The following is a 144,179-nucleotide window of genomic DNA, read 5'->3' on the forward strand; positions in this document are numbered from 1 at the left end:
GCCTATGAGGTGTGCGGTCAAGCTTCGCTTATAGGATTAAGGGCTCACTCCACCAGGGGAGTCGCCTCTTCTACTGCGTTAGCAAGGGGTGCTCCCTTACAAAGTGTTTGTGATGCGGCAGGTTGGCCTCTCCGCACACATTCATAAGACTTTATAGCTTGGATGCTTATGCCACTCCGGGCACTCATGTCCTTGAGTCGACATCACAGGCTAATGCCTGAGGCTTCTTGCGTTCTTGTGCACACCTACACAACCGTAAGGGGTCCAGGCACCATCAAGCATGGTGGCGTGGGTATTCTCGTTCCCATTTGCATAAGCTTATGCAGCATTGAGTGTAGCTTTTGAAAGGGAACACTTGGGGTTACTTGACTGTAACCCTGTTCCCTGATAAAGCGGAACGAGATGCTGCATTCCTAGGCCGTGCTGATGATGCTTCAGGACTGGTCTTCAAACAAAGAAGATCTGGTTTGCTCCAGCTGAAGCTCATCTATTTATAGCCTCGCGCAGCAGGTGCGCCTATGACGTCACCGGCCGAGGCTATAAATACCTCCGGGTCAATTTCATTGACGTGTTTTCACACTATTTTCACAGCTGGTTATGTCAAAGACATTTCCCATTTGCATAAGCTTATGCAGTATCTCGTTCCGCATTATCAGGGAACAGGGTTACAGTCAAGTAACCCCAAGTGTTTTGCATGTAGATGTTTTTAGGACCATTAATATTTTTGCACTATGGCATTAATTACAGACACACACACACACAAACAAATGCTCAGACTGTTTACCAGTTATTTGAACCAGAACATTTAAAAATCAAATCCATACAGAAATTAGTCTTTGATAATGTCTAAATATAACTCCAAATGCAATACCTAAAAAAAGTGATTATACCTGAAAATGAGTACAAGGTTTTCTCAACCCTGTTTATCTAGTGGTTTTACTATGTATGGCATATTTTATTTATTTCAATCAGATAGCACTAATTTTACATTTTGACAAAAGTGTGTGTGTGTGTGTGTGTGTGTGTGTGTGTGTGTGTGTGTGTGTGTGTGTGTGTAGCTTTACCTACGTACACACATACAAGGGTTATAAACATTATCTAAAGCTACAATTATTAAAAACATTTCTGTCAATGGAAATAAAGCTGAAATAAAGTAAAGTTTATGGCCAAGGCAACATTTGTAAGTTTCATTAAGTTTTTCAAGTAATGTGTATATTTGACTTTAAGTTGAAACACTAACATTATTGGCTGTAAATAAACAAAAACTAAAATGAAAATAAACTTAAAACAAATTAATAATATGACAAAAGCACATAATGAAATGACTAAAAATCTTACTAAAATGAACATAAAAGACATTTTATGTGTAAAATGTTCTCATTTGACACAATAATGACTAAAAATTATATTTTTGAGGTAATTTGATGTGTGATTCATTAGATTAAGGACAGGACAGGGTTTATGAGAAAAATCTTAATGGTCCTAAAAAAAGGCTTATGCAAAATATCGTTTATGTTATTCTTTTGATTTTAGGGTGAAATAGGTCTGCAGAATTCACACTCAGGTTAATATTGGCGACCCGTGAGAGAAAAACTAGCCCAAGCAAACTCACATTGTTCATAAAACAGACATCATCACTCTCTCTGCGTTCTGTTCCTTTGCAGATTTTGGCAAATGCACTTACAGTCACACCTGTGCAAACACACATTTACACACCGCAGATAGATATTCCCACATATCCATGTAGCTTCAGAACTGTACACAGACAGACTGAGCGTTTTTATACAGACGTATATCTCGTTTAAAGTCCCTCAGGAAGGCAACGCAAACATTTGTAAGGCAAGATCCATTTGACGCACACATTCTGCCATCCTGAGAAAGAAAAGTGTGAGGGCCCCGTAGCCCTTTAAAACACACATCTGTATGTACAGAGCCTCAGAGCTCCGTGTGTCTCCCGCCTGTCGCTCCCATCACTCTCCGTTTGCCTCGCTCAGATTTCACATGATTGTTTAGGGATTTTGGGAATGGAGAAATCTTGCGTTTCCCTGTGTAAAGTCCAGGCATCCGTTCATGCGTTGCGAGTCGTCCCCGAAGGCGCCCTGCGACTGAAGAAGCTCGAACTCCTCATCCAGGAAGTCCAGTGAGTTGTTGCTCGGCAGCCCGCGAATGGTGAACTTGTTGGAGACTTTGGCCCACTGCTCACGGTTGGCGGCCACACGCTCGTACAGCTCGGCCGCGCATGGGAACAGTTCCTGCAGGAGCCTGAGAACAATCATCAGAGATGCGTTAAAATCAGAGTTACGTCAACCACAGATAGATAGATAGATAGATAGATAGATAGATAGATAGATAGATAGATAGATAGATAGATAGATAGAAAGAAAGATGTTGTGGTTGTGGAAAGATAGCATTATTGCATACAGAAAGGCCTTAAACTGCTAGATCTGCTTATTTTTCAACCCTCTTATGGTGTGTTCACACCAGACGCCAATGAAGCGAATAAATCGCACTATTCGCACAAAGAAGGACGCTTGAACATTTTGAGTTTACTCGCTTCATTCGTGCGTGACATTCACTTCACAACAGACGCAAATTCACGTCATGGGAGGGGCTTCTGCCAGCCGGCTCGTCTCGTTGAGAAATGGCTGACATGATTGTTTTCAAATACGGCGAATAAGCTCAATTTGCAGACTTTAGCTAGCTTGTAGTCTCAATAGGGTGAATTCAGGGGGATTGGGACACATTTTTCAAGTCATCTCAATGGCAAAAAGTGCCCCAATCGCCCTGAGATCACTCTATGTAGAGCTGAAATTGAGTAAAGAGCGCTTTAGACTGTCCGACCTCCTCACTCGCTTTCTTCCAAGCAATATCCTTTTTATTCCTGTTTTTATAAGGTATGAAGATGTATCGTACAGCTCCAGGATTCTGTCCTCATTGTTGTCACTACTAGAGCAAGCTCCTTATTGGTTAACGCGGCACAAACACTCAATTCGCGCCTCGTCATTCACACGAGTTGCGCAGCAGAAAGTCTTTTCACGCCTTTGCATTGACTTAACATCTAAATCACTAGCGCGAAACGCTTCATTCGTGTCTGGTGTGAAGGCACCATTAGAAGAAAACAAACACAACCCTAGGTATTTATTTGATACAGTGACTAAATTAACAAGAAATAAAGCTTCAACCCCCCCTTTATGAACTTCTTTACTTGCAAGATTGATAATATTAGAGAGAAAATTATAACTATGCAGCGTCGACTACTGAGCATTGTAGTGTCACTGAGGAAAAATTGCACTCATTCACTGCGATAGGAGAAGACACACACACACACACACACACACACTCACACACACAGACACACTCATTCACTGCTATAGGAGAGGACACACACTCACACACACACTCACTCACACATTCACACACAGACACACTCATTCACTGCTATAGGAGAAGACACACACACACACACACACACACACTCTTGTTTGTTTTTGTGAAATGTGAGGACATTCCATAGGCGTAATGGTTTTTATACCGTACAAACCGTATTTTCTATCCCCTTACACTGCCCCTGCCCCTAAACCTAACCCTCACAGGAGACTGTGCAGTTCACTTTCTGTGAAAAAAAACTTGTTCTGTGTGATTTATAAGCATTTTGAAAAGTGAGGACATGGGGAACGTCCTCATATTTCACCCTCTTTTTGTAATACCTATGTCATACCCATGTCATTATACACATTTGTGTCCTGATATTTCACAAAAACATGCCCACACTCATTCACTGCTATAGGAGAAGACACACACACACACACACACACACACACACACACACACACACACACACACACACACACACACACACACACACACACACACACACACACACACACACACACACACACACACACACACACACACACACACTCATTCACTGCTATCGGAGAAGAAGAATTGGCTAAACTCGTTAAATAATCTAAATCAACAACATGTATGCTCGACCCTGTACCGACTAGGCTATTAAAAGAGATGCTACCAGAGGTCATAGATCCTCTTCTTAATATCATTAATTCATCTTTGTCATTAGGATATGTACCGAAAACTTTTAAGTTGTCTATTATTAAACCACTTATTAAAAAAACACAACTTGATCCTACAGAATTAGTCAATTATAGGCCAATCTCAAATCTACCCTTTCTGTCAGAAACACTAGAAAAGGCAGTGTCCTCACAACTATGCTCCTTTTTAGAAAGAAATCTCACTCTTTAAGATCACACAACGCGGGGCTTGCACTCCAGTTATTATCTTAGAACTGTACATATTTATATGGTTTTAGTTTTAGTCTTAGTTCACTATATTAACCCTGTTTAGGCTTTCAAATGACACCTAGTTTAAAAAGGCAATAAAAAGCTTCACATCTCGATGAATAAGGGCTTTAAACAAGCGTCACATGCATATGAAAGGACGTAGCTCTCACTTGTATATGGGCATGGCGATGTGCTCCATGAAGCTGATCTGGAGTTCAGGGATGTAGGCCTTCTCACGGTCCATCATCTCGCTGGGTCTGTTTCCCATCGCCTTCTCCTGCAAACACAACTGCTTTCAATCTCTCCTCATCATCTAGCCATATCAATCCTATAGGGTTCTTCTCATCTCTCAATCATCATTGTATTGCATTGCATTATATGTTTTAAAGCCATTTCATATAAATATCAGCATCTGCAGCAAATTTCATATTTTTGCTCAGTTTGAATATGGATTGAGATCCTGCTTTCAAATCTATAAGAGATCAAAATGTATTCAGTGAATCAAGATTTTAATCTTGCAAATCAATGTTGATATCTCGACACCGTTTCAACATCTTGTTGAAATGTATTGAAGTATTGAACCCTTTGTAGCTTTATATGTTCTTTAAATGTTTCTTTTCAATGTTGAAACAACATCAGACATTATTTCAAACATTATAAAGAGTTGAAATTATATGAGTGTAAATAAATGACATTCTCATTCAAGAAAACATGAGCTAAAGTTTAACTCACCAAATCACCCTGAGAGAAAAACTCCTTATAGATAGAGAAGTGAAGTGAAGACATGAAGTTGACCAGAGAAAACATGAAATATTTTGTGTTCATATTGTCTGCAATGAAATACAAGTCAAAGTAAATTTAGAAATCACTTTAGAAATTTAGAAATCACTAATTAATCTGACTCCTGACTCTTGGTCTTCATTTTTCACTACTGGTCCTGGGTCCTAAATTGTTACCCCAACAGTAATGTATTCTGTTATATTACACACCTTTTGTAACTTAATCTAAATACTTTAAATACTTTGTGTTGATCTGAAAATTCAGAATTGATCTGAAAATTTGTCCCCGTTATGATTGAATCACAGGACCGGATACCAGTCATTTGCCAAGAGATCTCTTTTTTATTATTTTTATATGTCAGACATAGTAGATGTCATATAATGTGGTATTGTGTACTGTTGCTTTAATTCTGAGTGACGAGTGCAAGGGGGTGTGTCTGGCGGAACGCGGGGAAACCGCAGTGTAAAACAGGTTGTTAATAAACGTGGTGTTCATGCGAAGAAACTGTCTCTTTACGGTCATTTTATATGGTGTCAGAAGTGACGGAAATGGCAAAGTTTAATCCACCATCGAGTTTTTCTTTCGACAAGCCGACGGAGTGGATGGATTGGAGACAAAGATTTCAGCGCTTCCAAACGGCTACAAAGCTAGACAAAGAGGATGGTGAAGTGCAAGTGAGTTGTCTCATTTACGCCATGGGGAGCGAGGCAGAGAACATTTATAAATCATTCGTGTTCGCAGAAGAGGGACAGGAAAATAACTTTGCAATCGTCCTGGGAAAGCTTAACGAGTATTTTTTCCCCGAGGAGAAACGTCATTCACGAACGTGCATGCTTTCACCAGCGAGTGCAACAATCAGGGGAACGAGCAGAAGCATTCATCAGAGCGCTGTATGAGCTTTCCGAGCACTGTCAGTTCGGCGCCATGAGGGACGAAATGATTTGCGATCACATCGTGGTCGGCATCTTGGATAAAGATCTCTCTCGGAGGCTGCAGTTAATCACTGATCTCACATTAGCACAAACAATCCAGACTGTTCGTCAATCGGAGGAAGTGGCCACACAAGTCAGCATGCAAGGCGAGACGGTGAGCATGGTCAGAGCAGTTGTCAGCACAAGTAAGCAACTTGCTAAAGGACAGCGCAGGCCTAAAGACAAAATCCGAGCTGACAGTCATGGAAAATGTGGGTATTGTGGAAATGCTGCGCATGCAAGTGATGAGCGCTGCCCTGCAAAGAAAGGTAAATGCCACAAATGCCACAGAACCGGACACTGGACCAGAGTTTGCCACAGTAACAGGTCAGTGAGAGAAGTCACAGAATGTCTAGACCAACCATCGTATTTTCTGGGCTCCGTTTATAATGTAAACAAACTGGAAGAGCAGTGGATGGTGCAGCTCCTGATTGGAGCGACCCCTGTAAAATTCAAAATAGACACAGGGGCCGATGTAAACATTGTGGCAGAGGAGACTTTCACAAAATTAGTCCCAGCAAATGCACTAGAGCCAACTAATGTTACACTGGATAGCCCTGGGGGGGAGCTAGCCTGCCTGGGTCGGTTCCAAACCACTGTAGTGTACAAAGGATAGTCATACCCATTTTCTGCATATGTGGTCCGTGGATACAATGTAAATAACCTGCTGAGTCGTACTCTATCTGCTGACATGAACCTTGTAAGGAGAGTGGAGGAGGCGAACAGAGTGGCCCTTGAAAATTATGATGCGCTTGGTGAGCATGGCACGCTAAAAACTGACCCTGTCAAAATTCAGTTAAAAGACTCAGCACAGCCATGTGCAGTACACACTGCGAGGCGTGTTCCAATTCAAATGCTGCAAAAGGTGAAAGAGGAGTTGCAGAGGATGGAGAAAAATGGCGTCATAGAGCAGGTGACACAACCAACTGAATTGTGTGCGCCGATGGTTCACGTTCTGAAGAAAAACGGCAAAGCACGCATATGCGTGGATCTCAAAAGACTGAATGAAGCAGTAAAACGAGAACATTTCGTGTTGCCTACTGCAGACGAGATAATTGCCAAACTAAGCGGTGCAAAAGTTTTCTTTTCCTTAGACGCAGCCAGCGGATTCTGGCAGATCCCTCTCCACCCAAATAGCTGCAGACTTACCACCTTTATCACACCATTTGGGAGATATTGTTTCAGGAGGCTTCCCTTCGGGATCTCGAGTGCTCCAGAGATCTTCCAGAGGAAAATGCAGGAGGCACTTCAAGGGCTGGAGGGGGTAGAGGTCTTCATGGATGACATATTGGTCTATGGGTCTTCCCTGGAACAACACGACTCTCGTCTGGAACAAGTGCTGCAGAGAGTGGAGTCTACAGGGTTAAAAATGAATCCTGAGAAATGCACGTACAGACAAAGCCAACTTCGGTTCCTGGGTCACCTTATTGATGAGACTGGGGTGCGGCCAGATCCAGAAAAGGTGGATGCCATCAGACAGCTACCACCACCACAAAACGTGCAGGAACTGAAAAGGGTGCTAGGCATGGTGAATTACTTGGGGAGGTTCATTCCCAATCTCTCCACAGTCAGCCAGCCGCTGTACGAACTACTCAGACAGAAAAGTTTGTGGATGTGGACACAAACTCAGCAAACAGCGTTTGAAAATGTCAAAGAGCTGCTCATGAAGGCACCAGTTCTCGCATATTATGATGTCACCAAAACCACTGCTGTTTCGGCTGATGCAAGCAGTTATGGACTTGGGGGGGTGCTCTTACAGCTACACAAGGAAGGATGGAAGCCGCTAGCATACTGCTCCAGATGTCTCACTGATGCAGAAACTCGATATGCACAGATCGAGAAGGAATGTCTGGCTGGCGTGTGGGCGTGCAAGAGGTTTGATAAATATCTGTGCGGCTTGGATGAGTTTAAGCTAGTGACCGATCATAAGCCACTGGTTCCTCTCATCAACAGCAGGAGTCTCGACAACGTTCCAGTACGGTGCCAGAGACTGTTGATGCGTCTATTTAAGCCCATAGCAGAGTATGCACCAGGCAAGACGCTTGTCGTTGCAGATACATTGTCAAGGAGCCCACGAATTGCCACTCCCAAAGACACAGAAACACATGCTGAGGTGGAGTGCTATGTGGATGCATTAATACAAGGTATACCTGCAACAACCCATAAAATGGACTGTATCAGAGATGCCACTGCAGCAGATGGTGAATTGCAAGCCGTAATCAAGCTGATCCGAGCTGGATGGCCACAACACAGGAGTCAAGTTCCGGTAGCAGCCAGGGAGTACAAAGCTGCAAAAGCAGAGCTCTCAGAGCATGAGGGCTTAGTGATCAAGGGAAGGAGAATCGTTGTGCCGAGGTCCATGAGAACTGAGATTCTGGAAAAGATTCATGAAGGTCACCAGGGCCTTACAAAGTCTAGAGAGAGAGCACAGGAGTCAGTGTGGTGGCCAGGAATTTCGGCCAACATAAAAAACACTGTGCTATCATGCCAGATATGTCGCGAGTTGCGAAATACACAACAGAAAGAGCCCCTGATCTCCACACCACTCCCAGAACGTCCCTGGAAAAGGATTGCAGCAGATCTCTGTGAACATCATGGACAGAATTATTTAATCGTGTCTGATTACTATTCCAGATTTCTGGAGATCCTGCACTTACCTTCCACAACATCTCACGTCACACACAAGTTGAAGGCTATCTTTGCCAGATTCGGGATTCCGAATGAGGTGGTGAGTGACAACGGTCCTCAGTTCTCTAGTGCAGAGTTTCAAGAACTAGCTAGGCGACTGGACTTCAAACACATTACATTAAGTCCTCACCATCCTCAGGGTAACCGTCACATTGAAAGGGCTGTGCAGATTGCAAGAAGAATCCTGAAAGAGACAGATCCTTTGGTAGCTCTAATGTGCTACCGATCTACCCCCTGCGCCACTACAGGAGTCAGTCCAGCAGAGCTTCTTATGGGAAGGAAAATCAGAACAACACTTCCAACCCTAGAGAAGAATCTTCAACCCCGGTGGCCAAACAGGAAGTCTGTCATGCTGAAAGACAAAATGGAGAAAAACAGACAAGCTTTTTACTACATTCGTCTAAATGGAGCTAAAAATCTGTCAACACTGAGACCAGGTGACACTGTTCTTACTGTGAAAACCTGTTGTCAAGCTTGACCTGTAAAGAACCAGGGAGCTATGTGCACAGTAACTAGTTAAGAAAAGGGGTGCAGTTTTCAGAAAGTTTAACTGTTGTTCCGTTTCCACAACAGTAAAAGTTATATTGTCAAAATTCAGTATGTTGAGATGTTTATGAGCTAATTGCATGCTGTTTTGCTTTGCATGACAATGTTTACTGTCAAAGTAAAGTTTTCTAAAAACATAAAAAGGGGGAGAAGTGAATAGTTGACTTTATTTTCAGGAAAAAGGGGGAGATGTCATATAATGTGGTATTGTGTACTGTTACTTTAATTCTGAGTGACGAGTGCAAGGGGGTGTGTCTGGCGGAACGCGGGGAAACCGCAGTGTAAAACAGGTTGTTAATAAACGTGGTGTTCATGCGAAGAAACTGTCTCTTTACGGTCATTTTACAGTAGAGACATTGAAAAGTTATTGTATCATGCCAGCTGTATGTTTCTCCATTCCTCCGATTCTCTACCTTCTCCCTTCTCTCTCTCCCATCTGAGGCAGGACACTCAATTTGGATGTTATATACCGTAAATCCTCTAATATTGGCCTGTATTCCATTAGCGGCCGGGTCTCCAACATTGGCCGGTCTCGCTGTCACCGAAGGTAAATAAAGGCCGGTCTCTAATAGCGGCCGGGGCTATTATTAGAACCAACGTTTTTCTGGGCAGGCCTCAACATTATGCTTGCATGTGATAGTAACATGCAAGTACCACAGGGTACTGGTCATGTCAATCACCCAGACATCCCAAGTCTCCCGCATATTTATAGCAGCTCCCTGATGCCCGCAAATTAGTAAAATTCTCCCGCAATCTAGAGCGAGCGAGCAAGAGCGCGCATGCGAGACACAAACTGTGCACGCGCGCACGGCAGAGAGGGAGAGAGAGCGAGAAACCTTACGTGTGTGTGCTAGTGTGCGCCTAATGAAGCGCATGTAAGACGGAGAGCGTCCTGATTGGCTTGTTTCGGTAAGTCAACCAATCAATTGTCAGTGTGGGCGGGCTTTTATCTCTTCGGGCTTTTATCTCTCGCCCCAAAAAACGAAAGTATAAAGTATAAACGTAATGACAATCTTGCACGCTCTACAGTTTGTAACTAACATGTTATGGTTGAGTTAAACAAGTTTCATTTCATGTGCATATTTTTCAGGTCGGCTAGTTGCCAAGGCTACATGAAAACAACAAACTCCTTAGACCTGTTTAAAGTTGCAATGAAATATAAATAAAAGCAGTTTACATAAATATTAGTATAAGCAGCTTATGTAAATAGTAAAAGTGATCTACATAATTTTAGGAGAGATACCTCCCTGAAATGACTTGTTTCAGGTTGGGATGTCTGATCACCTCACTCTTGACTCGCACGTGAGACTTCAGTCACCGGGTCCGGTAGGCTAACGTTTACGGCGCGAGGATGAGAACAGACGCGCAGCGGTCAGCGGAACATGAGGACGACGAAGAGGATCTGTACAATAATTAACTTGTTGTAGAGGCTGGCGCGAGTGATGAGGAGTTTACAGGGAGAGATGAAAAGGAGGAGGAAACTGAGGAGGACGAGGATTAAACAGAATTGGAGGATTTTTTTTTTTTATAACTTCAAACCAAACGAGACAGGAATGGTTAAACTTTGGAGCGGTAAGGTGTCTGTTGCCTTTTGTTATGAATCAATAACCTAATTATCACCGTGTATGGTTAAGTGTTTACAATGCACTACCGGTAGCCTATGTTTGCTACGTTTTTGTTACCATATTTCTACACTGGAATTTAGCCTGAATTACCGGTATTTGTTGTTAATGTTCTGTATGCATACCATAATGTTATGGTAACTGTACGTTTTCAATAAATTAACCTAGTATTTTATAGGTTGAAATAGACGCAAAATCTCATTTTTAATCATTCTACTGGTAGTTTGATTTGCTCAAATAGAAATTGAGGCCTGCCTCTAATTCTGGCCTCCTTCCAATAAAGGCCTGGACCGCGATGCGCTTGAGTAAAATAAAGGCCCGGGCCTATATTAGAGGATTTACGGTACTTCTTAACAGAGGATCTCACTAGGAAGAGACTTCCTTAGAAGGAAGAGAAACATGCGTCCTATGTTTAAAATAGAGCGTATTCGTCATGCTTACATGTTGCACAATCCACTTTCCTTATAAAGAATCAGTTGACAATACATCATAGACATCAGTCTATAAGTATGCACATTCCTGTAACAAATATAGCTCATCAATGTCTCTCCTTGGGACACATGTGCAACACAGTCTGACTTTACATTATCCAATGTAAATTATACAAATAATAAGGAAAAATAATAAAACATATTAATACTAAATAAAAATAACATTAAATAATACAATTTCAATCTTCACTTTGGAATACTAATACAGTGGTGGTCAGTATTATTGGCACCCCTGGTAAATATGATCAAAGATGACTGTAAAAATAAATCTGCATTGTTTATCCTTTTGATCTATCATTAAAATTTTTAGCAAAAACCTAACAGTAGAATATCCTATACATTGTGTCAGAAATGTTGATTTATGGCTTTATTTATGACCATAATTATGTCCACGTGTCACTCAAACTGACAGTTCAGGGGGTCTGTCAATGGATGTATTTATGAGGGTTGTCACCCTGATTGACAGGTCACGAGTGTCAATCATATATAGGGTCAGTTGGATTTATAGTTAGATATATGGGTATATTTATGGTGGGTATATCTCACCCCAGATTGGCATTTTTACAACATTTTGTTGAACCCTAGCTCTCTGGCTCCTTTCAGTCTGTTGGAAACTGTTTGTGATTGTGTTTCCTTTGATTGTTGGGGGGTGAAAGTCACACAAGCAAGTTTTTAACTTTATGTTGACATCTCAGCAGGATCAGCAGTGTTTGATAGGGTATATGTTAATTGTGTCAAGACATACAGGAATACATGGCTGGCACTTACGTTGCGACACCCCTCCCCCACCTGGGACAGTCAGGTAACTTTTCTTTGTTCCTCATCCCCAAATATGCACCCCTCATCAACCGTGTGAAGCCATCAGTGAAGACCATCAAGGTGTGGCCTGCGGGGGTTGATTCCACACTCCAGGAAAGGTTTCTACACACAGACTGGAGTGTGTTTGCTTCTCAAGCCACCAGTGACGGACATTGACTTCTACACCTCCTCTGTATTGGATCATATCAATACCACCATTGAAAGTGTTACAACCCAGAAACAGATCACCACATACCCAAATCAGAAGCCATGGATGAACAGGGAAGTGCGACTCCTGCTGAAGTCACGCAATACTGCCTTCAGATCAGGAGATGCACAAGCCTACAGCACATCCAGAGCAAACCTGAAGAGGGGGATCAAAAAGGCCAAGCACTGCTACAAGCTAAAGATAGAGGGTCACTTTTCCAACTCTGACCCTCGACGCATGTGGCAGGGCATTCAGGCCATCAGTGACTACAAACCCCCCCACTCCACCCCCGCAGCCACTGATGTCAACTTCCTGAACTCGCTTTGAAAGAGAAATTTACATTTACATTTATGCATTTAGCAGACGCTTTTATCCAAAGCGACTTACAACTTGGGGGTACAATAAGCGATTGGTCGTGAAGAGTCGAGTGAGCGCAACAAGTGCCTGAAATACTTAGTCCGTGTACATTTCTCAGTGTAGTACAGGCTAGAGTAGGGAGGGAAAGAGGAGGAAAAGAGGAAAGGAAAGTTTTTTTTTTTTTTTTTTTTAAGAGGTTAAGTGCTCACGGAAGAGATGAGTTTTTTGTTGACTTTTGAATGTTGTCAATGAATCAGCATTTCGGATGGCGGTGGGCAGATCGTTACACCAGCTGGGTACGTTGAATGAAAATGTTCTGGAAAGGGATTTTTTGCCTCTCTGTGAAGGTACCACAAGCCTTCGCTCCTTAGCTGAACGAAGGCTTCTGGTGGGGGTGTGGAGTCGTAGAATCAAGTCAAAGTATGCAGGAGCTGAGTGCGTGGTGGCTCTGTAGGCGAGCGTCAGCACCTTAAACTTGATGCGAGCAGCGAGTGGTAGCCAGTGCAGTGAGATGAAGAGTGGTGTGACGTGGGTCCTTTTGGGCTCGTTGAAGACCAGACGTGCCGCTGCATTCTGGATCATTCGAAGTGTTTGGATCGCACAAGAGGGGAGTCCAGCCAGAAGCGCATTGCAGTAGTCAAGTCTAGAAATAACCAGGGCCTGGACAAGAAGCTGTGTTGCGTGTTCTGTTAGGAACGGTCTGATCTTCCTGATGTTGTAGAGCGCAAACCTGCACGAGCGAGCTGTCTTAGCAATGTGTTCTCTGAAGGACAACTGGTCATCAAATGTAACTCCAAGATTTCTGACTGATTTTGAAGGGGAGATCAGGGATGCACCTAGCTGGATGGTGAAGTCATGTTGCATAGTGGGACTGGCGGGACAGATGAGGAACTCAGTCTTTGCCAGGTTGAGCTGTAGGTGATTTTTACTCATCCATGCCGAGATGTCAGCCAGACAGCTGGAGATTCGTGCAGCTACTGTGGGGTCGTCTGGTTGGAATGAAAGGTAGAGCTGAGTGTCATCAGCATAGCAGTGATATGAGAAGCCATGTGCCTGTATGATGGGACCTAATGAAGTAGTGTAAATGGAGAAAAGGAGAGGTCCAAGCACTGAGCCCTGAGGAACCCCCGTGGTCAGTTGATGGGCTTGGGATTCCTCTCCTCTCCAGGCAACCTTGAAGGACCTACCTGTGAGATAAGATTCAAACCAATGGAGCGGAGTCCCTGTGATGCCCAGTGATGAGAGGGTGGACAGAAGAATCTGATGATTTACCGTGTCGAAGGCAGCAGATAGATCAAGGAGGACGAGGACTGATGATTTGGACTCAGCTTTAGCTATCCGCAGGGATTCAGTGACTGACAGTAGTGCAGTCTCTGTGGAGTGGCCCCTTTTGAAACCGGATTGGTTAGTGTCCAGCTGATTATTCTGTGAGAGGAAGGATGAAACCTGGTTGAAAACAACTCGTTCAAGAGTTTTTGCTATGAATGGCAGGAGAGAGACAGGTCTGTAGTTATCTATGAGTGATGCGTTTAAAGTGGGTTTCTTAAGCAGTGGAGTTACCCGAGCCTGCTTGAAAGTGGTAGGGAAAGTGCCAGTGCAGAGCGATGTGTTGATGATGTGTGTGAGTGCAGGAAGGAGAGTAGGAGAGATGGCTTGAAGGAGGTGTGAGGGAATGGGATCGAGAGGACAGGTGGTAGGATGGCTGGAGAGGAGAAGTTTAGATACTTCGGCCTCAGTGAGTGTGGAAAATGAGGAGAGAGTATGTTCGGTTGTGGATGTGGCTGATATAAAATCCACAGTGCGTGGGGGTGAGAACTGATTGCTAATAGTTGTTGTTTTGTTTGTGAAGAATTGTGCAAAGTCGTCTGGAGATAGGGAGGTGGTGGAGGAGGACAGAGCAGAGAGTTGAATGTTCTGAATAGTGTGCGTGAGTTTGAAGTGCTGCTGATTTTGTTTTGGAAATAAGAAGATTTAGCTGCGTGTACTTCATTCGAGAAGGATGAGAGCAAAGACTGATACTTAGCTAGATCAGATGGGTGATTTGATTTATGCCATTTCCTCTCTGCTGCCCTGAGTATCGTCCGGTGTTCACGAATAACATCAGATAACCAAGGGTTAGAGGGAGTAGCTCGTGCTGGCCTAAAAGAAAGAGGGCAGATATTGTCTAGACATGAAGTTAAAGTGGAGCATAGAGTGTCAGTTGCAGTGTTAACATCCATAGAAGAGAATTGTGTGGATGAGGGAAGGGAGGAAGAGACAGCAGAGGAAAGATGAGAGGGAGAGAGTGAGCGTAGGTTTCGTCTGAAAGTAACTGGTGGAGGAACTGGTGGTGTGTGAGTAGTAAGTTGAAGATTAAATGTGATGAAAAAGTGATCCGAGATGTGTAGAGGTTTGACCAAGATATTGTCTGTAGAGCAGTTGCGTGTGTAAATGAGGTCCAGCTGGTTACCAGATTTGTGGGTATGTGAAGTGATGAGGCGTTTGAGGTCGAATGAAGCTAGGAGGGTGTGGAAATCTGAGGCATAGGATTTGTCCAGGTGAATGTTGAAGTCGCAGAGTACTATGAGTGGGCAGCCATCCTCTGGAAATGAGGACAATTTCCTCATTTCCAGCTTCAATCGTGAAGTTTGCGGACGACACAACGGTGATTGGTCTCATCAGAGACAACAGAGAAACTGCCACAAAGCTCAAACCCTCAGCTGACCCACCAATCACACTCTCCACCACAGATGTCTGCAAGTCACTGAGCCGGATCAGCGCGCACAAGGCTGCTGGACCAGACAACATCCCTGGTCGTGTTCTCAGGGCATGTGCGGAGCAGCTCGCTGAGGTTTTTACAGACATTTTCAACCTGTCTCTTGCCCAAGCAGCTGTACCTTCATGCTTTAAACGCACTTCCATTGTGCCAGTGCCAAAACACTCTAACCCCAGGTGCCCTAATGACTACCGCCCTGTAGCACTCACACCCATCGCCATGAAGTGCTTTGAGCGGCTGGTCCTGGAACACCTAAAAGACTCTCTACCATCCACATTGGACTCACACCAGTTTGCCTACCGCAGCAATAGGAGCACAGAGGATGCCGTTTCCATGGCACTGCACTCTGCCCTCACTCACCTGGACAATAAAAACACTTACGCACGTATGCTGTTTGTTGACTTCAGCTCAGCATTCAACACTGTCATCCCAACCAAGTTAAAAGCCAAACTTGGAGACCTGGGCATCAATACCTCAATGTGCAACTGGATTTTGGACTTCCTAACTGACAGACCCCAGAATGTTCGTTCAGGATTCACCTGCTCCACATCCATCACTCTTAACACTGGTGTACCACAGGGCTGTGTGCTAAGCCCGTTTCTCTACTCCCTCTTCACCGCCGACTGCAAGCCTGTGTATGGATCTAATTCTATCGTGAAGTTTGCGGACGACACAACGGTGATTGGTCTCATCAGCAACAACGATGAGACTGCCTATAGGGAGGAGATCCAGCTCCTGGCCACATGGCGCACTGATAATAACCTGCTCCTCAACACCACCAAAACAAAGGAGCTCATCGTGGACTTCAGGAAGGAGTCAAGAGGCACACACGACACCATCCACATCAATGGAATGGCTGTTGAACGTGTCTCCAGTTTCAAGTTCCTGGGGATCCACATCTCGGCGGACATGTCGTGGACGACCAACACCTCCAGCCTGGTCAAGAAGGCTCACCAGCGCCTCTTCTTCCTGAGGACACTGAGGAAGAATCAGCTCTCCTCGGCTCTCCTGGTGAACTTTTATCGCTGCGCAATAGAAAGCATCCTGACCAACTGTGTGGCAGTGTGGTATGGGAGCTGCTCTGTTGCGGAGCGCAAGGCACTGCAGCGCGTGGTGAAAACTGCCCAGCGCATCACAGGGACTCCACTACCTACCATCGAGCACATCCAGAGGAAACGCTGTCTGCATCGAGCTCGCAGCATCCTCAAGGACTCCTCTCACCCAGCCCACAGACTGTTTTCTCTCCTGCCCTCCGGCAGGCGTTTCAGGATCCACCGGACCAGGACCAGCAGACTAAAGAACAGTTTTTTCCCCAGAGCTGTCTCTTTACTGAACTCAAACCCCCGTTGATCCACTCCCCTCATATACTGATAACTCTCCTACCTCACATCCGCCTTCACTTTGTTATTTGCACTACCGACTGTTTATTACAGTAACAACTGTTTACTTATGCATTTTGCACTACCACACCGTAACTGGATTATGCTCATTTGCACTGCCGACTGTTATTTACAGTACCAACTGTTTACATTTGTATTTTGCACCGTACTTCTAACGTCTCGGTTACGGATGTAACCCTCGTTCCCTGAGGAGGGAACGGAGACGTAACGTTAGTGACTAACGAATGGGGGTTTCGCTTAGAAGCCTATCAACTTCGAGTTTTGAGAAAACGCCCAATGGCGTGCCAATGCCATGGGGCATGCGGAATTTGCATACGTAGCTCCGCCTCACTGCGTGAGTATATAAGGAAGTACGAGGCAATATCGCATTATGTTACCTGCTTGAGGAGCCAAGACTGAACTCCTGCGTTCCAGGCAACACAGCTGATGTGGCAAGGGGACGTTACGTCTCCGTTCCCTCCTCAGGGAACGAGGGTTACATCCGTAACCGAGACGTTCCCTTTCGTTCAGTCACTACGACGTAACGTTAGTGACTAACGAATGGGGGTCCCAATATAATCCCGCCACTCAGCCGTCTTCCAGCGCCCTGCGTAAGTGTGAGTTCCCTGTCGTAAGACTAGTACGGACGAAGGACTCCCACTTAACACAGGATTACCAAGGTACACTGGGAAGCATATCCCAGTGAGGGAATGCCAAGATGCCTACCCGTGGGGAGGACTTAAGAGACACATATGACCCGGAGAGGGCTGCATATGGAAGATCTCTAGGGTACCAGCCGAAGGTGGATTTTTAACCCTAGGGGTGGCGGGGACACGCCAAGGGAAGAAACCCGCTCACTGCGGAGACTTACGGTGAAATACACATGTGGGGGTCGCCGGAGGGAACCATGCACATGGGGCACCTGGCCGGACATGAGGGTCTGGGCTCGAGAGGGCAGACTGAACTGATGTCGGCGTCGACAGTGCTGGAGGAGCTCAGGGCTCTCGGGGAGCTCACCTGAGGAAAATATTGCACGTATCCAGTCCGTGGAGTGGAGTGGCGAGCAAGCGAAGACACCTGAGCCTGGCCCATCACCGGCCCCTCGGGGGGGCGAGTACATAGTCGGACACTGGCTCCACTCGGAGATTGTAGAATCTGGCGAATGTGTTGGGTGTCGCCCAGCCTGCAGCTCTGCAGATGTCTGCTAGCGAGGCGCCATGCGCTAGAGCCCAAGAGGAAGCCACACTCCGGGTGGAGTGTGCCCTCACACCAAGGGGACATGGTCGGCCTTGCTGCTGGTAAGCCAAAGCAATGGTGTCCACTATCCAGTGAGACAGCCTTTGCTTTGAGAGAGCACTTCCCTTCCGCTCTCCACCATAACAGACAAAGAGCTGGTCTGAGGTCCTGAAACACTGCGTCATGTCTACGTAAGCGCGGAGAGCGCGTACTGGACAGAGCAATGCCAAGGCTGGGTCTGCCTCCTCCAAAGGCAGCGCTTGCAGGTTCACCACCTGGTCCTTGAACGGAGTGGTGGGAACCTTGGGCACATATCCAGGCCGGGGTCTCAGGATCACGTGAGAGTTAGCCGGCCCGAACTCCAGGCACGCTTTGTCAACCGAAAATGCCTGCAGGTCCCCGACCCTCTTGACTGAGGCCAATGCGGTCAGCAGAGCCGTCTTCATAGACAGAAACTTAATATCGACCGACCGCAAAGGCTCAAAGGGAGGTCTCTGCAGAGCAGTTAGTACTACTGCGAGGTCCCAAGAGGGTACGAGAGGAGAGCGAGGAGGATTCAGTCTCCTAGCTCCCCTCAGGAACCTGATGACCAGGTCGTGCTGACTTACCTTTTTGTTCTCCAAGAGATCGTGGTGGGCAGATATTGCGGCCACATATACCTTGAGGGTGGAGGGAGACAGCCTTCGCTCCAGCCCCTCTTGGAGAAACTCAAGCACGGACCCGATCGGACATTTCCAGGGGTCTTCTTGGCGGGAAGAGCACCAGGTGACGAAGAGGTTCCACTTCAACGCATAGGCATGCCGAGTGGACTCTGCCCTAGCGGAAGTGATGGTGGCGACCACCGTAGGTGGTAGGCCACTCAAACCTGCCGGGTCCCGTCTAGGAGCCACACGTGGAGGTTCCAAAGGTCGGGACGCGGGTGCCAATGGGTGCCCCGTCTCTGAGTAAGGAGGTCCGGTCTCAGAGGAATAGGCCAGGGAGGGGCTGTCGCAAGGAGAATGAGTTCGGGGAACCAGGTCCGGCCGTGCCAGTACGGGGCGACCAAAAGGACCTGCTCCTTGTCCTCCCTGATCTTGCACAGAAGCTGTGCGAGTAGGCTCACTGGGGGAAACGCATATTTGCGTAGGCCCCGCGGCCAGCTGTGCGCCAGTGCATCCGTGCCGAGCGTGCCCTCGGTCAGGGAATAATACAGGCTGCAGTGGGAAGAGTCGTGGGAGGCAAACAGGTCTACCTGTGCGTCGCCGAACTGTTCCCAAATCAGCTGAACCGTCCGGGGATGGAGTCTCCATTCTCCCGGGAGAGGCTGAAACCGCGAGAGCTCGTCGGCTGCGTGGTTCAGGACTCCCGGAATATGGACAGCACGAAGGGACCTCAGGCGCTTCTGACTCCATAAGACGAGATGGCGGGCGAGTTGAGACATGCGGCGGGAGCGTAGACCGCCCTGGTGGTTGATGTACGCTACTACGGCCGTGTTGTCTGTCCGGACGAGCACATGTTGACCCTTCAGCAACGCTCGGAAGCGGTGCAGGGCGAACCGTACTGCCAGCAACTCGAGGCAATTGACATGCAGGAGGCGCTGGGGTCCTGTCCAGGAGCCCGCGGCTGCTTGTCCATTGCACATGGCACCCCAGCCCGTGGCAGAGGCATCCGTCGATACGACAACATGCCTGGAAACTCGTTCTAAGGGCACACCGGCCCGTAGAAAGCTGAGGTTCGACCACGGGGTGAGTGTCTGTAAGCAGGCCCGAGTCACTTGGATCCGGAGCGTGCCAGACTGCCATGCCCATCTCGGGACTCGATTGCGAAGCCAGTGCTGAAGCGGTCTCATATGAAGCAATCCGAGCGGCGTTACCGCGGCTGCAGATGCCATATGCCCCAGGAGCCTCTGAAAAAGTTTCAGTGGAACCGCATTCTTGCTCTCGATTTGTCGGAGGCAAGTCAGCAGAGACTGCGCGCGCTCGCTCGAAAGCTGCGCGTACATGGCGACCGAGTCGATCTCCATACCGAGAAAAGAGATCCTCTGCACTGGGCAGAGTTTGCTCTTCTCCCAGTTGACCCGAAGGCCCAGACGGGTTAAGTGGTGGAGAACCAGATCTCTGTGTCCGCAAACCTGCTCTCGAGAGTGGCCTAGTATGAGCCAGTCGTCGAGGTAGTTCAGGATGCGGACCCCGTGCTGCCAAAGGGGCGCAAGGGCTGCCTCTGCGATCTTCGTGAAGACGCGAGGGGACAGAGATAACCCGAATGGGAGAACTGCGTACTGGTATGCCCGCCCCTCGAAAGCAAACCGTAGGAACGGTCTGTGTCGAGGAAGGATGGAGACATGGAAGTAGGCGTCCTTCAGGTCGATCGCTGCAAACCAATCGTCCGGACGAACGCATTCGAAAAGGCGTTTCGCAGTCAACATCTTGAACGGAAGCCGGTGAAGGGATCGGTTCAAGATGCGAAGGTCCAGGATTGGCTGTAACCCACCGGTTTTCTTGGGTACAATGAAGTAGGGGCTGTAGAACCCCGACCTCATTTCGGCTGGAGGGACAGGCTCGATCGCACCCTTCGCCAGTAGAGTGGCAATCTCCGCACGCATGACGGGGGCATGGGCCCCGGTCACGGTATAGCGGACTCCCCTGTAACGGGGAGGAGCCTGCGCGAACTGAATCGCGTAGCCGAGCCTGACGGTCCGGGCAACCCAGCGGGACAGCCCCGGAAGCTGAAGCCAGGCTTCCAGAGACTGCACCAACGGGGTCATACGGACAGTAGGCGTACCCCGGGTGGGGCAGCGAGGCAGCGTTACCGGCGCGGACAGGGGAGGCTGTTGGGCGTCCCCGGGTCGGAGCACGGTTAACGGCTGCGCCCTGACAGAGGAGACCAGGGAAGGACTCGCGTTCCACGGGGGTCTGCTCTGCCAGGGGGCTGGCGACAGAGAGGGACGAGAGTGGCGTGACCCGAGGGTGGCGCGCACTGCCGTCACCGATCTCTGGGGGCTCAGGGATGGGTTTGTCAGTTCTTTCTTTAACCACATTAGGGTGCTGCTGACCCGGGGGCCAGCAGCTGAACAAAAGATTCTCCCCCGGCCCTCCACCGGGGGAAGGAGCGGCCCTGCCGCCGTCTCCTGGAAAGAACTGCCCATCCCTGAGCCGTCCGCATCAGGAGCGCCGCTTAGCCTGGCATTTCTTCGCGGGCTGCGGGGCTGGAGCGGACTGGGACGCCTTCCTGCGGCTGCCTCTGCGCGGCCCGGGTGGAGGCTGCTGCTTGGGTGGCGCAGAGGCGGAGGAAGCCGCGGGAGGACGTCCTCGGCGGCGAGCAGGCTGAGGCACCTGCGCGGGCGGTGGGGTGGAGGCAGCAGCTGACCGCCGGGGCAGGATGTATTTTATTGCCTCAGTCTGCTTCTGAGCGGCCGAGAACTGTTGGGCGAAGCTCTCGACCGCTCCGCCGAATAGCCCATCCTGTGATATGGGGGCGTCGAGGAAACGTGTTCGCTCGGCGTCGCGCATATCAGACAGGGTGAGCCATAAGTGTCTCTCCTGGACCACATTTGTGGACATCACCTGACCCAGGGAGCGCGCGGTCACCTTCGTCGCCCGGAGAGCGAGGTCGGTGGCGGCACGCAACTCATTGCTGAGCCCTGGATCAGCCCCTCTCTCGTGCATATCGCACAGCAACTTGGCTTGGTAAGCCTGAAGAGTTGCCATGGTATGCAAAGAAGCGGCGGCCTGCCCCGCAGCTCTATAGGACTTCGCCACCAGAGATGACGAAAACCTACAGGCCTTGGAGGGGTGCTTTGGGTCACCACGCCAGGACGAAGCGCTCTGTGGACACAGTTGCATCGCAACAGAACGTTCGACTGGGGGGACCCCAGTGTACCCATGAGCCGCGGCTCCATCGAGAGAGGTGAAGGCGGAAGAGGCCGCCAAACGTTCACGGGAAGACAACGGGGCCTTCCAGGAACGCGCAACCTCTTCATGCACCTCGGGGAAGAAAGGTATTGGAGGAGCGGCCGGACGGGTGTCCGAACGCGCCGCCCCCAAAAACCAATCATCCAACCGCGAACGCTCGGGCTGAGGCGGAGGGTTCCACTCCAGTCCAAGCGCTGCGGCGGCCCGAGAGAGCATGGCTGTCAACTCTGGGTCCGACTCGGGCAATGCTGGGACACCCGAAGGTGGCAGCACAGCCGAATCCTCATCCTCAGATGACTCCAGCCCACCTTGTGATGCGGCGATAGACATCACTTCCTCCTCCGCCGCGCCAAACGCCACAGTCGGGACAGCAGGAGCCGGCCCCGATGTAGACGCCTGAGCGCGGGCCGGGTCAAGTGCCTGAGAGGGGGGTGTGGGCCGAGGAACTAGCGTCGGAGCTTTATTCCACACCGTCACCCTCAGATCACCCTGGTCACCAGCCAAAGTGCCGCCTCCAGAGGAGACCGCAGATTGGGGGGGGACGGAGGGGACTCTCGTTCCGGCATCAGCACGGAATTCACGGAGTCTCGATCGTAGCACTGAGATGGCCAGGTTCCCGCAGAGAGAACATGAGTCATCCACGAGCGCTGTCTGAGCGTGCTGAAAGCCCAAACACGTCACACAGCGCTCGTGCCCGTCGAAAGAAAAAAGCGATCTACCGCACCCAGAAGTGCACGGACGAAACATCCTGAAAAGGACGTGTCACGTGCAAGCTCTTTTGTGAGAGGAAACTTCACAGTCGATGCCGAAGCGCCCAGGGAAACACACACCAGCTGGATGCAGACCACTGCACAGATCAGCAGGCAGGAAGTATGCGATCACTGGAACGCGCCGTCACACCAACACCGACTGGAAAGCTGCTCGTCTCGAAGAAGCTGACAGAGTCTCAGAAGGCTGTAGGAGTGAAGAGGTAGGTACTCTTGGCTCCGAAAGCAGAAACATAATGCGATATTGCCTCGTACTTCCTTATATACTCACGCAGTGAGGCGGAGCTACGTATGCAAATTCCGCATGCCCCATGGCATTGGCACGCCATTGGGCGTTTTCTCAAAACTCGAAGTTGATAGGCTTCTAAGCGAAACCCCCATTCGTTAGTCACTAACGTTACGTCGTAGTGACTGAACGAAAGGGAACTGTAATATGCAATCACTTTCCACTGCACTTTTACACTTTTTTTCGGATAGCTCTGTCCATAATTTATTGCACTACCTTAATCCACTGCCATATTCCTCATTTTAGCCTAACATATTATTGTATACCTCTATCTGTAAAATTCTGTTTATAGTAATAGCCATCTGTATATTATATTACATATCCACCTGTAAATTCTGTTTATAGTAATAACATCTGTATATTATATTACATATCCACCTGTAAATTCTGTTTATAGTAATAACCATCTCTCTATTTATAGATATATTTATATATACTCAGTACATATCCATGTCCTGCACTTATGCAAACGTTGTATATCCTTCACTTGCTGCTATTGCACTTCTGGTTAGACCTAAACTGCATTTCGTTGCCTTGTACTTGTGTAATGACAATAAAGTTGAATCTAATCTAATCTAATCTAATCTAATCTAATCTAATATCACACAGCACATGAAATCCCCAAACTTTGATTGTGTGATATCTCTGCCCAAGTAGCTGTGCTTCTTCGCCTGTGCTTCTCCATAATATAGTCCCAAGTCAATATCTGCCTAGGAAATAGCCTAGTCTTAATCTGCATCGCTATTTGTACTCGTTGTGAATACGCAGGCCACAAGAAGTAATTAAGTGGGTTTTTTGGATCACTTTTACTCGGGACATGCTAGCTGGCAACATAGGATTCCATTCATTATGCTAAGCTAAGCTAGCAGCGACCCTGCCAAACTAAAACAATGCATGCACTGAGACAAAAATGCATTTGCCCACATATCTAAATGTAGGAAAGATGTTGAATAAGCCCTATTTCTAAAAAGAGTGTAGTGTTCCTTTAAGGCTGTTCTGAAATATTCCTCCAGTGTATATCATCTGTTCTCTGTGTGAATATACAGTAAAGTGTCATTTATTCCTGGATTTATCATCATTACTGCAGTCTTCAGTGTCAGATGTGTCTCATTAACCTCATTAGATGAAGTAAAACACACACAAATGAGTCCATAGTCGTGATGAAGGTGATGGATCTCCAAAGCCTCTGGGTTCATTCATCTGGAGGAAAGAGGAACGCTGGGCAATAACTGTGACGTTTTGCTGCATGAGCTCAGACACACACACACACGGTGACGCAGCAGAACTTGTGTCCACACGCAGGGACATGTTGTCGTGGCAACCGTCACATTGATCTGGTCAATAGGTCTGGTGAGTGTGTGTGTGTCAGATCAAACTCTTAATTGAAGGCATCATCAGATCTGTCGTCTTTCACACTAATAATGACTCGCAGACGCGTGATGGACAGAACGAGTGAATGAGGAGCGGAAGAGATGGCAGACGAGAAGTGGATCTATTTCCAGGGGCAAATCACCATAAGCAAACCAATAATAAAGCTCTCTAGTCCGGGGATTTCAGCTCTCTCTAGTCAGGGGGTCTCAGCTCTCTCTAGTCAGGGGGTCTCAGCTCTCTCTAGTCAGGGGTTCCCAGCTCTCTCTAGTCAGGGGTCTCAGCTCTCTCTAGTCAGGGGGTCTCAGCTCTCTCTAGTCAGGGGTTCCCAGCTCTCTCTAGTCAGGGGTCTCAGCTCTCTCTAGTCAGGGGGTCTCAGCTCTCTCTAGTCAGGGGGTCTCAGCTCTCTCTAGTCAGGGGGTCTCAGCTCTCTCTAGTCAGGAGGTCTCAGCTCTCTCTAGTCAGGGGGTCCCAGCTCTCTCTAGTCAGGGGGTCCAGCTCTCTCTAGTCCGGGGGTCTCAGCTCTCTCTAGTCAGGGGGTCTCAGCTCTCTCTAGTCAGGGGTCTCAGCTCTCTCTAGTCAGGGGGTCTCAGCTCTCTCTAGTCAGGGGGTCTCAGCTCTCTCTAGTCCGGGGGTCTCAGCTCTCTCTAGTCAGGGGGTCTCAGCTCTCTCTAGTCCGGGGGTCTCAGCTCTCTCTAGTCAGGGGGTCTCAGCTCTCTCTAGTCAGGGGGTCTCAGCTCTCTCTAGTCAGGGGGTCCCAGCTCTCTCTAGTCAGGGGGTCCAGCTCTCTCTAGTCCGGGGGTCTCAGCTCTCTCTAGTCAGGGGGTCTCAGCTCTCTCTAGTCAGGGGGTCCAGCTCTCTCTAGTCAGGGGGTCCAGCTCTCTCTAGTCAGGGGGTCTCAGCTCTCTCTAGTCAGGGGTCTCATCTCTCTCTAGTCAGGGGGTCTCAGCTCTCTCTAGTCAGGGGGTCTCAGCTCTCTCTAGTCAGGGGGTCCAGCTCTCTCTAGTCAGGGGGTCCCAGCTCTCTCTAGTCAGGGGGTCCCAGCTCTCTCTAGTCAGGGGGTCCCAGATCTCTTGAGTCAGGGGTCCAGCTCTCTCTAGTCAGGGGTCAAGCTCTCTCTAGTCAGGGGGTCTCAGCTCTCTCTAGTCAGGGGTCCAGCTCTCTCTAGTCAGGGGGTCCCAGCTCTCTCTAGTCAGGGGGTCCCAGCTCTCTCTAGTCAGGGGGTCCCAGCTCTCTCTAGTCAGGGGTCCAGCTCTCTCTAGTCAGGGGTCAAGCTCTCTCTAGTCAGGGGGTCCCAGCTCTCTCTAGTCAGGGGGTCCCAGCTCTCTCTAGTCAGGGGTCCAGCTCTCTCTAGTCAGGGGTCAAGCTCTCTCTAGTCAGGGGGTCCCAGCTCTCTCTAGTCTGGGGGTCTCAGCTCTCTCTAGTCAGGGGGTCTCAGCTCTCTCTAGTCAGGGGTCCAGCTCTCTCTAGTCAGGGGGTCCCAGCTCTCTCTAGTCAGGGGGTCTCAGCTCTCTCTAGTCAGGGGGTCCCAGCTCTCTCTAGTCTGGGGGTCTCAGCTCTCTCTAGTCAGGGGGTCTCAGCTCTCTCTAGTCAGGGGTCCAGCTCTCTCTAGTCAAGGGGTCCCAGCTCTCTCTAGTCAGGGGGTCTCAGCTCTCTCTAGTCAGGGGGTCTCAGCTCTCTCTAGTCAGGGGGTCTCAGCTCTCTCTAGTCAGGGGGTCCAGCTCTCTCTAGTCAGGGGGTCCAGCTCTTTCTAGTCAGGGGGTCCCAGCTCTGTCTAGTCAGGGGGTCCCAGCTCTCTCTAGTCAGGGGGTCTCAGCTCTCTCTAGTCAGGGGGTCCAGCTCTCTCTAGTCAGGGGGTCCAGCTCTCTCTAGTCAGGGGGTCCAGCTCTCTCTAGTCAGGGGGTCTCAGCTCTCTCTAGTCAGGGGGTCCAGCTCTCTCTAGTCAGGGGGTCCAGCTCTCTCTAGTCAGGGGTCCAGCTCTCTCTAGTCAGGGGGTCCCAGCTCTGTCTAGTCAGGGGGTCCCAGCTCTCTCTAGTCAGGGGGTCCCAGCTCTCTCTAGTCAGGGGGTCTCAGCTCTCTCTAGTCAGGGGTCTCAGCTCTCTCTAGTCAGGGGGTCTCAGCTCTCTCTAGTCAGGGGGTCTCAGCTCTCTCTAGTCAGGGGGTCTCAGCTCTCTCTAGTCAGGGGGTCTCAGCTCTCTCTAGTCTGGGGGTCCAGCTCTCTCTAGTCAGGGGTCTCAGCTCTCTCTAGTCAGGGGGTCTCAGCTCTCTCTAGTCTGGGGGTCTCAGCTCTCTCTAGTCAGGGGGTCCAGCTCTCTCTAGTCAGGGGTCTCAGCTCTCTCTAGTCAGGGGGTCTCAGCTCTCTCTAGTCTGGGGGTCTCAGCTCTCTCTAGTCTGGGGGTCCCAGCTCTCTCTAGTCAGGGGGTCTCAGCTCTCTCTAGTCAGGGGGTCTCAGCTCTCTCTAGTCAGGGGGTCTCAGCTCTCTCTAGTCAGGGGGTCTCAGCTCTCTCTAGTCAGGGGGTCCCAGCTCTCTCTAGTCAGGGGGTCCCAGCTCTCTCTAGTCAGGGGGTCCAGCTCTCTCTAGTCAGGGGGTCCCAGCTCTCTCTAGTCAGGGGGTCCAGCTCTCTCTAGTCAGGGGGTCTCAGCTCTCTCTAGTCAGGGGGTCCAGCTCTCTCTAGTCAGGGGGTCTCAGCTCTCTCTAGTCAGGGGGTCCAGCTCTCTCTAGTCAGGGGTCTCAGCTCTCTCTAGAGAGGACTAGAGAGCGCTGGGACCCGCAATTATAACCAAAACTGTATATGGATCCTCCATGAATTATGTTATATTTCCTTAAAAATGTGTATTTCGTGTGTGTGTGTGTGTGTGTGTCACTTCCTGTTTTAGAGAGCTGTTGTAACACCACGTGGACACTACAGTACTGTACAGTAAAACCACAAGAAAGTGTTGTGTCATGTGACTACACACACACACACACACACACGAGTCCGTTGGGTCGTTCTCAGAAAATGCACGTCTTATAGTTTGAAACCGTTACAGCTAATCTCTGAAGAAATCATATTTTCCAGCCTCAGGCCCCAAAATGTCAGAGTCATATTAGACATAAACAGGTCCATCAGATACTTCTGGGAATTTTTTTTTTTTTTTTTCAATTCAGTGATTATTATAAAACATACAGCAGACAAACAGTCATGCAAAAACAACAATCATGAGATAATTCACCTCTAAAGGAAGTTTTTAGTTTACAGAGCTGTGCAGACGACACACACACACACACACACACACACACACACACACACACACACATACACACACACACACACACACACACACACACACACCTCCCACCAGCACAGATAATGTGATCTGCTAAACGCGCCCACATGAGACCGGCCCGCTAGACTCTGACTCACTCTCATCCTACACTAGTCTACCGATGATTATGAATATGAATATCATATTTAATATTTCTTTATGAAGCAGCATCAATATGAGGATCTGTCCTATGATCAACATTAACATCCTCATATTGTGTCGCTGACCCGTAATAACACACAGTGTGTGCTGCAGTGTGCTAGTATTCCACTCATGATCCTCTAGCGCCGCCTCCTGGCCAAAGCGAGCACGTGCCGCTGTTATAAACACTAGAGAACTACAAAATAACAGATAAAACTACAGGGTCCATAAACATCCCAGCAAACATTGGTCCGACGGTAACGTCGTGTCCCTGGCCAAAAATAGTCGCGGTAGGACGGCATAAATCGGTAAAAGTATGTAACACAGAACATTTCTTAAAAATGCACTCAGATACATTTGTACATGTCTACAGTTCTCTCTGGTTGCATGTATAATAGTTACTTTGACTTTTAGCTACGTGTAGTTCAATATATACCCTGTTGTGAATCCGTCGTGAGAGTGACGTCACTACGGTGACGTGCATTTATAGTCCATCATGACCCTCTATGAAATCATTGTGAAATATGCAGAAGCTGCTTACAGTTAATACTGCAATAATTAATTTAAGTGCCCCAAGTATTTTTAAGAGGTTGTGAACAGACGTCCACTGACGTCTAGTCAAGACGCATAAAAAAACCTTTATGAAATACAAGATTTAGCCTATATTTAACTTATTTTGTTTAAATAAATTATAATCACAAAGTGCCCTGTGTGGTTAAGTGATTGTGAAAGTGAACCCACTGCATTTGAGTCATTATTTCAACCCGTTTTATGTATTCGTTGTTATTATTTTTATGGAATGTATGCATAGGCTATATACATATGTGTATAAATAAGCATGTTGAAAAAGTGAAGCGAAGAGGGAAAGAAGAAGTTGTTGATGTTATACAATAAAGTGTGGGAGGAAGGGAAACTACCAAAGAATTGGAAGGAAGCAATTATTGTCCCTATAAGAAAACAAGGGAAAGATTCTGGTAAACCAACAAGCTATAGACCTATTGCCTTAACATCACATGTTTGTAAGGTAATGGAAAGAATGATAAATGAGAGACTAATGTACTTTATAGAAAAAAGAGGCATGGTGGCTGAGTGTCAGAGTGGATTTAGAAGAGGGAGGAATACTATGGATGCAGTATTAAGCTTGGAAGATGACATAAGGAAAGCACAAGTAAATAAAGAGATAGTAGTGGCAGTATTCTTTGATGTAGAAAAAGCATATGATCTGCTATGGAGAGAGGGATTATTGATTAAATTGCATAATATGGGAATTAGGGGGAAACTATTTAACTGGGTAAAGGATTTCCTGGAAGGGAGGAAAATTCAGGTCAAGATACGGGCAGACTTATCAAGTGAATATATAGCAGAGAACGGAACACCTCAGGGAAGTGTAGTAAGTCCCACATTGTTTTCAGTAATGATAAATGACATATATGGAAATATACCAGTAGGGATGGGAAGATCACTGTTTGCGGATGATGGGGCAATCTGGAAAAAAGGAAGAAATGTAGAACATATAGTTAAAAAAGTACAAGAAGGGATCCAGCAGGTTGAGAAGTGGGGAATAAAGTGGGTTTTTAAATTTTCTATAGAGAAAACTAAAGTGATGTTTTTTACAGGGAAGAAAATCAAGGACAATATTCATTTAAAACTATATGGAAGTAATTTGAATTTCGATTTTTAGGAGTACACTTTGATGCAAGGCTAACATGGGTAGAGCATGTCAGGAATGTGGAGGACAAGTGTAAGAAAGTAATAAATATAATGAGATGTTTAACAGGACTAGAATGGGGAGCAGATTATAAATCACTGAAGTATATATATATGTAAGTTTAATAAGATCAAGGATGGACTATGGAAGTGTGGCATATGGATCAGCAGCCAAATCTGTACTAATGAGGCTTGAGATTATGTTTAGGAGCAGTAAAAACATCGCCAGTCTGTGCTCTTCAAGTTGAAGCGGGAGAATTGCCATTGAACATACGACGTAAACAGTTGCTTGTAAATTATTGGATAAATATAAAAGGACATGGAAATAGTCATCCAATCAAAATAATACTGCAAGATAACTGGGAAAGGAAGAGAGCACAAAAGTTCAGTTTTGGGTGGATAGGAGATGAGGCAGCTAAAGACTTGGGAGTGTATGAAAAGGAGATTTGTCCAACTGTAACATGGCCTGATACCCCGGTTTGGAATCTAGAAATCATGGAAGTTGATTTTAAGTTACTGCAAGTCAAAACAGTTAGCAATAGTATAGATTTGGCAGCTGAATTTGATACAGGAAATAAATGTAAAGATCACGTGCAGATCTATACAGATGGATCAAAGGATCCAGAAACAAGGAAAACTGGATCTGCAGTTTACATTTTTAATCAAAGAAGTGAGATTTGCAGACGAACTACAAATGATCTGAGTGTATATACAGTGGAATTATACGCTATTATGATGGCATTAGAATGGATCGAGGAAAACAAAATAAGTAAAGCTTTAATTGGAAGTGACTCTCTATCAGCATTGTACAGTCTCATGATAGGCAAGTCAAATAGTCATCAGGACTTACTGTATGCAATATTGACAATATACACAAGAATAAGGGAAAAAAGTTGTAAGATTCAACTGATTTGGATTCCAGCGCATATCGGCATTGTGGGTAATGAGAGAGTGGACAAGTTAGCCAAACAAGCTGTTAAAAAAGGGAGTATTGAAACAAATATTAAGCTGTCAAAATCAGAAGGAAAGAGTATTATATGGAAAGAATACCATTAGAGAATGGCAAAATCAGTGGAACAGGGAAATTAAAGGGAGACATTTGTATCATATTCAAAATAAAGTTGGGGATGTGAAGAATAAGGGAGGAAATAGAAAAGAAGAAATAGTTATGACCAGATTAAGGATAGGTCACAGTAATTTGAATAGCACTCTACGCATTATAAGGAAGCATCCAACGGGTTTTTGTGGTTGTCGGGTAGCTGTTAGGACCACAGCCACCAGCTCCTAGTTGTTTGCCGAAAGGCCTGGGAAAGTGTTAATGAGTAGAGTACACAGTAGGTAAGTATTAACGTCCAAGTGGTTTTATTAGGACAGCTGTCTCACCACACGTGCTCTCCAAAGGAAGTTCAAAAATAAACAAAACAAATAATTAAAAATACAAAACTCAACAATATAAATCATAAAGAAAACATGCTAGAAACAGCAAAACATGGCATCAAATCTAGCCTTGAGGCACAAGCCTCTCACAGTAAAGACTCACATCTTTCAGCGCTTGACTGTGCAAGCTTCGGCTCTTGGCCCATCTCTCCCCCCGGCTCAACTAACCTCTCCCCTTTTATGCATGGAATCTTCCCGCCAAACACTAACGGACCATACCAATAGTAGGGGTCAGGAAACTTCCATGACAATCAAAATGCATTCAATGTCTATGCTGTTACATATGCATTTAAACAGAAAACAATCTCAACTAATACCATCATTCAAATAAACAATATGAAAACAATCATAATACATTAAACAATAAATCATTGTATACAACACTGTGCAATGATGTTCCTGTGATGATAACCCCTCCCAGGTTCATCATCACACACCCCCCTTCCTCTAAACAGGCACGACCTCAGGAGTGCCGTGACAAAAAGTCGGCCAAAACATTAAGTGCTCCTGGTCTATACTGGATTTCAAATTTAAAAGGTTGAAGGGATAAATACCATCGCGTTATCCTTGCGTTAGTGTCTCTCATTCTCTTGAGCCATTGCAACGCTCGATGATCGGTCTCAAGCACAAAGTCTTTACCAATCAGATAGTACTTTAACGTATCTAAGGCCCATTTGATGGCTAGAGCCTCTTTCTCCACTGTGGAATACTTAGTCTCTCGGGGAAAAAGTTTTCTACTTATGTACTGTACAGGACGACGATCTTCTCCTTCCCCCTGTAACAATACCGCCCCCAGTCCCATCTCAGATGCGTCCGTTTGTACCACAAACGGCAATTCGAAGTTCGGACTCTGTAACACAGGGTCTTTGCACAAACAAGACTTAAGATCTTGAAAAGCACGTTCACATTCTGGTGTCCACTTGACTCTAGTGGGACTGCTTTTCTTTGTAAGTTCAGTCAGTAATGCAGCTCTGTTGGCAAAGTTAGGTATAAACCTTCTGTACCAGCCTATCAAACCTAAAAAGGATCTGACACTTTTCTTTGAAGACGGAGGTGCACATGACAAAATTGCTTGAAGTTTGTCCACTTGAGGTCTCACTGAACCTCCTCCAGCGACATAGCCCAAGAAGGAAACCTCCTGTTTGGCTATTTGGCATTTCTTTGCGTTCACCACCAGACCTGCCCGTTGAATTCTTTCAAACGCCTTTGCCAGGTGTTCCAGATGCTGTTCCCAGGACTCACTGAAAATGACGATATCGTCGATGTACGCTGCTGCGAAACTATCCAGGCCCCGTAGCACTTGATCAACCAGGCGCTGGAAGGTCGCTGCGGCCCCATGCAGACCAAACGGCATATACTTAAAATGATACAGCCCTGCAGGAACACGAAAAGCAGTCAAGTTCTTAGCAGAATCAGTCAATGGTACTTGCCAGTATCCTTTACAAAGATCTAAAGTTGTCAAATACTTAGCTTTGCCAAGTCGCTCGATCAACTCGTCGACTCTCGGCATCGGATAAGGGTCGAAAGCTGATACTGCATTCAGCTTTGAGAAATCAACGCAGAATCTAAGAGTCCCATCTTTCTTTGGCACCAGCACGACTGGACTGCACCATTCACTTGTGGACGGCTCGATGATGTCTGACTCCAGCATCATTTGCACCTCCTCTTTCAAGGCTGGGATCAGGCGTGCTGGCACTCTGCAATGGTTTTGCCTAATCGGCTCTGCTGCAAGTAAATGAATATTATGCTGCAAAAGTGTCGTTTTTCCTGGTTTATCAGAAAACAATCCCCCTGGTACTAGATTCTGGAACTCCTTTTGCTTTTTAGGTGACAGATGATCTATTAGTGGATAAGTTGATTTTGAATTAACAGGAAAATATTGTTCCTCCAACTCCTCTTCCTCCTCCACTTTCCTTGCCCACAGCTGCTCTGACCATGAGCCTTTCCTCTCATTCCAAGGCCTTAACAGATTAATATGGAAAATTTGTGACTTTTTCCTACGATCAGGTACAGAAATCTCATAATTCGTGGGACTTAGCTTTCTCAGTACTTCATATGGTCCTTGCCATTTCGCCAAAAGTGAACTTTCAGTAGTAGGAAGTAACAACAGTACCTTCTGCCCTGGAGTCAGCGTTCTTTTCCTACTTGACTGATCATACCAGAATTTCTGCTGCTGCTGTGCTTTGGTCATGTTCGCCCTCACAGCCTCCGTCATAGAATCCAGTTTCTCTCTCATCTTCATAACATACGACAGAATGTTTGTTTGCTCACGTGCATTACCTCCTTCCCAAGCCTCTTTTAGTACATCCAGCGGTCCACGAACCTGACGTCCATACAGCATCTCAAATGGTGAGAAGCCGGTTGACGACTGTGGGACTTCACGATACGCGAACATCAAATACGGCAACCATTGGTCCCAATCAGTACCTGTATCAGACACAAACTTCCGTAACATTGACTTCAAGGTCTGATTAAATCTCTCCACCATACCGTCTGTCTGAGGGTGATAGGGAGTGGTCTGTATGGGATGTATACGCAACATTGAGCAAACTTGTTTCATCAACCTGGATGTAAAGTTAGTGCCCTGGTCCGTAATTATCTCTTTGGGCAATCCTACTCGAGAAAAAAGTTGAACTAGTGCATTCACAACCTGTCTTGTCTTAATGTTTCTGAGAGGAAAAACTTCTGGGTAACGCGTAGCGTAATCGGCAACAACCAGAATGTACTTATTACCTGATCTACTTTTTTCCAAAGGTCCTACAATGTCCATTGCAATACGCGTAAATGGTATGTCAATAATAGGTAAACTTACAAGAGGTACCCTATCACTCTTTTTAGCTGGTCTCACCATCTGGCATTCTGGGCATGATTTACAAAAATCCACAACATCTGTATAGAGCTTAGGCCAATAAAACTTATTAGCTATTCTAGACAGCGTTTTCTGTTGACCTAAATGTCCTGCCCACGGCACTGAATGACCCAACTGTAATACTTTCAACCTCATTGACTCCGGTACCACCAATCTCTCTTCACCTTCCGCACTTATTAAGTACAACTTATCATCTTTGATAATCAGCTGATCTTTCTGAGTAGATGTTGTACTGTTAGCCTTCGCTTTCTCAAACAACAGTTTCAAAGTTCCATCCTGCCTTTGCAACTGCACAATATCACAAGGAATTTGCTCCAGATCATCTGTGTTAGGCTTTGTCACCTTTTCTACCACTTCAGTACCCATAACTTTAGCTTGACGTTTCTCCCTCTTAGATTTTCTATTTTTAGACGTCACATGAAATGGTAAATCTTGTAAAAGCTGTTTACTAACCTCCTCTTGATTAGCCCGAGCTCTAGTTACAACCCTAGCATCTGCTACGTTATCACGCTGCAACAAATCCACCAACACAGGCACATCTCTGCCTAATATCACTGGATAAGGGGATCGGTCAATTACCCCAACAGATAACCTATAAGCTTGACCTTCAATTTCAATCACAATCTCAGTCTTAGGATATTCCTTTACATCGCCATGAATACAACAGACTCTCAGTTTATCATGATTCAGCACATTTGACTCTCCCAAACATTCTGATCTTACTAATGTTTGACTAGAACCAGAATCAACCAATGCTTTAAACAAAATATTTCCAATCTTCACCTCTACTACTGTGTCTGTGTTTAGTTCGATCTCATTTAACTTCACCGACGATCTTAACTCATAACCCAAGCGAGTATTAGACATATTTTGCACCGGACACTCAGATTTTTTATGCCCTGCCTGGCCGCATGCATGACATATAATCACAGATCTACTGTTATACTGGCTAACTCCACCAGCTCGCACACTGCTACTCATAGTAGAACTGTTTGAAAACGTACGACTATCATGATCAACATTTCTCAGACCACTACCCTTAACATCCCCAGACTTACCGGTTGGACTGTGGTTGATGCCTCGCCACCGTCTCGGCTGATGTAATGAACGCCTCGCCGCAATGAATGTCTCTGCCAGTTCTGCCGCTTGTCTACACGAAGTAGGACCATTCTGTTTCACCCACGTTCTCACTTCCGGATTCAGCACTTTGAGAAACTGCTCCAGCACTATCTGATCCCCGATCTCTTGCTTGGTTCGTCGTGAAGGGACCATCCACTTTTCATACAGATCTTTCAACCGGACATACAATTCACGTGGCGTTTCCTCCTCTTCCCGACTGTACGCTCTAAAACGTTGACGGAAGGTTTCTGGGTTAATTTCAAACTTGTCAAGTATCACTTGCTTAACACAATCATAACTCAGTGAATTATCAGGTTCCATGGCCACATACGCCGCTCTTGCCTTGCCTGTCAACAATGGTAAGAGATGTAACACCCAGTCCTGACTCGGCCATTTACACGCCTGAGCAATACGCTCAAAAGTCATCAAATAATGCTCAATGTCCTCATCACTTGACCACGGCAGCATTCTTGGGCTGTTAAAGCTTACCGAACGATGACCTTGTGTTGCCATTGCAGCTTCATCTGTAGCAGCTGATGTAGTCACTTCACCTTGTGCTTGTTGGTGCCTGGGACGCACACTTGAATCAGAAATCACCTCCGTCGTCGTCTGTCTACTGCTCACCACTGATGCTCCATTTGCCAGTCGATCCTGTCTTTCCTGATGCACCTCGGACTGTAGCTGTACGAATTGATGTTGCAGTATCCGATATTTGTGCTCGTGACGTTGTGCTTCCTTTTCCAGCCGTTCTTCTCTTTGCTGTTGACTATCCAGAAAAGTTTGCAGCATTGAGGCCATCTGTTCTGCCGCACCTCCTGAAGCCATTTCCTCATGCACTGCAGGTAAACTCTCTGCATCTCGTTGCTCTGCTACCCTATCTTCCTTGCTCTTAGCTCCGTCTTGTTTCTTTGGTGGCATTTTCCTCTTGACAACAAGTCAGCACCTGCCACTTCCGGTTAAATGAGGTACAGCTGGAACCACCCGATTACCTCTGCCTGCGTACTCATTTCCCTTTCAAGGCCTGAAAGCACCGCTGCCACCATGTGTCGGGTAGCTGTTAGGACCACAGCCACCAGCTCCTAGTTGTTTGCCGAAAGGCCTGGGAAAGTGTTAATGAGTAGAGTACACAGTAGGTAAGTATTAACGTCCAAGTGGTTTTATTAGGACAGCTGTCTCACCACACGTGCTCTCCAAAGGAAGTTCAAAAATAAACAAAACAAATAATTAAAAATACAAAACTCAACAATATAAATCATAAAGAAAACATGCTAGAAACAGCAAAACATGGCATCAAATCTAGCCTTGAGGCACAAGCCTCTCACAGTAAAGACTCACATCTTTCAGCGCTTGACTGTGCAAGCTTCGGCTCTTGGCCCATCTCTCCCCCCGGCTCAACTAACCTCTCCCCTTTTATGCATGGAATCCATGATGATAACCCCTCCCAGGCGGGGAGACAGGCAAGGCAAGAGCGGCGTATGTGGCCATGGAACCTGATAATTCACTGAGTTATGATTGTGTTAAGCAAGTGATACTTGACAAGTTTGAAATTAAATGGATGGGATGATAACCCCTCCCAGGTTCATCATCACAGTGGTTATTGTCAGGTTGCAGAAACGACAGAGCATGTGCTGATGAGTTGCAAACAATATGATGAACAAAGAAAAGAAATGATGGAAGAATTAGGAAAAGAGACAGGAATGAAGGAAATACTGGAAAGTGGGGCGAATGAACAAAGAAGAGGAAGTTTTTTCAATTTTTTAAGAACGACAGGTCTAATGAAAAGAATATGATGTAATGGACATTACAGGAAAGTGAAACCGGAAGATGGCAGTAGTGCAACGCTAATGGATGCAAACCCTAAAGAGGAGGAGGAGGAGGAGGAGGAGGAGGAGGAGGCCTGCCCCTTTAAGACTCTTATTCTGTGGTTATGGAGGAGAAAATGTGTGGTTAGCGTGAGATATAGCGGGTATGGAAACGAGTTCAAGTTTAACGACAGCATTTAGCCTATGTATCTGTGCTGTGCTGCTTCCTTAGTCCCTTCTGAACAAATTCCAATGTTCATGCGTTGAGTTAATGACGGAAAGTAAGTGACTGTTTCTTTGTGTTTCTATCGTAGAATTACTATGCGTTATCATGTGCCAGCTTGATGAGTGAGATTTATAGTGATAGAACAATGTTTATGCTGTAAAACACTGCAGGAAATAATAAGTTAACTAGTGTGAGCCTTCTGATAAGTTTCATAGTTACGTTTACGTTTAGGGGGATAATAATGTTTATTGAGATATTTATGTTAAATGAACCTGATTTAATGTATGTACTGTAACTGTTTAGATGGCAGTACCTAATGGTGATTTATTTGTTTTATTATCAGACTATAATGACAATACTGGATATTGGAATGTTCTGATGAGCACTGCTGAAGTCCAATACAATCTAAAGAAGAAAGAATATCTCGTCGTCTTTATTCCTGTATTCTGATCCTGTTTATTGGCTGAAACCCTTGATGAACTAGCCCTACTAGATTACCTCTTTTACAATATGTAAAACAATAATATATCCTGTCACCATTAAGTCTGACTTGAACTGTGCTGCAAGATGTAGTAACAAAAGATATTTTAATAAATCTAGCGATATTTCGAAATCCCGCGATATTATAGATGATCTCGCGAGATAGTGTTCATGCGTTCTCCCGTTCCTTTCTACAACCACGAGGAGAAGAGGACTTGAGGAGAGAGTTTGATATATTATTAAAAATCTACTGTTGGGTAAGTACATTTTGTAGTATTTGATAAATTTACTTGAGTTTTACTTGTTTAACATGAAGGAACCGAAAGAAATGATGCCCACATTGTCAACAGAGAATTACTTTGAGTTTTGGCTAGAATTAGCTAGTAGGCTAAACGTTACTTTCAACTTATACACAGTACGTTTAATGATACAGTACAAGTTATTACTGTAACCGATTAATGTAGCCTTTTGAGAGTTTCTTTCAGAAAGTAATGCTTCCATCCCCAATTGTTAAATTTATATAAATAAATTAAAACACAAAATTAGTTTATATAAAATTCACTTTATAAAAGACCCATATTTCTAACTTTCATTCGTTGGGATAACATGGATAATTTGACATTGTTTAGTGTAAGATTTTTGCCCATCCTTTGGAAATACAGTTTTATAATAATAAAAAAAAGACTTTTACCAGTAAATGGCTGCAAAGCTCCACTATTTGCTATGTGCTATTTGACTGACTAAAAAATACATTTTTCACAAGTATTTTTCAGTTGGATTCATATCTAAATGTTATGAAATCACAATTATAACAATTAAAATTAATTAATTTTGTCAAAGTTTAGTATTTTTTTTGTACTGATTTTTTTTTTCAATGTTACATTATGATTTGAATCAAACCAGAGTCTTTAGAGTTTATCATTTTATTTCAAACATCTGATTTTCTTATAATTCTACAAAATGAATGTACACTTCAGTTACTAACTGTAACAGAACAAAATTTAACAGTTATATTACATATTGAGTAAAAAATACACAATATGAACGTCAAAATGCTATGAACTGAACAGCAATAACAAATTGAACAAATATTCCTGTGTGTGTGTGTGTGTGTGTATGTGTGTGTGTGTGTGTGTGTGTGTGTGTGTGTGTGTTTGAGCATGATATTTTTTTTATTGTGGATTGTATGTATGTGTGTTCTGTTGTTTTTGAGGATGAATTTTGTCCATTTTCTAAGCGGCCTGAGTGTGACTTTTTTTGTCACATGAGCATAAAAACAGATATCAATCCAATTATTTGTAGATTTAGAGAATGTTGACAACCGCACAAAGTCTCATGCCATTTGCACAAAGGGAACTTTTTTTTAAATTTGAGCAAACGTCCCTTGGGGTCAGAAAAGACCCTAGAAGAATGTTTGTAACCAAGCAGTTCTCACCTCCCATTAACTACCATAATCATTTTTCCCAACAATGGTAGTTAATGGGAGGCGAGACCTGCTTGGTTACAAACATTTGTTCAGCAGAACATAGAAATTAATTTAAATTTTTGGGTGAACTATCCCTTTATATAATGGTAATTCAGTATTTTGTAATTGTTATTTTAGTTTGGTTAATGGATGTTAAACATTAATGAAAGAAGAAAATCTGTGGCTGTTCAAAAACAATAAAATGTTTTGCTGAATCAGAACATGCTTCTTTTTGCTTATGTCCACAAATGTGTTCTTGTTTGTAATGTACACGTGATTAAAACGTTTCATGGACGTTCAGGTCTGACTGGACCGATTTTGAACCTTTTTAGAACCTGTGAAAATGTGTAAACCAAGACATAATTGATTGCATTTCACGATGTTACACAATGTGTGTGTGATTATTTTATATGCAGGCTTATATATACACACTTAAATTATGCAGCAACACATTAAAACATCCAGAAGACAACGCATTTAGACGTCCAGGGACGCGCAGAAAAGACGTGGTATTCATATTTAATTTGAGCTTTTTTAATTTCTGCTTCCAAACACACTACTGGATCCATTGTTCCTCTACCTTTCCTAAAGCCACTCTGATGAGGAGATAACATTCCTCTGCTTTCTATATAAAATGTCATTCTCTCAACAATCATCCTTTCCAATATTTTCCCAAAATGTGATGTGAGAGCTATTGGCCTATAATTTGCTGGATTTGTTGGATCCTTTCCTGGTTTAATAATGGGAATGATTACGGCATCTTTCCAACTTATAGGTAGTCTACCTTCATCCCAAACCTTGTTATACAGACCTAAAAGTTTAACTTTAGTTAAAATCCCTAGATGTTTTAACATAGTAGAACTAATCTGATCTTTCCCTGGTGAAGTTACTCTAGATCTGTCTATAGCTCGTCCCAATTCCTCAAATGTAAAAGGAGCATCCATAGCATCCTTTGAACTTTCCTGTCTCTGAAAAGCTCCTAAATTTGCATCTCTAGTTTCATTTCTCCCTTTTATACCTTCCTCTGATAAATTATTTGAACTATGAATTTCAACAAGTGTCTTCGCTATTATTTCCACTTTTTCTTCGTTAGATACTGCTATGATTTCCCCAGATTTTAAAAACGGATATTGCCAGTCTCTCCTAATTCCCCTCATCTTTCTTATCATTCCCCATACCTCACCTAAAGGAGTTGTTCTTCCTATTTTACTGCAATATTCTCTCCAGCTGTTTCGTTTTGCCTTTCTCACTACTTTCTTTACCTGTGCTTGAGTCTTTTTATATACCATTAATGTTTGGAAGTTATGAGTTCTTCTCAAACTATTAAAAGCCTTATTTCTTTCTTTAATGATTTCACTGCACTCATCCGTCCACCATGGAACTGGTTTCCTATTCATTTTCCCCTTACTTTTAGGTATCGATAAATTTGCTGCTTTCAACAGAACTTCTCTAAATGTTGTATCGATTTCTTCTACAACCCCAAATCAGAAAAAGTTGGGACAGTATGGAAAACACAAATTAAAAAAAAAAGAAGTGATTTCTAAATTTACTTTGACTTGTATTTCATTGCAGACAATATGAACACAAAATATTTCATGTTTTGTCTGGTCAACTTCATGTAATTTGTAAATATGCATCCTTTCCTGTCATTCAGACCTGCAACACATTTCAAAAAAAGTTGGGACAGGAGCAATGTAGGGCTAGTAATGAGGTAAAATGGTTAAATAATGATGTGATTTGAAACAGGTGATGTCAACAGGTGATTGTAATTATGATTTGGTACAAAAGCAGCATCCAAGAAAGGTCTAATCCTTTAGGAGCAAAGATGGGCAGAGGATCGCCAGTTTGCCAACAAATACGTGAGAAAATTATTGAAATGTTTAAAAACAATGTTCCTCAAAGAAAGATAGGAAGAGATTTGGATATTTCACATTCAACAGTGCATAACATAATTAAGAGTCCACCCTGGACTGGAGACAGGAGACAGGAGACAGGAGACAGTCCACCCCGGACTGGAGTATGTGTATGCCACTGTTGTCAGTATAATTGTTAATATTTTGTTTTGTGTGTGGTGAAAACTCTTGCATATTCTCAATACAAGCAGTCAAAAACACCAGAACTGACAGACAATGATCACAGAAGCTACCGGTGTTTGGTGCAGGTGTGCTTTATAATTTCCTGGTGGATGACATCACCCGCCACCACGTTCCGTCACTCCAATGGACACATGCTTCACAATACAATCACGCAGAGGCATTCCCACAGCGCGAGTTCCCTTGAAAGGGAACTTAATTTCTTTTCAACTGAAGAAAGAAAGACAAAAATATTTTGGATGAGATGGGGGTGAGTAAATTATCAGGAAATGACACACACATCATCTCAAACTAACACATCAAGTACTGTATTCCTACTTCAACTACATCGTTTTGAGACGCGTTTAATAATCCTGGAATAATTCTCCATGAAAAGCTGTTAATTTCTGAAAGAAACGGATTCCACCGCTGTGTGTAAGTAGGCTAAGTTTACTCTGTAAGCATCTGTGAATATTAAACGCAAAAACTTGCGCAAGGACACACTGAAGCTTTCTTTGTTTAAATTAGCTCAACATTAGATGTAAGTAATTACCTTGACAAACTATACATCATTTAAAAGATCTAAGACTCAAGCTTCCATTTTTGACCTCTGTTTTATTCTCAAAGTCATATAGTGACCGTAATTTGTTAATATGTGTCAGGAGTTATGAATATGAAAACCGCGTCGGTACCTTCTAAAGATTGTAATACCAGCAAAAGGTGATCTCATTCATAAAAACTCCTCTATTCTCGTCATGAAGACTCACAACAAAACAACATCCCTCAGGGCTTTTAGTTCAAAAGTGTGCAGATGAGGAGAAATATTGATAGATTCTCATATGTCTGTGTCAAATTTCTATACAGAGAAGTATTATTATTAGGGCCATCAATCGATTACATTTTAATCTAATTAATTACATACTCTGTGATTAATTAATCTAAATTAATCGCATACATATTTTTTGCTGTGAAAGTATTTTAAATATTTAAATTCAAATGAATCAATGAATAATCAGCATTAGTGACATTAAAGTTCAAAAACTCTTTTATTATTTTCACTGTTCAAATATTGGCCATAACAATAAACAATATGACCTAATATGCTGAGGAAATCAATTAAAAAGTGCTTCAGGAAGAAGATTTTTTTCACTGTACATACAAACAGGGCTTGACATGAACTTTTTTGCTCACCAGCCACTGTGGCTAGTGGTTTTCCAAAGTTACTAGCCACTCCGCATTTTCACTGGCCACAATTTTGCTGGTTAGAAATGACATTTTATATGATAAAAGTTGAATTTGGCATGCTTAAATTACTTTATTTTGAGTAATTTTACTTGATTTAGAAGATTTAAAACCCTGTCACTGTATGATAATTGAAATGAACCGATGACATCAGCATTTTTTCCAGAATGGCTATACAGCTGAATAAAATTATGCTGCATTATTTTCCTGTTTAACACTGTAAAGCTGCTTTGAAACAATCTACATTGTTAAAAGCGCTATATAAATAAAGTTGACTTGACTTGACTTAATCACAATATAGTTTATCTGTTATTAAAAATAAGAACAATGATGCAAATAAAAAAACTGAACAAATACAATATGAAAAAACAATTAACAGTGCTTTACATTTACATCTATTTAACAGAATATTTCAAGACATAATGCAGAAACTGAATAGCCAAATGTAAAAATAATCAGTGCATAGTATTTAGTGTATTAATTACAAATAAACATATCATTAAAAACAGACAACAGGTTTTTCAAGCAAGTCTAAAAAAAAATTTGAATTTGAGGATGATACTGTATAACAAAAATCTCTGACATGTACTAAACCATTCTCTTTTTTTTTTCTTTTTTAAATGGTTGTAGTGGAGATTCAATGAGTGGTTTATAATTTGACAATTTAATTACAGCTCATAACCTAGACATAACCGGAATTATTTTTCTAGTAATAACAGTCATTGAACACAAATTTGTCATGATAATTTAATTTAAATTCAGTACGGACAAATAAAAGAGAGTAAAATGTCAATCTCATTTTTAATGACAATAGGGACAGGATGAATGTTCTCTTCACTGTAGTGACATGAAGTCATTTGCCACACATCTAGAATATGAACCCCAACATCCTGAAAAGCCCAGCGCAGAATTCTGTTCAACTGTAGAGAATACCAGTCACTGCCAAAAATATCCTATTATAGAGACAGAAAAACACAATATCATTCATAAACTTGCATCACAGAGTGGCTTCATTGTATCACTTGGTACTCTATACACTTTTATACACTTTTATCACTTTTATTTATGGAGATATGTTGTCACATCCAGTTCCGTTTAGTAGCGTAATTTATTTTGCACCTGCATTATTGTCAATGGACGGTTGCCAATTTTTTCAAAAAAATTATACTAATTTGAATTTGACAATAAACATAAATATTTCAAATGGTTTATTTAGCATTACACGATAGCCCACCATGTGTGCATTCTTCCATTTTAATGTCCAACATCATGTGAGTGAGGCAATTTTCAGCATTGACTATGTTGCCACAGTCAGTCAAGAGATAAATGAAGATTTGCACACTGTTCAAGTTACTGCTAAGAAGAATTATCGGAATACACTACAATATACGAAAGGGTGTATTCGTGTATAAATGCTATCCCATCATTGCATTCAAATGGATAATCAAACCAGTTTTGAATAATTCACTCTAGGCTGGAAATATTCCTTTATTTGAACAATTTAAATTTGATCAACTTAATGATTTTATTGCAAAGTAGAGTGCATGAAAGCAATACATTTTTTATGGGATGTATGACATTATCTAATTCGGATGGTCTTTAATTTGACGTGTTGTTTGTTTTCTATTTTGAATTTATTAAAATATTTTAAAACGTAATCATACTCTGAAGTATTGCACATGCACATAAAGTAGGCTTCTGCGCTCCCTGTAGCAACTCATGATGTAATAACTGCACATAAATGTAAAAACTGCACATAATGTAAAATGCATTACATTATTATTGTAATAAAATGTTCATAATGTACATAATAAAATCTTGAGCTCATAATGTAATAATGTTACATTATGAGAAATCAATATTGTCATATTGTGATAACTTTTAAAACATACAAAAACATAACAACATAAAACATCTCGGTTAGGTATGAAACTAAGGGAACTTGCGCTGCGTCACTGCTGTGGGAACGCTATACCCACATCTCCATAGGAGCCAGATGCCCGCCTGTGTAAAATTACACACTACGAATCGAGCACTGATGCCCTCGGTGTAGAGCTGAGGTCAAGTTCATAGAACCTCACAAAAAGCTATGCAGTGAGGACAACCCTGCCGCATCACACACTTCTTGAAGGGAAACTCCTGACAATAAAGCCTTAGAAGCAGCCATACTCCTAGTAGAGTGTGACCTTACAGCCAAAGGTGAAGGCTGACCGGCTACGATCACCCACTTGCTCATTCTCTGCTTAGATGCTGGGCACCCCCTTCTAGGTGACCCGAAACATACGAACAGCTGTGCAGTTTTCCTCCACAGGGCAGCTCTGTGGACATAAGCATCTAAAGCTCTCACAGGGCAGAGCAGATTAAGCTTTTCCTGGTCTGACGTCCAAAAGGGAAGATGACAAAAGGCCTGCAGAATAACTGGTCTTACAACATTAGTAGGAACCTTAGGAATCTATCCCAGCCTTTGATGAAGGAAGGCCTCAACCATACCCGGAGAAAATTCCAAGCCCGATGGTACCACCGAAAGAGCTAGAATGTCTCCCATTCTCTTAAGAGACATAATAGCAAAACATTTTTAGTGAAAGAAATGTATCAGGAACTTCTTCAATAGGCTCGAAAAGAGCCTCTGAAAGGCCCTAAAACACAATGGCCAAGTTCCAAGCCTGCACCCAAGAACGTTTCGGTTACATATGTAACGTAAGAGACGTAACGTCAGTGACTGACGAATGGGGGTTTTTCCTAAAAGCCAATCATCTTTGAATTCTTAGAAAACGCCCAATGGCAATGCCAATGCCATGGGGATGCGGAAATTGCATGCGTAACTCCGCCCCACCACGTGGGTATATAAGGGAGTACGCTGGCAAAATCGCATTATGTTTACCTGCTGAGGAGCCAAGACTGAACTCCTGGTCGTTCCAGCGGTACAGCGGACGTGGCAGAGGGACGTTACGTCTCCGTTCCCTCCTCAGGGAACGAGGGTTACATACGTAACCGAGATGTTCCCTTTCGTTCACTCCAAGTAACGTTAGTGACTAACGAATGGGGGTCCCAATGTAATCTTGCCACTCGGCTGTCTTCCAGTGCCCTGCGTAAGTGCGATTGCCCTGTCAGAAGACTAGTACGGACAAAGGACTCCCACTTATCACAGGAATACCAAGGTACACAGGGAGCATATTCCAGGTGGAGATATGCAAAGATGCCTACCCGTAGGGAGCACTTAGAGAGTACACATATGACCCGCTAAGGCAGGGGTGGGCAATTCCAGTCCTCAAGGGCCACTGCCCTGCAGAGTTTAGCTCCAACCCTAATCAAACACACCTGAACCAGCTAATCAATGTCTTCAGGATTACTAAAAGGCTACAGGCAGGTGAGTTTTATCATGGTTGGAGCTAAACTCTGCAGGGCAGTGGCCCTCGAGGACTGGAATTACCCACCCCTGCGCTAAGGGCTGCATATGGAGAACTCTGGGGTACCAGCCAAAGGTGGAATTTTTAACCCCAGGATGGCAAGGGCTTGCCAAGGGAAAGACACCTGCTCAAGGAGGCTTACGGTGGAAATACACATGTGGGGGTCGCCCAGAGGGGAACCATGCACACGGAGGCACCTAGCCTGACACGAGGGTCTGGGCTCGAGAGGGCAGACTTACTGGTGTCAGAGTCGACAGTGCTGGAGGAGCTCAGGGCTTCTGGAAAGCTCCACTCAGAGATTGCAGAATCTTGCGAATGTGTTGGGTATCGCCCAGCCTGCAGCTCTGCAGATGTCTGTCAGCGAAGTGCCATGCGCTAAAGCCCAAGAGGAGGCTACACTGCGGGTGGAGTGAGCCCTGACCTCGAGGGGGCATGGACGCCCTAGCGTCTGGTAAGCCAAAACAATGGTGTCCACTATCCAGTGAGACAACCTTTGCTTTGAGAGAGCCTTTCCCTTCAGCTTCCCACCATAAAAGACAAAGAGTACTGGACAGAGCAGTGCCAAGGCTGGGTCTGCCTCCTCCAAAGGCAGCTCTTGCAGGTTTACCACCTGGTCTCTAAACGGACTGGTGGGAACCTTGGGCACATATCCAGGCTGGGGTCTCAGGATCACGGGAGAATTAGCCGGCCCGAACTCAAGGCACACTTTGTCAACCGAAAATGCCTGCAGGTCCCCTACCATCTTGATGGAGGCCAAAGCGATCAGGAGCACTGTCTTCGTTGACAGGCACCTAAAATCAACCGACCGCAATGGCTCGACGGTAGCCCTCTGCAGCACATCTAAGACTACTGCGAGGTCCCAAGAGGACAGCAAGGAGGATTTAGTCTCCTGGCTCGCCTCAGGAACCTGTTGACCAGGTCGTGCTGACTTACCTGTTTGTTCTCCACGAGGTCATGGTAGAGTGATATAGCGGCCACGTAAACCTTCAGGGTGGAAGGAGACAGCCTTCAATCCAACCCTACTTGGAGAAATGAGAGCACAGACCCGATCGGGCATTTCCAGGGGTCTTCTTGGCGAGAAGGACACCAGGTGATGAAGAGGTTCCACTTCAACGCATAGGCGTGTCGAGTAGACTATGCCCTAGCAGAGGTGATGGTAGCCACCACCTGAGGTGGTAGGGTACTCAAACCTGCCACGTCCCATCCAGGAGCCACACGTGGAGGTTCCAAAGATCGGGATGCGGGTGCCAAAGAGTGCTCCGTCTCTGAGAGAGAAGGTCCTTCCTCAGAGAAATCGGCCAGGGAGGGGCTGTTGCAAGGAGCACGAGTTCTGAGAACCAGGTCCGGCCGTGCTAGTACGGGGCGACCAAAAGGACCTGCTCCTTGTCCTCCCTGATCGTGCACAGTACCCGTGCAAGAAGGCTCACTGCGGGGAACGCATACTTGCGTAGACCCCGCGGCCAGCTGTGCGCCAGTGCATCCGTGCATCCGCCAGTGCATCCCTCGATCAGGGAGTAAAACAGGCGGCAGTTTGAAGAGTCATGGGAGGCAAACAGATCTACCTGTGCGTCGCCGAACTGTTCCCAAATCAGCTGGACCATCTTTGGATGGAGTCTCCATTCTCCAAGGAAGTGGCTGAAACTGTGAGAGCTCGTCTGCTACACGGTTTAGTTCTCCCGGGATGTGGACCGCACGAAGGGACCTCAGATGCTTCTGACTCCATAAGACGAGATGGCGTGTGAGTTGACACATACGGCGGGACCGCAGACCACCCTGGTGGTTGATGTACGCTACAGTGGCTGTGTAGTCTGACCAGACTAGTACATGTTGACCAGCATGTTGAAGCAGTGCAGGGCGAACCGTACTGCCAGCAACTCAGGGCAACTGACATGCAGGAGGCGCCGGGGTCCTGTCCAGGAGCCAGTGGCAGCATGTCCATTGCAAATGTCACCCCAGCCCGTGGTGGAGGCATCTGTTGATACAACAACATGCCTGGAAACTTGTTCTAAGGGAACACCTGCCTGTAGAAAGCTGAGGTTCAACCACAGGGTGAGGGTCTGCAGGCAGGCCAGAGTCAGTGGCCCATCACTGGCCCATCGTGCTGCCGGAGTGGGGCAAGGGCTGCCTCGACAATCTTCATGAAGACGCAAGGGGACAGAGCTGGCCCGAATGGGAGGACAGCGTACTGACATGCCCGCCCCTCGAAAGCAAACTGTAAGATCGATCTGTCGAGGTAGGGTGGAGACATGGAAGTAGGCGTCCTTCAGGTTGATTGCTGCAAACCAATCGGCTGGACGAACGCATTCGAAAAGGCGTTTCGCTGTCAACATCTTGAACGGAAGCCTGTAAAGGGATCGGTTCAGGACGCGCAGATCCAGGATTGGTCATAACCCACCGGTTTTCTTGGGTACAATGAAGTAGGGGCTGTAGAAGCCGGACTTCATTTCGGCTGGAGGGACAGGCTCGATCGCACCCTTCGCCAGTAGGGCGGCAATCTCTGCATGCATGACAGGGACATTGGGCCCCACCATGGTGTAACGGACTCCCCGGCCTGCGTGAACTGAATCGAATAGCCGAGCCTGATGGTCTTCGCGACCCAGCGGGACAGTCTGGGAAGCTCTAGCCAGGCTCCCAAGAACTGCACCAGTGGGGTCATTTGGACCACAGACGTACCCCGGGTGGGGCAGTGAGGCAGTGTGACTGGCCCAGACGCAGGAGGAATAGCGCCCCGCGGCTGCGACCTGACAGAGGAGACCAGGGAAGGAAGTGTGTTCCACTGGGGAATGCCCTGAGAGGAGGTTGGCGACAGAGAGGGATGAGAGTGGCGGGATGAGAGCACCGCCTGGGGCGGTGTACACTGCCGTCACCGGTCTCTGGGGGCTCAGAGATGGGGACATGAGTTCTTTCCAGGCACCGCTAGCCCGGGGGCAAGCAGCACAAGGATTTCCCCCCGGCCCTCCACCAGGGGAAGGAGAGATGCTGCTACCATCCCCTGGAAAGAACTGGAACCCTTCTCTGAGTTGTCCGCGTCAAGAATGCTACAGCGCCTGGCGTTAGGCAGGCTGCCGGACTGGAGCGGACTGGGTGGCATCCTGCAACCACCTCCACGGCGTGGCCCAGGTGAAGATGAGGGGCATGATAACATGCTCAAAGGTGTTATCGTTGTTTTTACAAATCATTTACTACTAATAATATTATTATCCGTGTGGAGACATTTCCCCACAAAGTAGGGAATACCAGGACACACACACACACACACACACACACCACACACACACACACACACACACACACACACACACACACACACACACACCACACACACACACACACACACACACACACACACACACACACACACACACACACACACACACACACACACACACACACACACACACACACACACACACACACAGGCAGCATATACACTTCATTATTGAATCACACTGTCTTCACAACAGTTTGTGTTGGTTGTAGTCAGATGACTTTAGCTGTAGTGGTCACACTGCTAGCCTACATTGTACTACTGAAGAAATAATCTTTAAATAAATAATCTTTTAATTGTTTTACAATATTTCATCTTTAATATTAATGAGTTTGTCTGGAATTTATCATTTTTATATTTTTATATATTTTTATATTTTTACGTTGCATTTATTTGGTTCTTTGTTCAATGTCAGACCATTGTTTGTCGTATAGGTCATAGTTTGACTCTTAAAAGGTGAAGACCCAAATCTATGCATGTTTTGTAAGATTCTCCTCTCTCCGTTAAACGTGTTTTGTTGGACTGTCCTGGGTTAAAACAAGAATGCTCTTTTATCAAGTTATTTCACTTAAGGACTTATTTAGTAAGATTATGCATGAAAAGGTTTTGGATTTTTTTTTAATCATAAGTTGATTATACAAATCTTGTATATGACTTGTCATGTTTGTTTGCTTGTTTTTATTGTATTTATATGATATTTGTATTTTTGTATTTTAATTTTTGCCATGAATATAGCCTTAGATGCTGACATGGCATTAAATAAAACAATCTGTATTCTATTATTTTATTTTTATTATTAAAATGTCTGCATAAGAGTTAACTCTAATCTGTGCAAACATTAAACTTTGCTGAAATTAAAAATCTTGATTTGGTCTCTACACTTCGTTCTGGTAACTCTGCTAAACTATAATTACAAAAACTAAAACTGAAACGAAATACATAAAAATGTGTTTACAAAATAAAAATTAAACTAAAACTAGCAAAACAATTTATAAAACTAACCAAAACTAAACTGAAATTTGTTGCATAATTGAAAACGATAATAAAATAAAAACTAATTTAATAATGCAAAACTATAATAACCTTGGATGGTAGACACCATCACTTCCGCTAGAGCCCCCTCTACGAGGCGCCTCTATGCGTTGAAGTGGAACCTGTTAGTCGATCGGTGCTCTTCTCGCCGAGAAGACCCCTGAAGATGTTCGATCAGTTCTGTGCTTTCCTTCCTACAAGCACGTTCTGATCGTCAGGTTCCTGAGGGGGGTGAGGAGACTAAATCCGCCTTGCCCTCCCTCTATACCCTCTTGGGACTTAACTCTGGTGCTAATCGCACTGCAGAGAGCGCTCTTTGAGCCTTTGCTTTCAGCTGAGTTAAAAATTCTGTCTCTGAAGGCAGTACTCTTGACTGCATTGGCCTCCATCAAGAGGGTAGGGGACCTGCAGGCATTTTCGGTCGACGAATCGTGCCTGGAATTCGGGCCTGGTAACGCTCATGTAATCCTGAGACCCTGGCCTGGATATGTGCCCAAGGTTCCAACCACTCCCTTCCAGGACCAGGTGGTGAGCCTGCAAGCGCTGCCTTCTGTCTGGTCCGCACCCTGTGGACTTGCATTGGACAGAACGCAAAGCTTTCCGTACGGAGTTACGGAGGCCAGCAGAAGGGAAAGGCTGTCTCCAAGCAGAGGATGGTCCACTGGATAGTGGATGCCATCGTCTTAGCGTATGAAGCCCAAGACGTGCCCTGCCCGCTCGGGTTAAGAGCCCACTCCACTAGGGGTGTAGCTTCTTCCTGGGCGCTGGCTCGTGGCGCCTCGCTGACAGATATTTGTAGAGCTGCGGGCTGGGAGAAACCTAACACGTTCGCTAGATTTTATAGCCTCCGTGTAGAGCCGGTATCTTCCTGTGTGCTCACTTCCCATAGTCAGTAACACCGAAGTGCCTGTTCTAAGTGTCGGCTTGCTGCGCCATTCTCTTCCCCTTGTAACGGATATGTGCGCTTATTTGCTCCAGGAGAGTTCCCCAGAATGGCGAACCCTGTCGAGTCCTCCGGCACGCCAGGTTTAACACTCGTATGCATTGGTGGAACTTGTGTTAGGCTGGGTTCCGTATGTTGTGACCCCCACGGCGGTCCCAGATGTGTATTCTTCCACGGTACGGCGAGCCTGTGTCTTTCCCTCTGTCGTCTCAGTACGGTGTTGTTCCCCCGCCTATAAGGGCCGGGGTCACCCCTGGGACTTCCGTATGTTGTACTGCCCAAGGCCAGTCCATACGGGTATTCTCCACATGGTAACTCCCTCTGGGCATGATGTGGCTTCCGCAGCGGCCCCTCCGGGCACGCTTTCCCAGCGCAATAGCCTGCTGAGTAGGTCTTGCTGAACAGCAGCAGTGACTCTCCTTGCGTGAGTTTTCCCGCCCGGAACAGACGGGGTCTGAGGGGCTCTTCGCTGGGAGCTGGAAGGGGATCCCCCCAAAGGGATCCCAATTCTTCGGTGACGTCTGACATACGTCGAACGTGACCAAATGAAAGGGAACGTCTTGGTTACGTATGGTATCCCTCGTTCCCTGAAGGAGGGAACGGAGACGTACGTCCCATCGCCACAGTTGCTGTACCATCACTGCATGGCCGAGTCACTAGTTCGGCTCCTCAGTGAAAAACAATAGTGCGCTGCTCTCACTTCCTGTTTATACCCGCAGCGCGGTGCGGAACGCAAGATGCAAATCTCGCACGCCAATGGCCCATTGGCCTGTTCTCTATCTCTATCTCCCTGAAGTGATCCCAATTCGTCGGTGACGTCCGACGTACGTCTCCGTTCCCTCCTTCAGGGAACGAGGGTTACCATACGTAACCGAGATGTTTTCTGTTATTGTCCCGTTTACTGGTTGTTCTGTTTTATAGTCAAGAGTGTTTTTTTTTCTAGTTCTTTTGTTGAATAAAAACTTTACTGCTGCACTTAGATCCTCTCTCTCATCGTTCATTGCAATCGTGTGTGACGGTAGTAGTAGTATCAGTACTCTGGTGGATTTTGTAGGCAGGTTAAGACTGGATTTAGATTTGTAAAATGTATGTAAAGGAATGCCAATAGTGAAGTGACCCATACTTGGAATTTGTGCTCTGCATTTAACCCATCCAAGTGCACACACACAGTAGTGAACACACACACACCCAGAGCAGAGAGCAGCCCTATTGCTGCGGCGCCCGGGGACTTTGCATGAATATTTAAATGTTGCATTTTGTTATAGTTTAAAGACTGGATTTAGATTTTTTTTTTTTATCTACTATGAGGGAATATTAATATTCTTTTGTTATAAGCTAATCCAATTATGACAGGCTATTATAATTTTGGTAAATTTATAATGTAATACATTTCTCATAACATAATAATTATTACATTACGAACATTTTATTACAATAATAATGTAATACTTATTACATTATGTGCAGTTTTTACATGATATGCAGTTATTACATTATGAGTTGCTACACTCCCCTTTAAATCATGAAATATGTGCCGCAATAACATGACACCATTTTTCATTTAACATCATCCCCAATTAATGATAGTAAACTGATGTGTTTATGGCATTATGGCAAACTGAGGTTGATGTGTTTAGATGAAATATCTGTTATTAACTGTACATCAATACATAACAACAATCCTGTGCTACGGGAACTGCCGTTGATACAGGCTACAGAGGAACATATTTTATGCTACTATTTGAAGCTTCCGCTTTTGAAGTGACAAAAGCCTATAACATTACCTTATAGCCAGTGTTGACAGTCTTGATTATAACAGTAGTAGCAGGTGCGCGCTGTAACAAGGCTAGAACAGCTTTGCGGACCCTCAACACTCTATGGGTGAAGAAATCCAGAGGGTATGTGGAGAAATGGGCCCCCAGATTGAACACAAGGACAGTGTCGGATCCTCCAGCCAGGTTATTGATCTCATTACTCATGTAGTGCAGATTAGAAAATACTGCTTTCTTAGTGCGTAAAGGAACGCCGTGAGGCCTCCAGCATAAGTCAATTTTGTTCGCCACATCCACTGCTATGAGTGGCCCAAAGAAATATGGTTTGTTGAAAAACTTCTGCTCCAGGGCTGAAAAGCAGACCCACAATTACTGCATTTATAAACTGTATACCATATAATTCTAATTAACAAATAAGCAACTCACTTGGTAATGTTTCCACAAGGAATTCAAACCACTGTTTTGAAGTAGAGTCTCCCATCATGTAGATGTGTTTGTCTTTCAGGCAGTCTGTTGTCGCTTGGGTTGTAAAATGGCGGGCGCTACAGACAAATGAAGTCCACACATCATTCAGGTAAAAGCCAGCCGGAACTGGAGTGTGTAAACCAGGACGACATTTCTCTGTAACATCTGCAGGACGAATAAATGTAGGTTCTGTCAAATGTATACGTTTTTAAAAAGGAGATTTTATTTGACTTGAAAATTGATTATGTGCAACACATTTCCCATTATTCTGCTGGGTTAAGCTATTGACCAACATACCAATAGTTCCATTTCCATCAGATTGAAAAATGTTTATGATCCTTTTATCTCCATTAATACCTTTGTTAGATTGCTCCCTGCCAAAGAGAACATGGCTGTCATAATTCCCTTCCATCAATGCATCAAATAGATCAAATACACAGTCAATCAAAAGTTTGTTAATCTCACATGAGCAATTTCTCCTCATCAGTCAGGGGGTTTTTATAACCACCCAAAGAGGTGTACACAAGGGCCTTGCATGGCAGTGATTTGGGTGTCTGACAGAGCCAAGTTTCTCCAGTAGGTGGATCGATGTATTCACAGCAGCAGTCTCCTGTTCTCATACGCTCTAGTCCATTCTTGTCCCACTTTATATTACACACCATTGTTTCAGCCAGCCAGGTATTATTTGGTCCTGATCCCTCATAATGTCCATAGAAAAACACTCTGTCAGCGTCAGTATCTGTGAGATGCTTCAGGAGCTGCACAACTTCACTGGAGTGAATTAGACGCACAGCCACCAGTGCCTCTCCGACCCACGGCAGGAGGAAGCGTACAGAGTAGGAGCCATTGAGCAGGTCTACCACCTCCCCAAAAACACTGGCCTGTGACAGAGGCACATTTTCAGTATAACTCTCTATGACACAAGCAGCAGATTAGATCATGTTAAGTACATCATGTGTAAAAAAAATCACTGACCTTAGTTTTGTCCCAGAACAGCTTGGCTTGAAAAAAGTCACCTCCGTAACCCTTGGATTTGTTGCCAAAGTCCTTTGCGTGCACAGTAACAAAAAGTTCCTCCCCTATTTGATAGCTCTCTTTCAGGTCCTGAATGATGAATTCAGTGTGGTCTGGACTAGTCGTCATGGACACATTTGTGATTGCTCTGTCAGGCCTGGGCCAGTAAAGAGCCCTCTGTAACCTGGAGTAGTCATATAAAGTGATACCGAATTCAGAGTAAAATGAGATTGACTCTTCTGAAGTGAGTACTGAAGGAGAAGAGGAATTTGTATGGAGGCCGGCAAAGTGCAGAGAGAAAAAGCTGGGTGGAGGGTGTTTCTTCCTTGCATTACCTATATAAGACCATATGACCTACAAATACACAAAATATTGTTGTTAATCAAAAGTTTTGTCTTCAATAGTTTTGACTACAATCATGCTTGTAGATTACTAAACTAAACTTCTAGGGTTATGTACATAACCCTGATTCCCTGAGAAGGGAACGAGACACAGCGGCATAACGTTGATGCTATGGGAACGGCATACGGTGTGACCTGTGTCTGAATTATGCATGGAACATGGCAATTGATTGGCAGACGGCAGTCCTATAAAAAAATGATTCTAAACAGCATGGGTCTCACATAAGCATGCATTTTTACCCGATGATTTGAATGATTTCATGCATAAACAGTATACCTATGATAGACCTTATGGTCCACTCGTTGCGTTCTTTCTTCCGGGTTGTTATTCCACACACAGCACAAAGGAAAAATATCTACTTTTTTTTATGAAGGAACTGTTATGACATCCACTCCAAACATTACAAAGTTCACGATAGCTTTCGTTCACACTGTAATTTCACTTCACCTAATTACTCTTCAACAGTGGACTAGCCGACGTTGTCAAAGGTTTCATCTTTGCAATGCAATTGGATCCCGTAAGTCTATGCATCACATAATATTTTGCATAGGCTCGTATGAATCAAGATCAATTTAACTAAAATATTGATATGCAAATTACTACCAAGCAAACATGTGACGTAAAATAGTCTGTCATGTCTCTATAACGTCCGTCAGTTCAGGCCCACCTTTGCACGTCTGTGCAACGTGCAAAACTGGTTCGGTATCTGAACGTCTGACAAGGGACACCCTTTGGATGTCTGTGGACGTGCAAAACTGGTTCAATATCTGAACGTCTGACAAGGGACACCCTTTGGATGTCTGTGGACGTGCAAAACTGGTTCAATATCTGGATGTCTGACTAGAACCCGCTATGGATGTCTGTGGACGTGCAAAACTGGTTCAATATCTGGACGTCTGACTAGGACCCCCTATGGACGTCTGTGGACGTGCAAAACTTGTTCAATATCTGGACGTCTGACTAGGACCCCCTATGGACGTCTGTGGACGTGCAAAACTGGTTCAATATCTGGACGTCTGACTAGGACCCCCTATGGACGTCTGTGGACGTGCAAAACTAGTTCAATATCTGGACGTCTGACTAGGACCCCCTATGGACGTCTGTGGACGTGCAAAACTGGTTCAATATCTGGACGTCTGACTAGGATCCCCTATGGACGTCTGTGGATGTGCCAAATTTGTATAATTTCTGAACGTCTGACTAGGACCCTTTTGGGACGTCTGTGGACGTATGAATCTGGTTCAATATCGAACATCTGAATAGGGACCCTTACTGTGGTTGTTTGTGGATGTGCAAGAAAGCCAGGACTCCTTTTGGACAGAAGACTATTTCAGTATCTGAACCAATCTGAAACGTGTCATTGTGAAATGTAAAAAGTATTTTGACAAATCACACAAAATACTGTTAAATAAATACATTTAAAAAAATAATCAAATTATTATGAAAATAGGAAATTATATTTGATATTAAGTTGATATTATGCAATCATGGCAAAATTATTCAATTATTTACAATTTCTTTAATATATGGATTGAGAAATGCAAACTTTCTGGGAAATTTCTGAAAAAAAAAATATTGGTGAAATATTGCCCAATTTTAATAGCAAAAGTGCATGTACACATAATTTCCAGCATTAAAAGCAATTCAGTAGAATTGGAACCCACTATCAAGAGATCTTGCACACAGGGTTGAGCCCACAATGAGCCTACAATTTCACTGATTTATATTGAATTTTTCTTTTTTTGAAGTTTGAAGGATCATATGTGTATTTTATATATATATATATATATATATATTTTTTGTAAAGACTCCTAATTCAATGCTGATTTAGCACATATATCATCATTTAGCACACTGCAGTTATTAATATTAGTTTGAGCATGTCCTGATGTCATTGGATGACACTGAATACTGTACTGATATAGCAAATACATGTTTATATGTGTGAGATCATATGTGCTAAATAAATCAGCATTGTTTTTCAGTGAAATGTCCCTTCAAATAAGTAAATTAATGAATTGTTACATTTTAGCACACACATATAGCAAAGGCATGTGGCCCACTTTTGGTATAAATCTGGCACAGCTGTTGCAGATGTGGGCCAAACCTCTATTTTGACTAATTTTGGTATGTGGAATTCATTTCTGCCATTGATATGACCATATTGGGTGATTTTTGACCTTGACAGGGCATGGTCAAGGTCGTTTTCTATTTCTACAGCGAGCTGCAGGATGTTTTGCCTTCTCCCTCTGACACCAACAGTATATGGAAGTCAATGGGGCAAAAACAGCCACGAGGAGTAAATGAGGGATAACATTTTTTAATCTGATGCTGCACAAAAACTAACAATGCATCAAAGCCAAATTTGATAGTTGTTCATGCAGTAAGATAGTGGATAGTTGTCCACGCAGTAAGATAGTGGATAGTTGTCCACGCAGTAAGATAGTGGATAGTTGTTCATGCAGTAAGATAGTGGATAGTTGTTAGTTGATAGTTGCCCACGCAGTAAGATAGTGGATAGTTGTCCACGCAGTAAGATAGTGGATAGTTGTCCACGCAGTAAGATAGTGGATAGTTGTTCATGCAGTAAGATAGTGGATAGTTGTTCATGCAGTAAGATAGTGGATAGTTGTTCATGCAGTAAGATAGTGGATAGTTGTTCATGCAGTAAGATAGTGGATAGTTGTTCATGCAGTAAGATAGTGGATAGTTGTTCATGCAGTAAGATAGTGAATAGTTGTTCATGCAGTAAGATAGTGAATAGTTGTTCATGCAGTAAGATAGTGAATAGTTGTTCATGCAGTAAGATAGTGGATAGTTGTTAGTTGATAGTTGCCCACGCAGTAAGATAGTGGATAGTTGTCCATGCAGTAAGATAGTGGATAGTTGTCCATGCAGTAAGATAGTTGATAGTTGCCCACGCAGTAAGATAGTGGATAGTTGTTCATGCAGTAAGATAGTGGATAGTTGTTCATGCAGTAAGATAGTGGATAGTTGTTCATGCAGTAAGATAGTGGATAGTTGTCCATGCAGTAAGATAGTTGATAGTTGCCCACGCAGTAAGATAGTGGATAGTTGTTCATGCAGTAAGATAGTGGATAGTTGTTCATGCAGTAAGATAGTGGATAGTTGTTCATGCAGTAAGATAGTGGATAGTTGTTCATGCAGTAAGATAGTGGATAGTTGTTCATGCAGTAAGATAGTGGATAGTTGTTCATGCAGTAAGATAGTGGATAGTTGTTCATGCAGTAAGATAGTGGATAGTTGTTCATGCAGTAAGATAGTGGATAGTTGTTCATGCAGTAAGATGGTGGATAGTTGTTCATGCAGTAAGATACTGGATAGTTGCCCATGCAGTAAGATAGTGAATAGTTGCCCACGCAGTAAGATAGTGGATAGTTGTTCATGCAGTAAGATGGTGGATAGTTGTTCATGCAGTAAGATACTGGATAGTTGCCCATGCAGTAAGATAGTGAATAGTTGCCCACGCAGTAAGATAGTTGATAGTTTTTCATGCAGTAAGATGGTGGATAGTTGTTCATGCAGTAAGATAGTGAATAGTTGTTCATGCAGTAAGATAGTGGATAGTTGTTAGTTGATAGTTGCCCACGCAGTAAGATAGTTGATAGTTTTTCATGCAGTAAGATGGTGGATAGTTGTTCATGCAGTAAGATGGTGGATAGTTGTTCATGCAGTAAGATAGTGAATAGTTGTTCATGCAGTAAGATAGTGGATAGTTGTTAGTTGATAGTTGCCCACGCAGTAAGATAGTGGATAGTTGTTCATGCAGTAAGATAGTGGATAGTTGTTCATGCAGTAAGATAGTGGATAGTTGTTCATGCAGTAAGATAGTGGATAGTTGTTAATGCAGTAAGATAGTGGATAGTTGTTCATGCAGTAAGATAGTGGATAGTTGTTCATGCAGTAAGATAGTGGATAGTTGTTCATGCAGTAAGATAGTGGATAGTTGTTCATGCAGTAAGATAGTGAATAGTTGTTCATGCAGTAAGATAGTGAATAGTTGTTCATGCAGTAAGATAGTGGATAGTTGTTAGTTGATAGTTGCCCACGCAGTAAGATAGTGGATAGTTGTTCATGCAGTAAGATAGTGGATAGTTGTCCATGCAGTAAGATAGTTGATAGTTGCCCACGCAGTAAGATAGTGGATAGTTGTTCATGCAGTAAGATAGTGGATAGTTGTTCATGCAGTAAGATAGTGGATAGTTGTTCATGCAGTAAGATAGTGGATAGTTGTTCATGCAGTAAGATAGTGGATAGTTGTTCATGCAGTAAGATAGTGGATAGTTGTTCATGCAGTAAGATAGTGGATAGTTGTTCATGCAGTAAGATAGTGGATAGTTGTTCATGCAGTAAGATAGTGGATAGTTGTTCATGCAGTAAGATGGTGGATAGTTGTTCATGCAGTAAGATACTGGATAGTTGCCCATGCAGTAAGATAGTGAATAGTTGCCCACGCAGTAAGATAGTGGATAGTTGTCCATGCAGTAAGATAGTTGATAGTTTTTCATGCAGTAAGATGGTGGATAGTTGTTCATGCAGTAAGATGGTGGATAGTTGTCCACGCAGTAAGATACTGGATAGTTGCCCATGCAGTAAGATAGTGAATAGTTGCCCACGCAGTAAGATAGTTGATAGTTTTTCATGCAGTAAGATGGTGGATAGTTGTTCATGCAGTAAGATACTGGATAGTTGTTCATGCAGTAAGATAGTGAATAGTTGCCCACGCAGTAAGATACTGGATAGTTGCCCACGCAGTAAGATAGTGGATAGTTGTTCATGCAGTAAGATAGTGGATAGTTGTTCATGCAGTAAGATAGTGGATAGTTGTTCATGCAGTAAGATAGTGGATAGTTGTCCACGCAGTAAGATAGTGGATAGTTGTTCATGCAGTAAGATAGTGGATAGTTGCCCACGCAGTAAGATAGTGGATAGTTGTTCATGCAGTAAGATAGTGGATAGTTGCCCATGCAGTAAGATAGTGGATAGTTGTTCATGCAGTAAGATAGTGGATAGTTGCCCACGCAGTAAGATAGTGGATAGTTGTTCATGCAGTAAGATAGTTGATAGTTGTTCATGCAGTAAGATAGTGGATAGTTGTCCACGCAGTAAGATAGTGGATAGTTACCCACGCAGTAAGATAGTGGATAGTTGTTCATGCAGTAAGATAGTGGATAGTTGCCCACGCAGTAAGATAGTGGATAGTTGTTCATGCAGTAAGATAGTGGATAGTTGCCCACGCAGTAAGATAGTGGATAGTTGTTCATGCAGTAAGATAGTGGATAGTTGTCCACGCAGTAAGATAGTGGATAGTTGCCCATGCAGTAAGATAGTGGATAGTTGCCCACGCAGTAAGATAGTGGATAGTTGTTCATGCAGTAAGATAGTGGATAGTTGCCCACGCAGTAAGATAGTGGATAGTTGTTCATGCAGTAAGATAGTGGATAGTTGTCCACGCAGTAAGATAGTGGATAGTTGCCCATGCAGTAGGATAGTGGATAGTTGCCCACGCAGTAAGATAGTGGATAGTTGTTCATGCAGTAAGATAGTGGATAGTTGCCCACGCAGTAAGATAGTGGATAGATGTTCATGCAGTAAGATAGTGGATAGTTGTTCATGCAGTAAGATAGTGGATAGTTGTTCATGCAGTAAGATAGTGGATAGTTGTCCACGCAGTAAGATAGTGGATAGTTGCCCACGCAGTAAGATAGTGGATAGTTGTTCATGCAGTAAGATAGTGGATAGTTGCCCACGCAGTAAGATAGTGGATAGTTGTTCGTGGAGTAAGATAGTGGATAGTTGTTCATGCAGTAAGATAGTGGATAGTTGTCCACGCAGTAAGATAGTGGATAGTTACCCACGCAGTAAGATAGTGGATAGTTGTTCATGCAGTAAGATACTGGATAGTTGTCCATGCAGTAAGATAGTGGATAAAGGATTAGACCTTTCTTGGATGCTGCTTTTGTACCAAATCATAATTACAATCACCTGTGAACATCACCTGTTTCAAATCACATCATTATTTAACCATTTTACCTCATTATTAGCCCTAAATTGCTCCTGTCCCAACTTTTTTTGAAATGTGTTGCAGGTCTGAATGACAGGAAAGGATGCATATTTACAAATGACATGAAGTTGACCAGACAAAACATGAAATATTTTGTGTTCATATTGTCTGCAATGAAATAAAAGTCAAAGTAAATTTAGAAATCACTTCTTTTTTTTTTTTTTTGCGTTTTCCATACTGTCCCAACTTTTTCTGATTTGGGGTGTAAATACCCTTTAATGACTGTTTGTCAGCACCCCAATCTTGTCCTGCTACTGCTCTCATTAGATTCAAAACTTTACCACATTTCTTTAATATATGATCTATATTATCCCTCCAGATTAATTTGTCATCAAACCACAATCCTAGCTATTTAAATGTTGACACTTTCTCTAGACCCATATAATTTTAGCACTTTATTCTCCTCCTTGTAAATATCTGATAACATGTTTTAGATATTGAGAATCTTAAACCCCATTCTAATGACCATTTTCCAACTACTTCTAAAGCTTCTTGGATTTTATCCATATTAAAAGATATATTCCTTCCTCTTTTCCACATTATTCCATCATCTGCATATAACCCAGTGTTAATTCCCGGTGCCACTTTTCCAAAAATATCATTAATCATGATATTAAATAATATAGGACTAATCACACTACCCTGAGGCGTTCCATTTTCCACACTTAAAGTTTGAGATACTTCCCTACCCACTTGAACTTGAATTGTTCTGTCAAATAAAAAACTTAATACCCAATTAAACAATCTTCCTTCTTTTCCAATTCTCTTCATTTTAATAAGTAATCCTTCTTTCCATAACATGTCATATTCCTTTTCCATATCAAAGTAAACTGCCACTAATCCCTCTTTAACTGCTAAAGCTTTGTTTACATCTGTTTCCAGCTTTACTAATGCATCTAATGTTGATCGGCCTTTCCTAAAACCATATTGATTAGGTACCAACGCTCCCTTCCTCTCAAGTACATAAACTAGCCTATTTACAATTATTTTTTCCATCAGTTTACATAAATTTGATGTCAGCGCAATTGGCCTGTAATTCCCTGCTATCGATGCATCTTTCCCTGATTTAGCTATTGGGATAATTATTGCAAGTTTCCATGACCTTGGCAATCTTCCTTCTATCCATATCTTATTATATAAGTCCAATACTACTTTAAGTATTCTGTCATTTGCATATTTGGGCATAATATAACAAATTCCGTCTTGTCCAGGTGCTGATCGTTGTACCCTGTGTAATACCCTTTTATGTTCCCATATTTCAAAGTCAGCATCTAATGCTCCTTTTCCATCAGGTCTTTTAATACATATATCTTGATGTTGATTCAAAACTTCCAGTCTTTTCATTCTATAATTCTCATCGAGGTTTTCTTTACTATGTGCTTTCTGAAAGGTTTTAACTACTAATTCTGTTCCTTGTCCTTTTCTGTAATAGCTGTCCTTCCTTCTCCTGAGATTACTGGCATATTTCTGGTTTTATATATTCCAATCATCTTCTTTAACATATTCCATACCTCTCCTAATTCAGTTTCCTTTCCTATAGAATCACAATAATCTCTCCAGTATTTCTTTTTTGCATACTTAATTGTCCTTCTAGCAAGTGGCGGAGCTAGGGGGTGGCCAGGGGTGGCCGCTACGTACATAGACTACAGCCGCGTTTCCACCGCAGGAACTTTCCCCCGGAACTAGGAACTTTGGGGGGGAACTCGGTGTGTTTCGACCGCAGGAACCAGGGTCTAAATGAAGTTCCGGGGAAATATTTCCCCCTCCAAACGGCCCTGCTTGCAAGGTGGTACTTTTCAAAAGTTCGTGAACTTTCGGGGGTGGGACTTGGGCGCTGAACATGCTGATTGGTTGAGGTCTCGCAGCATTTTTTTTCCACCGCCATTTTTACAAGTCTTTTGCGAGGTGGGTTCTGCGTTCAGTAAATATTTTCTTTGCAACAATGGAGTTCAACAAAAAATTCGACCGATGGACCGACGACGAGGTTCAGGCTTTATTGAGCATATATGCGGAGGAGGACATCCAGCGGGAACTGGAAACGGCGACCCGCAATGAAAAGGTATACCTGAAGATATTGACTCGGTTCCAGTCACACTGGAAAACAGTGCAGAGAGAAGTTAAAGAAATTAAGACAAGATTACAAGAAATTAAAGGATCATAACAACCGGAGCGGTTCCGACCGGCGTATCAACAAGTGGTATGACCGCCTGGACGCGTTGTTGGGACACAGACCGTCCTTTTCTGGTGCAGCGGTAACGAAAGACTCGGCTATTGCGTTGTTGGAAACCATCCAGGAATCCGAGTGGGTTGAAGGTAAATATCTCATCTTGGTATCATCTATTAAACTCTTTGCAGTGTTTAAACACGTTGCAGTAACTTTTTTCAACATGCTTTTCCAGACGTAACGAGTGGCCCCGATGAATTGCAGGCAACGGAGACCAGCATGTTTTCCCCTGCGGTCACCAGTACGTTAGCCCTCGTCCCGTGTCTCCTGCCGAAACACACACACACCGAGGTATAAAGCTGACAAAAATGTGTATAATTTAAAAACTGATGTGTAATCCTTAATAGTTTTGAGTAGTTTTGTTGTTTTTAATTGTAAACTTCAATTGGCCATGATAAAAATTCAAAGCGAGCATAAAAGTAATTTAGCTCATTCAGGAAGTTGACATCAGTGGCTGCGGGGGTGGAGTGGAGTCCCACTACCATCATTTAAGCATACCAATAAATTGTCCTCCATATATTCTTCCACCACTGTGCCGTTTTTATCTGATTTTTTACTTCCCCATACCACACTGTGTGCATTAAAGTCCCCACACCATATCACTATCCCTTCTTCTTTACTCCAAATCTTATTTAATTCACTTAACGATATTAGATCACACGGATTGTAATAGTTTATTATTGTAACTTTTCCTAATGATGTCCACACATTCATATTGTGTTTCTATCTTTACTTCCCTATAAGCCACCCCATTCTTTATAAAATTTGCACACCCTCCACCTGTTGCTCTTGATCTATCTTTTCTAATGGATAAATACCCTGGAATAACAAAATCTAAGGGCGATTTAAGCCATGTCTCCTGAATGCATATTATATCAGGAAGGTCTTTCATTTCATGCACAACCTTCTTAAACTCTTGACCATTCGCAGTCAGACTCCGAGCATTCCATTGTACTATCCTGCGTCCTTGGTCTGTCTGTGGTTTCCTGATAGCTTGCATTATTCTCAGATTTCCCTAATAGAGTCTGAATTTCCTCAACTGATACCTCAGTTGTACCCAGCTGACGAGCTGCTGCAGATACAATGATTTTTAATTTCTCTGTTCTTTTGTTTGTTTGAGCTGTACAGTTAATTACTTCAGCAATAAATGCAATGAACCTTACTTTACTAACCATAAGCATGATTTCCAGAGTTAAGTGATTGGGCTGGGCATTTTAATGTCATCAGTTGTGCGGGCTATATAAGCCATTGTGGAACGCACCTGGGCAGAGCTTCATTTCCCGGATGTGTTGTGGGTTCCGCTGTTGCGATTGAACGTGAATCTGGTTCGGTAAAGGAAAGCGGCTGTGTTTATGGTCGGTTCTGCGGTTGCCGTTTTGTCACAGCTGCTTTAATCGGCTGATGGCTATGAGTTGTTTTTTCTTGTTTTCTATAAAGAATATTGAATGTTAATTGTATGTTTCTTGCGCAGATTGCAGGGTGAATAACATCCTTACAGTTGCAGCACCGCTGTCTCGTCCTACGGTCGATTTGCATTGAGTCTGTGTGTGTTCTGGGTCGCGGTGCGGTTTGACCCGTGCCAACGAACGGTGTCCTTGTGTGCACATGTTTTGTTCCAACAAAAGGCTTTGAGCGTGCTTATTCTGTGTGATTATTTACTTTTGTTAAATTTGTTGGAGTCAACAAATTCAATTGAATTAATCTATATTCATCTATTCTTTGTTCAAATCAGGTATTTTGCATCTGTTTTTGTGTTTTTTGGTTTTGTAAAACTATAGTAGGCTTATTGATTTATTTTTCTTGCATGTCGTAATTCAGTTTTCCCATTAATGTGAATTTGGGTTATTTGAATTAAAGTTGATTTAATTTTTCTTCTTCTTTGTCTTAACCTAAATTGAGTTTATTGTTTTTGTTTAATTGATTTATTTTGGTTGATAATATTGTGAAACATTTGTTTTGGGGCTTAATTTGTTGTAGTTTATTTTGAGTTAAAGTGTGTGTGTGTGTGTGTATTGAGTTATTTTTTCATCTAGGAGCTGCGGCTTTATTGACCAGGGCGACCATTCGTCTATAGATGGTGGTGTTTCTTCATTGTGTGCTGTGGTCGGTGGCGTGCACTGGGGTTCTTTAATTGGTATGTGAGTGTGCTGTGCAGATTTCGAGATCCCTTATTATTGGAGTATCTTCCCTGTAGTTGGCCGCAGCTCCATGACATTTGAAGTGACTTATGCAAGTCTGTATTAAAGTTTATAAGTGAGGTTGTTTCATGTATGCTTTTATGTTATTACAATTAAAACTTTTGTATTTGACTGATACCTGTGTCTCCACGTTTTGCTTGCCACTGGGCAGGGAACCTGTGTAAAGCCTTTTAGTTAAATGCTGTGGGTGAAATTCCCAAGGTGGCGTAGTCGGGTATATAGACTCAGGTATATTTTTTTAGTTTTTTGTGTGTTTTTGTAGGGACGAGACAGCGGTGTATGCTCAACTGAGCTCCCACTAAACATTTTCTGTAACAGTTTTTGTTGTTGTTTTTTTTAGTTAAAATGGAAAGTGAGTTGCAGGAGTTGCGAGACCAGGGGCCTCATTTATAAACGTTGCGTACGCACAAAAGAAGGCGTACGCCACTCTCTACGCAATAATTGGTATTTATAAAAAGCAAACTTGACGGGAAAATGTGCGGTCCTTCACGCAAGCTCTGACCCAGGCGTACGCACAAAAACGGGTGAAATGAGAAATGGCGACACCGTCGGCAGATGGAAGAAACACGTGAAAGTGTGTGAAACTGTAGACCGTTGTGTAAAAGAAATGGCAAAACTGCCTCTCATAAATAACATGAAGACTTCACAAAGCAAGTCTTACAATTAACAGCCGACACGAACACCCGTTTGATCGATCTGCAGTGTAAAACAAACAAAATCAAACGAAAATTACAACAGAAATGCAAAAAAAAAAAAAAAAAAAAAAAGTGAAATATTGGCATGTTTTGCAATTCATCCTCATAAATAATATGGTAAACAAAACGAAATAATTTACAAAACTGATATTCTCGTCAATGTGTCCGTCTGGCGGAGCAGATATAGATGCAATTAGATAGACAAATAGATAGATAATTAGGGAGATATATAGATAAATAGATAGATAGATGTATTAATTGTCCACTGGGGAAAGTTGTTTTCATAGTAAAAATGTCTTCATCAGCTACGGAATCATGGTAATCATGCAAATGCCTTTAGTTTGTTTTATTTTCGATAAAATAACATATGACGTATGTCTCAACCATTCAGAAAGCTGCAAGAAATTACATTTGCACTGAACTATTTCCCATTTCCACGTAGATAATAGGGATAGGGATTAATAGGGATTCCCCAATAATTGCCGCCAGTCTCTCATCAAGAGGGGTCCGCTCCGGTGTCCCCTTTCCCCCACCCGTGGCAGACACACTGTGGCGATGGAGCGCTAGACGCTTTTTTGCCTCGACTTTGATGATTTTTTTTCGGCCGCGGTCCAAGGTTGTGAGGCTACAGCATTTACGGCGTCTGCAACCTTTTGCACCTCAAGTGCCTTTTTGGCATTAGTAATGCCCACACTGTGCCCTCCAAAAAATATTTTTCTCCTCTTTTCCACCTCGCCAACGATAATTTCTACTTCACATTGAGTGAAGTTACGTTTTTTTGATTTCCTCTCTGTATTTGCCATGATTTCGCAATCGATGAATATTAACTTGTGGGCGTTTCACGGACTATTTATGGGCAACTATGGGCGTGACATGAAGCCGCAAAAGCTGCGCTACATTTAGAATTGATTGTGATTTATTAAGGGAAAACTGCGTAGGATGTGCGTGCGCACGGTTTTATAAATCCGAATATTTCTGTGCGTACGCACGTCCTATGTTTCATCCGTACGCCACTTCTGACGCAAATCCTACGCAAAGTTTTATAAATGAGGCCCCAGGTGATTCAATTGAGAGCTGATAATGAAAGGCTGCGACAGGAACAACCATCGGTAAGTTCTCCAGGCACTAGTACCACTAACGATAGTGACGTTGCAGCAGCAGTGGCTAGACCTGCATTGGCCAGCACTGGTGCTGCCCCAGTGGATAGGTTTGTTTTTGTGCTGAGGGACCGTAAATGCCCCAAATTTAGTGGAACATCCAGTATAGGCATTGAGGAATGGGTTGATGAAGCTCAGGCTTGTATGCGGGCCCGTTGCCTGTCATTGGCTGATCAAGCTTTCTTCCTCTTCGATCATTTAGAAGGGGAAGCTCGTGAAGAAATTAGGCATCGCCCTGATACGGATAGAGGAGAATCGGCTAGAATAATTGTGGCCCTTCGTGAATTGTATGGGTGTTCCTTGTCATATGTAGCTTTGCAAGAAGCCTTTTTCTCCCGGAGGCAGCAGGAAGGGGAGACCCTGTTAGAGTTTTCCCTTTCTTTGATGGGCCTCCAGGAGAAGGTTAAGCAACAGTCGTCTGCCGCTATGCCAAACGCTGAAATATTACTGCGTGACCAATTTGTTGAATTTGTTTTGGACCCGGCGTTGCATCGTGAACTTAAGCAATTGGTGCGCCGTCAACCATCATGTACATTTTTGGATGTCCGTAGTGAAGCAATTCGGTGGGAGCGGGAAGGCATGCCAGGGGGTGCAAGGCTTCGAAGTCAGTCACTTCCAGTAACATTTGGGCTTCAGTACGGGGTACAAGGGAAGTCGCAAGCAGATGTCAGTAGCCAAAGGTCTGAGTTTGATGAGTTAAGGGATATGTTAAAGCAGCAACAAGAGCAGTTAAGCCAACTCACGCAAGAGCTTTCCCAGTTACAGGGCTCTCGCTTGCGGAACCCTTCTCCCTGCCGTGATAATCAACATTATTTCGAGAAAAAATAGCCAAAATTAAAAAATCTCTGGAAGATATTCCTGAACATGTATTTAACCATAGCAAAAGTAAATTTCTTACTTAAAGTTTAGTTTTCATCTCTGTTTTTTGTGTTTATTTAAAATAAGACATCCGATATTACTTTAATCTTATATCTGTTATTTATCAGTTGAGATGGTTCTTTAATGCTGATCTAACCAGCAGAAGACACGAGCCGCGGTTTACATCCCAATTGCGCAGATGGGGTGTGTTGTAACACTGAGCCCCTATTAGAAATATGCCATTATATTCTATACTTTTATGAATTCTTTTGAGAAACCATGAGAAAAGGGTGAATAATGACTGAGAGTTAAGGTTCAGAAATTATTAATTATTATTATGTTTTGAACTATGTTGCTGTATATCTGTATTTATCGATGTGTTTGTAGTCAAACTCAAAAATTATTTTATTTTATTTTATTTTAAAAAGTTAATAATTGTATTTTATTGACAAAATATTTTAGTTTGTCTTGTATATTTGTTTTTATTATATCAGGTAACATTTGTAGCTGTTATTTGGTCATGTTACAATGTACCCCACCCATGGGGCATGTTGTCACATTTCACTTCCATTCTTTGAAGAAAAAAGTATACACTGTATTAACTAAACAAAACCAAATAATTGTACTAGACATGTGTGCAATTAATGTGGGAAAAAATAAATACTTTGAACCCCAAGTGGATTTACACAAACTGAGAAAGTCAAAAAGCGTTAGGTTGTGCCCCGCTCTCCCCTACATTATTATATTTATTTTAGTATTTAGTATCTTTAACTCACCTTTTAAGACAATGATCATGTGCATTTAGCCCCATCACTCGACAACAGCTTTTTTCATGACTTTTATTTTTTCCTCTGTAAAATTAGGTATCGGCAACAGCTAGGTAGAAACACTTTTGCGGCACAACTGAAGCGTGGTGTTGTGACGCTTCCCCTCATGTGTATGTTGATGGGCGTTCCTCAAGTTTACCGCTATGGGCGTGCGTTTGAGCCAGCGGGGAATGAAAAACAAAGGACCAGCGAGAGACTTCCCTCCGTCTCAATGGACTCTACTTCTATTGGATAGTCGCGTCGCGTTCAACCGATTAATTTGCATAAAGTTGAGCTTCGGTCAGCTTTTTTGATGCGCAGCATTTGTTCAAATGTAGCGCCACCTTCCCGGGAATTCTTTGCGGGCGCGTTAAAGTCACTTGAGGCGCGACAGAAGTGTTGCACCGACAAGTGGATCAGCACCTGAAGCCCATCTTTATGCAAATTAATCCGTTGAACGCGACGCAACTATCCAATAGAAGTAGAGCCCATGGACAGGGGAAGTCTCTCGCCGGTCCTTTGTTTTTCATTCCCCGCTGGCTCAAACGCACGCCCATAAAGGTAAACTTGAGGAACGCCCATCAACATACACATGAGGGGAAGCGTCACAACACCACGCTTCAAGGTGCTGATCCACTTGTCCGTGCAACACTTCTGTCGCGCCGCACTCCACTTTATTCCTATGGGTGACGTCAAACGACTTTTACGCGCACGCAAAGCATTCCGGGAAGGCGGAATGAAACAAATGCTGTGCGTCAAAAAAGCTGACCGAAGCTCAACTTTATGCAAAGTTTATGGAAGTCTCTCGCCAGTCCTTTGTTTTTCATTCCCCGCTGGCTCAAACGCACGCCCATAGCGGTTAACTTGAGGAACGCCCATCAACATACACATGAGGGGAAGCGTCACAACACCACGCTTCAGTCGTGCTGCGAAAGTGGATCTGTATCGTTACCCATCATGCTTTTGATCAGCGCATTCGGTGGAGAGCAGGCTTGTTGAGATGAGCAAAATCTGCGCAGAACCGATCACCGGTGATCAGCGCGAGATGCATGCTGGTTGGAAAATAAAAACTAATATATAATTAAATTAAAAATGATGGATAAACACGTCTTTCGAATGGAAATAAATAACAAAAACTTTGGGTGTCTTGTTCATCATATTTATTTTCATATAAAAGCAAAATAACTTAAATTACATCCAGTTTATCAGCAACAAAGTGCAAGAGTGTGAATCCCGCGATATCCGCCTTTGATCTCGCAGGTTAGGGTTCTGATCCACTACGAGGAGAGAGAACTGTCCGTCTTGCCTGCACTTTTTTCACTCCTCCCCTCACTGCAGCCGCCTAGTTTCGGCTGAATTTCAGGTGAGGTGAGGCACATCTCAAACAAGCCTAGCAACTGCGCTCGACTGCAGAATCCGTCACATCCGCCATTCGCTCGCGAGAGTTTTTTGACATAGGTCAGCATGACATCAGAGCAAGGCGGACCGCCCTCGGACACATTTCTAACCGGCATGCATCTCGCGCTGATCACCGGTGATCGGTTCTGCGCAGATTTTGCTCATCTCAAACAAGCCTATAGAGGGTATGCACGTGACGTCACCGTCAGGTGGAGAGACTGCGGTTACGCCCCACAGAGTGGTAAAAAGACTGAGCGGCAGCATTGGTTTGCAGCGAATGCAGTGAAAACATTCGCTGCACATGTGCATTCACACGCTGCGAGAAAGAGTCATGCAGCAGCTCTTCTGCCACTCAGTCCCGGCTGAGGAGGTGTGTTCCGGCGGGAAAGTGACGTCGATGCATACCCTCTATTGATACCAAGCGGCAACCTCCCGCAGTTTCTCTTGAAGCCAATACGGAAGTGCCTTAAACTGCAATTCATGGACTGGCTGCTAGGGACAGGCTCCAGAAGGGAGCAGAATCTCATTGAGCTCATGTTAAAATGCCCAACTTTACAGCAGAATAAAGCATGTTTACAGCCTGGTACAAATTGTGGTTTTGGTCTATACGGCTAATTTTGCCCTTCATGACAACTGTGAGGGGGGTGAATTTTTTTATAACTCAATCGTTTACATTATATAAAGAATTAAATTTCTGCATAATTAAAGGCGTAGCCACTTCGAGTGACAGGTGGATAGCCATTTATCTGCTGTCTGTTAGTCATCGCGTCACTTAAGCTCTGCCCACATCCTGCCTTTTTGCCCATTTTCTGTTATCCGGGAGTGACGCGCTGCCAAGATGGCAATGGCCAGCTCAACCCTACTTTGCGCTTCAGAACGGCTCATCAGAATCCTATGGGTGACGTCAAGGACACTATGTCCATATTTTTTTACAGTCAATCGCTGGTTCCCAAAGTGAAGGGCGCGTACTTCGAAGGCCGCATTTGAAGTGTGATTGCGTCATAGCGGCACTATGAAGGCTGTCCCAATGTGAAGGCTGCACCTCTGAAGGCCATATTTGAAGAGCGATTGTGTCATAGCGGCACTACGAAGGGTATCCCAATGTTAAAGCTGCACCTCTGAAGGCCGCATTTGAAGTGTGATTGCGTCATAGCGGCACTATGAAGGCTGTCCCAATGTGAAGGCTGCACCTCTGAAGGCCATATTTGAAGAGCGATTGTGTCATAGCGGCACTACGAAGGGTATCCCAATGTGAAGGCTGCACCTCTGAAGGCCATATTTGAAGAGCGATTGTGTCATAGCGGCACTACGAAGGGTATCCCAATGTTAAAGCTGCACCTCTGAAGGCCGCATTTGAAGTGCGATTGCGTCATAGCGGCACAACGAAGGCTGTCCCAATGTGAAGGCTGCACCTCTGAAGGCCACATTTGAAGTGTGATTGCGTCATAGCTGCACTACAAAGGGTATCCCAATGTTAAAGCTGCACCTCTGAAGGCCGCATTTGAAGTGTGATTGCGTCATAGCGGCACAACGAAGGGTATCCCAATGTTAAAGCTGCACCTCTGAAGGCCGCATTTGAAGTGCGATTGCGTCATAGCGGCACAACGAAGGCTGTCCCAATGTGAAGGCTGCACCTCTGAAGGCCACATTTGAAGTGTGATTGCGTCATAGCTGCACTACAAAGGGTATCCCAATGTTAAAGCTGCACCTCTGAAGGCCGCATTTGAAGTGTGATTGCGTCATAGCGGCACAACGAAGGGTATCCCAATGTGAAGGCTGCACCTCTGAAGGCCACATTTGAAGAGCGATTGCGTCATAGCGGCACAACGAAGGGTATCCCAATGTGAAGGCTGCACCTCTGAAGGCCACATTTGAAGTGTGATTGCGTCATAGCTGCACTACGAAGGGCATCCTGACCAACTGTGTGGCAGTGTGGTATGGGAGCTGCTCTGTTGCAGAGCGCAAGGCACTGCAGCGGGTGGTGAAAACTGCCCAGTGCATCACAGGAACTCCACTGCCTGCCATCGAGCACATCCAGAGGAAACGCTGTCTGCATCGAGCTCGCAGCATCCTCAAGGACTCCTCTCACCCAGCCCACAGACTGTTTTCTCTCCTGCCCTCCGGCAGGCGTTTCAGGATCCACCGGACCAGGACCAGCAGACTAAAGAACAGTTTTTTCCCCAGAGCTGTCTCTTTATTGAACTCAAACCCCCGTTGATCCACTTCCCTCATAAACTGCTAACTCTCCTACCTCACATCTGCCTTCACTTTGTTATTTGCACTACTGACTGTTTATTACAGTAACAACTGTTTACATATGCATCTTACACTGCCATATCTTAACTGGATTATGCTCATTTGCACTGCCGACTGTATTTATAGTACCAACTGTTTACATTTGCATTTTGCACCGTACTACTAACTGTAATATGCAACCACTTTCCACTGCACTTTTACACTTTTTTTCGGATAGCTCTGTCCATAATTTATTGCACTACCTTAATCCACTGCTATATTCCTCATCTTGCCTAACATATTATTGTATACCTCCAACTGTAAAAAAATTCTGTTTAAATTACTAGCCATCTGTATATTATATTCATAGTACATATTCACCTGTAAATTCTGTTTATAGTAATATCCATCTGTATATTAATTCACTGTACATACTCACCTGTAAATTCAGTTCTGTTTATAGTAATAACCATCTCTCTATTTATACATATTTATATATATTCAGTATATTTCCATGTCCTGCACTTATGCAACCATTGTATATCCTGCACTTGCTGCTATTGCACTTCTGGTTAGACCTAAACTGCATTTCGTTGCCTTGTACTTGTACTTGTGTAATGACAATAAAGTTGAATCTAATCTAATCTAATCTATCCCAATGTGAAGGCTGCACCTCTGAAGGCCGCATTTGAAGTGTGATTGCGTCATAGCGTGTGAAGGAAATTTTACATTTAGATGTGTTTTACTATTAGATGTGTTTTTATTTCATTCAGATGTGGTTTTTAACTCTTAGAAGTGTTCATTTTACTTAAAGGTGTTTTTACTTAGATGTGAACCATAACCTTTTATTTCTAAATGTGTATCACCTGTTAACATTGAACTATTAACATTGAACATGTATTTTTACTAATCATTATTAAAGAAATGTAACCAAGCTTTTAGAAGTGCATACGTTAAGTGCAGGAACTCAGTGTTCTGGGTGATAAATGGAAACTAGCTGGCGAGAACATATTGTTCTGAGTGATAGAGTACTCAGTTGCAAGGAAGTTGGGTAGTGCAAGAGGTCAAGATGACATATCGTACTTTAGGTGTGGCAAGTGTGTGCGTAGTTGCAACTAGACTAGGAATAGACAGGATACGTGAAAATAACGTAGCTTAAGAACAGGAACTTCTGCAGACATGGGTATTGTGTTGTCTAGTTAGAATTTATGTTGAACAGGGGTTTTGAATAAAGATGTTTCCTTTTAAGGCAAACAAGATTGGATGCAACCTACTCAGGATGTATGAAGGGTATATAATGGTACCCCGGAGAGCAAACTTTGCCCTTCTCATGACAGACATTCTCTGTATGTGAACTGCCTATTTCTTGCAAGAAATAAAATAATTTTTGATACTCATACCTGTCAAGTATCCCGTTTTGGCCGGGAAAGTCCCGTATTTTACCCTTCTTTCCCGCCGTCCTCCCGTATTAGTATTTTCCTGTAAATCTCCCGTATTTTAACCTGCGTTATTAAAAAACAATAATACCGGAGTAAAAAAACAAAAACATTTCCAATCTGAGCTCTGTAACTAGCCTCGCGATAACTGGCATCTGCAGTAGCCTACAGTATAGGTGCCAGTTGTCGCGAGGCTAGTGTGTGAGGTCAGATGACGAGTGACAACGCGGGAAAAAAACAAAACAGAGACGGATGATGATGGACGTAACGATAGAGACGGATTAAGGCACTCCTGCCAAAACAAAACAAAAAAAACCCTCATGTAAATACCGGGATCAATGGGACAGCGAATTTAATTATAAAATGTAAGTGACTTAATGTTAATTAATTGTTTATGGAACTGGCGTATGAAATCAGTGTCATTTCCAGTCGTGATGGTATTCTGGAAAACAACACTCTTGTTAGTGTAATGTTGCTTAACTGTATCATATGTTATAAATATAATAACTACACCATTTTAACCGTGTATGTTAACTGAGTTCCCTTTCGTTCAGTCACTACGACGTAACGTTAGTGACTAACGAATGGGGGTTTCGCTTAGAAGCCTATCAACTTCGAGTTTTGAGAAAACGCCCAATGGCGTGCCAATGCCATGGGGCATGCGGAATTTGCATACGTAGCTCCGCCTCACTGCGTGAGTATATAAGGAAGTACGAGGCAATATCGCATTATGTTTCTGCTTTCGGAGCCAAGAGTACCTACCTCTTCACTCCTACAGCCTTCTGAGACTCTGTCAGCTTCTTCGAGACGAGCAGCTTTCCAGTCGGTGTTGGTGTGACGGCGCGTTCCAGTGATCGCATACTTCCTGCCTGCTGATCTGTGCAGTGGTCCGCCTGACAGCTGGTGTGTGTTTCCCTGGGCGCTTCGGCATCGACTGCAAGGTTTTCCTCTCACAAAAAGAGCTTGCGCGTGGCACGTCTTTTTCAAGACGGCTCGCCCGTGCACTTCCGGGTGCGATCGATTTTCCGCTGCTGTCTGAGGACGCATTCACTGCTCGAGCGTGTTTGGGCTTCAGCGCGCACGGGCAGTGTTTGCGGATGTGTCACGTTTCCATTGCGGGGGCGTGACCATCGCGATGTCACGGTCGAGACTCAATGATCTCCGTGAGGAGAGAGAGTCCCCTCTGCCACACCCCAATCTACCGTCCCCGAGTGAGATGGTACTTTGGCTGGTGGCCAGGGTGACCTGAGGGCGGTGCTGTGGTATTAAGAACCCCGACGTTCATTCCTCGGGCCACGCCCCCTTCTTATACATCGCTTCCGCGAGTGTTGGATTGAATCTACGGCCCGTCTCTGACGCCCCGTTCGTTCAGTTCACGCTCCGGATAGCAGTGAGATGTCGATCGCCGCATCCCAAGGTGGGCTGGAGTCCTTTGGGGATGACGATTAGGTTGTGCTCCGCCTCCGGGTGTGTCAGCACTGCCTGATCTGACCTAAAGTTGACAGCCATGTTATCTCGGGCAGCCGCGAGTCTCGCGCTGGTGTGGAACTCCGCCCAGCCGCGGGTGCTCGTGGTTGCGCGATTGGTTTTTGGGGGCGGCACCCGACAGCTGTTGGGCCCCGCCCCCAATGCCTTTCGCTCCCGGGGTGCATGAGGAGATCACGCGGTCCCGGAAGTCCCCGTGCTTCTCGCGACCGTTTGGTGGCCTCCTCCGCCTTCTCTGCCCTTGATGGGGCCGCGGCCTAGGGTACACTGGGGCCCCCTCCCCCCCCACTGTTGAACTCTCTGTTGCGCACTACGGTGTCCACAGAGGGCTTTGACGTGGCGTGGTGTGGCTGTCCTAAGCACCCCCCCCAAAGCCTGTGGGCTCGTCTACTTCGGTGGCGTGGTCCCGCAGTGCTACGGGCAGGCCGCCGCCCCTTTGCACATGCACAAGGGTGGAGCCGACCCAGGGCTCTTCATTGAGCTGCGTGCCGCAACTGACCCCGCCCCCGGGCGGTGAAGGTGGCCACACGCTCCCTGGGTCAGGCGATGTCCACAGCTGTGGTCCGGGAGAACACCAGGCCTTACCTGGTGATGTGGAGGACGTTGAGCGGGCCCGCCTCCTCAACTCACCCATATCCCAGGCTGGCCTCTTCGGCGGCGCGGCTGAGAACTGCGCCCAACAGTTCTCGGCCGCCCCAGAGCAGACTGAGGCTGCAACACGTACTGCCCCGGCGGCCAGCTGCTGCACCAGCCGCCGGCCCAGTCGCCTCAGTCCGCTCGCCGCCGAGGGCGCCCTCCCTCTTCCCGCCCGGCCCCAGCAGCAGCCTTCACCTGGGCCGCACCGTGGAGGTGGTTGAGGATGTGGCCCAGTCCGCTCCCCAGACTGGTTAAACGCCAGGATGGAGGTGGACAACTCAGAGATGGGTTCCAGTTCTTCCCAGGGGATGGTAGCAGGGCCTCTCCTTCCCCCGGTGGAGGGCCGGGGGAAAATCCTTCCGCTGCTGGCCCCCGGGCTAGCAGCGCTTGGGAAGAACTCATGTTCCTGTCTCTGAGCACCCAGAGACCGGTGATGACAGTGCGCGCCACCCTCGGGTCTCGCCACTCGCATCCCTCTCTGTCGCCAGCCCCCTGGCAGAGCAGACCCCAGTGGAACGCGAGTCCTTCCCTGGTCTCCTCTGTCAGGGCGCAGCCGTTAACCGTGCTCCGACCCGGGGACGCCCAACAGCCTCCCCTGTCCGCGCCGGTAACGCTGCCTCGCTGCCCCACCCAGGGTACGTCTGTCGTCCGGATGACCCCGTTGGTGCAGTCTCTGGAAGCCTGGCTTCAGCTTCCGGGGCTGTCCCGCTGGGCTGCCCGGACCATCAGGCTCGGCTACGCGATTCAGTTCGCGCAGGCTCCTCCCCGTTACAGGGGAGTCCGCTATACCATGACCGGGGCCCATGCCCCCGTCATGCGTGCGGAGATTGCCACTCTACTGGCGAAGGGTGCGATCGAGCCTGTCCCTCCAGCCGAAATGAGGTCGGGGTTCTACAGCCCCTACTTCATTGTACCCAAGAAAATCGGTGGGTTACGGCCAATCCTGGACCTTCGCATCTTGAACCGATCCCTTCACCGGCTTCCGTTCGAGATGTTGACTGCGAAACGCCTTTTCGGATGCGTTCGTCCGTACGATTGGTTTGCAGCGATTGACCTGAAGGACGCCTACTTCCATGTCTCCATCCTTCCTCGACACAGACCGTTCCTACGGTTTGCTTTCGAGGGGCGGGCATACCAGTACGCAGTTCTCCCATTCGGGTTATCTCTGTCCCCTCGCGTCTTCACGAAGATCGCCGAGGCAGCCCTTGCGCCCCTTTGGCAGCACGGGGTCCGCATCCTGAACTACCTCGACGACTGGCTCATACTAGGCCACTCTCGAGAGCAGGTTTGCGGACACAGAGATCTGGTTCTCCACCACTTAACCCGTCTGGGCCTTCGGGTCAACTGGGAGAAGAGCAAACTTTGCCCCGTGCAGAGGATCTCTTTTCTCGGTATGGAGATCGACTCGGTCGCCATGTACGCGCAGCTTTCGAGCGAGCGCGCGCAGTCTCTGCTGACTTGCCTCCGACAAATCGAGAGCAAGAATGCGGTTCCACTGAAACTTTTTCAGAGGCTCCTGGGGCATATGGCATCTGCAGCCGCGGTAACGCCGCTCGGATTGCTTCCTATGAGACCGCTTCAGCACTGGCTTCGCGATCGAGTCCCGAGATGGGCATGGCAGTCTGGCACGCTCCGGGTCCCAGTGACTCGGGCCTGCTTACAGACACTCACCCCGTGGTCGAACCTCAGCTTTCTACGGGCCGGTGTGCCCTTAGAACGAGTTTCCAGGCATGTTGTCGTATCGACGGATGCCTCTGCCACGGGCTGGGGTGCCATGTGCAATGGACAAGCAGCCGCGGGCTCCTGGACAGGACCCCAGCGTCTCCTGCATGTCAATTGCCTCGAGTTGCTGGCAGTACGGTTCGCCCTGCACCGCTTCCGAGCGTTGCTGAAGGGTCAACATGTGCTTGTCCGGACAGACAACACGGCCGTAGTAGTGTACATCAACCACCAGGGCGGTCTACGCTCCCGCCGCATGTCTCAACTCGCCCGCCATCTCGTCTTGTGGAGTCAGAAGCGCCTGAGGTCCCTTCGTGCTGTCCATATTCCGGGAGTCCTGAACCTCGCAGCCGACGAGCTCTCGCGGTTTCAGCCTCTCCCGGGAGAATGGAGACTCCATCCCCGGACGGTTCAGCTGATTTGGGAACAGTTCGGCGACGCACAGGTAGACCTGTTTGCCTCCCACGACTCTTCCCACTGCAGCCTGTATTATTCCCTGACCGAGGGCACGCTCGGTACGGATGCACTGGCGCACAGCTGGCCGCGGGGCCTACGCAAATATGCGTTTCCCCCAGTGAGCCTACTCGCACAGCTTCTGTGCAAAATCAGGGAGGACAAGGAGCAGGTCCTTTTGGTCGCCCCGTACTGGCACGGCCGGACCTGGTTCCCCGAACTCATTCTCCTTGCGACAGCCCCTCCCTGGCCTATTCCTCTGAGACCGGACCTCCTTACTCAGAGACGGGGCACCCATTGGCACCCGCGTCCCGACCTTTGGAACCTCCACGTGTGGCTCCTAGACGGGACCCGGCAGGTTTGAGTGGCCTACCACCTACGGTGGTCGCCACCATCACTTCCGCTAGGGCAGAGTCCACTCGGCATGCCTATGCGTTGAAGTGGAACCTCTTCGTCACCTGGTGCTCTTCCCGCCAAGAAGACCCCTGGAAATGTCCGATCGTGTCCGTGCTTCAGTTTCTCCAAGAGGGGCTGGAGCGAAGGCTGTCTCCCTCCACCCTCAAGGTATATGTGGCCGCAATATCTGCCCACCACGATCTCTTGGAGAACAAAAAGGTAAGTCAGCACGACCTGGTCATCAGGTTCCTGAGGGGAGCTAGGAGACTGAATCCTCCTCGCTCTCCTCTCGTACCCTCTTGGGACCTCGCAGTAGTGTTAACTGCTCTGCAGAGACCTCCCTTTGAGCCTTTGCGGTCGGTCGATATTAAGTTTCTGTCTATGAAGACGGCTCTGCTGACCGCATTGGCCTCGGTCTAGAGGGTCGGGGACCTGCAGGCATTTTCGGTTGACGAAGCGTGCCTGGAGTTCGGGCCGGCTAACTCTCACGTGATCCTGAGACCCCGGCCTGGATATGTGCCCAAGGTTCCCACCACTCCGTTCAAGGACCAGGTGGTGAACCTGCAAGCGCTGCCTTTGGAGGAGGCAGACCCAGCCTTGGCATTGCTCTGTCCAGTACGCGCTCTCCGCGCCTACGTAGACATGACGCAGTGTTTCAGGACCTCAGACCAGCTCTTTGTCTGTTATGGTGGAGAGCGGAAGGGAAGTGCTCTCTCAAAGCAAAGGCTGTCTCACTGGATAGTGGACACCATTGCTTTGGCTTACCAGCAGCAAGGCCGACCATGTCCCCTTGGTGTGAGGGCACACTCCACCCGGAGTGTGGCCTCCTCTTGGGCTCTAGCGCATGGCGCCTCGCTAGCAGACATCTGCAGAGCTGCAGGCTGGGCGACACCCAACACATTCGCCAGATTCTACAATCTCCGAGTGGAGCCAGTGTCCGACTATGTACTCGCCCCCCCGAGGGGCCGGTGATGGGCCAGGCTCAGGTGTCTTCGCTTGCTCGCCACTCCACTCCACGGACTGGATACGTGCGATATTTTCCTCAGGTGAGCTCCCCGAGAGCCCTGAGCTCCTCCAGCACTGTCGACGCCGACATCAGTTCAGTCTGCCCTTTCGAGCCCAGACCCTCATGTCCGGCCAGGTGCCCCATGTGCATGGTTCCCTCCGGCGACCCCCACATGTGTATTTCACCGTAAGTCTCCGCAGTGAGCGGGTTTCTTCCCTTGGCGTGTCCCCGCCACCCCTAGGGTTAAAAATCCACCTTCGGCTGGTACCCTAGAGATCTTCCATATGCAACCCTCTCCGGGTCATATGTGTCTCTTAAGTCCTCCCCACGGGTAGGCATCTTTGGCATTCCCTCACTGGGATATGCTTCCCAGTGTACCTTGGTATTCCTGTGTTAAGTGGGAGTCCTTCGTCCGTACTAGTCTTACGACAGGGTACTCACACTTACGCAGGGCACTGGAAGACAGCTGAGTGGCGGGATTATATTGGGACCCCCATTCGTTAGTCACTAACGTTACGTCGTAGTGACTGAACGAAAGGGAACGCCTCGGTTACGGATGTAACCCTCGTTCCCTGAGGAGGGAACGGAGACGTAACGTCCCCTTGCCACATCGAGCTGTGTTGCCTGGAACGCAGGAGTTCAGTCTTGGCTCCTCAAGCAGGTAACATAATGCGATATTGCCTCGTACTTCCTTATATACTCACGCAGTGAGGCGGAGCTACGTATGCAAATTCCGCATGCCCCATGGCATTGGCACGCCATTGGGCGTTTTCTCAAAACTCGAAGTTGATAGGCTTCTAAGCGAAACCCCCATTCGTTAGTCACTAACGTTACGTCTCCGTTCCCTCCTCAGGGAACGAGGGTTACATCCGTAACCGAGACGTTTCTGTGTGTGAGCGCCGCTCATTTGTTTTCGATTTTCTCTTCGAGAGGCTGCGCAAGCCTCAACCACTCAACATTGTTGTCAGTTCGTTTGATATTATTATCCACTATCGATCGCCACTTACACTAACTGAATGCAGAATCATTATTGCACTTTGGTGATTCCCTAGTTATTTTTTTGTTTTGACATTTTATTCAGGATACTTGTCTGTTGGGCAAGTAAAATTATTTTTCACTTGCCCCTTCAAAAAATCCACTTGTCCAAGCGTACAAGCGTTCATGTCGAGCCCTGCCCATAGCAATGCAAGTTCAGAAAGGGTATTTAGCATGGTACGAAAGATCGTTACAGAGAATAGGATGACATTAGACAACAGAACTGTTTGTGCTCTACTCTCATGTAAAATGAACCACTCTGGCCCAGCCCACAAATACACTCCTTCCAAAACAGTCTTAAAGAATGCAAAGTCTGCAACAAATGTGTACAATAACTCACTAAAAGAGTAAAGAAAAGTTATGAAAAAGTTGTGAAATGAAAAGAAAAGAAAAACTGTAAAAGAAAAGCAATATGAAATGAAAAGAATGTGTGGAATGAAAATAAAATCTAAAGACAAGCAATTTTAAATGAACAGAAAATATGCAAATAAGCCTTTAAATAAATGCTCATTATATATACCCTTTTGTGTTTTCATTTGGGCTATAACACCTGTCTTAAAATGTAAGGGATACTGGAGCTTGGTTGGGGTGGTGGGACTGCTTGCGGTGGGCGCCGAAAAATTTCCCTTATTTTCAAATCCAAAACTTGACAGGTATGGATACTTTGACTTTTCAAAGGTTTGCATTTGTATTCCTCCCTCCTCATTTTTCGAATAGAATTATTTCCACAACAAATGGCGACGAGGATGGGATGCAGTGAACCAACCGATCGGCGTGATTGAGAGGGCAATTGAGTGGCCATCCCGAGAGACCAAACTCTGCGGCTCGAAATCCTCAATTTAAAGGAGAGAGAATTGCCTACTCATCACGACGAGCGGAGGTGAACGCACTCCCAGAATTGAACTCACAAGGTCATCAAAAGACGGTGAGAGAAAATTATTTACGTGGTAAATAAGAAGATATTTGCGTATTGAATATTTCTGCTAAAAGGGTCAGAGATTTGGAATAAACCTGAGAGTAAGTTTCCAAAGAGGGTTTGAGAATAAGCGTTTCTCAAATGCCAAGTGTTAATTGTTTTCCCAAAAGGGCCAGAAGTTGCGAGAATAAGCTAGAAATTTCTCGAGCGTCCAAACAAGGTGCAGTTTGAAATAAGCCTGACAGTAACTTTCAAACATTTAATAAGGCACTTGTTTGGGAAAAAGACCTAGCATCGACGGATGTGGGCAGTTTTGAAAGTCCTAAATTGACGAATTTAGGCAGGCGTGGTGGCCACGCTGGGGGAAAGAATTAACACAGTGAATATAATACGTGGTGACCACGTGGGAGAAAGGATTCAAATACGCAAATATAAATACTGTTAATAGAAACAATGGGTAATGAGAGTTCGAAAAACGTGGAGGAGGAACAGGTTAATTTCTCTAGAGGCTCATATCAAGCTATGGACAAAATAATGGGAACTTGGTATCACGCTTTTGTGCCGTTTTTGATAAGTCAATATGGGTTTAACGGGGGTTTAAGTGTGTCACAATTGACTCAGACTAAGATAAATTGGGCGACTCATGTTGTTAAAGAAGGACAAAGAGCGCTACGATAAATGTGGTGAAATCATAGTAAAATGGTTGGATGAGGCAACCCGCAGACAGCAAAAACAAGTCTGTCGGGCCATCGCACCATTATACTCTGATAAGGAAAGAGGGGAGGCTTCAAAGAAAGCACTAATGAATCTTAAAAATGACTGTAGTGACATTGCTGACTCTTTTTCTCCTTTTTTCGGTCAATACGCGAGAATGATGGTGGAGGACGGGACGTATCCGGCTCGGCGCCCACCTGCTCTCAGTCCTGCTCCCAGTGAGGCTGCTCCAGCTGTGGAAGAGGCAAGCGCACCGGCTGCACCACCGCCCCAATACAGCCCAAAAGAGGAAGAGAAAGGTGACACATCGACAACGCGCTCGGGTGCACTGTACAGAGAAGACAAACGATATGTAGTCCAAGACCAGACTTGAAAGACGAGGCGTTACCCAACAGTGACATGATTCTTTACGTGGATGGATCCTCCAGTAAAGATGCTTTTGGCAAAAACAGAGCTGGTTATGCAGTTGTTTCATTAACTGAGGTTCTGGAACAACAACCACTGCCATCACATTTTTCTGCACAAGCTGCTGAATTGGTTGCTCTGACTGCAGCGTGCAAATTGGCAAGTGGCCAACGTGTTACAATTTACACTGACCCAAGGTATGCTTTTGGTGTTGTACATGATTTTGGCTCATTGTGGAGGCATCGAAAGTTTTTGAAAGCAGATGGAAAGCCGATTTTGAATCACCTGCTGGTGGGTCAATTGTTAGATGCTTTGATGTTGCCAAAAGAAGTGGCAGTGTGTAAATGTCTGGCCCACACTTCAGGCAATGATGACGTTTCCAAAGGAAACAGACAAGCAGATGTAGCTGTGAAGGCTGCGGCTCTGCTTCCTATTCAGATAACCGCAGCAGCACGGCCTGATGAGGAAATGGGGGACATAGAAGCGATGCAGCAGCATGCCTCTGCTGATGATAAGAGAAAATGGAGAGATGCAGGCTGTGTGTATAAAAATAATCAGTGGTGGGGCCCCAATGAAAAACCATGTTTACCTTCTCATTTCTTTCAGGCATATGCGAAACTGACACATGGATTGGACCATGCTTCCAAAACAGGAATGTTTTCCATTGTAAAAAATAACTGGTTTACCAAAGGTTTTTCCACAGTGGCAGCAGATTTTTGCAGCAGATGTCTGATTTGCGGAACTAACAATGTGGCAAGGGGTCAGGCAATGAGACAGGCGGGGCATCCCAGGCCGCCAAGACCATTCTCACATGTAATGCTTGATTATATTGAATTGACACCATCTGATAGAAAGAAATACTGCATAGTTGCGGTGGATCTTTTCTCAGGATGGGTGGAAGTTTTGCCTACATCAAAGGCAGATGCACAGGGGGTGGCGAAATTACTCCTACAGGAGATTGTCCCACGATGGGGAATCCCTGAAAGATTGTCAAGTGATAACGGCTCACATTTTGTAAACAATGCAATTTCAGCCGTGGAAGCGTTTCTGGGTACTCCCTGGACACACTTTTGTTCCTATCATCCGGAATCAGCCGGAGCGGTAGAGAGACAGAACCAGGTTCTGAAAAACAAACTGGTAAAAATTTGCGATGAGACAGGGCTTTCATGGCCTAAGGCTCTGCCCATTGCTTTGACTTATATGAGAATGAGGAAGAGGGGGCGAGCACAGCTCTCACCATTCGAGATTCTGTTTGCTCGTCCACCTCACATGGGCTGGGAACCACACAAACCTAGACCACTGCCTGACACCACTCTTTGTGAACATGACATGTTGCAATATTGTGTTGAACTGGATAAGGTGTTCTGTGATATTTCAAAACAGGTACAGGCAGCAGCTCCAGAGCCAGCTGAGACGGCCCTGCACAGTATCAGGCCAGGGGATTTCGTGCTGATAAAGGATTTGAGGCGGAAACACTGGAGAGCAAAGAGGTGGCAGGGGCCATTTCAGGTGTTGCTGACAACTCACACTGCGGTGAAAGTTGCGGAGAGGGCTTCGTGGATTCATGGGACACACTGTCGAAAAGTGCCAGCTCCTGCGGTAGCTGCAACGGAAGAAGACTTCCATACACGGCCGACGAGCACCGAACAGGGTACAGACTAAAAAGCGCGGCGTGTTTTCTTGTAAGTGCCCAATTCGAACACTATCAGCTTCGGAGAAAGGACGAATCACTAATCGAGGACGATTCAGCTATTTTGGGTATAGTCAGAACTGTGCCAAAAACTTTGTGGAGTTTTCACGACGGAGTGGGCAGTGGAGTAACTTGTCTAATTATAGCCACTAGGCCTGCCCTGAGACCAACAGTACATAGGGAGACTGGACTCATATCTTTTTCACAACAACATATTGTTGCTTGGAGAGGCTGTAAAGTGTGGCAATATGTTACTAACCCTTATCCTCTTAACTAGCATGGCCATAGGCCTAGCTCAGGATGGTGGCATACAGGTGCAAATGAAGAAGGGGAAAGGAAGTGAATTGGTTATAATATGTGATCCCATTTCGGCAGCAGGACCAGGGTATAATCCAGACAGTTTTGGCAAGTGGGGAAAGGCAACATATTTTTGTAAGGATCCGTGTGCATGGCAAGATGTATACGGTGGTAATAGGGATGCTATGCTTGAGGGTTTAATGATTAAAGCAGACTATAAATCACCTAATAGTCCAATTAGAAAAATGCTTTCAGGTCTTATCAAATTCGAAGAAATCACTGAGAATCGTAAAGTTAAACTGAAAGTCACTCTGTCTACAGGACATGATGGTGCAACTCAGTGGGGAGGAAAATTTTTCTGTGTGTGGTGGACAGCAGGTACCGACACTTATGTTCCAATAGACATTTCGATGATATATCCGCCACCAGACATCCATAGCTTGTCTGAATTAATAACTCATTCTAGTATACCTGAAGAAGAGGATGCTGAATTAGAAAGACAGTTTAATTTGAACCATGAAGATACGACTATTACACATAGCCGAATACAATGTAAGGGCAACAGAGCATGCATGCTAAGTTTGCTTCAACGACAAGCCTTGGCAATCAATCAATCGTGCTGGTGGTGTCTAAGAATGGATAGGACTTGGAAGGTTCATCCATTGAGATTGACTAATTTAGGAGAATTAAAAGGGTTAATTCCGTGCGCTATGTGGAAATTATTGGATGGAATAAACTTGGGCAAAAACAAAGCAATGTCTAAAAGGGGGGTTACATGTCAGAATCCGTCAGAGCATAGTACAAGAAATTTTGACAATGTATGGGCGGTAAAACCGGAATTAGGCGAGGTATGTTTATGCCAACTACAGTTCCACAGAGGGGCAATAATGGCAGGTACATCCCATTGCAAGCATACGATAACAATGAATAATAATAAATGTATAACGTCGGATGGTACGTTTATTGAATGCCCAGGTGACGATGAGGATCTGAGAGAAACAACGGCTGGAACAGTATGGGTCTGCGGTCAAACTGCTTTCCATTCCCTTCCAAAGAATTGGATGGGGTGCTGTTATCCAGGACTTTTAGACGCAGGAACGGACGTTTATGTAAATGAAGGAAAAGATGACAATGAGCAAACGATCACTAGATCAAAAAGAAGCTTAGTTGATGAAAAGATACCAATAATGTTCCAAGGTACCAAACTTTGGAATCCGTGGACGAGTAGAATCTCAATGACCGGATGGTCTTTCCTTATCGGGGGAGGTACTGCTGCTAGCTTGCTTAAAATTAATGGCTTAGCCTGGCAGGTATCACGCTTAGCAAACGAAACGGAAGAGGCGTTAGGGAGTCTGAATGTGGAACTTAAAGGAATACGTGAAGCCGTTATACAACACCGACTCGTACTTGACATAATTACGTCAGAACGAGGAGGGGTGTGCAAAATGTTAGGGACTTCCTGCTGTTTCAGTCTGCCTGACGTCTATCAAAATGTAACTGACATAATAGAGCACATGAAAATAGCAGTAGCCACTCCACCAGACATGTCAACTTCCTTGGATGTTTGGTTTTCTGGTCTCCAGGGGTGGGTTAAATGGGTGATAAGCACTATTATGCCGATAGGATGCTTGATTTTGATTTTGATGATCCCATGTATAATAAATTGTATCTCTGCAATCACTGCTAGGGCAGTGTCTTCCACGATGGTTAGAATGACTGCAGGGGAATATGTCACAATGATGCGTAGGGAACCAGAGGCAGATGCCACAGTGCCGGAGGTTGAGATTGAGGAGGACGTACTCGAGAACGAACATGCGTTTGACTAAGAAATGAAGTAACCATGGGAAAAATTTACCTAGTGTAAATTACTATGATTATGGAAGAGTAAATGTCAAATTTTGTGGGTATGTTCTTTAAAAATGAACATGGGGTGGATTGTGAAGGAAATTTTACATTTAGATGTGTTTTACTATTAGATGTGTTTTTATTTCATTCAGATGTGGTTTTTAACTCTTAGAAGTGTTCATTTTACTTAAAGGTGTTTTTACTTAGATGTGAACCATAACCTTTTATTTCTAAATGTGTATCACCTGTTAACATTTAACTATTAACATTGAACATGTATTTTTACTAATCATTATTAAAGAAATGTAACCAAGCTTTTAGAAGTGCATACGTTAAGTGCAGGAACTCAGTGTTCTGGGTGATAAATGGAAACTAGCTGGCGAGAACATATTGTTCTGAGTGATAGAGTACTCAGTTGCAAGGAAGTTGGGTAGTGCAAGAGGTCAAGATGACATATCGTACTTTAGGTGTGGCAAGTGTGTGCGTAGTTGCAACTAGACTAGGAATAGACAGGATACGTGAAAATAACGTAGCTTAAGAACAGGAACTTCTGCCGACATGGGTATTTTGTTGTCTCGTTAGAATTTATGTTGAACAGGGGTTTTGAATAAAGATGTTTCCTTTTAAGGCAAACAAGATTGGATGCAACCTACTCAGGATGTATGAAGGGTATATAATCGTACCCCGGAGAGCAAACTTTGCCCTTCTCATGACAGACATTCTCTGTATGTGAACTGCCTATTTCTTGCAAGAAATAAAATCATGTTTGATACTTTGACTTTTCAAAGGTTTGCATTTGTATTCCTCCCTCCTCATTTTTCGAATATAATTATTTCCACAACAAGTGGCACTACGAAGGCTGTCCCAATGTGAAGGCTGCACCTCTGAAGGCCACATTTGAAGAGCGATTGTGTCATAGTGGCACTACGAAGGGTAAATCATAACACTACTGAGTGTGTTCATTTTGTTGTTTTAGGTTAGAAGCCAAGTGGAAGAATTGCCATCGGACTAACCCCACAGCTGACAACCAGAGATGCGCGCGCGCACACACAGCTGCCTGCGCGTTTGCAAACACACACACGGGCACGTGGAAAGAGCACGTCACCTTTACAACTATTAAAATAAATATACTTTGTTCCTTATAATTCATACGTGTCTGTTTTCTTTGGTTTGCCGAAATATAAAATAAAATGCTGCTAAAGGGAAAGTCCCCTAAACGTCCCGAATGGCTGCTGGACGTCCTGTGAACGTCCTTATGAACGTCAGGAGGACGTCTTTGAGGATGTTCGCGGGACCTCGAGGACCCTACACATGGACGTCCCGGGGACAATCGCTGAGGCCATTTAGGGGACGTTCTGGGGAGCTTTTTTTGTTAGCTGGGTAGATCTTTTATATGATGTATAGTTTGTCACTTGTAATTACTTACATCTGACAGTCATTTGAGCTAATTTAAACAAATAAAGCTTAAGGACGAATGCGCCCTCAATCCGGTTAAGAGGTGTAATGTAATACTATTGTTATCTACTATACTTACCTCTGCACCGTGTAAAAGTGAGTACTGAACATGTTTAGGTGTATTGTGTTTATAGTGTTCATGGGTTTAGAGAAGGTAGCTTTAAAGATTGTGTATATATATCGTGTCTAGTCAGTGTCATGACTCATGAATATGCATTAATGCTTGCACTTTGAGACATTATATTTGATACTGAGTTAAGGAAACTGACGCTAGTAGAGTAAAAGAGCGCTCAGTATGTTATGAGTGAGTGTACACGCTACAGAGAGTGCTCCTGATCTAACCTGTCATTTTCATATCTTCAAACAGAAAAACAGAAATAAATGTGTTGCAGAAAGGAAGAGCACCGCCTCATTCTTGAAGTGTAACATTTCATTAAAGGGTTAGTTCACCCAAAAATGAAAATTCTGTCATTAATTACTTACCCTCATGTGGTTCGACACCCGTAAGACATCCGTTCGTCTTCGGAACTCTCTTTAGTTCTCTCGAAACCGTCTTTAGTGCCTTTTAAGGGTCTTGAGAGTGAACCGTGCATTGTGCCAATGGAGGCCTTTCAGAGCCATCAGATTTACACTAAAATATCTTCATTTGTGTTCCGAAGACGAACGGAGGTCTTATGGGTGTCGAACGACATGAGGGTAAGTAATTAATGACAGGGGAGGAGGCGGTTTAGTAGGTATAACATCCACCTCAAATCTCTCCACATTTAATCCCTGAGAACTAGAAATGCATACACACAATAATAAACTAATAATAATATGCTTTCAATGCATCTTTCTGACATCTACAATTTGGAAAATATTATAGCCATAGACAACATTGAGAAGTTCAGAATCATTTATAGTACCCTACAATAACAATAACCTGCTACACCTGTAAGTCTACATAGGCTACTTAATAAATGTTAGCATATATCATGGAGGATATTGTTCTCAAATGAATTTACACAATTTTACAGAATCCGCATTGTACCCAATATTTTGTATGCTATTTAGTTTGATTAAGCATCATTGATTTTAATTTGAAGAATTAAGGAGGCATTTTTAAAAGATGCAGTTGTGATAAATGAACTTACCAGACAACACATGATTACCAGTAGACACAGACCGATAAAAATCTTCCGTAATGATCTTTCCCTGTAAACTGTAAAAGCATTGTCATCACAGTGCATTCCTTGTCATGAACAAACTGCATTTGCATTTTCTATTAGCCTATACAATACCTAAATATAGCTACACATTTGTAACCAGGGCTTAAAAACGGAAAAAAATATCAATCGGTTCACTCCGAGCAGAATCGATATTATAGCGTTTCCGTTTTTGCGTTCCTCAATAAACATTACTGTTCCGAAAACGGTTTGATAAAAAAAAAATACCGGTTAATAACGTTATTTTAATTTAGCCTATACTTTAAACAAATATGGGTAACACTTTATTTTGATGGTCCCTTTTGAACATTATGTTGACTATAAGTAAATTTGCAACTACATGTCAACTAACTCTCATTAGATTATCAGTAGACTGTCTGCTTAATGTCTGCTAACTCTTTATTGTGATGGTCCTCCAACAGACATTCTACTGACTATAAGTAACTTTGCAAGTACATGTCAACTTATTCTAACCCTAACCCTACCAGTCTACTAATACTCTACTAACACTCTAATGAGAATTAGTAGACATGTAGGTGCAATGTTATTTATAGTCAACAAAATGTGTTAAAGGGACCATCAAAATAAAGTGAAACCCAAATGGTATAAATAGACTTATTTTCACTCAATGATAATATAACGCATGGTAATTAAACTTGAATATTTATTTCATAACATTTTTAAAACCACAACAGAAATACATGCATTAATTACAAAGCATAAACAGCGGGACAAATATTGACCTGTTTTAATGGAGCGTTAGACAATCGAAAGTGGACATATGCCTAATTCTTTTCAGAAGAGTGATAACATTCTTTGTATGTACTTTTTTTCAACACGACTTGTTTAAAAAATTGCATGAATAAAGAATAAATAAACTGGATAACCATTGCTCGTGTAATGCACCGTCAACTGGTAATTTCAAAGCAAACACTGCGCAACACGTCCTTGGGTCCGTGTAATGCTTCACAATTCAATTTTCAGACCATATAGTGCAAATGCAAAAAATAAAATATTGAAACAAACGTCCTTTTTTTCCTTTTTCTCGGTTACTTCATCAGTGGATTTTTGCCATTTTCTCTCCTTTTTTCAAATTTCCTTTTGCTAAATTATGACTTAAGAAATTATCTTTTGAATAAATTGAAATCTAACCGATTTTATTTTCCTTCTATTTTTTCCCCCAATTTACGTGGACTGTGCCATATAACGTTAGCGGGGGGAGGTCGCGGACTGTTTTACATCGTTTATGTAGGCTATAGCCTGTGTGCACGTTGAGAAGTAACTTATAGTTTAAAAGGCTAACACAGAGGACGCCATAGTTTTTATTGTTAATAACTGTGCTAAATGTAGAATTCAGGTCTGGCCATCGGGAGCAGCGGGCAAAACGGTGGCCTGGCTACTTATTTCGCCCGCTGCTTTGTATTTATCTATACTTATTTGTTATTAGTGCACGCACACACACATACACACACACACACACACACACACACACACACACACACACACACACACACACACACACACACACACACACACACACACACACACACACACACTTTATTATATTGATGCATGCCTCGATGTACCCGAATGATTTAAGGACTCGCCATTTGATAATTAACGGCTTGTAATGAACTGAGTTAATGACTGCTAAATTTAAGGGCAAGAGAAGATGTGAGAAGCAGTATATTCAATGAAAAGTTCAATGTTGCCATGGAAACGAAGAATGATGATCACTAAGTGAAAACAATAACATCGACAAAGGAGTTTATTTAGGCCCAAATATTTTGTATGTTTGCATGTAGGCTAGGTTAAGATGTGAATAAAAGCTAACAAAAATTTGCTGAACTTTATAACTTAAAAAAAAATTATAAAGAAAGAAAAAGAGAAAAGACAGTCACAGACATAGGCTACCAATTCAGATAGATTTTAAACATTAATAATAACTTATTCTACTCTACAAGAAGAAAAAGTGAAAAAAGAGAGAGAGCATTTTCTTGTGGTGCCCCCCTGAGCACTTGGTGCCCTATGCGCAGCGCGTGATATGTGTAATGGGAGCGGCTGCACTGTACATTTGTCACACTTCCATGTCTGAAAAGCAGAAGCAAGCTCAGCGTAAAATAGACTCTTCCGCTGCCTGTATCAGTGGCAGTGCCCATAGCACGAAAGTATCGTAATTTATTGATGTAGCCTGCAGTTCATAACAGCCATGGGTAACAGGTGCCGCCACGGACCGCTCATGTTCGCATCAGTGGCATAACTTTAACCTAGAAATCATAGACCCCGGTGCACAAATATTATAACTATCTAAAATAAGCCTACTGTAATATATTGTATGTTATACTGTAGGCCTAATACAGTGAGGAAAATAAGTATTTGAACACCCTGCTATTTTGCAAGTTCTCCCACTTAGAAATCATGGAGGGGTCTGAAATTGTCATCGTAGGTGCATGTCCACTGTGAGAGACATAATCTAAAAAAAAAATCCAGAAATCACAATGTATGATTTTTTAACTATTTATTTGTATGATACAGCTGCAAATAAGTATTTGAACACCTGAGAAAATCAATGTTAATATTTGGTACAGTAGCCTTTGTTTGCAATTACAGAGGTCAAACGTTTCCTGTAGTTTTTCAGCAGGTTTGCACACACTGCAGGAGGGATTTTGGCCCACTCCTCCACACAGATCTTCTCTAGATCAGTCAGGTTTCTGGCCTGTCGCTGAGAAGATTCTCTATTGGGTTTAGGTCTGGAGACTGGCTAGGCCACACCAGAACCTTGATATGCTTCTTACAGAGCCACTCCTTGGTTATCCTGACTGTGTGTTGGTCAGGTCATTGTCATGTTGACCCAGCCTCGACCCATCTTCAATGCTCTAACTGAGGGAAGGAGGTTGTTCCCCAAAATCTCGCAATACATGGCCCCGGTCATCCTCTCCTTAATACAGTGCAGTCGTCCTGTCCCTTGTGCAGAAAAACACCCCCACAGCATGATGCTGCCACCCCCATGCTTCACAGTAGGGATGGTGTTCTTGGGATGTTACTCATCATTCTTCTTCCTCCAAACACGTTTAGTGTAATTATGACCAAAAAGTTATATTTTGGTCTCTTCTGACCACAAGACTTTCTCCCATGACTCCTCTGGATCATCCAAATGGTCATTGGCAAACTTAAGACGGGCCTGGACATGTGCTGGTTTAAGCTGGGGAACCTTCCGTGCCATGCATGATTTCAAACCATGACCATGTCTTAGTGTATTACCAACAGTAACCTTGGAAACGGTGGTCCCAGCTCTTTTCAGCTCTTTGACCAGCTCCTCCTGTAGTTCTGGGCTGATTTCTCACCTTTCTTAAGATCATTGAGACCCCACGAGGTGAGATCTTGCATGGAGCCCCAGTCCGAGGGAGATTGACAGTCATGTTTAGCTTTTTCCATTTTCTAATGATTGCTCCAACAGTGGACCTTTTTTCACCAAGCTGCTTGGCAATTTCCCCGTAGCCCTTTCCAGCCTTGTGGAGGTGTACAATTTTGTCTCTAGTGTCTTTGTACAGCTCTTTGGTCTTGGCCATGTTAGTAGTTGGATTCTTACTGATTGTATGGGATGGACAGGTGTCTTTATGCAGCTAACCACCTCAAACAGGTGCATCTAATTTAGGATAATAAATGAAGTGGAGGTGGACATTTTAAAGGCAGACTAACAGGTCTTTGAGGGTCAGAATTCTAGCTGTTAGACAGGTGTTCAAATACTTATTTGCAGCTGTATCATACAAATAAATAGTTAAAAAATCATATATTGTGATTTCCGGATTTTTTTTTAGATTATGTCTCTCACAGTGGACATGCACCTACGATGACAATTTCTGACCCCTCCATGATTTCCAAGTGGGAGAACTTGCAAAATAGCAGGGTGTTCAAACTTAATTTCCTCACTGTATATTCTAGAAATGTATTAAAAAGAAAGACGCTTTCAGCCTTACTCAAAGGCCGCAGAAACATGGCCAGTGGGTTCTTTACACAATCCATTCCCGGCATACTTATTTTGCTTTTATGTATTAAATATACAGGCCATTAGTTTATGAAACCTTGATCAAAATTAAAATACAATTTATAGAAAAAGAAATTCACTTTAAAGAAATTATTTCTGCAAAACACTCAATAAAAATCATGTCTGACCCCACTCCATTTCTCCAGACATATTGCGCGTCTTATAGCCTATATCTTACTCATGCTGCTCACTTTTCATCATCAACATATGAAATTAAAACAATAATACAACAGGCTTATATTTAAACATATAGCCTAACTATGAATCTAAATAGGCTACGTTTTGCATTTAGCCTACTCCACTCCAAACGCTTCAAAAATGTATTTTGTTTATTAACGCAAAGTTTTTAATTTCAAATTTAATTTCTAAATTCAGTTCATATTTCCAACAAACGAAATTCCGAGCCAAAATAACGAAGTGGTAAAAAAAACTGCAAAAATGAAAAATATTAAAGAATTCGCGGGCGCTTTTGTCGGCATGAGTAAGATAGGCTATAAGACGCGCAATATGTCTGGAAACATGGAGTGGGGTCAGACATGATTTTTGCTGAGTTTTGTTTTGCAGAAATAATTTCTTTGAAGTGAATTTAGTTTTCTATAAATTGTATTTTAATTTTGATCAAGGTTCATCTAATTGCCTGTATATTTAATACATAAGAAGCAAACCAAGAATGCCGGGAATGGATTGGCATGCGTAACGAACCCACTGGCCATGTTTCCGCTGCCTTTGAGTAGCCTAAGGCTGAAATAGCATCTTTCTGTTTTTAATACATTTTTTGAATATATGTCTTAATTACAGTAGGCCTATTATAGACAGTTATGATATTTGTGGCTGCACCGGGGTCCATCATTACTAGGTTAAAGTTACACGCTTATCATTAGTGATCCATGGCACCTGTTACCCATGGCTGTTATGAACTGCAGGCTTCAATCAATAAATTACAACAATTTCGTGCTATGGGCACTGCTACTGATACAGGCAGCGGATGATATTTTTCTGCTTTCAAACAAGTGTGACAAAGGCATGGGCTAAATACATTCTCTAATGTGGATACAGACATATATACACACATCACTATACAACACCCTATTAGGAGAAAATACATGTCGTTTTAACGACATAAGATCTCGTTATTACGAGACAATTATGTTGTTTTTACGACATAAGATCTCGTTATTACGAGAAAAGATGTTGTTTTAACGACATAAGATTTTTTTTTATTTGTCCTTTGTTTTACCAGGGTAGTCACATTGAGACAGTAGTCTCTTTTCCATAAGATCTCGTTATTATGACATAATTGAGTGAAAAAAATAATATGTATGTGGCAGCAATGCGTCACCGTAATATTTACATAAGGCAAAATGTTTAAAATCTATCTGAATTGGTAGCCTATGTCTGTGACTGTCTTTCCACTTTTTCTTTCTTTATAATTTTGTTAAAGTTATAAAGTTCAGCAATTTTTTGTTAGCTTTTATTCACATCTTAACCTAGCCTACATGCAAACATACAAAATATTTGGGCCTAAATAAACTCCTTTGCCGATGTTTTCACTTCGTGATCATCATTCTTCGTTTCCACAGCAACATTGAACTTTTCATTGAATATACTGCTTCTCACATCTTCTCTTGCCCTTAAATTTAGCAGTCATTAACTCAGTTCATTACAAGCCGTTAGCCGAGAATGATAGGCTTTGATATGCCTATGTATATGTAGGCTATATAATGATATGCTGCAAGTCAAGAGTAGCGGATTCATAATTTGTAACGTTTAATTATCAAATGGCAAGTCCTTAAATCATTCGGGTACATCGAGGCATGCATCAATATAATAAAGTAGGTGTGTGTGTGTGTGCATGCGTGCACGTGAGTGTGTGTGTGTGTGTGTTTGTGCATGCGTGCACGTGAGTGAGTGAGTGTGTGTGTGTGTGTGTGTGTGTGTGTGTGTGTGTGTGTGTGTGTGTGCGTGCACTAATAACAAATAAGTATAGATAAATACAAAGCAGCGGGCGAAATAAGTAGCCAGGCCACCGTTTTGCCCGCTGCTCCCGATGGCCAGACCTGAATTCTACATTTAGCACAGTTATTAACAATAAAAACTGTGGCGTCCTCTGTGTTAGCCTTTTAAACTATAAGTTACTTCTCAACGTGCACACAGGCTATAGCCTACATAAACGATGTAAAACAGTCCGCGACCTCCCCCCGCTAACGTTATATGGCACAGTCCACGTAAATTGGGGGAAAAAATAGAAGGAAAATAAAATCGGTTAGATTTCAATTTATTCAAAAGATAATTTCTTAAGTCATAATTTAGCAAAAGGAAATTTGAAAAATGGAGAGAAAATGGCAAAAATCCACTGATGAAGTAACCGAGAAAAAAGAAAAAATGGACGTTTGTTTCAATATTTTATTTTTTGCATTTGCACTATATGGTCTGAAAATTGAATTGTGAAGCGTTACACGGACCTCCTTGCATCACATAATCAAATTCAGTCAGCTAATAAAGCTTGATCATTTAATGCAATATAACATACCATTTAATACAAAGCATTAGCCGTCTATATAGAAAACATTGAGCTGTCCTGTATTGGCAATCTGAAAGACTATAGGAAAAATGTTTGATAGATGCTGTAGCCTACTTGGATAGGCTTAAACGGAATCTATAAACTAGCCTAAATCAGTCTATTTGAGCTTAAAGTCCGTACTGCTTATTTAAACATACGAAAAGAATGTCCTCCAATACCTGCGCTTTCATTGTAGACCTCAGAGGGGAAAGAAATGTACTTGAGGCATGAAAATGCGCTCACACTGACTTGCGTTACCGGTAGATTCATAGATGATGGAGCGCGGGCATTTCACTCACGCTTGATCCGTCAACTTCACACGCTGTACTACTCAATTCATGATTGGTCACTGCCAAATTAAAATATTAAAGAGAACGATAAAATAACGTTATTAACCGGTTAATGGTCATTTCAAATTAACGTTTCTGTTCAGAACGATTCAAATTGATTTTGATTTCGTTTTCATTTTTGTTCCTTGAACCGGTTCGGAGCCCTGTTTGTAACTTAAAAATATATGACCCATTTAATGCTAATGATTCATATTTATTATTAAATAGCACTAATAATAATAATAATAATAAGATTGAAGTAATGTTTTTAAGTAAACCAACAATGTAAAATTGCAAGAGATATGCCTGTGGCCTATGATACAAATTTAACATTCAACAAACACAAATATTTTTCCCCAAACAAATAATATTTGACATATAGAGATGGGCCTATATTAAAACATTTTTTTTTACAGTGGTTGATAGCGTATCAAATTACCAAAGGTTCACTGATATTATTACAATAATGTAAAAAAAGGGATTTGGCCTTTTTCTTGTTTTCTTTCTTTTTTTATTTGTATTAAATGTTAAAGCAGCTTATGTGCTGATAAGAGTTTTACTGCTATTGTGTCCTTGTATCTTATTAATATGTGGGACATTAATTGTTGTGTACTATAAGCTATACTTAAACTATAAAGAAAGATGTGCCATTCTGTTGTTTGAAATGGACAATATTAATATAATAATTGTTTGCTGATCAGTTTGCTGACCCAATTCATTATTAAGCCATAAATTATATTATATGTATATGTTATTTTTATATTATTTCCATGAAAAAACAAATGCCAAGAAGTATTAAAAATAACTTACAGTTTTGTTCCCGAGTTTGGAGCACCATTTTGAGAAGATATGCAATTGTAAAAGTAGCCTGATAGTCCAAGGGAGTTTTTCTTAAATGGTTAGTCTGCGTGTTAACGACACTGTTACTGCTTGGCTCATGAATATTCATTAGTTCACATGACCCTGATGATTTGTTGATATAGAGAGGCTGGTACTTCCACACTCAAATGATTTTTTCCACCCTACAGGATTGGGGAGGTTCATTTTAAAAAGTATTACACTACAGATTACAAAATACATGCTTTAAAAATGTATTTGTAATGAAGGGGCAGGTCAGTTACCTGTGTCTCTTCTTTTATACACCTATCCTTCTCAATGTTTCTTTTTACTATTTCCATAACCTGAATAATCAAGGATAATGAATCTATGTATCTCTTTCTCTGCTTTCATATATTGAGTTTAAAGATGATTGTAATTCTGTGTGATTTCATACTTCTATATATTTAGTTTAAAAGATGATTTTGTAGTTTTAAATCTAGTCTCTTCAGCTGCTTGGGTTGACCTCCAGCCAGGATGCATGGCTCTCTCTGGTGAAGGACAGCTGTGGCTGTATCTCTGTTTGGGTATTGGGTGTTCTCTTAATAAACGGTCAGAGATGAGGAGGCAAGAGCTGGCATTCCACCAGTCAGAAGCGGAAGAAAGCAGAGGGACTTTCAGACCGGGTTTCTGTCTGTTCTTGGACAGTTTGTCCAGTCGTTCAAGAAGTAGCCACAACGACCAGCCGCTTGAATGAAGCATTTGCACTACCACATTTGTACTTTATATAGTGTACGTGTTGGCACAGCTCTTGGACAGGTTACTGAAAAATACACTTTTTTTTATATTGTTGTTTTCACATTTTATAATTTCATTTTATTGTTCTAGTAATTTATTTGTCTTTGCACACTGTTGTGGAAATAATTCTATTCGAAGAATGAGGAGGAAGGAACACAAATTCAAACCTTTGGAAAGTCAAAGTATCAAAAATGATTTTATTTCTTGCAAGAAATAGGCAGTTCACATACAGAGAATGTCTGTCATGAGAAGGGCAAAGTTAGCTCTCCTCAACATCGCTATATACCTCTCACACATCCTGGGTCGGTTACACCCAATCTTTGTTTGCCTTAAAAGGCATAACTTCTAACTAGACAAAACAATAACCCATGCCTGCAGAATTTCCTGTCTTTAAGCTACATCATTTTCACGCATCCAGTCTATTTCCAGTCTAATAGCCGCTACGCACATACTTGTCACACCTAGAGTACGATGTCATCTTGACCTCTTGCAACCCCCAGCTTCCTTGCAACTGAGAATTCTTAACACTTAGAACAGTATGTTTCCTGCAAGCTTGCTCTAACTTATGCATTTCTAAAAGCTTGGTTACATATCTTTAATAATGATTATATGATTATATGATTGTATTTCTAAGTAAAATGAACACTTCTAATAGTAAAAAACACATCTAAGAGTCAAAAACATATCGAAATGTAAAATTTCCTTCACAATCCACCCCATGTTCATTTTTAAAGAACATACACACAAAATTTGACATTTATTTCTCCATAATCATAGTAATTTACACCAAGTAAATTTTTCCCATGGTTACTTCATTTCTTAGTCAAACACATGTTCGTTCTCGAGTATGTCCTCCTCAATCTCAACCTCCGGCACTGTGGCATCTGCCTCTGGTTCCCTACGCATCATTGTGACATATTCCCCTGTAGTCATTCTAACCATCGTGGAAGACACTGCCCTAGCAGTGATTGCAGATATACAATTTATTATACATGGGATCATCAAAATCAAAATCAGAATCAAGCATCCTTGAAGATCGAAATTTTATTGTTTAATGTTATTTTTATTTAGTATTATTATGTTTTATTATTTTTCATAATTATTTGTATAATGTACAATGTAAAGTCAGACAGTGTTGAACATTGTGTCCCAAGGAGAGACTTGGATGAGCTATATTTGTTACAGGAATGTGCACTCTTATAGAACATGTTTCCACTGATGCACACAGTAGCATGCATCTGTTCATGATGTATTGCAAACTGATTCTTTATAAGGAAAGTGGATTGTGCAACTGATGTAAGCATGATGTATACGCTCTATTTTAAACATAGGACGCATGTTTCTCTTCCTTCTAAGGAAGTCTCTTCCTAGTAAGATCCTCTGTTAGTAGTATATATAATATTCAAATTGAGTGTCCAGCCTCAGAGACGAGGGGAGACGAGACCCAGAGGAGAGACGAGACGAGATGAGAGATGGACGAGGGGGGGATGAAGAAGGGAGAGGGGAGAGAAATGGAGGAATGGAGAAACATACAGCTGGCATGAGACAATAACTTTTCAATGTCTCAACTATGTCTGATATATAAAATAATAAAAAGAGATCTCTTGGCAAATTACTGGTATTCCGGTCCTGTGATTCAATCATAACGGGGACAAAAGCTGAATTTTCAGATCTACAATTGGCGTCACACGAACAGGATCTGCATTTCAGACATTTGTCTCAATCAATTCATCAGGTAAGACATTTTCTTTTTCTTAAAGATTCTAAGTCTGCCTGATGATCTATATTGTTGAGACAGTGACTGAAACTGCTAAAAAGATCTGTGTTATTTTGAAATACCAGTTTTGTTGCCAATGAATATGTGTCAGACATAGTTACATTTTAAGTAATTTAATTTGATGTGATTTATTTAAGTTATTCTGATCAGCATTCTGACCTCCAAAATATTGAATGAAGCTGGGTTAAAAGTGGATTCTTTTGTGCAAAAGACTACTTTGTCAAATTTTCGGGAGATTAATCCGTAATGCGATTTAGCAATTAGTTCGTTGTGACTGTAAGGTGGTCGGAACACGGCGAGACTGCAGTTTTGTTTTATTTTTACATTTTGTTATTTTTGGGCAGAGAAAATCTCTAATGTGTCCTTCGGGCCTTAGAACCGTGCTTAGAAGAAGTACGGGGAAGTGCAACGAACTGTGAGATTAAAGCGGTTTAAAGTGGCGGGTCTGCGCTAAAGGTTGCGCAGCTTTAGAAAGCCCTAAAACGTTTAAACACGCTAAAGGTATAAGGCGCCTTGATGAATAAAAGTGGCTAGAATCGTTGGCCTTCTGATTTTGACAGTAAAGCTGTTCAATATTTGGGGAGGAGACTGATCTGAGTTCAACTGAAAAGAAAAATGAAAAGAAAAAAAGAGAAAAAAATGTATTTGAGTTAAACTGAATTTTAAAGTAAAATACAATTGAAAATATATGAGTTAACTTTTAACTGTTTCTTTTTCCTTTCCTCGAGTTTCTCAAGTGTTCATAAGGGAGAGCAGCCCCTCTCTTTGGAATTCACCCTGTACCCTCTTCTCTCTCTCTCTCTCTCTCTCTCTCTCTCTCTCTCTCTACACACACACACACACACACACACACATACTTATAAATAGATAGCCTGCTGTTTCTCTAGTTCACATAGAGAAACATATACAATCTATTTGCAAAATGGCTGCAAACAAAGAAAGCATCTGCAAAATACATTTCTAGATGAGATCAAATGATAGAAATGTCTGGTGTTAATATTATATATATAAAGAAAATAAAAAATAAAAAAAGAAAAAAGGAAAAAGAGAAAAGACATATAAACAAAGATGCAATCGAAAATATGCAATTTCTGGTTAAGCCAGAGTAAAAAAATTGTAGTATGAAACTATGTTAAAAGTTTATGAAAATGCAGTCCTGGGGCATTGTGGACTTTGCCTCAGTGGGTTCTCTCTCATTCATAGACAGCTGAATGCTATTTGAGCCTGTGCTATGAGTGATACGTTATTTATAGTAAAGCACAGTGTTTCAGTTGGAAATCATAGACACAGAGATGCTAAAGAAATGATACAGGCAATTGGTGATTAAATGTTTCAAGCAAAACTCATTCACTCAATCTTTTAAATGAATACAGACCTTAAATGATATAAGTGATAATTTTGGATTAGTTACTCTATGACCAGTAACTTCTTTGTCTCATCTTTGTCTTCACCATGTACAGGGCAGATGGCTCCGGTTACAGATGAAGCAGAACTTTACTTTGAACGGATGGTTGTAATAACTAATTGATTTAAGTTATTAATAGTGCTGTTATTAATCTGTCTCCATGTTTTGAAACTATTAGGCATTCCAAATGGTTCTGATGGCTCTTGAATGCAATTCCTTGATTCTGTTGAAGAAAATGCCTGTCAAAGGTTTCGTAATGGAAAGAGTGGTTACCAGTGAGCATGAGGTGATTTCTCAATGACGGATAAGATCCTCTATGGCCAAAAAGGGGACAATCTAAGGCAGAGATTTTACCGCCGCTACTGGGCATCTCCTGAAGGGAGGTGTGATTGTGAGATGTGTTTGAGAGTGAGAAGATGTTTGTAAGGCCAACAGCATCATTGAAGGGAGAGCTGTGAGAAGTTACAGTAGTCTGCCCTAGAAATGGGAACTCCTCCATACCAGATCACCAGCAACCACATTCCTTGGATGGTGTGACTATGCCAGGGGGACACCCTGGGAAAGATGATCATTCATAAAGAGATAAGGGGAATGGGTTTTCAAGAACCAGCTGAGACCATGAGGGATTGTAATTAATTACTTTGGAGACCATAACAGAAAAGCTTCTTAATTTATATTAGGAACATGAAGTTGGTTGCCTTATGTGCAATTATTGTTTAGAAGTTTCAGATTCAGCATAATGGGAAATCTCTGAAAGTGTGATATTGAACTAACATGTCTCTATCATAGTTTTCACTCCTGTAGATCATTAAGACATGACAGGATAATTCCAAAACATGGTGGTGGTTAAAGATGAAGACTGCTTTTGCTGTTTTAAGAGAAGTTCTGGATAAAAAAGGTCAAGTGAATTTAACATTTTTAACTAAGAAAACCTTAGCAAGATCTTAGCATAAGTTATTTTAGATTGTTGGAATCATTCTAATACAAACAATTGAGTTGACTTTTCTACACAAATGAATAATGAACCGACATGTTTCAAGACATGCTTTGATAAGAGGTGAAGATAGATTTTATACTTACGAAACACAACTGACAAACAATCAACACCTGCTTACTGATTTACAACCCCAAGGGATAGGATTCTTTAATGTCAACGTTTCTTTTAGTTTGTTATTTTGAACCAGGAACTGAAGGAATTCAGGTATATTTACTGAAAAGTTCAGGTACTGGCGAAGATTTTATTAATGTTTCCTTTCTTAGATGTATGGGGTACATTTTAAATGCATACACATAGATGATAAAAGACACATAGTATGCGGGGACATATCATGGGTTTGGGTTATTTGTTTTGTTTGTTTTCTGTTTGTTGTTTTCCTTTCTTTTGCCTTTCCTTTTCTTCACTATTGCTCCACTAGATGGCCACTGGAGGGGTAAAGGTGTGGAACTGACTGTCGTAGTTCCAGAGGAGGGACTGAAGATCGAAATTTTATTGTTTAATGTTATTTTTATTTAGTATTATTATGTTTTATTATTTTTCATAATTATTTGTATAATGTACAATGTAAAGTCAGACAGTGTTGAACATTGTGTCCCAAGGAGAGACTTGGATGAGCTATATTTGTTACAGGAATGTGCACTCTTATAGAACATGTTTCCACTGATGCACACAGTAGCATGCATCTGTTCATGATGTATTGCAAACTGATTCTTTATAAGGAAAGTGGATTGTGCAACTGATGTAAGCATGATGTATACGCTCTATTTTAAACATAGGACGCATGTTTCTCTTCCTTCTAAGGAAGTCTCTTCCTAGTAAGATCCTCTGTTAGTAGTATATATAATATTCAAATTGAGTGTCCAGCCTCAGAGACGAGGGGAGACGAGACTCAGAGGAGAGACGAGACGAGATGAGAGATGGACGAGGGGGGGATGAAGAAGGGAGAGGGGAGAGAAATGGAGGAATGGAGAAACATACAGCTGGCATGAGACAATAACTTTTCAATGTCTCAACTATGTCTGATATATAAAATAATAAAAAGAGATCTCTTGGCAAATTACTGGTATTCCGGTCCTGTGATTCAATCATAACGGGGACAAAAGCTGAATTTTCAGATCTACAATCCTATCGGCATAATAGTACTTATCACCCATTTAATCCACCCCTGGAGACCAGAAAACCAAACATCCAAGGAAGATGACATTTCTGGTGGAGTGGCTACTGCTATTTTCATGTGCTCTATTATGTCAGTTACATTTTGATAGACGTCAGGCAATAATATGTTGTTGTGAAAAAGATATGAGTCCAGTCTCCCTATGTACTGTTGGTCTCAGGGCAGGACTAGTGGCTATAATTAGACAAGTTACTCCACTGCCCGCTCCGTTGTTAAGACTCCACAAAGTTTTTGGCACAGTTCTGACTATACCTAGAATAGCTGATTCGTCCTCTTTCCTTAGCTGATAGTGTTCGAATTGGGCACTTACAGGAAAACACGCCGCGCTTTTTAGTCTGTACCCTGTTCGGTGCTCGTAGGCTGTGTATGGAAGTCTTCTTCCGTTGCAGCTACCGCATGAGCTGATACCTGGGATTCTTCTTCCGTTGCAGCTACCGCAGGAGCTGGCACTTTCCGACAGTGTGTCCCATGAATCCACGGAGCCCTCTCCGCAACTTTCACCGCAGTGTGAGTTGTCAGCAACACTTGAAATGGCCCCTGCCACCTCTTTGCTCTCCAGTGTTTTCGCCTTAGATCCTTTATCAGCACGAAATCACCTGGCCTGATGTCATGTAAAGGAGTCCCAGCTGGTTTCCCCAAATTTTACCTGCACACAGACCTTAGACAACAGAAAAGACATCTCTATGCAATAATTCACAATTCTATTGATGTAAGCTATTGTTTACCCCCTTTGGCTGCGTGTGGTCGCCCATGCAGCCATTAATCATAATCATCGAAAATATTTTTGGGGTAAACGAGGCTTGCCATCACTACTCATCCAGACGCCATTTTGCACAGTGCGGTCGCACTGTTCCCATCGCTGCGTTTCTCTGGCCCTGAGTTGAAAAACTGCCTAGTCTATAAGGAAGGCAAAACATTTGTGTTAGTTTCAGATAATAAAAGACATTCTGGTTCCTTTGACTGCTGTGCTGCGGCTGCTGCTCTTACGGTTTCCTGTTGAAATAAACTCTGTTGTTAGTTTCGCTGCGCATTTACACATAGCTACATACTAGTAAAGTCTTAACTAGAAAGTTTCCCATAAACATATTGAAAATATCCAATAAAATGAAAGAAATCCATATTTCATCTCTGGAAGCCGGGCTAAGTCAGTAATCACTGTTACTGCACTTCCGTCATGTTAGGGGTGTGTGATACCTCCAAAATCCAAACATGCCAACTTTCTGCTATCAACCGTTTGACGACACACACATCCCTAGGCCAGACCCACAGTCACTCCTCAGAGACTAAATACTTTAGAGAACATATTTGAAAAAAAAACAAACAATCAGTGGTTCTCTTGATTAATCAAAATCATAACAGACCTTTTTGGCATTCACTCAAACTCAAACTAAACGATACATAAAACATCCTTCAGTCTACATTCCTTGCTCTCAGTTCAGATGACACATCTGCCCATGCAGGGCATAGTTCCAAAGCACAAATGTCTATCATGCACCGATTCTCTTTTGTGTGTCTACCAATGGGGTCACTTCGCTCTCTACCTCGATTTCATGCTACAATCTTATCTACATGCCCACAGTTTCTCACTGTGCTTTACATACTTATCAACCTTCCTTCAGTCAATCTTTTCAACAATTCTTCACAAACCACCCTACTTACTATTTCCAACAGACCCATTTTCACTCATCATAGCCCACATCATATTTAAACAATTAATGAACATAAACAATTTTAGATTTATGTTAAATACACTTAATCGAAATGACATAATTATCAATTCATATTATATTCAATCAGCACGTTCGCTCATCTTTATCTCGTGACATCATACTTAATCATACTCAATACCCAATTCTTATCAAAATCTTTTCAGTTCCTGTTATCAGTAAACCATTCAACATCAATTCATCAGGGCTCTTTTTCAAATGACCCTTTTCTCCATTTCCTGTCCATTAAAACTCTTTGGACGTAACTCTTTCCAATTGGCCCAAAATCTTAAACCTCTTAATTCATGTCATTTGGCAGTGACACTTATCATCTTACAAATTTTCATAATCTCCCATATCACTTTATAAAGTATTCAAATTTGTACTATAAGTCATCATCCATTTCTTTAAAGCCGTTTCAAAATGATTTTTCAATTCATATATGTCTATTAACACTTAGTGTGTTAGGGTGTTCATAAATCGTTCATAAATCAATTTTCCACCAAAAAATCAATCTTTTTGGGTTATTTCTCTCTTGTTTTAACTTGTCACATTATTTGTCTCTCAAAAAGATGCACCATATGCTCATTATTGTTTCTTATCTCTACTGCTCTGCCGAAACCAAAATATTATATTTCTCTTATCCCAATCCCAGTCACAGAAAGCCTTCTCTGCCTGCTCCTTCAGCCCTTAATACAGAAATAGAAGCTCATGCCTCCATTCAGAGGAAACATAAAATAAAACTCTTTTGTTTCTTAGAAGTTCTCCTTTTGTTCACCCTCTGGCCTTTCATAAATACTAGGGAGTCTCTTGATATTTTAGATTATAGTGACTTTAGTTAATTTGTCTCCTTGTCTCTGCCGTCCAGTCTATAAAATTTACATTTGCCATTCTTAATCAATTGACATTATTTAAACTCCGACCCTCTGTTGAATTTATACAAGGGTGTTAAACCCATGATGGGCGACAATCTGTAATTATTCCCCTTTAACATATACACTAATCCATAGATTAATTCAAAACAACATCATAAAGGACAAAGTAGTCATAATTACCATTAACAGACTGAGCTGGATACCAATCCATTTACAGCTCGTCCATGTTCTGGATTATCTTTTCATCAGATTCGCTCAGAATAATCAGCTTCTTTAGCGTTTGTCGTTTGACTTAACTAACCCATCTGTGATGATAAAAACACTCATTCCAGAGGTTAATAGCACACTACACTCAATCAGGACACATAAATATGAACTGCTCATTCTCAAAATGTGCTTTTACATGGTTTCTTAACCAGTTTCAAATCTGTTCATTACTAATATATTTTTAGAAAAATCAGTTGGGTTGTTTTGTTCTGATATCATTGTTTTTGGTTTGTCTCAGTCGCAGGCAGAGTACAATCCCTGGTTCCATTCAAGCAGTCTCTCTCTCCCTCTCTCATCCACATTATCTTTTCAGCAGTCTTCTAAGACTTTTACTATAATGTTAAATTCACTAACCCTTAATTCATCAATCCTTCACAAAGTTTAGAAATGTAACTGTTGAACTTTCACATTAGAACATCTCCAATAAGTTATACTGTGAAATTGTTTCAAGTTATCTTTAGTTTAGATACCTCTGTTATCCAGAACTTCTCCTTAAACTTCAAAAGCCATCCTCTTAAAGCCATCACCATGTCTCCAAATTATCCTCTTCCATCTAATGACCTGCAGGATTAAGACTATGATAGAGACATTTTAGTTCAATATCATACAGCCTTACTGATACTAATACATTTTGTTCTGTTCCACAAAGTTATCAATCACAATCACAGTATGGTCTCAGCTGGCTCTTAAATGCCAATCATTGCTCTTTTCTTCAGGGTGTTTCCTGGCTCTCAATTTGTGCGGTATTTGGTGAGCGGTATAGAGGATGGCTTTTGAAGTTTAAGGAGAAGTTCTGGATAACAGAGGTATTCCTCTGTAAATTTCCTTCACAACACTTATTTTAATTTTGTAAGAACTAATCTGTCTAAAATAAAGTCAAATGTGTAAAATGTCACTGTGTCTTTAATTTCCACATTCTAACTATATAACCACATTCTAATTGTATTCATATAGTGTAGGAAGCAAATAAAAGGGCTGCTGCTCGCAAGTCTTTCTGAATATGCAGATAAACATATCTAGAAAACCCAAATATTATATTTTTAAATGTATAACTATGTGAATGTAGTATAATAACTTATAACCACAACTTAAGTGAAGCCATAAGTGTGGTCCTGCTTCATTTCAAATTTGAGGAAGAAGTCTCTAAAATTATGCATTTAATGAAGCGTATTGTAATACTAGTCATGTGACTTTTTTTTGTGAATGTTAAGAGATGTTATTGTGATAAAAAATAAAATACTTGCAGTCTAGTACCTAATCTTTCAACCGCTTAATTCAGTCTATTGTTTTCATTCAATTAACTTTTCACACATCTGTCATGAATGACTGAAACCTCATTATCCTTTTATAGAAAATGTTTTGTTTTGGAATTGAGCTATTACAACACATTCAGATTTTGGATTGCCCATCATCCCATTTTGCATTAAAATGGTCAAACCAGGTGAAAGTGCACGTTTAAATAAGCTGTGTTGGTAATGTGTATGCAAAAGCAGCGCTGCTTGCATCTCCTCCACTTGTTATTGTTGCAGACAGTATCACGCAAAAGTGATTCATGTCCGTCGGTGACTGGGAGGAGCAGTCGCGCGCATTCCCACGTCACCGGACTAATTTGCCTAATCTCCCCGGTACTTTAGACCGCGGTGGAAACGCAGATTGTAGCAGGTCTGGGGGAGAAAAAGTGCCTGGGAAAAAAGTTCCTGGTACAAATAGTTCCGGGTAATTTCGGTGGAAACGCGGCTTAACATCAACTCATGGCTTGTTAATGTATGACTATGTCATGACTTTACTTGAGGGGGCACATCATGATTAATTCATTATTAACTAACCATACACTGTAACATGGATCCACTGGAGGCAAGTTGAAGGACCCATGTGCAGTTCTTTATTTATAATAAACAAAACTTAAAACAAAGTGTAATAGACTGTGTGCGTCTGCAGCTGATTTTGGATTGCTCGTCAACTGAGTCTTCCTCGGTAAGAAGGAATAGGCAAATCCAATGGTGCAATTTGAGAATTTATTGAAGAGGAGTTAAGTACATGGAGATGATGGCGGTTTAGGTGTTAAAATGACAAATAGGTGGATTTGTGTGGGTGTGTGTATGTATGTGTGTGGTTATCTGAAACAAAATACAATAAAATGTATATTAGTAAACATGTAGGCTATGGTTACATACAAATGCATAAAGAAACAACCCGCAATACAACCAAGATCCACTGGAGGGAGCTCTAACTCTATAAATGAACTTGCATAAATGCAATAAATCTCCAAATGGTGAAAAAAAGGTGCCACAACAGGCGAACTACACATTAAATATAATATTTGCAGTTATTTACAAGGCAATAACTAAATATATACAGTAGATGGCCACTTTAAGAGTGCTTATGGAGCGCCGTAGCGGCAGCAGCAGTATAGCAATAATATAACACATGTACAACAACTTAGTCACCTGGGCGAATAACTCTGCAACAAGTACGTCATTCATGTAAAAATAGGACTTACATCTTAAGGACGCACACAGCACTTCTACACACAAGACTAGCGCAGGATTAACTGAGGATGGCCATTCTCTGCACCGTGAATAATGCTCTCATAGCCCCAGACTACACGGAAGTGAAGGCGCCACAAGCGCCACGAGCGATCAGAACTACAGATGAACACATGCATTCTGGGTAATGTAGTCTATATTAGGGCACAGACTTTTAACAGCCGCCCCTGTATTTGCCTGGCAAATACACTCATTCAAAAGTCAACTAGTTCGAAGATGTGCTGCTTAAATCTTCAGGCATTTTAGGGAGTTCCACCAGTTTGGTTACCGGGCGAACGTAGATGCTGTCTTTAACCTTCACTTCCGCAACTCGAACCACGCCATCTGTCCCTGGGAAAACCTTGGTGATGGTCCCAACAGGCCAAAGCCCTCTGGGAAGGTTGGAGTCAATGATCATCACAATTTGTCCCGCAGTAGCATTATCAGAGGATTTCCTCCATTTATGTCTCAGCTGAAGCCCTGGAAGGTAGTTCTGGACAAAGCGTTTCCAGAAATGATCACTGATCAACTGGCTGTGTTTCCATCTTCTGTTGGAAAGGGCATCATGAGGACCGTACACTGCCTGTGGTAATGTAGCGTCGCGCCGCCCCATGAGCAACAGGTTTGGCGTGATGGGGTCTGGATCAGCCACATCAGAGGAGGCATATCCGAGAGGTTTAGAATTAAGGAGCCCTTCAACTTCTATGAGAGCTGTTAGGAGCACTTCCTCTGCCACAACTTGGTCTTTCAGGACGCATTGCAGGGCTGACTTAATGGATCGGATTTCCCTCTCCCAAGTTCCCCCGAAATGAGGAGAGTATGGTGGGTTGAAGTGGAAGTTGATAGTCTGCTTCGCCAGTTGCTGCTGCAACTCCGGTGCCATGCTATCAAAAGCACTCTGTAGTTCTTTGTGGCCGCCCCTGAAATTGGTGCCCCGGTCGGACCACAGCTCATACGGCTTCCCCCGGCGTGCGATAAACCTGCGTAATGACATTAAGAAAGAGTCAGTGTCAAGGCTGGGGATGAGTTCCAGGTGGACACATCTAGTGGTGAGGCATTTGTAGAGGATTCCCCAGCGTTTCTCTCTCCTACGCCCAATCTTAATCCAAAACAGTCCATTACTGTAGACCAGAAGGGCGGTTTGTAGAGTCTCAGCCGAGATGAAGGAAGGTCAGCCATCTTTGGTGTAGAGGGTGAGGCGCGCCATCTCCTGCAGTCCACACACCGATACTGATGCTTCTTAATGGCCTGGCGACCTCTGAGGATCCAGTAAGTGCGGCGTAACTCTGCATAGAGTCTCTCTGCACCAGGGTGAAACAGCTGAACGTCATAGTGCTTTATGATGAGCTGAGTCAGAGGGTGATCAGGTGATAACACAACTGGGTGGATGCTGTCAGGGTCTACATCTGTAGCTTGACGCAGACGGCCTCCCACTCTGACTAGTCCACTGAAGCTGTCATACTCAGGGGAAAGGGCGCTGAGACGACTGCTCTGGCGAACAGAGTTACCTGCTTGTAAGGCTTGGACCTCCTCTGGGAAGCTGTCCCTCTGTGCAGATTGAAGCAGCTGGGTCTTTGCCTCCAGGCACTCACTTGCAGTGTAGGAGGTGGTAGCCGCCCCCTGCAGGGATTGGTGAGTGGCCAGAATTAAGTCATCCAAAGATGTGTACTGTGCTGGATCTGGTAGACTTGGTGATACATTTGTAAGGCCACAGAAGGCAGTCTTTCTGAGTTCTTCACTGCCACATTCTGAGAACTCTGTCGGGGGCTTCGGCCAGGTGTCAGGAGTCTGTGTGAGAAAGTGTGGGCCCTGCGACCACCGGCTGGAGACTGTGAGCTCTGACAGTGATTTCCCTCTCGTGATGTCATCGGCGGGATTATCGTAAGAGTTCACATACCCCCACTGTTCCGGAGAGGTCAGCTCCTGTATCTCACAGATCCGAGTCCCCACAAAAACTTTGTACCTGCAGGAGCTGGACTGGATCCACTGAAGCACTGTAGTGGAATCTGTCCACAGGTAGACTGAGTGAAGGGGTAGTGAGAGCTCAGTTTGGAGTACCTTGGTCAGTTGGGCTCCAGTGAGAGCAGCACACAACTCCAGCCGGGGTATCGACACCTGCTTGCGGGGTGCTACTCTGGAGCGTGCCATGACGAATGAGGTGTAGATGTGAGCCTGCTGCTCTATGACTCTGAGATAGGCCACGGCCCCATACGCCTTCTCTGAGGCGTCACAGAAGATGTGAGCCTCATATGTCGTACTGTTGCTGTTGTGAGTGGGAGCATAACATCGAGGGATGGTGATACACTGGAGATAAGGCAATTCCTTTTCCCATTCAAGCCAGGACTGAAGTAGGTTTCCTTCTATGGGCTCGTCCCATCCTCTCTCTGTGCTCCACAGGGCCTGCACGATGAGCTTCGCTCTTGTAGTGTAGGGGCAGATATAACCCAGTGGGTCGTACTGACTGGCCAGTACTTTATACACATTGCGCAGCGTCACAGTTGTGTAGGTGACAGGGCGGTGCTTGTATCCCAGGACGTCAGTAGTACAGTGCCAACTGAGGCCCAGGGTTGACTCCTGAGGATCAAGGCTTTTAAAGTTTAGCCACAGTTCACAGATATCTGATCTGGCCGTACCTGGCAGATGAGCGACCACTTCAGGGATGTTGCTGGCCCACTGGCGTATCTCAAATCCACCTTGACTAAGCAGCTCTCTCATTCTGTCAATGAGCAGTTTGGCCTCTTGTGGGTCAAAAAGGGACTGCAGGCAGTTGTCCACGTAGAAAGCTGTGTGGACAGAGTCGTAGATGTCTTTATAGGAATCTCTGTGCTCCCTTACGTGGCTCTGAAGTGCAAAGGTAGCACAGCAGGGACTACACGTTGTCGCAAAGGGCAGGACTCTCCACTCATTTACATCTGGAGGCCTCTCAGTTTCACAGTCTCTCCATAAGAACCGCAGCAGGGGGCAGTCTTCAGGGAGCAGGCGGATCTGGTGAAACATGGCCTTTATATCGCCGCTCACTGCTACAGGGTACTGACGGAAACGCAGGAGGACACCAAGCAGTGTAGGCCCAAGGGAGGGTCCTGGCAGGAGGTAGTGGTTAAGAAAGGTCCCCTGGAACTCAAAGGAGCAGTTAAAGACCACCCGAGCTTTATTGTTATGATGTACAATGTGGTGTGGTACATACCAAGATTCAGCAGATCTATGAATCTCTTCGGGAGTCAGCTTTACCACATAACCAGAGTCTATCAACCTCTTGATTTCCTGATTATACTTGAGTGCCAGGTCAGGATTCCTAGTTAGCTTACGCTCAGTGGACCTCAGAAGGCCTTTAACTACTTCAGAGGAGACATGCATCTGTGGGAAGTCCTTTTTCCTGAGCAGGGGGGTGGCGTATCGCTCTACACCATCCACAGGTACTCTGATGGTTTTGGCCTCTAACATGGCTATGGCCTCTCTGTCCTCCTTTGAACGGGTGACCTCCTTCACAGGTTGATAGAGGGGGGCATCTAGTTGCCACAGACGTTGTACATCCTGTTGAAGGGCAATGGCAGGAGAAAGGCATGATATGTTCAGGCATTGCGCCACCCCCTGCTGTGTAGGCATACTGCTGCACGGACCCTGGATGGCCCAGCCGAGCTTGGTGCAGACTGCGACAGGTCCTTGTGCTGAGCCTCGCAGGATAGGACAAACAGGAGTTATGAGGTGAGCATTGTCAGAGCCAATTAACAAAAGTGGCTGTATCTGATCGAATCCTTCAAGTTGCACTCTCTGTAGGTGATGATACTTCTCCTTTAAGAGCTCCACTGGGCATGACTGTTCAGCTAGGCTAAGCTGTTGGGCGGTAAAGGCACGTATGATCTTGTAACGTGTTTTCGGCTTGGCTTTTGGGGACAACTGGAAAGAGACATATCCTCCTTTAATATGGATCACATCTTGACGAATGGTACGCAGGGACAGAGTTTCTTCCTCCTGAATTAAGCCTAACAACTTGACAGCAGCAGGGAGTATAATGGTTTTCTCTGAGCCATCATCAAGGAGAGCATATGTGTCCAGAGATTTACTTTGATGGTGTAACTGGATAGGCACAACCTTAAGCATTACACGGCTAGAGTGACTGATAGGGGCCAGAAACACTCGGCTGGTGCTCACTGTTAGGATATTCGGGTCCCTCCTCTTCGCTTCAGCTAGGTCGTGAAGCACTAATAAGTGCTGTTCTCCACAGGTGCTGCACATTTTCTTAAGAGTGCACTGATCAGGGGTATGTTTACGGCCACAGCGCCAGCATTTGCATTTTTCCTTTATCCAAGCAGCTACAGCTTTGAGGTCTAGCTTTCTGAACTCTACACAGCCACTGAGGTAATGCTCTGTCCCTTCACAGTATGGGCAGTATGGCTTAAACGGCTTCTTCTTAGATGAGGGAGACGGATTAGTAATATGCACCTTGGTGTCTATCTTCGGGTGGTTTTGAGCTGGATCTGAGCCATAATAGATGGATGTAGACTTACTCTGTACCCTGGACCCTGCAGAGGCTCTGCTGTTGCCCCTCTCTGGGCGTGATCTGTCTGAGGGCTGTGGCTGAATGACTTGCCGTGATAGCTGTAAAACTTGGGACTTGCGCTCGAGCCACTCTGAGAAGTCATACATATTATAGGTGCGACTGCTGCCAGTGCGTATGATACCACGTGTGATGCAGTGCTCGATAAAACTGTCTCTGTAACTAGGCTGAAGCTTAGTGAGTAACCTGTCTACGTGTGAACCACACTGGAGCTCACTAGCTGCTACATCGTCCATTGTACTGAGGAGGCCCACTAGGCTGGACACCGCCAGGGAGAAATCTTCAAAGGCTTGAGGATCACCTGCCTTAATAGGAGAGCAATTAAGTATAGCACTCAGTTCACTCTGTACTAATTGCCTGGGTTGCCCATATCTCTGCTCCAAAGCTCTCATTGCACTAGTGTAAGGAGTGCGGTCATGGATATAACGTCTGGCCACTTGTAACGCACATGGATGCTCTAACTGATCTATCAGAATGTGATATTTATATTCCTCAGTGAGATGAGCATGTGGCCCAAGGAGGCTGTCCAGTCCTTTCTTCAGTAATACAAAGTCACACTCTCTGCCTGATTTGAATGTCACCAGTCTAGGCTTCGGGATGCCATATGAGGATGCTAAAATCATCTCCATCAGGTTTGGCTGGGTGGCTTCAGCTGCAGGAGGTGCTGCGTATTGTGCAGTATATGCAGCAGGCAGTGAAGCGTAGGCAGAGACTGGTGGATAAGCAGCAGAGTAGTAGTGGGCTGGATCGGGAGGTGGAGCGGCATAAAGCTGTCTATTGGTCGGTAGGGCTGATATCCCCGGCGGTGGCCGATACAATGACGCTGAGACTACAGGGAAGTCATGGGATCGTGCAGAGAGTACCTGGGCGGAGCTGCCAGGAGGCTGCGGGTGTCGGTATCTCTGACTGTATAGAGGGTCAGACTGACTCGGTTCAAGCCCCCCGAACTGTACTGATTGGGCTGCTTGATTGACAGGTTGTAGAACTGGCTGAATCCCTGGAAGGGGGGCTGCAGGGATTCTCAACGGGGGAACAGGCAGTGGCGCGGGCCCAGGGGCAGACTGACCAGTGTGCTGAAATGCAGTATTCACCCTGTGCTGCAGTACTGACGGTATCACTGGCGGTTGGTAAAGCGCAGGTTGAGGTACAGGGTTAGAAGGCAGCAGCACTGTCTGAGGATTTGAAGTAGGTTGAATACTAGGGCTTAGTGGTAGTGAAGCTGAATTTGGTGCTGAATGGAGAATGGGATTTGCATGTCGTAGTGGTGAAGATGCAATAGGTTCTACTGGCCTTAACAGGTTCACAGGTGTTCTAATGTCCTGCCTCTCTGCTGGTGCTAGGACGTGTAGTTGCTCAGTAGTATGGGTGCGGCTCATGTCACTGCTATACTGGGGTGTTTGAAGTAGAGCAGGAACCGAAGCGGCTCTATCTCGCTGTTGAGCATCACTCGGAGTAGGGAGAGGACTGCATGAATTGCATGCTCGCTCCAGTTGTTCCACACGCTTGGTTAATGTACCACTGGTCTCCTTCATAGTGATTTTCATCTCATTCATCGTCTTCAGTACACTGCCCCACGCTGCCTCCATTCTCTTCCATTTTCTCGTCTCCTTCCTCTTCTCAGGTTCATCTGAACTGCTGCCGCTTGAAGACTCCGTTTCCCCTGGATCAGGTAAGTCATGCTCATACTCCGCCAGATGTCCCGGAAGCTTTCTGCTCCTTCTTGGACGGGGACTATGCTTTGGACTCTCCTCCTGAGGAACTTCATCTTGTGGAGTTGCCATTTTGTTGACTCAGCCAATAAACCTCCGGCTCAAAGGACCACTTGTAATAGACTGTGTGCGTCTGCAGCTGATTTTGGATTGCTCGTCAACTGAGTCTTCCTCGGTAAGAAGGAATAGGCAAATCCAATGGTGCAATTTGAGAATTTATTGAAGAGGAGTTAAGTACATGGAGATGATGGCGGTTTAGGTGTTAAAATGACAAATAGGTGGATTTGTGTGGGTGTGTGTATGTATGTGTGTGGTTATCTGAAACAAAATACAATAAAATGTATATTAGTAAACATGTAGGCTATGGTTACATACAGATGCATAAAGAAACAACCCGCAATACAACCAAGATCCACTGGAGGGAGCTCTAACTCTATAAATGAACTTGCATAAATGCAATAAATCTCCAAATGGTGAAAAAAAGGTGCCACAACAGGCGAACTACACATTAAATATAATATTTGCAGTTATTTACAAGGCAATAACTAAATATATACAGTAGATGGCCACTTTAAGAGTGCTTATGGAGCGCCGTAGCGGCAGCAGCAGTATAGCAATAATATAACACATGTACAACAACTTAGTCACCTGGGCGAATAACTCTGCAACAAGTACGTCATTCATGTAAAAATAGTACTTACATCTTAAGGACGCACACAGCACTTCTACACACAAGACTAGCGCAGGATTAACTGAGGATGGCCATTCTCTGCACCGTGAATAATGCTCTCATAGCCCCAGACTACACGGAAGTGAAGGTGCCACAAGCGCCACGAGCGATCAGAACTACAGATGAACACATGCATTCTGGGTAATGTAGTCTATATTAGGGCACAGACTTTTAACACAAAGACTTGGCTTAACTTGGTCAAAACATAAAACAAAGTCATGGCATGGCTAAACAAAACTCACCACCAGCAGGTTACAATGTTAATAACAGACAAAGACACATGGCAAACATGAGGGCTTAAATACACAGACTAATGACAAGACAAGTGACACCTGTGAACAGTGATGAGACAATGAACCAATGACATGACAACACATGAGGGCATGGGAATCACATGACAAGACCAGGAAGTGCATGACAAGACTGTGAACATGACAAACTCAAACATAACCATGAACATGATAAACTGAAAACAGAACCAAGAACAATGAACATGAACCAACTAGTGATGTGGAAATGAAGCCTCATGAAGCAGTGAGGCTTTACCCTGACTGTTTCGGGAAAAGATTCAAAGCTTCGAGAGTGTCAAGAACAGCGCCATCTGGTGCTTATTTAAAATAAAGCAGGCAGAAGTCTGTGGAAGAACCTCTGTCAGATGAAGCAACCACAACACACTCCATCGTTTCAATGCTATGTGTACAAATAAAAGCTTTATATGTTTGTGTTTAATGTGTCCAGTAAATAAATTAATTTACCCATTAAAGTGTGTCAATAAAATATAATATGAGCTTATATGATTCAATAAGATGTAACGTAGGCCTACTCTCTCTCCACACACACACACACACACACACACACACACACACACACACACACACACACACACACACACACACACACACACACACACACACACACACACACACACACACACACACACACACACACACACACACAAAATAAGGACATTGTGTGATAGGATCATCTGTAATTAAACGTGCTTATGACACTTGGCAGTGATAGTGCTTGTGTAACAGTAGGAATGACAGTAAGGCAAATATTTTACCAAAATACAAAGACACAACTCCAACAAACAAAAAATAATAAATAGTGACAAATAAATGTTTATCTAAATGTAATATATTATTTAACTTTCAAAGTACAGCACTCTCCTCACAAAACCATCAACCAGACTGAGGCAACAAGGACTTGTTAAGTAAGATCTGGGGGTTCGAAGCTTCTGACACGCAAAGTGAAACGCGCACGTGATTGGACAGAAAGTGAGGCTTCATTTGTCATCGGTCACGTGACTCTAGGAAACCAATACACACCCCGATACGGAGCTTCACTTCAAAATGTGTCGCATGCGCGATACGCGCATCGACGCTTCAGTGTCATACGTAACATCACTAGAACCAACACCAAAACACCCTGTGACATACACTAACATCAACTCATGGCTTGTTAATGCATCATTGTGTCATGACTTTACTTCAGGGGGCACATCATGATTAATTCACTGTTAACTACTTACCAAATTCAGCTCATGATTTATCATAAACTTACTATCAAATACACATGTAACTAGTATAACTAGTATTCAGCCCAGTTAAGAGAATGGACAGTATCATCACGGCCTGTTTCTGGGTGGAGAGAGAACTGGATCCCAGCAGACGATCCCTCACTTCCTGACTTTACTGCATGTTTCCTGTTTGGTTATTTTTTGGGAACTGATTTCTCAGGAACTGTTATAAGTCACAGTAGGTTTAGTTTGATGGGAAAGAGAATGTCACAAAACAGACTGAGACCTTTTGAGATAAAATATAGCAGATTTAGTATTTTCTATGTTTGATAAGGGTGACAAGTAATGAAAAACTATTCCTGTAGCTTTCAGTAATATTTATGATGAAGCTTCTGATAAAAAATGGTTTAAATTATGACAATAATACATTTTAAAATGTATTTCAAAGTCAAAATATTTGTTATTCATTCTTAGAAAACCTGTTTGATTTAGTTTACCCATACATGTTAATTAATGCATTAATTATCAAACATGTACTAACATGTATTAATGCTGCTGTTATTCATGCATGAATCATTATGACTCCTGTCTTAGTTCATGATAGCTCTTCATTTGTTCATGATTAGTTCATATCTTCACTAATCATGAGTTCATGTTGAATTAACTATTAATTCATGTATTAATACATGATTTTTCATGTACTGTTATTGCAAAGTGTTACCAAGTTGCCTTTTATAACACTAATAATGTGTGCGTGTGTGTGTGGTTTTCTGTGGACTAACAGCTGAAGTGTGAACTTGTTGCATTCAGCTCAAATAAACTGTTGTTCTCATCATAATGCAACACTTGTGAAGCTCTCCGTGTGTCACTTGGGCCCTGCATGGGCAACCCAAATTGGGCTCGGATAAATTTGTCCATCAGCTCCTCATGGGCCCTGTGTATGTTAACCCATAGGGGCACATGATGGGTCCATGGTGGGCTCTAAGTGGGGCCCCATTTATTCATTTATTTAAAGGTCCCATGGCATGAAATTTTCATTTTATGAGGTTTTTCAACATTAATATGAGTTCCCCTAGCCTGAATATTGTCCCCAAGTGGATAGAAATGTTGATCGGTGTAAACTCGAGTTCTGGCTGTCTTTCTCTGCCTTTGAGAAAATGACAGGCCAGACGAGCCAATCCTGAAGTCTCCTGGTTTGACGTCCAAGCGTCCACTTGGGGAACGGTTACCTCCCTTTCCCCCGCCCAGAGAATCTGGCACGCCCATGCAAACGCTCCAGAGATCATTACTTGTGAACGAGTGAACGCTGGCAGTTTCTCAGTGTTTGGTCTTTTTTCAGTTCCTTCTGATCTGTGATCAGTGATTTCTGATGTGTAGCTAATTATTTATTATTCGTGCACACTCAGCGGCTTCTCTCTCCCGACAGAACGGTGTTTACTATCTTGTGAGTCAGTGTTTTTGTACGTCCTCGTCGCGTCTATTTGTTCTAAAATGTGCATACAGTTGTTTCTGCTCAACATCAGCAGAGTCACATCTTTAGAGATAAACCTCACACACGCCGAAGCTCGGCCTTCAACATCCCCGACCCCCAGTACTGCATCTGGCCCACAGCGTAGGGAAAATACGCGGCGCGAGATTAAGCAGACGAGGGGTAAGCGTGAGCATATCCGGGCTAGCCAGCTTTCCCCACAATAAACTGGATTACATTCGATTACTGCTGTTGTGTCTTTGTTTGCGCTGTGTACTCAATGCGCGTCACTGACGCTTTTCATATGATAGGAAAATATCTAAAAATAATGCTATTATCAACACTTACTCGTAACTCGTTCGTCTCGACAGCTGTAATGGTACATTGCATGTGTTACAAAGTTGGTAATAATGATGAAGACGGACTCTGTGTGACTGGGACTCGTGTTTATTCAGAACTCTCAGATACAAACAAAATAAACTCGCGCTGACTGATAGCGCTCTCATAACTCAGTAGTTACTATAAATAACTTTGTTAGCAATCGCTCCGTCTCCGTAATGTCCGGTTCGCGAACAAATCATTCTTTTGAATCGGTTCTTTTTAGTGAACCGAATCAGGTCACCAAATCGGACTGAATCGTTCTAAACGGTTTGCGTCTCCAGTCAGCGCTGATCCATAATTTACTAAAGTTACTAACTTTCTGACATGAGTGACAGTCCCTCCGACTAAAAATAGACTAATAACCTGTAGTATATGCCGTAACTACAACTGTCACTGAACTGAGACGTACTGAGAACTGATGTGAAGTGAACTCAGGTCCATCCGTCTCTCTGGCAGCAGCTCGTGCCTCGTAGACCTCGTTAAACCACGCCCCCTCCGCTCATTTAAAATGCAAAGATGTCAGCCAATCACAACAGTGGGCGTTTTTACTGAAGTCTCACAGCGGACACGCCCCTTGAAACAGGGCAGTCAGCCACAGGGCAAACAGCAGTATAGAAAAAATGCCTTTTATTTCTAAATTATGACATATGTAAAAATCATACTAACAATATAAGTACACCTCAGGAAACATTATAAAATAATAGAAAAATGCCATCCCATGGGACCTTTAAAGATTCCAGTGAGTCAAATAATGAGCTAAGTATACAAAATGTAATGTTTACGTTGCATTATAATAGGTTATAATGTTTTTATAAACCTGCCTCCATATTCACAAAACATTTTTATCTTACTAGTTGGAGTGGCAGTAAAAGTTCTTAGTTAAGAGTTTCCTCTTAGTTAATCATTAAAAGGAGCACTTTTGATAGAGACTGACCACTGCAGACCGGGAACAGCCCACAAGAGCTGCAGTTTTGGAGATGCTCTGACCCAGTCGTCCAGCCGTCACAATCTGGCCCTTGTCAAACTCGCTCAAATCCTTACGCTTGCCCATTTTTCCTGCTTCTAACACATCAACTCTGAGGACAACATGTTCACTTGCTGCCTAATATATCCCACACACTAACAGGAGATCATCAGTGTTACTCACCGGTCATAATGTTATGCCTGATCGGTGTATATTTGTTTACTGTTAGCTGGTTTACTGTTAGCTGATAAACTCCTGTCAGAAGTGCGAGTGGTAAAAACGGTCTCATTTCTCAGTGTCATATATTTAGTGAGCAAGTCTCATTTGATCGCCAGATTCTTCAATACCACTAGTGATATTGAAGTGGAATTTAAACATGGTCTGGATGAATTGAAGGAAGGGTATCAAAACCGTCAATAGAACAGTAGGTTTACCAGCAGTATGCATAATTAAAATATATCACATAATTAAACATGGAAATACACAATTGGACAATTGCCATTATAAAATTGTTTGTATCAGTTGTTTTAAATGCAAATCATTATTGAATTCAATCAGATTACTTAGAGAATGAGATTTACAGAAAAAGAGATTTAAAATCTTTAGCTTAACTTTGGCACTCATCTTCTGCGCATTTGATGTACAGGCGGAGTCACACTCAATGATGCAGGTCTGACTGAGAATTGTTTACTTAATTTATAGAAATGCCTGCATCCCAGATCTAAGTCTTTAGATATATTTTATTGTCATTAGTCATATGTTGGAAACTAGGGGCCCTTCCAGTTTTCAACAATGCTAAGGACTGGACATATTAAACATTTTGTCCATCAGTTTACTGATCAATTCATTTTCCATCAATTACTGTGTGACAAAGCCATGCACATGTTTTATGCATCTTGCAGTGTTTACATACAGGAAGTTGACATGGCTGTAAGCCGTAAAATTGTTCAAACCAAAATAAAAAGGTAATTATGAAAATAAAATTGTTCAAACCAAATAAAAAGGGAATTATGAAAATAATTTATTTTGTCCTGTATGTATGAAGATTAATAGTGTATGATAAATTTGCATTATGTGTATGATTTTGGCCTGGATAGTCCCATGATCTATGCCAGGAAAAATGTGTTGTGCGGTGATAGAATTAAGGATGTGTGTTGTGCGGTGATAGAATTAAGGATGTGACCTTCATCTCCCCTTCCACCCATCTCACTCAGAAACTGTCTTCAAGACATTAAAATCTGGATGAACGCAAACTTTTTGAAACTTAATGCCAATAAAACTGAAGTCCTACTCATCGGCTCCAAATCTACTCTTTCAAAACAGCAAAACCTCAATCTTACCATAGATGAGATCTCGGCCCCTCTGTCAACTCAAGTCAAAAGCCTTGGTGTCATTCTGGACAGTTCTCTATCCTTCAAATCACAGATTAAATCTCTTACACGGACCTCATTCTTCCACCTCCGAAATATCTCCAGGCTTAGATCCACTTTGACACAAGCCAGCACTGAAACTCTGATTCATGCCCTTGTCACGTCACGTCTCGACTACTGCAACTCGCTTCTCATCGGTCTCCCTTCTAAGCTAATAAATAGACTTCAACTTATTCAGAACTCTGCCGCTCGAATCATCACTGGTATCAGATCATCTGAACACATCACACCTATCCTTATCACTCTACACTGGCTCCCTGTGCACTACCGTATTGATTTTAAGACCCTTGTCATTACCTACAAAGCACTCCATAATCTTGCACCCAGCTACATTTCTGACCTCTTGTCAGAATACGTCCCTGCACGTTCCCTCCGCTCTTCCTCGACTGGCCTCCTTGTCACCCCCAAATTTCGACTCTCTACCATGGGGGCTAGGGCCTTCAGTTGTGCTGCTCCAAGACTTTGGAATTCCCTTCCTTCCCACATTCGACAGGCAGATTCAGTCAATTCATTTAAAAAATTGTTAAAGACCTATCTCTTCAAGAAAGCTTTTAATCTGTAAAACAGTTTAGTTGTACAGTGCCCTTGTAACCCTCCTGACACTTTATTTAAATATTATATTTTGGCGCTTTTAGCACTAATCAGATTTATATTATTGGGTACATATTTTACTATGAATGTAATGTATTTTAATGTATTTCATTCTTTTATGACTGTTGATATATGTAAGATGTCCTTGGGTACTCAGAAAGGCGTCGGCCAAATAAAATGTATTATGTGTGTTGTGCGGTGATAGAATTAAGGATGTGTGTTGTGCGGTGATAGAATTAAGGATGTGTGTTGTGCGGTGATAGAATTAAGGATGTGTGTTGTGCGGTGATAGAATTAAGGATGTGTGTTGTGCGGTGATAGAATTAAGGATGTGTGTTGTGTATGGATGTGTATAGGAGATGGGTGGTGTCTATCCTACCATAATCTGTGTTGTATAATTTTATTCCAGTTTTTATACTGGGAAGCCATGTAACTATGTGTGCTGTGAGGTGTGAATGGCTTCATGAAGTCTCTTCCCTCCCATCTCCGAGATGTTAAGTTGTGTGTGTGTGTCCTGACTTCAGACCCAGTGGAATCTGGATCTGAAGGGTGGCAGCCATTCACCTGAAAGGAAAACAAGCACAGAGCGAAATACAGTTTAATCTTGAACCTTTACACAAATTTAATTAAGATAGATGAGGCTATCTTATTTTTTCTTTACTGGTCTTAGCCAGATAGATTGTTGTAGATGGCTTTAACCTGTTACGGTTTTATGCCATTAGGAGAAAATTTGTTGTAGTTTACAAAGACATGTATCATTATCATGATCATGTTTCTGTGAAGAAAAGGTTAGATAAACTGATTTATAATGGTCAGATCTGACTGTGTGTAAATGCAGTCAGACCAGTTGCACCTTAAGTTGCTGTTGCAGTTGTGTTTACACAATCTGCTGCATTGTGATTTTATCACACCCAGGTCCCCTGGGGCAATCTCATTAAATGATGCTGTTTATACAAGCCAGATCTGTGTTTAGAGCATCAGGTCACCAGGTGTTTATGGTGTCATTTGAACTCTTGACCCTTTGGATCTCTGTGTGTCCCCTGTAGAGTGAATGCCTTAAGTTAACATAACACAAAACTTTCATTATATTCCCAGTAAAATGACTTCCCCAATCAGGTTCCCTGTAATCTGATGCACCCCGAGAGGAATTTGCTAACACTTGCGAGTTTCTTTGCAATGGAAAACTTGTACCTCCCCTTTCTCATTGGGCTGCAGATCAGTGAAATGTAAATTATTAGCCCTTGCCTGAATTCAACCTATTCAAGTTACAACAATCAGGTTACTCATTTAACTGGGCATTGTAATTTTTCTCATTTAAATTATTGCACAAATAGAAGGTACAGAAGTTTTTTCTCTTTAGGGGTTTTTCTCTTCAGTTTCTTCCTTAACAATTCTTTCTTTAACCATTTATATTCTCCTTCCCATCATTTCAACACTAATAATGCTCTTGCCTCCCTACTTGCACATCCCATCTTTCTACATTCTAATCCTTCTCATACTTTCCCAACCTTCTTTCCTCTTCTAAATAATGCTGAATTATCCTGAGATTAAAACCATTTCTGGCATTTATAATATAATTTACATTATACTCATAATATAAATCATATTATATTAAAATAGTATGAATTAAATAATCATTTTATTTGCTGGTCTCAAGAGGAGTCATTTGTCCATAATAATCTGTTATCATCTCACTGATCTTTAGATTGGCCCTGCAGCTGCTGCTGTGCTGGCCTGATCATTGGGTGCACAGCAATAAGACCAAACTGGAAGCCAGTTATAAACTTAGTTGCTGTGAACGTTCAATAAACTGCAAACACTGAGAGCACAGATCAAATTATTGCTCAATTCAAAGATTTTTGTGACTACACAATATAGAATTGGGCACAATTTTCTTGTTTTAGGCTGAGAAGTTATCAATTGCATTCTTTGGAGAATCTATTTGCATATGAAAAGGAAGGTTTGACAAACACAGGTCTGATGGAGAAAGCCAAAGATTATCTTTGGTCTGTTAATTTTCTCAGTCTCTTCTGAGACACTAATAAAAACACAAAAGTGCAGTGATTTCAAAGTCTGAAGTAAGACCATAGTAAAACGCTATATTTTATAAGACATTTGTAATTGTGACATCAGACCTGAACCAGTTTTATCCACCTTCACATTTTACACACAAAGGATTCCAGTGAGATCTTTTCAATTATATTTTAGCTCATCTACTCACAAGATTTCATTCACAAGTTAACGTGACCATTTGTTCTTTTTATTTGTCGCGTTGTTGCAGCAAAGCAAATAAACAAATATAACAGGACATTTTCCTCAGAATTCAAGGTTTTAATTTACAGAGCTCTCTTGAGTACAGAAATAAAATTTCCTCTCTTGCTGCGTATGCAAACAAGGAGAATTTTAAAGCAAGGGATATCATTTCTACTCTACGCTGTTGCTTTCATGTCCCTGATAAGCAATATGGTTGTCAAATTTTCACGCCCCATCAGATTTATACAGTATTCAGTACTATACACTCCCAACATTTCTAAAAGACAAACAAGAATGGACTTACCATAACAGCTGAAAAAATAGAAGATCAAACCTCTCGCTTGTGGCATCCCAATATTTAGATGAAAAGACACTCGCCACCGGGAGATCACGGAGGACAGGTCACCACGGTAAATCTCCATCCATTAGCCCAAAAACCGGATACTAATGACTTGGTCAAAAGGAATTCTGCGTGTAAGCCTTTTCAGCCTTTCGGTGAAGTTCTCTTAATTAATTGATATCTCATTTTAAATCTGACTCCATTAATAATTTTATCTGACTCCAATTCTAAGTGACTCCATAAAGTGTGCTACATTTAGAGTTTTATCAGCTGATTTTACGATTAGTTGCGATTTAATTTAGATTGTTGATTTTCTTTGTATCTTCCTAGTTTTCATATTCGTTCATCGAGAGACCCAATATCGCAGAGAGACAGACGCGTCCGGACGCGCGCTCACGGGCACAAAATGTTTACTTCTGTAATTAGTCAGAGGATGCAGAGTGAATATTTTACCTTTAAGTGGTTGCACATGCTCACTCAACAAAAAGTGTAATTTTAGTAATATTCACGGGCTACAACTTGCCAATCCAGCAATAGTCAGGAATCAGAATATCGCGCACGCTGCGCCCCATGCTTCAGTCGTGGCGTCATCGGTGTGATCTATCATAACCCTAGATTTTGCGGTAATAAAGGAGTATACATCGATCCATACTAGAATAATGATTTCGGAATCATACAAGATAAATCAAGATTAACATTTATTTTGGCCAGACAGGAAAAGTAAATACGTAAACAAGAATCCATGGTACACAACTGATCAGCGTAAAAACATAAAACACAATTGCAAAGCAATATGAAAATAATTTAAAAGAGTCATCATGTCTGGCACATCTACATGCAGTTTGCACCACACGGGGGGTCTGATTGCAGAATATTCCCCCTGAGAGTTAGAACATCCAGCCTTAAACTTCAACTAGAACAAAAGGTTGTAAATATTTGCAACACCCCCACCTGGTTTTTGGGGAGTGGATCAGATATCTTTGAAGAAATTCCTCAAAAGGAGGACTGAATTCTCATTAGTTTTCCAATCTTTCTAATACTACCAGTGACTGCAGTGAAACTGAGACCATTTTACCATTCGCACTGAGACCTTTAAAAAGACATCAAACATGAAAGGGATAAAACAATAGATTTACAAGATACATCATCACTGGTATATCTGCATTTGGTGACTTGAAAACAGGACAAGGAGAGGGCAACATGGGGAGGGGGGAGAAATGTTTGTCAGGGTTTTGTCACAGTTTCTGTGAGATCTTTCTCTCAAGATTAGTGACTTTTATTGTTCAATTGCTGGAGTGTGTTTCTCAGCTTTTGTCTTAGCACCAAAACCGACTCTTACAAGATACTGATTTTAGTGCAGCTGTTGCTCTTCTTTTTTTTTTTTCAAGTTATCAAAAATAAAATTGTCAAAACTACATATAAAGAAATATCAATAAAAGCAAAGCATCATGGCGTATCATGTCCGGATCACATTCATGCTATATAGTACGTACTCTTTTAGCCCTTGTTAAGTACGTACTTACTGAAATGAAGTACCTACTCAAAGAGTATGTGTGGTTTCGGACACAGCCACAGTGTTCTTCTCTTCTTCTTCTAGTTTTTTAACGGTGGCTGGAATCCAGCTTTCGGTCAGCCACAGTGTTTATTTGATAGACATTTCAAAATAAGAGTCCCGCTGTATTTCCTGCTTATTTGTAATTACATGAGAAAGAAAGACTGAGAACATTGAACATAATTTCTTATTTTATTCTTGTCTGGGTCAGATCACATGACCAATAAAATTTGGCCAGGTAACACTTTACAACTTATTAGTTTCATTAGTTAACATGTACTAACGTAATACTTCTACAGGATTTACTAAAACCTTTCTAAGATCAAAAGTTGTCTCTGTTAACAATAGATAAGCACTGTGAACTAACATGAACATGGACATTGTATTAACTAACATTTACAAAGGTTAATAAATGCAAATGTGAAATAAATAGGGTAACACTTTATTTTAGGGTTCAATTCTCGCTACTAACTAGTTGCTCATTAGCATGCATATTACTAGGATATTGGCTGTTTATTAGAACTTATAAAGCACATATTAATGCATGACCATATTCTACATCCGTTAATCCTACCCAATACGTAAACTTAAATGCTGAAAAAACTACCTTAATAAGCAGTAAATTAGGAGTTTATTGAGGCAAAAGTTGTAGTTAATAGTGAATATGTGATCCCCATACTGAAGTGTTACCATATATATATTGCTCATTGTTAGTTAATGCAAATGAGACCTTATTGTAAAGTGTTACCGTTGGCTTTTATTATGACGTTTACATGTATTTCTCTTGGAACTGAAACCAGGCCATAATGTTTAGTTTTAGTAATATTAGAAAATGTTAAAACAAATTAATGCTCAAGATGTATTGATCATCGTTAGTTCATGTTAACTAATTTTACTGTCTTCCATCAGAAAATAAGAACTAATTCTATTCTTCAACCTCTAATCTGATGAAACTCATAAACTTGTTTGATTTAGTGAAGCCGAAACCAAAGCATCAGTGAGAGATTCGGTCATGAGAAAGAGCGTTTCACATCAGAAGTGACACGAGAGAACGTTTTTATTCCAAACAAAAGAAAAACAATGTTATTTACCGTCACCTACAGTACAAACGTGTACAAATACCAGAAAATAGAATCAAAGTGTGTGTAAAAAGTAATCCTGTAGAAATGGATGTTATGTACACGAGGCGACGCGGAAACCACTTATTGCACAAGAAAACAATAGCATCATATCTGTAATAATCAACTTAAAATACAATGGAGAAATAAGAAACTCTATAAGAAACCATTTAAATTATTTAAAGTTGACTGCCAGCATGGTTTTTTTTTTTAATATATGTATTTTTTTCTTTGAAAAACAGCAGAAATCTTTAGAAAAAATTAAATGTTCAAAGCCAGAAATCCATAACATTTCCTTACATGGTCACATTGAACTTTTACCTGTTATGATTTATCATAAATATCTAAAACACAAATCTTCACAGCTAGTGTATCTTGAAGCAGAAGGTGTGTGTTTGGATCTCTGGCTCAGTGAAACAGTAGTTTTTACTCGTGTGTTTTACGTTAAGCTCTGATCACAAAGAGAGAAACGTCAGACTCGCAGAAATCTTACAGTCAAACATCAGTACAATCCCCCCGGAACTGACATATTTCATCTAAAATCAAGACCAAAATAGAAGTTCCCTTTCAAAAGCTACACTCAATGCTGCATAAGCTTATGCAAATGGGAAATGTCTTTGACATAACCAGCTGTGAAAATAGTGTGAAAACACGTCAATGAAATTTGACCCGGAGGTATTTATAGCCTCGGCTGGTGACATCATAGGCGCACCTGCTGCACGAGGCTATAAATAGATGAGCTTCAGCTGGAGCAAACCAGGTCTTTTTGTTTTCAGACCAACTCTGTGTTATGGTGTGTTACAAAGTCTCTGAAAAAAAAAAAAAAATTCTCTCTCTCTCTTTCAAGACTCAACTTGAGATCTTTGTTAGGAGTTAGTTTTCAACATGGCAGTGTGCAGATTTTTCTCTCTCTTTCTCATCTCTGTTACAAAGGAACATTAGTGGAAAGAGTTCTAGTTAAATCTAATCAGTTGGAAACGAGTCAGCAGAGTAAAACGCTGTATATCCATGTTCTCTTACAAATAGAACTGGATGTGCACGTTTATTGCTGTGTGTGTTTGGGGAAGAGCATGCGGTCGCTGCATTGAGTCAGACGAGTGCGAGCATTGCAAGCCTTTGCAGTTAGAATGCTTTATGCTAGTCTGGGCTACTTTCAGTCCGCACCAGTTTTCGGAGCTCTCGAATGGGTTTGTTGACGAGCAGGAGACGGGTCCGTCCCTTTCACTTGCTCGCTCAACAAATGTATGTTTCCCCGCGTGATCCCGAAGCGCGCTCCGGCGTTTCTTCGGCTCGCGCGGGGAATGATGATGAATCTCTGGGTCCGCGGACCTCGAGCAGCCGGCCTGCGATCGTTCCTCACATGATAGTGAATCCATACGAGGAATTTATCGAGGTGGTTGTTCGCGCGGTGGCCAGGGCAGTTTGTCTGGTACCGTGAATGAGAGATCCCCGAACGCAGTGAGCTTGAGGTTTCTGTCTAGAAAAAACATTTACTTCACGTGTTTTTGTACCCTTGACTTCGACATTTTCGACTATCATGGGTGCGAAATAGCGTGGATATGTGAGAATACCCCAGGTGGGAGACGCTCACGAGCTATCTCTCGCCTGGGTCTGCATTTTCATTAAAGAGACATACCTCCCCAAGAAGCCATGTAGAAAATAAACGTCGGCTGTCATGGGCAAAGCTTATATATATGAATTATATATTGTATATTATTTTATATGGAATATATATATATATATTATTTTATATGGAATATATATTGTATATGATTTATATAAGAATAATAAATATAAAGGGACAGGCTGGTGCTGCGCTGCACACTATGGCTGTCTTGCAGGCATATCAGTCTGACCTTCTGAAGGATTTGAGTGTTTCATTTGGTGACTCAGTTAACTCTGTAGTGGCCAGATTTAAAGGAGTGGAAGAAACATGAAGTGTTCACTCAGTTTCTTCCTCAATGCACTCAAGGGGAGGGGCTATCAGCCACACAACCTCTCTTCAGTCCTTCAAGATTTAGGGGGGTAATAAGCAGAGTGTGGCGAGTCGTGCTCTCCCTCGTAAAGACTGGAGACCGGCTCGTCATCCTCAACAACCTCCCAGGGCAGACCTCGGGACTGTCATCAATATAAGAAGTCCGGTGGTCTGGTGCCCAGTCTGCCCCCTACGGGACAGGGCGTGTCAAACATTTGCTCGCCCCACCCCGTTATCCTCAAAACCACTCCATCCCCGCCGCCTCTGGTGATTCGGGGGGGCAGTGGTTTCCAGTGAAATGTTAGACGTTCAGTGTTTAAATCCTGCTATCATCCAGGACATAGAACGTCTAACATCCCCACAACAGGAAGTGTTAAAATTGTCACTCTCAGAGTCTCAGGCAGCGTGTGAACTTCTGCCAGGCGTTTCTGCATGGGTGTTAAGCACAGTAAAAATTAGTAAACTAATTTATTTGTCGTCCTCCGTGTTTGAACGGCATGGTCTCCACTTCCGTGAAGGCGGAGTTGGCGTTCGTACTGTCACAAGTGACAGCAGTTATTTCCTGGTCCCCAGTAGGGTGGGGGGGGGGGTGGGGGGTCCAATCTCAGATCTTCAAGTCTTAAACCGTGAAGCAGTTAAAGTACTCAAGGTCAAGATGTTACAGTGAAGGCGGTCGTGTCGCATAATCAACATTTTGATTGGATTCGGCACGATTGATCCGAAGGACGCATGTATTCGCATATAAAGTCTGCCACAACACAGAAGTTCCTGAGGTTCGCTCTTGGGGGCAAAAGCTTACCAATTTCGGGTCTTCCATTTGGCTAGCCTTGTAACCGCACGTATACGAAATGTATGGATGTATTACCGGCTCCATTGGGATTCCGGGGCATTCAAATTTTGAATTACAGAGGCGATTGCTAAAATTAGCACAATCACATGAGATGGTGCTTCAACACAGTGTGTTAGCTCATCTAGTTTCTCTTGGGTTGAGACTCAACACCAAGAAAAGTGTTCTTTCTCCTGCCCAGAGAACGACTTATCTAGGGTTTGTTCGGTTTTTGGTCACAAGGTGGGCACAACAGTTTCCCGCTTGAATCAAGACCATTCAGTATTCCCTGAGCAAAGTCAGGCAAGACCAAGATCTTACTGATCATCAGCACCAGAGTGTTAGGTCTAATGGCATCAGCATCCACGGGTTTCCCTTTGGGGTTGTTGCACATAACACCGTTTCAGTTGTGGCTCAAAGCCAGAGGACTTAGGGCCAATCCTCAGGCAAATAAAGTGGCGCGCCATGTGGCTTCGTACACTAACTATGTGGTTCAGACCCCGGTTTTTGCCTTGGGTCCCACTCTAGGCGTACCTTGTCGTCGCAAGTTGCTAACGACGGACGCTTCCCTGACGGGCTGGGGTGTGGCCTTAAGTGGTCGTCCAGCCCAACAGGAATGGGAGGGTCATCAACTCAGTTGGCACATCAACTGCCTCGAGTTGACGGCTGTATTTCTGGCCCTGAAATACTTTCTCCCCCAATTGAGGGGCTGTCATGTCCTAGTGCGGGTGGACAGTACAGCTAAATATCTCATATATAATCACCAGGGGGGTCTGTGCTCACGCTATCAGAATAGCGAGACAGATTTTTCTCTGGGCTCAGAACAAGTTCCTGTCACTCGAGCAGTGTACATTCAAGGGCGGTTGAATGTGGGAGCAGATTTACTGTCCAGACAGAGTTACAGATGGGGGGGTGGAAACTCCACCCAGAAGTAGTCAAGCAGATCTGGATCAGATTTTACAGAGCTGACCACAGGGAGTGGACCTCTTCGCCTCTTCTCAGACAGCGCAATGTCCCTGCTTCTCTCTGTCACCCAGCCCCGCTGGGTCTGGATGTGATGGTTCATACATGGCCCAAAATGCGTCTGTATGCCCTCCTTCCAGTCGCTCTGCTCCTGGGAGTTCTAGCCAGGGTTCGCCAACAAGGGTCTTGCTTCTTATCGATAGTGCTGCGTTGGTCGAACAGGGTTTGGTTCTCGGAGATAGTGTCTCTCCTCAACGGCTCGCCTTGGGCGATTCCGGCGAGGAGGGACCTTCTGTCTCAGGCAGAGGGCACGATATTACATTCCAGGCCCGACCTGTGGAACCTTCATGTTTGGCCCCTGAAGGGCACCAACTGAGGGACACGGGGCTTTCGCCTGCAGTTATTGAGACCATCCTAAGTGCTAGAGCTTCCTCCACTCGGAAAGTTTATGCTAATAAATGGGGTGTCTTTGAAAGGTGGTGTACGACACAATGTAGATTCAGTCAACTGCCAGGTTACTTCAGTTCTGGATTTTCTGCAAGAAAAGTTGTCATCAGGCACCTGCCCCTCCACTCTCAGGGTTCATGTGGCCGCTCTTTCGGCTTGCCATGCCTTGGTGGATGGGGTGCCGCTCGGGAGACATCCTCTACTCGCTCGCTTCATTCGTGGGGTAGGTGGTTGAGGCCACCTGTTAGAACCAAGATCCCTTCATGGGACTTAGCTTTAGTCCTCGAGGGTCTGGTTGAGACCCCCTTTGAAACATTAGCTTGCCCCTCCACTCTCAGGGTTTATGTGGCCGCTCTTTTGGCTTGCCATGCCCTGGTGGATGGGGTGCCGCTTGGGAGGCATCTTCTGCCTGCTCACTTTGTTGTGCCAGGCAGTTGTGGCCTCCATTAAGAGCTTTTTAAGAGTTTTAGCCCTCGAGGGTCTGGTTGAGACCCCCTTTGAACCTCTAGAATCAGCGTCTGACAAACTTCTGACTCTAAAGATGGTTTTTCTTATGGCTATAACTTCTCTGAAAAGAATTGGGGACATGCAGGCTCTGTCAATATCGCCATCCTGCTTAGACTTTGCCCCAGGTTTGGTGAAAGTGATTTTGCATCCCCACCCTGACTACCTGCCTAAGGTTCCTTTGGCGACTGTACATCCTGTCACTCTTGAAACCTTCTGCCCTCTGCCGTTCACAACGCCGGATCAGGAGAAACTTCATAGACTGTGTCCAATCCATGCTCTTCAGGCCTACGTCCTCCGCACTAGCCAGTGGCGTAAGTCAGAGCAACTGTTTGTTTGCCATGGGGGCCGTAACAGAGGTTCTGCCGCCACCGAACAATGTCACATTGGGTCAGGGATGCTACTGCTCTTGCCTATGAGGTGTGCGGTCAAGCTTCGCTTATAGGATTAAGGGCTCACTCCACCAGGGGTGTCGCCTCTTCTACTGCGTTAGCAAGGGGTGCTCCCTTACAAAGTGTTTGTGATGCGGCAGGTTGGTCCTCTCCGCACACATTCATAAGACTTTATAGCTTGGATGCTCATGCCACTCCGGGCTCTCATGTCCTTGAGTCGACATCACAGGCTAATGCCTGAGGCTTCTTGCGTTCTTGTGCACACCTACACAACCGTAAGGGGTCCAGGCACCATCAAGCATGGTGGCGTGGGTATTCTCGTTCCCATTTGCATAAGCTTATGCAGCATTGAGTGTAGCTTTTGAAAGGGAACACTTGGGGTTACTTGACTGTAACCCTGTTCCCTGATACAGCGGAACGAGATGCTGCATTGCTAGGCCGTGCTGATGATGCTTCAGGACTGGGGCCTCATTTATAAACGTTGCGTACGCACAAAAGAAGGCGTACGCCGCTCTCTACGCAATAATTGGTATTTATAAAAAGCAAACTTGACGGGAAAATGTGCGGTCCTTCACGCAAGCTCTGACCCAGGCGTACGCACAAAAACGGATGAAATGAGAAATGGCGACACCGTCGGCAGATGGAAGAAACACGTGAAAGTGTGTGAAACTGTAGACCGTTGTGTAAAAGAAATGGCAATAGGCTATGCCTCTCATAAATAACTTGAAGACTTCACAAAACAAGTATTACAATTAACAGCCTACACGAACACCCGTTTGATCGATCTGCAGTGTAAAACAAACAAAATCAAACGAAAATTACAACAGAAATGCAAAAAAAAAAAAAAACTGAAATATGTTCTGCAACAATATTGGCATGTTATGCAATTCATCCTCATATATAATATGGTAAACAGAACGAAATAATGTACAAAACTGATATTCTCGTCAATGTGTCCGTCTGGCGGAGCAGATATAGATGCAATTAGATAGACAGATAGATAGATAATTAGGGAGATAGATAAATAGATAAATAGATAGATAGATGTATTAATGGTCCACTGGGGAAAGTTGTTTTCATAGTAAAAATTTCTTCATCAGCTACGGAATCATGGTAATCATGCAAATGCCTTTAGTTTGTTTTATTTTCGATAAAATAACTGACGTATGTCTCAACCATTCAGAAAGCTGCAAGAAATTACATTTGCACTGAACTATTTCCCATTTACACGTAGATAATAGGGATAGGGATTAATAGGGATTCCCCAATAATTGCCGCCAGTCTCTCATCAAGAGGGGTCCGCTCCGGTGTCCCGTCTCCCCCACCCGTGGCAGACACACTCTGGCGATGGAGCGCTAGACGCTTTATTGCCTCGACTTTGATGTCCGACCATTTCTTTTTTTTTCGGCCACGGTCCGAGGTTGTGAGGCTACAGCATTTACGGCGTCTGCAACCTTTTGCACTTCAAGTGCCTTTTTGGCATTAGTAATGCCCACACTGTGCCCTCCAAAAAATATTTTTCTCCTCTTTTCCACCTCGCCAACGATAATTTCTACTTCACATTGAGTGAAGTTAAGTTTTTTTGATTTCCTCTCTGTATTTGCCATGATTTCGCAATCGATGAATATTAATTTGTGGGCGTTTCACGGACTATTTATGGGCAACTATGGGCGTGACATGAAGCCGCAAAAGCTGCGCTACATTTAGAATTGATTGTGATTTATTAAGGGAAAACTGCGTAGGATGTGCGTGCGCACGGTTTTATAAATCCGAATATTTCTGTGCGTACGCACGTCCTATGTTTCATCCGTACGCCACTTCTGACGCAAATCCTACGCAAAGTTTTATAAATGAGGCCCCTGGTCTTCAAACAAAGAAGATCTGGTTTGCTCCAGCTGAAGCTCATCTATTTATAGCCTCGCGCAGCAGGTGCGCCTATGACGTCACCGGCCGAGGCTATAAATACCTCCGGGTCAATTTCATTGACGTGTTTTCACACTATTTTCACAGCTGGTTATGTCAAAGACATTTCTCATTTGCATAAGCTTATGCAGCATCTCGTTCCGCATTATCAGGGAACAGGGTTACAGTCAAGTAACCCCAAGTGTTTTGCATGTAGACGTTTTTAGGACCATTAATATTTTTGCACTATGGCATCAATTACAGACACACACACACACACACAAACAAATGCTCAGACTGTTTACCAGTTATTTGAACCAGAATATTTAAAAATCAAATCCATACCGTGACAAAAATTAGTCTTTGATAATGTCTAAATATAACTCTAAATGCAATACCTAAAAAAAGTGATTATACCTGAAAATGAGTACAAGGTTTTCTCAACCCTGTTTATCTAGTGGTTTTACTATGTATGACATATTTTATTTAATAAGTAATTTGATGTGTGATTCATTAGATTAAGGACAGGACAGGGTTTATGAGAAAAATCTTAATGGTCCTAAAAAAAGGCTTAAGCAAAATATCGTTTATGTTATTCTTTTGATTTTAGGGTGAAATAGGTCTGCAGAATTCACACTCAGGTTAATATTGGCGACCCGTGAGAGAAAAACTAGCCCAAGCAAACTCATATTGTTCATAAAACATACATCATCACCCTCTCTGCGTTCTGTTCCTTTGCAGATTTTGGCAAATGCACTTACAGTCACACCTGTGCAAACACACATTTACACACCGCAGATAGATATTCCCATATATCCATGTAGCTTCAGAACTGTACACAGACAGACTGAGCGTTTTTATACAGACGTATATCTCGTTTAAAGTCCCTCAGGAAGGCAACGCAAACACTGTCGCTCCCATCACTCTCCGTTTGCCTCGCTCAGATTTCACATGATTGTTTGGGGATTTTGGGAATGGAGAAATCTTGCGTTTCCCTGTGTAAAGAGGGAGAACTGACGCCTGAGAGACGAAATCAGTTGAAAGCAAAAGATGAATTATCCAGAGATCCTAGTTTTCCTTCAGCTTCTCCTGGTAAACAGTGGGAAAACTGGAGCTCAATAATGACTTTTCTGTCTTTTTAGAGCGAATTCGATGAAGTTTGCATTAGTGATTCTGTTATATTAGTGAAGCTGCATTGAAACAATAAAAATTGTAACACTGTAACACTGGAATTGTTCACTTTAGAACTCTCAGCTGACACATTGTTTCATTTAGCATTTAGGTATTCAATCAATCAAATAAGTTCGGGGCCACTGAGGATGCAACTGTTTTAGGCAAATTCACTCTATTTTTCTGTTCAAACGTTAGACTGCGCAACGCCATCCATCACGCGACGGCTAAAAGGTGACAACGAACCTTTCCTCTGAATTTTTAGCGAGACGGAACTCCGTCACATGACCTTTGCCCTGGTGAGGTCACAGGTCGTGTTTTTCGCAGTCGTCATCCAGGCATCCGTTCATGCGGTGCGAGTCGTCCCCGAAGGCGCCCTGCGACTGCAGAAGCTCGAACTCCTCATCCAGGAAGTCCAGTGAGTTGTTGCTCGGCAGCCCGCGGATGGTGAACTTGTTGGAGACTTTGGCCCACTGCTCACGGTTGGCGGCCACACGCTCGTACAGCTCGGCCGCGCGCGGGAACAGTTCCTGCAGGAGCCTGAGAACAATCATCAGAGATGCGTTAAAATCAGAGTTACGTCAACCACAGATAGATAGATAGATAGATAGATAGATAGATAGATAGATAGATAGATAGATAGATAGATAGATAGATAGATAGATAGATAGATAGATAGATAGATAGATAGATAGATAGATGTTGTGGTTGTGGAAAGATAGCATTATTGCATACAGAAAGGCCTTAAACTGCTAGATCTGCTTATTTTTCAACCCTCTTATGGTGTGTTCACACCAGACGCCAATGAAGCGAATAAATCGCACTATTCGCACAAAGCTGGACGCTTGAACATTTTGAGTTTACTCGCTTCATTCGCGAGTGACATTCACTTCACAACAGACGCAAATTCACGTCATGGAAGGGGCTTCTGCCAGCCGGCTCGTCTCGTTGAGAAATGGCTGACATGATTGTTTTCAAATACGGCGAATAAGCTCAATTTGCAGACTTTAGCTAGCTTGTAGTCTCAATAGGGTGAATTCAGGGGGATTGGGACACATTTTTCAAGTCATCAAAAAGTCACACACACACACACACACACACACTCATTCACTGCTATAGGAGAAGAAGAATTGGCTAAACTCATTAAATCATCAAAATCAACAACATGTATGCTCGACCCTGTACCGACTAGGCTATTGGAATCCAAGATGGCGCTGCCCTGCAGGCGACATGGAGGAGAGTTCTCGCTGCTCATTACTTGTTTGTTTTTTCTGTGCTTGTTCTTTTGCAAATACAATAATTTGTGCGCGTATTATGCATTAAGTTGGTTTTGCGCGAGTATCAGCTGGAAAGGATCACGATTAAGATGGAGGAATACGGAACTGGTGATGGTGGTGTGGCTAATGATGACTAGCTGCGCTGCGTTTGGAGCTACACATGAGTTGGCAGACTTCGGACCGCTGTTATACAGCAGAACGGAACTTCTGGATCTGCGGAGTTGTGGCGGGGTACCGTCGATCAACCTGATGAAGGATATACCTAAGGAGCTACTGCGTCGGCCGAGGCCTGCCCCTTGTCGTGTCAGGAAGCGGGGCAAGAGAGGCGGCGTTAGGCAGCGTATCCGTAGAGCCAGCAAATTACCGTTGCCACCAGTGTTACTCTGCAATCCTCGCTCCCTGCGGAACAAGCTGGATGAGCTGCGTACACAAGTTGGAGTTTGTTACGAGTATCGTGAGTCTGGATTGATGGTTTTTACTGAAACTTGGTTGTCTAATGAAGTTCCAGACAGTTTAATACAAATTAATGGTTTTTCACATGTACGTCTGGACAGAGATGAGAACTCTGGAAAAAAGAGAGGTGGGGGAGTTTGTGTATATATTAACGAAAGCTGGTGTCGTAATTTTGCAATTAGAGACAGCATATGTAATCCTGATCTAGAATTATTGTGCATTACATTACGGCCATACTATTTACCAAGAGAATTTACAAACATTTTTATTTGCGCTGTGCATATTCCACCTAGTGGAAATATTAGCAGAGCAGCCAGTCAAATTACTGACTGTGTTCACAGGCATTTACAAAACAAGCCTGATGCACCTTTATTGATCCTTGGTGATTTTAATCAGTGTGGACTGGAGAGGTCCTTACCAGGGTTTTTTCAATATATAAAGTGTGCCACGAGGAAAGATAATACTCTTGATAAGTGTTATGGTAACATTAAGGATGCATATGTTGCTAAAGCCAAACCCTCCCTAGGTAACTCAGATCACAACGTTATCCATCTGCTCCCTACTTACCGATCAGTTTTTAAGTCCCACAAACCAGCACCCAAGGTGGTAAAGGTGTGGTCCAATGACAGTATAGAGGAGCTGAAAGGATGTTTTCTTGGTACAGACTGGGACATTTTTTATCAGGATGCAGATATAAACATGGCCACTGAATCAATCACGGCATATATTTCCTTTTGTGTGGACTCAATTATACCTCAAAAAGTTGTGAGGTCATATCCGAACAATAAACCGTACATTACACGGAGGATTAAAGATTCTATAAAATTGAAAAAAGTTGCCTTCAAGTCGGGGGATGTTGTGGGACTGAGGTCAGCACAAAAAGACCTTAACCGGCAACTGAGGTCAGCGAGGATACAATATAAGTATCGGGCTGAACAACATCTGCTAAAATCAGACACAAAAGGACTGTGGAACTCAATTCGGGGAATGACTAACATGGCTCCAAAAAGGAAACCAATGGTAGCCTGCTACGAAAGGGAAAAAGCAAATGAACTGAATGAGTTTTACATGAGATTTAAGACTGATACTTCTAAAGAATGCAGTGAAATATTAGGTAAAATAAATCATAATAGTGGTAATGATAGAATATTAATAGATTCAGGTACTGTTATAAGGGTTTTTCAAAATTAGCATTTTAACAAAGCAACAGGACCTGATGGAATGTCATGTTTTCTTTTAAAGACGTTTGCTGAGGAGCTCACACCAGCCTGGCATAGCCTTTTTCAGCTCTCACTTGATTCACATAAAATACCAGAGCTCTGGAAAAAAATCAATTATAATTCCAACTCCTAAAATTCTTCTCCTCAGGACAATAATGACTATAGGCCGGTGGCCTTGACATCTAATGTCATGAAATCTTTGGAAAAGATTGTTGTAGGAGAGCTGCGAAGACAAATGGAACCATCTTTAGATCACTATCAGTTTGCCTATAAAAGTAACCGTGGTACCAATGATGCTATTTCAACATTAATGCACCTTGTTTTGAGGCATCTGGAAAGTCCAGCTGCTTATGCTAGGTTGCTTTTTATAGATTTTAGTTCAGCGTTTAATACGATTCAACCGCATATTTTGTTGGAGAAACTATATAATTTAAATGTTAATTCTTCTTTAATATCTTGGTATCATTCTTTCTTGATAAATAGGACACAACAAGTAAAAATCAACTCTGTATTATCTGATGTGGTAGTAAGTAGTACAGGGGCCCCACAGGGATGCGTAAGTTCGCCTTTCCTTTTTACTTTATACACTAATGACTGCTCCAGTCATCAATTACATCAATTCGTAGTGAAATTCTCAGATGATACGGCAATTGTGAACTTGTTAACAAAAGATTCCAGCACTGATGAGTATAAAGCAGCGGTGGAGGAGTTTACAGGCTGGTGTGATGCTCATCACCTCCTGATCAATGTTGAAAAAACAAAAGAGGTTATTATAGATCCCAGATCAGTGGGTGACAGGAGCTCTGTTGTCATCCATGGTCAGGAGATTAAACAGGTGGCTTCTTACAAATATTTCGGAGTCCACATTGACAGTGAGCTCAAATGGCACACACATGTCCTAAATGTTTGTTCACGAGTCCATCAGCGCCTACACTTTTTAAGAAGGCTAAGATTATTTGGAGTCAGTAGTAATATTATGTATATTTTTTATAAGGCTACAATTGAGTCTGTCTTGCGTTATGGAATTATTATTTGGTTTGGGAATTTGACGGTGAAAACGAGAGCTCAAATAAGCAATTTGGTAAAGGTTGCAGGAAACATAATGGGAGTACGGACACTAAATACTCTACAAGAAATCTTTGATACATCTATGATACAGCAGGTTAACAAGATTATATTGGACCCCTCACATGTATTGTACTCTGAGTATGCGTTGATGAACTCTGGAAGGAGATATAGGCTTCCTTTATGCAAGCATAATCGCTATAAACATTCATTTGTCCCGTTGTCGATAAAAGTGCTTAATGAGCAACTCTAATTATGGTAATCATGTATTAAATAATAATAATAATTATTATTATTATTATTATTATTATTATTATTTTTTTTTTTACATTATATAATTATGTGTATATTTTTTATTTTAATTTATATTTTTTATTTTATTATAGGTATTTTAATAAGAATAATCATGTTTGGAGAGTAGAGTTTTTCATGAATTGACGTATGTATGGAATGTATGTTTGTGTATGTTGATGTGCAGCAGTTCTCTCATCCAAAACAAATTTCTCCTAAGGTAGACAATAAATGGTACCTTGACCTTGAAAAGAGATGCTACCAGAGGTCATAGATCCTCTTCTTAATATCATTAATTCATCTTTGTCATTAGGATATGTACCAAAAACTTTTAAGTTGGCTATTATTTAAACACATATTAAAAAAACACAACTTGATCCTCCAGAATTAGTCAATTACAGGCCGATCTCAAATCTACCCTTTCTGTCAGAAACACTAGAAAAGGCAGTGTCTTCACAACTATGCTCCTTTTTAGAAAGAAATCTCACTCTTTAAGATCACACAACGTGGGGCTTGCATTCCAGTTATTATCTTAGAACTGTACATATTTATATGGTTTTAGTTTTAGTCTTAGTTCACTATATTAACCCCGTTTAGGCTTTCAAATGACACCTAGTTTAAAAAGGCAATAAAAAGCTTCACATCTCGATGAATAAGGGCTTTAAACAAGCGTCACATGCATATGAAAGGACGTAGCTCTCACTTGTATATGGGCATGGCGATGTGCTCCATGAAGCTGATCTGGAGTTCAGGGATGTAGGCCTTCTCACGGTCCATCATCTCGCTGGGTCTGTTTCCCATCGCCTTCTCCTGCAAACACAACTGCTTTCAATCTCTCCTCATCATCTAGCCATATCAATCCTATAGGGTTCTTCTCATCTCTCAATCATCATTGTATTGCATTGCATTATATGTTTTAAAGCCATTTCATATAAATATCAGCATCTGCAGCAAATTTCATATTTTTGCTCAGTTTGAATATGGATTGAGATCCTGCTTTCAAATCTATAAGAGATCAAAATGTATTCAGTGAATCAAGATTTTAATCTTGCAAATCAATGTTGATATCGCGACACCGTTTCAACATCTTGTTGAAATGTATTGAAGTATTGAACCCTTTGTAGCTTTATATGTTCTTTAAATGTTTCTTTTCATTGTTGAAACAACATCAGACATTATTTCAAACATTATAATGAGTTGAAATTATATGAGTGTAAATAAATGACATTCTCATTCAAGAAAACATGAGCTAAAGTTTAACTCACCAAATCACCCTGAGAGAAAAACTCCTTATAGATAGAGAAGTGAAGTGAAGACATGAAGTTGACCAGAGAAAACATGAAATATTTTGTGTTCATATTGTCTGCAATGAAATACAAGTCAAAGTAAATTTAGAAATCACTTCTTTTTTTATTTATTTGCGTTTTCCATACTCTCCCAACTTTTTCTGATTTGGGGTTGTAATTAATCTGACTCCTGACTCTTGGTCTTCATTTTTCACTACTGGTCCTGGGTCCTAAATTGTTACCCCAACAGTAATGTATTCTGTTATATTACACACCTTTTGTAAATTAATCTAAATACTTTAAATACTTTGTGTTGATCTGAAAATTTAGAATTGATCTGAAAATGTGTCCCCGTTATGATTGAATCACAGGACCGGATACCAGTCATTTGCCAAGAGATCTCATTTTTATTATTTTTATATGTCAGACATAGTAGATGTCATATAATGTGGTATTGTGTACTGTTGCTTTAATTCTGAGTGACGAGTGCAAGGGGGTGTGTCTGGCGGAACGCGGGGAAACCGCAGTGTAAAACTGGTTGTTAATAAACGTGGTGTTCATGCGAAGAAACTGTCTCTTTACGGTCATTTTATATGGTGTCAGAAGTGACGGAAATGGCAAAGTTTAATCCACCATCGAGTTTTTCTTTCGACAAGCCGACGGAGTGGATGGATTGGAGACAAAGATTTCAGCGCTTCTAAACGGCTACAAAGCTAGACAAAGAGGATGGTGAAGTGCAAGTGAGTTGTTTCATTTACGCCATGGGGAGCGAGGCAGAGAACATTTATAAATCATTCGTGTTCGCAGAAGAGGGACAGGAAAATAACTTTGCAATCGTCCTGGGAAAGCTTAACGAGTATTTTTTCCCCGAGGAGAAACGTCATTCACGAACGTGCATGCTTTCACTAGCGAGTGCAACAATCAGGGGAACGAGCAGAAGCATTCGTCAGAGCGCTGTACGAGCTGTCCGAGCACTGTGAGTTCGGCGCCATGAGGGACGAAATGATTTGCGATCACATCGTGGTCGGCATCTTGGATAAAGATCTCTCTCGGAGGCTGCAGTTAATCACTGATCTCACATTAGCACAAACAATCCAGACTGTTCGTCAATCGGAGGAAGTGGCCACACAAGTCAGCATGCAAGGCGAGACGATGAGCATGGTCAGAGCAGTTGTCAGCACAAGTAAGCAACTTGCTAAAGGACAGCGCAGGCCTAAAGACAAAATCCGAGCTGACAGTCATGGAAAATGTGGCTATTGTGGAAATGCTGCGCATGCAAGTGATGAGCGCTGCCCTGCAAAGAAAGGTAAATGCCACAAATGCCACAGAACCGGACACTGGACCAGAGTTTGCCACAGTAACAGGTCAGTGAGAGAAGTCACAGAATGTCTAGACCAACCATCGTATTTTCTGGGCTCCGTTTATAATGTAAACAAACTGGAAGAGCAGTGGATGGTGCAGCTCCTGATTGGAGCGACCCCTGTAAAATTCAAAATAGACACAGGGGCCGATGTAAACATTGTGGCAGAGGAGACTTTCACAAAATTAGTCCCAGCAAATGCACTAGAGCCAACTAATGTTACACTGGATAGCCCTGGGGGGGAGCTAGCCTGCCTGGGTCGGTTCCAAACCACTGTAGTGTACAAAGGATAGTCATACCCATTTTCTGCATATGTGGTCCGTGGATACAATGTAAATAACCTGCTGAGTCGTACTCTATCTGCTGACATGAACCTTGTAAGGAGAGTGGAGGAGGCGAACAGAGTGGCCCTTGAAAATTATGATGCGCTTGGTGAGCATGGCACGCTAAAAACTGACCCTGTCAAAATTCAGTTAAAGGTCCCCTTCTTCGCGATTCCATTGTTCAAACTTTAGTTAGTGTGTAATGTTGCTGTTAGAGCATAAATAATACCTGTAAAATTATAAAGCTCAAAGTTCAATGCCAAGCGAGATATTTTATTTAACAGAAGTTCCCTTTCAAAGCCTACAGCGAACGGCTGGCTTGGACTACATCCTGGTACTTCCTTCTTTAATTACGTCAGTAGAGCAGTAGAACAGACTAACCTCCGCCCACAAAGAAACGCGAAAAAGGGGGCGCGGTCTTGTTGCTGTCCCACGTGGAGAAGTGGACGGTCGCGTGGAGAAAAGGAACTGTTGCGTTGAGTGTGTTTATCGCCATGTCATCGAGACCCTGTTATTTTCATCCAGGAGTCAAATCACCTTTGTTTGGCTTTCCCAGGGACGCTGTAGAGATTATTGAACGCATACATCTCTCCGTTAAGAGGCGTGACCTTTCCAACGTGCGCTAAGCTGCTGTCAAATTACAACACAGGAACTGCTGGCACCTGCGCTAAGCTGTGGTCGAATCACAGCACAGGAACCGCTGGCACAATCAGAACTCGTTACGTGTTTCTGAAGGAGGGACTTTATAGAACAAGGAAATCACCAGCCGTTTTTAGGACAGTGGAAACAGTGGTATACAGATAAGTAAATAGTGTGAAAAATACTGTGTTTTTTTACACGCGAAACATGAACACATATTATATTGCACACTGTAAACACAATCAAAGCTTCAAAAAAACACGAAGAACGGGACCTTTAAAAGACTCAGCACAGCCATGTGCAGTACACACTGCGAGGCGTGTTCCAATTCAAATGCTGCAAAAGGTGAAAGAGGAGTTGCAGAGGATGGAGAAAAATGGCGTCATAGAGCAGGTGACACAACCAACTGAATTGTGTGCGCCGATGGTTCACGTTCTGAAGAAAAACGGCAAAGCACGCATATGCGTGGATCTCAAAAGACTGAATGAAGCAGTAAAACGAGAACATTTCGTGTTGCCTACTGCAGACGAGATAATTGCCAAACTAAGCGGTGCAAAAGTTTTCTTTTCCTTAGACGCAGCCAGCGGATTCTGGCAGATCCCTCTCCACCCAAATAGCTGCAGACTTACCACCTTTATCACACCATTTGGGAGATATTGTTTCAGGAGGCTTCCCTTCGGGATCTCGAGTGCTCCAGAGATCTTCCAGAGGAAAATGCAGGAGGCACTTCAAGGGCTGGAGGGGGTAGAGGTCTTCATGGATGACATATTGGTCTATGGGTCTTCCCTGGAACAACACGACTCTCGTCTGGAACAAGTGCTGCAGAGAGTGGAGTCTACAGGGTTAAAAATGAATCCTGAGAAATGCACGTACAGACAAAGCCAACTTCGGTTCCAGGGTCACCTTATTGATGAGACTGGGGTGCGGCCAGATCCAGAAAAGGTGGATGCCATCAGACAGCTACCACCACCACAAAACGTGCAGGAACTGAAAAGGGTGCTAGGCATGGTGAATTACTTGGGGAGGTTCATTCCCAATCTCTCCACAGTCAGCCAGCCGCTGTACGAACTACTCAGACAGAAAAGTTTGTGGATGTGGACACAAACTCAGCAAACAGCGTTTGAAAATGTCAAAGAGCTGCTCATGAAGGCACCAGTTCTCGCATATTATGATGTCACCAAAACCACTGCTGTTTCGGCTGATGCAAGCAGTTATGGACTTGGGGGGGGTGCTCTTAC

At 43.3% G+C, this 144,179-nt stretch overlaps 3 protein-coding genes across 3 annotated transcripts; all 3 read right to left on the minus strand.

Annotated features, from left to right (window-relative positions):
* Positions 1-1,059: 1,059 nt before the first annotated feature.
* Positions 1,060-5,126, minus strand: LOC307130425 (cGMP-dependent 3',5'-cyclic phosphodiesterase-like; the record flags this gene model as incomplete). Its single annotated transcript, XM_079823391.1, has 3 exons — positions 1,060-2,262; positions 4,472-4,578; positions 5,034-5,126. 3 exons carry the CDS (start codon positions 5,124-5,126, stop codon positions 2,010-2,012), a joined length of 453 nt encoding a protein of 150 aa, XP_079679517.1. The 3' UTR covers positions 1,060-2,009.
* Positions 5,127-42,090: 36,964 nt separating this feature from the next.
* On the minus strand, positions 42,091-96,786 carry LOC307130052 (NXPE family member 3-like). Its single transcript, XM_079822912.1, has 8 exons — positions 96,706-96,786; positions 88,890-88,957; positions 54,172-54,564; positions 53,662-54,077; positions 53,494-53,570; positions 53,158-53,361; positions 52,744-53,081; positions 42,091-43,262 (listed from the first exon to the last, which is right to left on the minus strand). The coding sequence occupies exons 1-8, from the start codon at positions 96,731-96,733 to the stop codon at positions 43,068-43,070; spliced, it is 1,719 nt and encodes a 572-aa protein (XP_079679038.1). The 5' UTR covers positions 96,734-96,786; the 3' UTR covers positions 42,091-43,067.
* Positions 96,787-135,233: 38,447 nt separating this feature from the next.
* LOC307130055 (cGMP-dependent 3',5'-cyclic phosphodiesterase-like) lies at positions 135,234-140,613 on the minus strand. Its single transcript, XM_079822916.1, has 3 exons — positions 140,599-140,613; positions 140,037-140,143; positions 135,234-135,567 (listed from the first exon to the last, which is right to left on the minus strand). Exons 2-3 carry the CDS (start codon positions 140,132-140,134, stop codon positions 135,333-135,335), a joined length of 333 nt encoding a protein of 110 aa, XP_079679042.1. The 5' UTR covers positions 140,135-140,143; positions 140,599-140,613; the 3' UTR covers positions 135,234-135,332.
* Between the last annotated feature and the right edge of the window lie 3,566 nt (positions 140,614-144,179).

This window comes from Gobio gobio (genome assembly GCF_949357685.1).
Source record: "Gobio gobio genome assembly, chromosome: 8".
NCBI classification, from domain to species: Eukaryota; Metazoa; Chordata; class Actinopteri; order Cypriniformes; family Gobionidae; genus Gobio; species Gobio gobio.

Bases quoted from the DNA above. Each gene is read 5' to 3' on its own strand.
- LOC307130052 (XM_079822912.1), bottom strand. From the start codon at position 96,733: ATGGTGCTCCAAACTCGGGAACAAAACT. The intron at 53,571-53,661 runs GTGAGATTAACA...TCTCTTTGGCAG, and splicing joins GATGAGGAGAAATTGCTCAT to GGAGCAATCTAACAAAGGTA. The intron at 43,263-52,743 runs GTAATGTTATAG...TCTCTATAATAG, and splicing joins CTGTCAACACTGGCTATAAG to GATATTTTTGGCAGTGACTG.
- LOC307130055 (XM_079822916.1), bottom strand. From the start codon at position 140,134: ATGGGAAACAGACCCAGCGAGATGATGGACCGTGAGAAGGCCTACATC. The intron at 135,568-140,036 runs GTGAGAGCTACG...GATTGTTCTCAG, and splicing joins ATCGCCATGCCCATATACAA to GCTCCTGCAGGAACTGTTCC.